The following is a 143,309-nucleotide window of genomic DNA, read 5'->3' as shown; positions in this document are numbered from 1 at the left end:
ACATCAAACACTTTTGTATGATGTGTTTTGTAGTTTTATGTATAAAGATGTTTTTTTTTTGTTCTTCTTCTCATTTCTTCTCCACACAATCATTAATCTGACATTTCCTCATTGACTTTATATGAAAGGAAAGGTCATCTGTGGCATAAAAACAACATGAATGACCCAAGCCCTCCACTAACATCCTCAGTGCCCTCTGTGTATGTGAGTGGATGATGGTGTTCGGCTTCTGAATAGGAATCTCTGTCTGTCTGTCTGTCTGTCCACAGCCATGCTTTCACATATTTCTACATGTTTGCCGCAGTGATTGTGTATTGTATCGTGTGCATCTCCACCCTCCCCGTGTTGGTCTCTAATCAGCGCTGGATGGCTCATTATTAACTGCAGTAGGCCACTCGTGTGACATGGGAGAGAGAGAAATTAGCAGCTGTCACCCAGTGATGAGTTCATTTCCTGACAGGCCTCTGCTCTGAAGAGTCCTGCAGCAGACGACCAGACGGCTGATGGAAACCTGCTGCTGAAGCTTAATTGGAGAGCCGGAAAAGGGCATGGGTGGGGTTGGGAGGGAGCAGTGGAGAGATGTAAAGATGTGGAAGCATGGGTGGAAGTAACACATTAAAGTGTCAAGCAACGCTAAGGATGTAAATATCTTTCAGGCTATTTTTTTAGTATCATTAAGCTAATTTCTGTGCAGCCAGTCACAGTTAGGTAAACCTAATTTTACTATACTCAACAAAAATATAAACGCAACACTTTTGTTTTTGCTCCCATTTGTCATGAGATGGACTCAAAGATCTAAAATTCATTCCAGATACACAATATTACCATTTCTCTCAAACATTGTTCATAAATCTGTCTAAATGTGTGATAGTGAGCACTTTTGCTTTGCTGAGACAATCCATCCCACCTCACAGGTGTGCCACATCAAGATGCTCATCAGACACCATGATTAGTGCATAGGTGTACCTTAGACTGTCCACAATAAAAGGCCACCCTGAAATGTGCAGTTTTTGCTTTATTGAGGGTCTGGGGACTCAGAACCAGTCAGTATCTGGTGTGACCACCATTTGCCTCATGCAGTGCAACACATCTTCTTCGCATAGAGTTTATCAGATTGTCAATTGTGGCCTGTGGAATGTTGGTCCACTCCTCTTCAATGGCTGTGCGAAGTTGCTGGATATTAGTGGGAACTGGTACGCGCTGTCGTATACGCCGGTCAAGCACATCCCAAACATGCTCAATGGGTGACATGTCCGGTGAGTATGCTGGCCATGCAAGAACTGGGACATTTTCAGCTTCCAAGAATTGTGTACAGATCCTTGCAACATGGGGCCGTGCATTATCTTGCTGAAACATGAGGTGATGTTCATGGATGTATGGCACAACAATGGGCCTCAGGATCTCATCACGGTATCTCTGTGCATTCAAAATGCCATCAATAAAATGCACCTGTGTTCTTCGTCCATAACAGATGCCTGCCCATACCATAACCCCACCACCACCATGGGCCACTCGATCCACAACATTGACATCAGCAAAGCGCTCACCCACACGACGCCACACACGCTGTCTGCCATCTGCCCTGAACAATGTAAACCGAGATTCATCCGTGAAGAGAACACCTCTCCAACGTGCCAGACGCCATCGAATGTGAGCATTTGCCCACTCAAGTCTGTTACGGCGACGATCTGGAGTCAGGTTAAGACCCCGATGAGGACGACGAGCATGCAGTTGAGCTTCCCTGAGACGGTTTCTGACAGTTTGTGCAGAAATTCTTTGGTTATGCAAACCAATTGTTTCAGCAGCTGTCTGAGTAGCTGGTCTCAGACGATCTTGGAGGTGAACCTGCTGGATGTGGAGGTCCTGGGCTGGTGTGGTTACACGTGGTCTGCGGTTGTGAGGCCGGTTGGATGTACTGCCATATTCTCTGAAACGCCTTTGGAGACGGCTTATGGTGGAGAAATGAACATTCAATGCCCGAGCAACAGATCTGGTTGACATTCCTGCTGTCAGCATGCCAATTGCACGCTCCCTCAATGCTTGCGCCATCTGTGGCATTTTGCTGTGAGACAAAACTGCACATTTCAGAGTGGCCTTTTATTGTGGGCAGTATAAGGTACACCTGTGCACTAATCATGGTGTCTGATGAGCATCTTGATGTGGCACACCTGTGAGGTGGGATGGATTATCTCAGCAAAGCAAAAGTGCTCACTATCACACATTTAGACAGATTTGTGAACAATGTTTGAGAGAAATGGTAATATTGTGTATCTGGAATGAATTTTAGATCTTTGAGTCCATCTCATGACAAATGGGAGCAAAAACAAAAGTGTTGCGTTTATATTTTTGTTGAGTGTAAATAAAATACCTCAATCTACTCCATAAGTAAGTGCTTGATCATCATACAGAATACATTGTAGTGCTTTATTTTTATTAGATCTTCACTGACATTAAAATGCTGACTTCTGTTTAGTGTTAATCACGCAAGGGGGCAAATTTAAAATATTCACTGTTGTTGAACACCGATGCACCAACATGATCCAGTGGACATGCACTGCCCACAGCGAGTGCCCCTGGGTTAGTGGGGGTTATAGGTGCCTTGATCGAGGGAACCTCAGCAGTGTTCAGGAAGTGAACCGGAGACCCTCCAGTTACCAACTCAAGTCTCTATAGATTGAGCTACTGTACGGCTGCCACCTCCCATCTGTGGCAAAAATATATATATATATATATTTGAAATGAATGTTGCTTCAGATGCCTTCCTCAGTTACGCTCAATCGTTTTATATCAACAACAGTTCATGACCATGTCTATGTTGGGTAATGCAGTGAGTGCCTTCATAATATTCAAAGTTCCATTTGTTTAATTGTTTCTCTCTAGTTTGCATTAACTTATCAATTCATCCAGCTGCCCAAGTGTGACAAGGCCTCTGAGTGATCTTGAGATTGGACTCCACAAAGCAGCAACTTGTGTCCTTTTCATGGAGACCTGAAAATCTTTAACCTTTCAAGCTATTGTTTAATTTTAGATGAACTGCAACCAAAAAAAAAAAAAGCTTGAACAAAGCTCTTTTAATATCTTCTGGACTTGTTGCTTGTAGGGAGGGCCTAGTTGGAGTTAGATGCTATCACTTGCATGACTTGCACAGCCGGCCCTGCACTCTGCAGTCCTACAATTCATTTAGCAGACGCACACAAACAAGGACCTAGAGAGAAGGACACAATGTCTTTAAGTTCTAACAAATAGCTTAAGGTTCAGCCGGACACAGGTGCTGATAGGAGGTGGCAATGGTGAAAGTGCATTTTGCACATTATGTGACCTTTAAGTTCAAGTTGAATAGTCTGTCATGAATTGCCACCATATATATATAACATATTAAATGAAAAGCAGCACATTATTATCGTTTTATATCCTCCATAGTTGTACTTGAAAAAATAATCAAAACAGCTGGTTTAAGAACTTGGTCTAGATGAATTTGAAATGACCCCCGGGGACAAATAACGTTTTTGAATTGAATTCATGTGTATTTTGACTCTTGTACTCTTTATTACCACAAACCCAGACCCAGCATTCTGGATGGGACTGGAGTAGGGCCACAGTGTGTTTGGTGACACACACACACACACACACACACACACACACAAATAAATAGCTCAGTCACGTGTGCACTCTCATACATAGAAACACTAACTTGCCCGTGCTCCCCAGGGCAACACTCATCACTCTCCTGGGGAAAACTGAGAGAGACAGAAGTGTGTCCAGGGGTCTCCTTCTCTCTCTCTCTCTCTCTCTCTCTCTCTCTCTCTCTCTCTCTCTCTCTCTCTCTCTCTCTCTCTCTCTCTCTCTCTCTCTCTCTCTCTCTCTCTCTGTTTCTCTGAGTATGATAAATATGGCAATTCTGTTTAGTCGCCATCTATAGAAACATATCAGCCTGAGGATCATTTTCTTAATGTCTCTACTATTAGTTTTGGCTTCCCTTTGGCAGTATTAGCATGCCTGCTGATACGCTCTGCTTGTGCGTGTCCTCGGGGCTCCAGGTACAATTCTATTAAACCCGACTTGTTTGTTTATTTCCTGTCTGTCTCCCCCTACATGCACCCTGCCTGCTAGAATCCTGAAACCCTGCCGTGTACATACATCCATGCTAACATCGATAGGCCACGTAGAGATGCATGTACACTCAGAATCCAATGTTTGTTTTTGTCATTTTTGTTGCTGTAAATCGATAGTTGTTTGAGGGCCGAGGTGGAGCGCAGGGGAAGCCACGGTTCAGTTACGGTTCATCTCTTCCTTGGGAGTTATTATGGGAAAAATGGGGAGGAGGGAGGAAGGGAGGGAGGGAGGGAGGGAGGGAGAGCCCTGCGTGGCTCTTCTCCTTTTCTCTTACTTTTCCTATGTGGCTCTGCATTTGTGTCTTTGATCATGTTAATCCCTGCCTAGTGCCCACCCCCCTTCGCTCTCCCTGCCATAGACCCACTGCCACACACACCTCAGTGCCTGACAGATACTGACAGCCCACACTATCCCACACCCCCTCCAAAATGGCAAGCATTCTCCATTCCTTCGGCAGCTTACCCCCTCCCCAAAACAGAATAAAATAAAACACCAGGCAGGCCCGCTTCTCCATTGACAGTCTGCAGCACTTCATTAAGGAGCGGCAGTGATTGAAAAGGGATCTGATTAGCTCGCAATGATGAGATAGCAACATTTCAACCTTGAACCAGAAACAACTGTAAGTGCTTTTTAATTAGGTACACAACACTGAGGAAAAGCACTTGAAAAAGAGGGAGTGAAAGCCAGAATTATGGAGGAAAGAAAGGTAAATGATGAGGGGAGGCCTATTCCCTCTGCCCTTAGAACAGCATCACTTTTTAAACAGCATGCACATCATAGATGAGAAACTTGAACTTGAAAATGCTCTCTTCACAGTTCCAGTGTAGTTTTTTTTCTCCATTTAGATTTACAATATTTACAATCATATAGACCTCTCGAGGGTAACAAAGTGTTCTGCCTTCAATCTGCGCTCTTGAATTAAACAAATTGACATCCTTAATTTTATATTAGAGGCCTTCACAGAGTCTGATTCACGTGTAGACTGTGAGAAGTCAGCACACTACCCAGCGCCAACACGCCACTCTGTTTAAGTAACAGATCTTCACTGGCAGCCTGTGATAACACTTTTCCACATAGCTGCTGCAGCCATCTGCTTCACGTCAGTCCTGTCGTATAGGGGTTAACTCTGTTGGTATATTCATTTTAGCAAAACAAACAGCCTGGCTGACGAAGACAGAAAAAAAATAGAAGGTTTCCTGAATGATAAAATGTTTCATGATGAGGTGGAACGATGATGTTTAAATAGGCAAAAGGTTGGGTCAGTCCAGGGCAAATTCTTCCAGGATACAGCAAAGAGAAAAAAGCAACCCGTGCCAACACAAAGCACCAGTAAATTGTCCCAAAGATAAATGGAACAGATGATTATTTATTGAAAAACCTATACTGCATATCTTCCTATACATGTGACTCATCTGTATCAATTCATTTTTGTTGTTGTTGATGACTGTTTAAAGTTGATCATTATTGAGGTTCTCTAAGATCCCCCACTCAATGCTTTTCATTTCAATTTAATGTGAGGCAATAAAAAAGTAATCATAAGAGAATGTGCACTGATATTTATCACCTTCTTCAACTAACAACGACACCAATGAGGCTACTGCATTACACCAGTGTATTGATGTACTGTAACAATTAACAGCACTGTTTTTGGGATTAATTCAAATTTAAAAGAGGGAATGATTAGATGTTTACTGTCAGCTTTGTAGACTAAATTACAGCGCGGTTTTAAGCTAAATTAACTGCATGCTAACTTGCTAACAATGACAATGCTAACATGCTCTTGCCAAACTTTTAACGGGATACACACGTTTGGCAAGTATTTAAAACACCAAATAATGTGCAAAATATCAAACAGATATTGGTGTCAGGTCAGAGTTTAAAGCTGACTGGACTAAATGCTCGTACTTAATCATGACAATCTATCCAACAGCTGCTAAGACATTTCACTTGATTTCAATTGAAGAGATCCTTTGAGAACATCAATGGTTGTACAAAATGTCAAAGTATTTCTTTCAAATTTCATTGCAATATCCTCTGGATTTTTCAAATGCTTGCATTAATCATCATTTCAAAAAGAAACCAGGAAAGAAAGGGGTGTTATTGCTCTTGTCAACCTGAGATGAAAAGAAACACTCAAATGATCTCTTTCCATCTTGACCTTCACAAATACCATACTGAACTCATATCCAGATACAATCACTATCATAATGGAAGTGTCCTCCGATTTTTCGTATTCTGTTACCAAAATGATATGGATAAGATTTTCCAACACAAAGAACAACAGCAGCTTGACCAATATTAATCCTATCCTGAAAGGCTTGCTCCATTTGTCTTGTGGATGGGCCTCTTTGACATTCACAGAGCTGATTGATTGAACTCGGCTGCTGGAAACCCAATTGAAACGTTATTAATTTTTCACCATTTCAAAAGGTTGTTGAAAATGTGTTTGTCAGTCTGCTGGAAACAAAGCTGTGGATATCCTTTACTAATTTAACACTGTGAGCCTCAGTGATCCATTGCTTTCAACTAACTACAAATTGATACTGCTGAAAACTTTGAGCAACAAATTAAATTTTTGCTCCACCAAGAGCAACAGGAAAAGACTTATGGACATCTTAAGGGCAGATGTGACAGGTCTCAGGGAAAACAGACTTCTTTTATTGCTGTAGCAACCAAGCTTGTTTTAATTTATTACACTTATAGTCCAATTGGACTTCTATCAGTGCGTGAAATGTGTAAAATTGGACTCTTGTGTTTGCATCTTCACTATTAAAATGATGTGACTAAAATGAGAATGTCAAATATCTCGGAATGTGAAAAGTTTATTTAGCTGCAGGCTTTCCTCCTATATCTATTACTTCTCCTTTCCCTGTCCTTTCCTTCTTTCTCCTAGTAAATCAGGCCTCAAGTCTCAGTGTGATCTCATTTACTGGATTGAGTTTTAGTGTCACTGATATTGGATTAGATGGGATACTTCGCCTGACTGTGCCACTGGAGAAGTGCAGTCACGAATTTATAGCTCTGCCAATGGGTGGTGTCTGTGTCATTCAACAGTACTCATATTATTGGCTAATTCCCTCATCCCCAGTGATCGGGTTGGCATTTCAGCCCACTAAAAAAAACCCTACATGGGAGTTAGCCTTTGAGTTTAATATTCTCTGCGAAGAGGAATACGTCATTTGCAAGGATTTATTCCCAAATTGATCTTAAACATATCTGAGCTTGTTATAATTTCTCTGGTTTTCTCATCGCTGGGTATTTCAAAGCGGGGCATAATTGCAGTGTGCTTCCTTCCTAGCCACCCTGACCGTCTGCCTTTTAAACGTCTTGCATGGCAAATTGAGCCCCGCATTTGTGAAGTGTAGCCCTGGGAGTCTCCTAGTGGCCCCTGCCTTGCTGTAACAAGCGTGGGGGGCCCCTGTGGTAAGTGCTCTCTGGGGACCCTGGCTCTGATCTGGCCGTCCCTGGGGCCCTGTTAATTCCTGCTCTACTCAGAGAGCCTCACCACTCTCCACTGCTCTCCTGCCCCTTTCTCCTCATATGGCTCTCCTCTTCCTCTTCACCATCCACCCATCTCTCTCTCTCTCTCTTTCCATACTTTATGTAGAAGGTGTGCTATCAACAGGGAAGTCGGCCATTCCCATTAAAAGCTGGTGGAGGTTGTGAAGATGTGACAGAGATGTGCAGATCAGTGGCAGGATGGTGGTGTGTTAGAAGAAACAGCCCAGTGACCAAACTGGTGATATTCAGTTAATAAATGCTGTGAACACTGACCTGTGTCCTGTGGAATTCCATCCACCTCACGACCGCTTCCAACACCAACGTTCAGAGCCAGCACTGCAAGTACATTATATGCAGCAAGACATGAAGTAATAGTGTGAATTGTGTTTGTGCATTGGCATATGTATAGTCATTATCATCATATCATTGTCATTTGATCATTTTAATTGCCGTCTGTATATTGAGTGTAACCTCTGCAGGACTCCCTTGAAATAGAGGTTTTTAACCTCAATGGGATTTTTCCTGGAAAACAAAAGTTATACAAAAAAAATACTAAAATAGGGAACACACATGAAAGCAGTGTTTTTGGGTTGGTTTTTTTTTTATCATCCAACCATAATATTTCCCTGGCCAAGTATTTTGTTTTGCTAAACTAACTTTCCTAACTTTCCTTTTGGCTTCACCATCTAATGTACTCTAAATGAGATTGGAACTGCACGTCAAAATAAAACTAACCATTTAAATTCATTCAAGATTTCATATTTCAGTATGTTGATGTTGGTAGTAGGGTTGGGTTGCTTAAAATGTAGCTCTTAATGGAAATTACGCTAGTTGTGAAGGTATCCTCAGAATCTACAGGGCCTGAAACCTGTATCTTTTCTCCATGAAATCAAACAGTATTGACTTATCTTGGCAGGTGGCAGTGACAAGCAACCAGATCAAGCAGACATTGATAAGTGATCATTGTCAAAAGCCTTTTGCTGTCTTTTGCTGATGCCCAGGATGTAGTATCTGTTGAGATTTTCATTCTCTGTCTTTTTGGTCTCTGCTCGGTTTAGCTCCTGTTATTGGCTCATATATTGCCACTGAAGGGTAGCTGTGGTTCAGTGGTAGAGTCGTGGGCTTTCAACCACAAGTTTGGGGGTTTGATCCCTCACAGCTGTATCCTTGTGCAAGACCCTTCACCCTGAATTGCCCCCTCTGCTTTGACGGTGGCGTATGAATACGTAATTGGGATTAGTTACATCTGATGGCCTTACTACATAGCGACCAGTGCCATAAGTGTGTGAATGGGTAGGTGTGACCTGCTGTGTACACATGCGTTGAGTAGTCAGAAGACTAGAAAAGCACTATATGAGCTCAAATCCTTTTACCACTAACCTCAATTTTCCATGAGCGTCTTAAATACTGGAGAAAATGTTGTTATCAATGTAGCCCCAGCCCACTGCATCCTATGCAGTTGAAAGAAACCTTTTCTGTCTTTGCATGACACAGATGTCTGTGAGTTTTGACATCTTGATAATCAGAAGAGGCTTTTAGATCAATGACCTTTGCCACAAGGATAGATTTTTCGTCATCAGTGAATTATCCCTAACAAAATAATTTGGGAATTTGTAAGCTGCAATTCATGTTTGGGATCATAAAGTGTCACATTGTCTCAAGAATTGGAGGTCAAAATTCTTTTTTTTTGTACCTGTTGATATGTAATCCCTGTTTACATATCAACATTACATGGCACAATATTTGGGCCTGGTTGGAGGATCTAAGTTCTGCCAACTCTTACAACCCTAATATGTGTAAGTGTCCATGATCTTAATACTGGAACTCTGGTCCGTCTTAAAAAGCATCCTCTGAATGATTCTCCGAAATGCCCCTGTGATCCTGTAATCGCTTGTATCACTCTGTTAGCTTTCCTTTCTACCCTTTCCCTGTTCCTTCCTTTACTCTCCCTCCCAATCCCTCCACTCTGGCCCTTTGGCTGGAAGTAGAGGGCGGAGCATTGGGGGCTGCGGGGAGGTGGAGGATCGAGGGGGAGGAAGAAGGAGGTATGTACATGAGTGGAGGAGAATGGGGGGGGGGGGGGGGGATCATGCCGGGCGACTCCACAGGAGTGATAAGAGCGAATAAGCTGTCAGCGTGGGCGTCGGATGAGCCTTATTGTTCATATTTAGATGGAGGAACAATGGCGGGGTGTCAGGCGCCTATAGTTCATAATCTGCTGATGCTGACCAAGTGTCAGTGTGATCCATGAGCTCCGAGGCTCCTGAATCCTTAAGCAATCCCCCGTAGGAATGTCATGGGGGAGAGTACAAATGGGACAGCATCTGCCGGACTATAGATAGATAGGTATAGCAGAAGTGGAGGGTGGAGAGGGAGTGGAAGGAGGGCAAGGAAAAAAGAAAAGATTGAAAAAAGTAGTTGAGAGAAGGAGGGTGAGAAAAATCCTGGAGGATGGAATAAGAAGAATGAACGTTGGTGCATATTTCGACCCCCCTAAACGCAAGCTGCTAATTGTGAACAAGTGTGGAGGGAAGCACCTGTGAGGAGAAAGGGAGAGATGGATGGATGAGGGATTAAAAAGGAGAAGCGGCAGGGAGAGAAAAGAGGGCGTTGATTATGAGGAGGCCTTAAACTGTGCAAGCTCCCACCTGCAGGTGAGGCAGAGAGGAGAATGGGCGTCGGATTATCAGGGGGCCCTGAGAGCTCCCTCCCCCCACAATGAAAGCTTGATTCTGGGCAAAGAGATGCCCCTGAGGCGCCAGTCACACCCTGGAGCCGTCACAGCCTATCAGCCGCTTTTCAGCACCCGTCTTGATTGAAATGCAACGCTGCTGCCCTCGCACCGCTTCAGCTGTGACAGATGACAATTAACTTTGATTCTTTGATGGAGATTGTGAACAGATCTTATCAAGCTCGAGTGCGGGTGTTTGTGTTTCGTGACAGCACTTTGAAGAATCGTAAACAGTCCTGCTAAAGCTGCACACACACACACACACACACACACTCACTCGAGTCACGTGCTCTGCTGGCGTTCATAAATGTGTCACAGTGAAAAGGCCCCCACCCCCGGGCGTTCTTCATTTACTGTCACAACTATTAGACATGAGAGGGTAGAAAAATAAGAGATGGTATCAGTAACGCATGAGCTACAGTAATTAGCCTCCTGATGCAAGTATGTTTGCATGTTTGTTAGAGACAGAGATGCTGCGTTAATGCACAGCACGCAAATGAATCCGAGTATATCCCTGCATCTGCTGAGAGCTCTCATCAACAAGAGCTGTGTAAACCAAAATCCCTGTTTTTAAAGCTGATTCTCTAAATTATATATCATCTCCAATGACTCATACTCTTACTATAAGCTATGCTAATGCCTCCATTAGCTTATGAGCTGACATGAGATGTAATGGGAGCCTTGTCATGCCATGCTGATTACTGCCAAGGCCCCAGATCTTCACTTTCTCCCTCTCGTCTTGTTTCCTCTGTCACCACCTCAGTGTGTTCTTTTGCTTCTGATAAGCTGATATGCTTATGATATGCTGATGTGTGTGTGTGTGTGTGTGTGTGTGTGTGTGTGTGTGTGTGCCATTCCTTAACCCAGATTTAACATGTCAAGAAACAGGAGGTTTTGGTTAATACTTACCGTCATTAGTGGCTTGTTATCTTGTGAGCCACAAATAATCACACTGTCTTCACATTCAGTGGCTTTACAGAAAAAAACATACTGACCCCCAATTTGTGAAAAACAAAAAGGATTTTATTTTTGATGTAGCATGCTCCTTTTAGGGAAAAAGTGTTTTGTTTTTGGTGCTAAACTTGATGTCAGTCATTGAAATATTTCCCCCCCCTTAAAACAAGATCAGCAAAAAGATTGGAGTAAATATAAACCAAAACGTTTCACCTCACAGAGCTTTAAGGATATACAACTTTAAATAAGCAAAAGTTGTATGCATGTCTTATTTTCCCTTTTCACAACTGTATCATTTCTGTTTCAATGACACCCCATATTGTTTCTCTCATGATATTCTAACATTCAAAAAAATGTTGAACGAGTAATAATGTGGGTTGCAGAAAGTTAAGTTACTGACGTCAAACTTTGACTGAACATCAGTGAAGCAAAACTGCCATGATCCAGCTCCCTGGTCTCACCGGATCTCCCTACCCAGCATGCCCAAGTTCTTCCGTCCGCTCCACTTTCTCTGTGTTGGTCTACGTCTGGGGACTGTTCAGCATCAAGTCTCGGCTGCTGACGTCCAACAAAAACATGCAGCAGTCAAAGTCCTGTTCAGTGGGCAACTCTGCAGAGACTTTTCCCTTTATGCTAAACACCACTGACACCAGCGAGAGCTTAGCCAGTCGTTCAGCTTGATCCCAGAGGCTGAGACTCACCCTCCGTAATCAGAGGCTGTATCCCACAACGCAGACGCACACACCCACACAGATACACACACATACATGCAAAAACAGAAAAGTAAACTTGCCCTGATTAATTTGGTTGAAACAGGACAAAAGAGGTACTCAGTGACGGGAGACATATCTGTCTTCGTTCATAGATTTTCACACAAACACACGCACACAATTAAGGATCACACTGGCAGTTACGACAGCCATATCTGAGGGCCAAGATCATTCTGGATTTTCTCAACAAGGTGAACTTTTGTGAACTCTGACTTGCCAATGTCAATTTTTTGAGGACGATAAAAAATGATCAAAAAGCCAACAAAATAATTGTATCTCTAAACTCACAAGTCCCTCTTTTTCAAACCTCTATCCTCTATTTTCACAGCACCATAAACACAGGTATTTGGATTGTTCATTTAAAACAAAAACTAAGGTGCAGAATACAAACAGAAACATTTCTTTTGTTGATAACATTTGTGTGTCTTGCTTATACCTGAACCTAATAAACAGCGGATTCAGGGTAACCTCACTTGAACTTAACTCTATTTAACCCAAAAGAATGAATAAAACAAGAACACTTACTTACTGCGCACAAAGCCAGTGCATCTCCAACACTTTATACCATTTTGCATGACATGATCAAAAGTGTTTGTCCTGTACACTAAGAGCAAGAACACAAAAGAGCAGAAAGCCAATGTAGTGTAGCCAAGTAACACTGGGATGATGACATCATTGATAAAGTTATGATTTAGTTAGTTTAGAAAAAAAGCCTGAAAAACTTGGAGCAAAAAGGCAAACATATTCCCCCCTTATGATTAGCAGTAACTTGTGATGTGTTTCTTTACGAGACCTGAGCTGACTTCCTTCCTCCAAACTGCGCACATATAGCAGGTCCCTTGGGTGTTTAATGGCATCACATCTGAAATGTTAGCCTACTTCACAGAGGAGCCTCTTGCCTCAGCAGAGGCGTGGCAGCTGCCTGTAGTGGTGGCCTCAGACATCACTGTAAGCAGGTGAGGAGGGGGGGGGGGGGGTTGTTGCCCAGGAGAGCACCTAGTGGAAAAACATTGAGCAGAGCAGCTACAGTGCAGCTATAGTGCAGTTATAGTACTTCCACAGTACTGTACGCAGCAGTTTGGGAGTTAACTAACTGCCTCTGGGTCGACTTAAGGGCTCTGACTGCAGGCACAGTCATCATTTGCATCACTCTACCTCTCTACCCTCTGCAGTCAGGTCACAACTGGCCGAAAGGACCGGCTAGTAACATTTGCATCAACCCACAAATCCCCGACCCAAGCACACATGTTTTATTTTATCTTTCTTTAGTACAACAACAGCGGAAATCCCAGTTTGCAGACTCTCTAGAGGAGGTACATTACAACAAGAAGTTGGTGAGAAAATAAATACTGAGAGGACATTTTCATTACTCCTTATAAGGTCCCATGTTACCCAGCTGTCATGGTTTTGTGTCTCTGAAATATACAATGGCTCAGAGGATCTCTGGCTAAATTATTGACATTCAGGTTCAATATAATAATTTTGTATATGTATGTATGTATGTATTATGTATGTATGTATGTGTAGATATATATATATATATACACACACACACACACACACACACACACACACACACACATACAATAACACAGACTTTGCTTGTGTTTAATATCTTTTGTTTCAATCAGTTGATTTCTAACCAATGTGATTCTGTAAAAAAAAAAAAAAACTATGCCAGGTGTAAAGAGGACTGATGAACTCTGAAGTCTAATGAATCAATCTGTTACGTTAGGTTGAAAAAAGTAACAATTTTTACATTCGATTTTGCAGCTAATTACAAGTGGACCCACATTAGAATAATTAATGAAAAAAGAAAGATGAACACTCACCTTTAATGAGGTAAAGACGTTAGCTTCTGCAGCAGAATAATCCCAAACCAACATCTCAACATTTTGACTAAATAATGTTCCCATCCTCTTCACACAACTCTCCTGCCAATTTAGAGGGAGAGCAGCTCGTGTCAATTATGGATGTGCACTATTGAAATGTTCATGCGATAGAGGGTAATAGCAGAGAACATGTTTTATTACTTAATTGAGTAGAGTTCCAGCAGGCCTTGTAAATGAGGAGTGACAGTAGGCGTTATCGCAGTGCGCCCTGGGTAATTATGTTCGGCTAAGTCTGGCTCGGAGGAGGTGAGACTCTCACGGTGCTTATAAACAGCAGAGTTAGTTGCACACACACACACGCACACACACACCTACACACACACACACACACACACACACACACACACACACACACAGAAGCTGTTTTATTTCCCAGGCAGACAGTGTGTGTGCAGAGAGGAGAATGTCATCTAGCGCGCTGAATGTTTATCAATCCAGACTTCCATCTAAATGCTGACACTCGCTCAAACAGGTCCGCACGCCACAATTAGTACGTGAAACGACTTTGCAATCAAAAACAAAGACAAGCATGTTTGAAGCTCTCGGTCCTGGTGAGAGGTGTAATCATGTTCGGGGCAATTACACAGGTTTGTTGTTCTCTACAGCCGTGTTACGCACCTGTGGGATGCTGATTGACTCAACAATCTAATTAGGTTTCGTTATGTCGGCTCCACAACATGTAACAATTGGCAGAGAGGCCTGAATGGTACACAGGGCAACAAGGTCATATTCTTTAAGAATCACGCACGAGTGTGCCCCCCCCAACGACACTGTTGTTTTTAAGACCTTTAAGTCACTTTAAAAACAGAAAAGGAAGGAAATGTTGTCTGAAGATTGGCTCATATTTAGATGATGCATCATTCTTACAGTAAATTACCTTCATTTGAGTACAGCACACATCAAAAAATGATGTAAACAAAATAAAAACATGTTTTTTTATGTGCAAAATGTTTTGCTAAAAGCTATTGGCTGTCAACTGTCGTAACTTGTCAAATGTAAAGATGAAGTAAAAGAAAAGTAAGTAAGAAGATAACAATAAAAATACTCAGAATAAAATAAAATGTGATTTTGATAATTCTTTAAATTTGAAATCAACAATTATTTTTTTGATATATTAATTCATTGTCCAAAAATGCTTAAATTTTTTAACTTTTTAGAGCTAAAGGACAGTAATCCAATGAGTTCATTTTCAATTATTTAACTTATAAAAACACCCTTATTCAAACTATACAAGAAACAAGCAATTTGTCATCACTTTAAAAAAAAAAGACTAACACCCTATATCAACAAAGAGCTGCCTATATCTTTTGAACAATGACAAAAAATAGAAACACCACTATGTGCCACCAGAGAAAGAAAAAAAAGATTTCACAGATTATCATCTTAATGATCATTTTAATAGAAAATTAATTGATCGCAGTAAGTTTCACATCATCGGTGAGACGGTGTTGAAAACTGCCAGCGGTAACGTGAAATATTTGAGGAGTAAAAGAGGTAAAGACCTGGAAGATGAACAGTGTATGATGGAGAATCACAGATGTTATGGGGAGGGGGGGAAGGCGCTGGCCGTGTGACACGTTATCTATGAAAATGGATAAAGCGAGAAGAACAGAGGATCAACACAGTGAGGGCAAAGTCTCCATAGACTAATTATTCCTCTGACAAAGTGGAAACGGTGCCACCATTGTCCCTGCTCAAACCCAGTCACACATGTACCGTTGAACTGGAGAAGAAACTCTCTCCTCTGATCCCTTTTTTTTCTCCATATAACTCCAGGTGAAAGTAAAGCAGAGGCTGTGATTAAGGCAGCGTATATGAAGGAAATGTTCGGTGTCGCCCACCTTTGGGGCTCTCCTTAAGTGGCCTTAAATAAGATAATAAAGGCGATGGGCAGAAAAGAGGGGACTATGTCTGCTGGCATTAGTGCGATGGCCGTGTTAGCCGTGATGTCTTTGAGGGGGGATAGTGTGCCAGTAATGAGACAGGGTAGCCTTCCCTCGCCGGCCTAATTAATCCTACATTTTCATAGCGTATAATCACTGCCCACAGTGCAGCCTTCCACTGGCCAGAGAAAAGAGACGTCGGAGCGGTCTCTATCTGCTGCACGATCTCTCTCTCTCCTTCTGCTCTATCTTTTCCTCTCCTCCTTCCGTCCTCTCTGCAATTTATTACACTGGTATCCAGAGTGAAGTGAAACCTCCCAGTATGGACCTATCTGTCATCTGTACATTATCAGGAAAACACACTGCTGACCATATTGTGCTACAAGGGGCTACTGCAAATTACTATTTTTATGGGACATGATAAAGAAAATGCTGCCTTCTGTTCAAATATTTTACTGTCTTAGAGGAAATGGGAAGGATTGAGTGTCTGAGATTGTCGTCTATGTGGTTGTGTGCGTGTAGCTTTTGATCTTCTTGTTTGTTTATGTGTTCGTATGTGGCATCCGTTTAGTTGTCGGATAATGCAATGGTTGGTTTGGGTCTCATAAAATGTGTTTTTGAACTGTTAAAATGCTATAAAGTTTTAAAACGTAATATGCTGAATAATGTATTGAATCCCTTAAAGTAAATGAAAAATAATCACCTCAGACATAAAAATATGATTTTGAGTATTTTGTTAATTAGGTTTTGAATTTAGGTTTTTTGAATTTTTTAAACACATTATCTGAACTGTATAGCTCTTATTTAATCGATTTAGATCAATTAGTCTATTGTACAAATCTGCAAATTCACTTCACTGAAAGCATCTATGTAAAAGCATTTTTAATAGACAGCAGTGTGATTTCTGCAGAAGCCTCTGGACAGAAAATGCATGGAGGACCGCAGTGTCTCGCTGCTCAGCGGCACTGAAGCCATGTTGCAGAACGATCCCTGAGATGATAAAGAGAGGAAAGTGAAAAGTCACATCCTGTCACATCTCATGATCTCTCGGCTGAAATGTGAGGCCTGCAGGGCCTTGAGGGTGACATCCTCCATATACCAACACAGCCCGACGCAATGAATGAAGGAGGAGGAGAGAGGGAGGGAGTATAGAGGGGAGGGAGCAGAGGGGTGGAACATTTGGAGGGACACAGTGCAGGATTTAATGGTAAATAAGACAGTGTAGAAGCAACTGAACCAATCCCTCCTTTTCTCTCTGGAAACCTACTTTCCACTCTCGCTCTCTCTCTCTCTCCCTCTCTCACTTCCTCTATCTCTCTCAATCGCTGTCGGTTTGAGACAGATACCCCAACCTCAAAGTGACAGGCCCTCAAACGACTTGGCGAGGAAACCAAGCATTAATTAAGTCATTGCCGGACTGTAATTTCCTTGAGAAGTGAAAAAATGCACGAGAAAAGGTTACTGAGACCTTTTCTGTGTCAAAATTACCATTCGTCATGAATATTAATGCACCTAATGAAGACAACCTTTGCTTCATCAAGAATGTTCTGGAGCAGGGTGCCACGCTGATAGACTCTCCCTGGCTGTTTTTCTCCTTCAGTCAGGAGGGGAAAGTGGCACACACACACACACACACACACACACACAAAGTGAGGTTTGCCCATCTAAATCACCACATGCGTCTTTATATGGAGCAACACATCCTTTCAAATGCAAGCTGCCATATTTGACCATAAGTTCTATTAAGAAAAGAAAGTAATGCAAATTTAACGGCAGTTTTACTGTGGTAGTAAAAAACGGTATACTAAGGGTTTTTCTCAGAAAAATGTTGTATCGTGTTTTTTTTACTATGGTATTATTCTAAAATACCTAGTTTGTGTTTATTTTATTGTCTTTTTATCCAGATATAGGAAAAGTTAGACATAATAAAATCTTTCTGTTAAAATCTAAATGAAACTTGTTCGACATAACTTAAAACAAATCACAGCTGAAAAAGATAGCTGCTGGATTGAATAAAAAACATAAGAATGCTTTACCACTATGGTGACCAAGGTAGTAATCATTTAGCTTTTTAGAGGAAAGGAGAAATCCGGGCTCCAGTGGTTGGGTCAGACCCCCTGTGCAGGAGCTGTAACCTTCCAGGTGAGCACTGGGGTTTCAGTCCAATCCTCGGCTGCATTCCCACATGTCATTCTCTCTCTCTCTGATATCCTCTATCCATTGTAGTGTCATAAAAAGCCATAAATGCCCCAACAACAGCAAAATCTTGAATAAAAGGAAAGGTCAAAGAAATAGATATAATGAAGTAACTAGTGACTAGCAGATACCATACCAAACGTTTGGGATGATCTATAATATTGCATAAGAACTGTGCTGTGATTTAAACCCTGTAATGTTTCTTTTGTCTTTTTACTAAAACTACTTCCTTGTTCCAGACAACCACTGCAGATGGCTGTTCATCATAAGTCTGATCTTGCTTGGCATTTTGCCCTGTTAAAACTTCTTTGCACTATTACTTGCCAAATGTTGCAATTAAAAATGTTATTAATCAATTTAAACTAAGCTATTTATCGCAATAGAAAAATGTCATCGTTTGACAGCCTGACTTAAGATCTTTTCCTACTCACCCAAGTCTCTGCTGTACCCTTGTGTTTTGTTTTCAGCAATTACATTAAACCATGTAAAACTAAGATAGTGAACAGTGTAAACATTTCCCCTGCTAGCCACTGGCATTGGCAAGAGTATTAGCATGAGTAAGAAAAAGTTTGCAGCTAGAATAAAGCTTAATGCTTACACTACATAGAAGTACAGCCTAAGAGAGCACCTACCTTAATCCTAAAGTAAATCAGATATTTGACAGACTATGAATGGTGCACCAAAAGCTTTACACCAGTCACAAGTTACAAAACCTGAGTATAAAAGCTTCTCACTGACTGTTTTGGGGATTTTTGGCTTTATACTAGGAACATAAATTACCAGATGTCTGAATATGAAACTCTCAGAGATTGTAACTTGAAACGTGTCTGATTCTTGCCTCAACTAAATATCAGACAGAACACAATGAAATTATCCTCTTAAGTTCCTACACACACAAAGGTTGTAATCACCACTACCCAGCCGCCATCTTTGCCCTCCTTACTCCTCAACGTCTCTCTCTCTCCCCTTGACACATACCTCTCATTAATTCAGACCTGTCACATTGACACACACAATTACATGCGCGCACACACACTTGGTAAGTCAGCAGAAGGTGACAGCTCAGTGTTGAGTGACAGCAGCCCTGTCTGTCTGCTACAGGAAGATCTTCTGCTGCCAACAGTTTTGTAAAGTAACCCTCGACTGTCACTGCGAGAGAGGGAAGGGTCATCTATTCATACGTCTGCCTCCTCAAACTGTAAATAGCTTTCAGTGATGTCTTCCCTCATCCATTATTAACTGCTTTTGAATTAATGACAGTCTCTTCATTTTGCACATGTCTGCTGAGGTTGTTGAGGCATTGACATATCCATCCTGTAGCAATTCCACCTCTTCCTCTGATTAGGAAGATGTAAAGATGTGTGTGAAGGAAAACGTTCAGAATCTCTCACAATAGAGAATTGGAATTGTTAAGTCATTCTGCCTAAATTGTTCAGCCTTATTGCTAGATATCTTTAATAAAGGCTGGATCTAACCTGTTGCACAGCTTTTTACACCCATATGAAAAAAAGCTGTTTTTACTCTTCAGCCTGGTGGTAGCTGTGTCACGAGCAAACTTGTTTAAGTGCCTCTTTGCCAAACCAAGTACTACAAAAAAACAACCACAGATGGGACTTCACACAACCCATCAAAAACAACCAAAACTGTTTTATAATCAACTTAAAAAAAATAAAAATCAAAATCAAATTTGTACCTAAAACACCGCTGAAGAATTCTAAGAATCTGACTGAAAACTTTGCAATCCTTGGGTGTGCTGATGAATCAAAACATTGCCAGGTCATTTCAAATCAAACGAGTTTAGACAAGACGTTGCACAGCCAGAAAAGTATTAATCAACTCTTTAATGTTAAGTCATGGTACAAACAGCTATTTTATCTAAGCACTAAATTATTTTTTAATGTAATGGCAATAAGGCAACATCGTTATTGGCACCTGATGGTTTGGATAGAGAAAAAATACATTTATACACAGAGATAAACTACAAAATTGGATCCAACCATATAGTTCCACAGGTCCTATTAAGACTGGAAAGCATGTTATTGTGAGTAGAAATGTAAGAATAACCTCTTTGCTTTAGGTTAATCAGAATGGGTATCAGAAGAGTTGTGGAGCTGGTGGAATGCATTGTTCAATTTGTGTGACAGTATGTCTTTATCAGACAGTTATTTTTCAGGCATTAACCAGTGAAAATGATCCTAATGGATCTAACACAAGTTGAATGAGGCTACAATACATGCATCATCAAGATGCATGTATTTGTTATCAGTTATACAAGTCAACAAAGAGTCTAACATAGAGTTATGTCAAAACCTGTTGGTATGTATCGATTGGTTGAATGGTTGATTGATTGATAGACTTATGGAGGTCCAAGTAAATTTTTGTGAAACTTCCTCTTTGATGATTTTGACCCCTATTCAACCTGACATAGTCTGACATGACGTCAACGTCAACCATAAATTCTTGTGAAATCAGCCAGTAAAACTCAATAAACTCAATGTTAACAATAAACATCATATGCTTTAGTGTCACATTGTAAATATAAAGAATATCAGAATAATTATAAATAGAGACACAAAAAAATCCCAAAACAAAGCACTGAGGAGTGAAAGCCAATGCCAATTGTTTTCATATGTTTTTGGCTTGAAAGGTTTCTTTCAGGATCCCTCTCCTTTTTGTGGCCTGTATGTTCATGATGTGGATTTGGACTGAGTTCAAATTTTTACTACTAGGACTACGGGGAATCTGTGGCATCCCCTAGGTGAGAAGAATAAAACTGTGATTTGTAGTCAGAAGTTCTGCCAAGGAAGCCCATAGCTCAAGGGCTCAGAGATGCGCAAGACAGACAAGAACATACAGTAAACCGATCCACCAAACGTCAGAAACACAGTTTTCCCCTCATCATTTGATCCGTTCCGCATCAGTCTAAAAGAAAGAAATAATTGGCCGTTTAGAGGCACAAAAAGAAAGTTTGCCTTTGTTCTAAATCTGCATAAGAGTCACCACCATACATTATCATGAATAATACATCCATATCTCCTCCATAGCCACGGGTGGTAGGGATTAGATAAAGCGCCATAAATAAGCTTCAAAGCCTGCTGTATGCCGTTTTGTTACACCTCGCCATAGAGGCCTTTCCTTTAATCACAAACTTAGCCTTAGCTGGTGGGGCCCTTTTGTTGCGATTGTGCTGGTGTCGCTATTAGTGCGGGGCGGCCGCGTCTGTACACACATATTCATTTACCTAATTAACACGGAACTCACACTGGGAGTCAAATGAAAGCTACCGTAGGGGAGTCACAGAGAACAAAGCCCAGCTTCCTACTGTTGCCCACCACCAGAATCAACTGGAATAAAAGCAGAGACACCCGGACACGCCTTTGGTTAACAGCTGTGATTTATGTTAAGACATAGATGATGTTTGGCCACCTTTCTTTCTTAGGTTCAATGACTTCAACATGTTATCAATCATATCACAAAAGGATGGATAGTGTTTGTTGTTGATCAAACTGGTACTTGTGGATTGTGTAAAGTTGGCTAAATATTAACAACACTTATTGAGTTCAATACTGCACTATTCATATTAGATACTACTAACAATTATTTGATTGACCTAAAGTAGCCTTTTAATGTTTGATACTATTAATGCTGTGAACATGTTTTCAATGCAAGACTATGAAGGGACTGTTCTCTAAAGTTTCTGCCGAAATGGTTAAAAAAAACATTTTGATCTCAAAACTTAGTGTATGATAAATTTCAGTCACCCAGGCCTGGAAAACATGTGCACCTTTTGTCACAAATTTGACCTGATGAAGACCTTATAAGAAGATGATCATGCAAGGTTCAATGTCAGGTTCAATGTCAATCGATGTCAGCCAACAATGTAAAGCGTCCTTGAGTGTTTGGAAAGGCGCTGTGAAATAAAATGTATTATTATTATTATTATTATTAACAAATTATCAACATTAGCTTACAATAATGAGAACAACAGTGACTTGCTCAATGCTTATCTTGTCAGGACACATTTTTGTAGTAGCCTTGTTCAATGGCAATTTTTTCTTTTCTTTCTATCTTTTCTTTCATTTTCTTTGTGATGTTTTAAAATGTTGCTTCGATCTGCTTGACAGTTGGATGGGAACAACGCCTGCCCCAGTTTGCATCTCTCTCTTCTTTATCTTTCCCTTCTAAAGTGCAGGATTCACCATCTTGTGTTAATTTAAAGAGCTGGATGTCTTTAAGGGCTGATTATCTTTAATGAACACAGTGAGGTAGATGCTCTTTCCCTCAGCCTCTTATCTTTGTCTTGTCCTCTGTCAAGTAATTTTCACAGTTTATTACATATTGCATTGTAAAAACATTGACCACCAGGTGTGTCTAATATGAGACTTTATATTATGATATTTCCCCCCACAGAAGTGAATTATATTAACGTTAGGCTTTTCTTTGCAGTTATTTTCACAAACCAATTACTCTTAAAGGACCCCATCGAATAATGTCTCATTTATTGGCACTAAAGTCAAGAGAAGAAACAGTATACAATATCAAATGTAATGTAATGTTCAACTTTAGGTAACCTACTGTATTTGGCCAGTTGACTCAGGGAAAAGTTTATGGTGTGAAACATCCATTGTGGAATATAGATCACAAAAAGAACTTGTTTAGGAGTGACCAACCCAAGATTATTAGGCCAGAAAAAAAACAAAAAAACAATGTGCAATATCTACTTAGACATCTAGGGTAAAGTTGTGGTTGGAGGGAAAGCAGATGGGCAATAATTAATTTTAAGAAGAACTCTCACATCTATGTGTCATGTTAAGGAAAGATTTTGAACATGGTAACAGTTATAAAGAAGCAGCTCGCTGTCAGAATATTAACCCCGGTCTTTAAATCAAACATTCTTTCTTTTTTCTTTTCCTTTCTTAAGGCCATACCACGTCCTAGTAAAACTGAGTTTTGGAAAAAGACTTATCATAAAGTGTTGAATTGTTCAATTTATGTAAAAGGAGTAAAAAGAGAAATTAACAATTATATATTTTATTAACTTCAGTCTCATACAAGCGAAACTGAACTTGATGACGCACCTTTAATGATTATTCAGCATCCATTAAAAGTGAATCACTGCATCATCAGCTTGGACCTCAGGATAGAAACCAATGTTATAACACATCATGTTCTCTAATGGAGACCTTTCCTTCAACTTGTTTGACCTTAGCTTTTTACTGAAATATAAGGCTAACACTGGCACTGCAAACTAACAGTTTTCCCACCAGTCGTATTGAGCATGCAGCAAAAAAACGTGTTTCCATATCCGTCTTAGGCCTTTCCCTATCACTACCAACAGAGCCTTTCTCTATCATAAAATGATGTTTACCATGACACACATACAGGTGAACACTTGTTTGTGATGAGCATACAAGCAAAACATTTGAGATTAATTACGAAAGGTTTGAAGTTGCATCAAGGAGCCAATAAGTGTGAGGGGAGTGTGTTGGCAGCTACCCTTTCTTCTTCTCATGCCTTCCCCAAAATCAGCTGCCCATCAGCTGCTAGCAAATTGGATTGTATCCAGGAAACATATTGCCACCCAAATGCACAGTGACAACAAATCTGGGGTGTCGGTAGTGAACTCTAATCTATCAAGAAGAATGAGGGATGAAGGATGCAGTCTGGTCAGAAGGCTGCATCACACATAGAGCAGAGTGACATGAGAGAAATGAGTGATGTGTTTAAATTTCATTCTTCTGGGAAAGGTCTGCAGTGATTTACTGGTGGCTGCTAGGTAGTTCCATGGGAGCAGCTGGGGGTTTAGTGCCATATTCAAAAGTACTATCAAAGACTTTCCTGTAGCTGGTGGGTAGAGTTTGAGCTGCAGCTGAACAGAAAATTGTTGCAAAGGTAAAATACGCGATGAAGCCTGTGGAGGGACAGACAGAGAAGGAAGACTTAAAAGCATTTCATGAATGATTTCAGCAAGCACAGATTTTCTCTCACCAGCAGCCTGACCTCCTCTGACTCGAATGATCCTGGTTGTCATGGGGACTGACAAAACAAGTTGACACTTCTCTGTTTTTCCCCCTCTGTATCTGCGAGAGATGAAAATGAATGTGGCCCCAGGATCAACACGAAGCCATATTGGCAAAAAATCAATACTTTTTCCCTCTGTCTTGCATCGGTTCACTAAGCTGTAACATATCAATCCATATGTGCACACAGTCTACACTAATCCTCCCTGTTTGTGTGTGTATGTGTGTAAGCGAGGGAAGAGAAAAATGTTGCAATGAACAAAAGCTGCCCAGCCTGTTTGAACTGCTCCATTAAAACAATCTTTGTTTTTGATACAGAGAAGGAGAAAAAGAGCGAGCTGACTGAACACAGACTGGATGTCAGTCTAAGATGGAGGGGTTTTTGTTGTTTTGTTTAGCTTTTCTTCAAATTCTGTTTCTCATTACTGTGCCGAGCCTCAAGCAGTGAGGGGAAAAAACCAAACCGGAGCAACTGTGCCTGAGCCTAGGGGCCCCCAGGAGCCACAGGGGGTCCACACTTTGATGGAGGCCTGAGCATCATTAGAACAGATAGAATGATGGGGTCAGAAACACACTGCAACCACTGCATCGCTTCTGCAAACTCCTAGGCAACAAAATGTGTTTCCATCAGGCTATTTCTTTGCATCTTGTGATGCATCAACGAGGAAAAATATCTTCAAACTAAGTGGACAAACATTTAATGCAGTGATAGCACAGATACAGACAGACAGAAAGACAAATGTAAAGATAGATGGGCTTTTGAAAATATTACAATGGGTGAACAGAAAGCAGATATTCATTATGTAACCCATTGCTATTCCCATCAAAAGTTCACTGTTCATGAAAAAATTAATGTGAGCTAGCGCCTCCTTTATGAGCATCATAAAAATTATATTGTTGTACTTAAATTTTTTAATAAAGTGACTGAGAACATTTAGGGAGACTGGCATATGTTAATAAGACTAAGAGGAGCAGGCTGTCCAAACAGCATTGAGGATGAACACTCCCGCTCTAAACCATTCCTGGTACTCAAAGGTCAACCATATTTTTATAATAGCAGCCCTATGGCCAAATCTAAATCTGTCCTCTGAATATGGTGGCCCACTGATGAGAAGGTATGGGAGATAAAGTCTAGTACCTGCGTGAGGCATCATTACGACACCTTCTTTATAGGAGAGCGAGATAGAAAGATGGGTTTTTAAGTATAGGCTAACTTAAAGTAAATTCCGTCTACTGAGGAAGCAGAATGCTGTAGGATTTGTAGGCCTCAGTCTTGATACAGGCAAAAACGGTTCATACACATTTTTACAGGCCGACACAGCTGCTATGCATTTAAGTAGGAGTAAAGAACTTGTGCTTAACTTACAGTATGGGAAAACGTTAAATGCTAAGCTACTTAAACATGTGCAATATAGTCAAGATGTTAAGACAGTATAAGCACAAATAAAGAATTGCCAACATTTAAGATACTCCCGTTGTAATTTTTTTTTCCTGATTATGGAACATTCCTCGTAAGTGTATTATGAGTGGAAATGTACTTTCTGACATGTTGCTACAGTATCTTGACTGACATCACATCCTCTGCTAGAAACTCAGCTCAGCTGGGGTTGTCATTTTTTTAGTACTTACATGATGATTTACCTGAAAAGGTCAGGTTCTAGTTGGCTATTAAGTCATTGTAACTGATTGGTTCATCTCCAGTATTCTACAGACCTATCACATTTTAGGTAGAATTGGAGGCAGATACTGGGACTAGTATTGGAAGAACAACAGATCTGTGCCTTTGAATAAAGCTTAAATGTTGTGTGCGTAAAGTACATCTGTTCTCTTACTGTTCTTTGAACTGCTCTTGTTTGTTATGTTTTTCAGCGTCTTGTTAGACCATATAGACTGGGCACCCTTTTGGTGAATGACAGGTTACAAGAAATAAACTGTACAAAAAATGACATCAGATGTGATATCAAAGCCAATATCCCATTTGTCAATCATAAATTATTATTTTTTCTGAAACTTGAAGATGATGACATAAGGTAATCCTAATGTACATATTTTACTGACCAGTAGAATTAACTGCATTAGTTATTCAATGTGAAGAAACTTTTTCAATTTGATTACCTGAAATGAAAGTCCTGCAGGCTTACTGAACACTGAGGAAAGAAGTTCTCAGGTTTACCTTGTAAGTAAATGAATTATAAGTGGAACCTGCAGCACCTCTCAATAATCATTAGATATGCTTGTACAGCATATTATCGTAAAAGAGGCACTACTCAAGAACACTTGTCAAATACTGCTTAGCATGTGAAACAAATTGTGTAATGGTAAAAGTTTTAACAGAGTGCCTGCTTTATAAGACGGAGGAGTGAAGAAGAGGCAGAGAGAGTCTCGTGAAAAGCTTCCTGAGTCACTTTAAGGAAGTTACATTTCAGCTTGACCCACCCTCAAGGTTCAAGGTCCCTTGATGCATCAATTTAGGTTGTTTTCAATCTTGGATTTTTTTCCGAAAGGGGAAAAATAAAGCTTCCTTTTCATACTGATCTATCTCAGAAATAACAATGAACATAGTATTTATATGTACAATGAACGAAAGGCAATCGGCGAGTCCATATAGCCTCACTGTTTCTCCTTTTTTTTAGCTCATTATAGATTCAGACCAGATCATAACTTAAAGATAACTTTATTACTGTTTGGGGTGATTGTTTCATGTGTCAGCACACAGCAAAAGTGTTGTTTTTTTTCCTTTAGAAACTCAATTAAACAATAAAGCCTAACACAGAGAAGAGGAAACTATATGTTGGTAGGTTAATTGTTGAGACACAATATTAACACTGACCAATTTACAGTATCTGTTCATTTTACTTCATGTGCATCTCGCGCTGTTTGTTATGGGTGATGTTTGTTTTGGTGTTGTCAGTGCAGGAGGCATCTCTGATAGGTTTTTCTTTATGTGTGTGTTTGTGTGTGTGTGTGTTCCCTGGTGGTGATGAGACCCTGTCTCTGACACGATGCTGCTCTGTTAAGGTCAAGCCCTACAGAATGTCAGAGATGATGACACGCACTGAAAGGTTTCATCTAATCCCTCCATTTCCCCTCTTCCCCTACGTCCCTCCAATCCGTCTCCCCCCACCTCCACGTCTCGCCCGCTCACTCACAAGAAAAGACAGACATATACAGGCCTTCACCTACAGTCTGCATCAAGACTCTGTGTGTGTTTGTCTTTGTGTGTCTGTGTGTCAGGCCATGGCAAGCCACTAGCAGGGCTAAATCAGAAATGCCTGAGGCCACTGTCTCTGTCTGTGTGGTTTACTGGTCTTTGCAAGCCACTGTCAAACATCTTTGCTTCAGTCTACAAAGGCATCATATGTACTGATACTTAAATTAAGTGTTCTTCTACAGAGATGGACTTACAGTGAATGCAATGGCAGAAGAAAAAGCATTATGGAAGTTTCTTAGCATGCATATGTAAATATGTGAAAAAGGTCATTCAAAAGGTCACCAGAGATATGTTTACATAGTGACTCAAGTTTTCCTTTTTATATTGAACTCTATTTCACCTTTTCATCTTTGCATGTACAGCATTTTACACAATTAACTCTAACTTCCATATCACAATTGAATTAGGATTTTTGGCAGAGTCCATGTGCAAAGTGAAGCACGGGCATCTATGCAGGACCCTTTAGAATCTTTTTCTTTTAATTTTGCACATATCTGATCCCACCAAATCCTTCACCTTGACAAAACAAATTGACAGTCTTTGGTTGCACGTGAAAGCAAATCCCATTCTGTAATTTCTAAATGGCATCAAATGAATTCAATTAAGCTGCCATGAAAAAGAATGTTATTTACACCGTGTGAGATTACCTGGACTTAATTTCCCGGGGTTTTAAATAATTGACAAACAGCATGTGCGTACTTAACTAAGCCTCATATTATGCGCACAGTTGAACATGTCATCAGTTAATCTTAAGGCTTTTTACTCCTACGTTTTCCCTCCTTTCTCCCTCTTTCCCTCGCACTGCTGCTCCATACTTAACACTTATTAAATTAGCAGCCATCCAGTGATCAAACAACAACCCTTCTCCATCGAGCCAACTGAATGACGGCAGAGGTCTCCTCAGCATCTGGTGAGACGTCGGGTTTCTGCAGATGAGCACAGAAGCTCTGCTAATTACAATATTACATTTCCAGTTAAGACTGTTTTTGTTTTTTTTATGCATTTGCTTTTCAAGCACAACAAGCGAAGAAACAATACTCCTATTCAAGATGCCTGGCTTCCTCTGCACCTCCTCAAACTGTCATTTATCCTCTCACCTCTGTGGATTGAGTCTGGATCAGCGGAGGACTGGCAGAGATGGAGAGAGCAGAGGGAAGAGGGGGGGGGATGAAGGATTATATAAAGAAGAAGCTGCACTTGACGGTAACTGGTTGAGATTAGCGCCTTAGGGGTACAGCAGTGGCTGTGATTTTGATACTGCGCCCCCAGCTAAACGCTGAAGGCCGCCTTGCCTAGAGGAGTCTGCCTTCACCCACAGGCAGTCAAAGATTGTTTTCTTACCAGCATCTCCTCCTCCTCCCCCCTCTCTGCCTCCTCCACCCCACAGACACCTGTCATCTCCAATGTCAAAACTCCACACAGAAAGGAAAAGACAACGCAAAGAATAAACAAAAGAAACATGCTTTTTTTAAAGGCATACTCTGCATACAGATCTATGAGGGTGAGGCCTGCACTTCACCTGCACACAAACACGTTCAAAGTCATGATGACAAACAGGGCTGTGTTGACTGTTTGAGTTTATGTCTCGGTAGGCTAATGAGAAAACTATATTAATACTGCACTGTAATATGGGGGGTTATAAATGAATCTAATAACATGTCCTTAAATATGTCTGAATGTGTAACCCAAACCTCAGATTTCTACATGTTAGGAAACATACTGGCAACATACAACAACCTTGTGGTGTATTTAGTAAATCTTAAAAAAAAAAAAAAAAAAAAAAAGATTCAGAAGCATTTCTAAGCAAGACTCTCCTTGCAAATTTTGGAACTAAAAACCTGCAGCTTTTATAAATTAATAAATTCCAAGACAAATATCTAATCAAAAAGGTTAACTTTTTGGCCCTGTCAAAAAGGCATTTTAGATAGTACAAGATAATTGTGTCCACAGTCTTCCTGTTTCTAAATAAATCATATTTAAAACCAACAAATCAAACAAATGTAGAAAACATGAGATCAATATAAATAATTTTTTGTACATATCAACTCAAGTCTAAATGACCTTTACCACCTTGAGAAACATTAGAACCAGTAAAGCGGTCCTGGTGTAAAGTGGCCCCTGTCGTCCGTGTGGTTAAGCAGAAGCCTGATATTGACGTGGCGCTGGCAGCCCTGCCAGGCGGTGTTGTAGCAACCAATGGGGGGCAGAGGACACAGCGGAGAGTAATGGCTGCTACTTGTCATCAGCCTCACAGCCATAAAAACACACGTTTCATCTGCCCTGTTTTTCTCTATTTTAATTCCTTCTGTTTGTTTGTTTGTTTGTTTGTCGACCTTGCCATGTCAGCTGACCTTCCTCCATCCAGGACCCTGAAGAGAGGCGAAGGAGAAAAAACCCCCACAATGAGCAGGACGCTGACATTTCTGCACAGAGAAAAGAACAAACAGCATATACAAAATGCCTCTCCCCCCCCCCCTCGCCCTGCTCCTCCTCAGACAAATTTACTCAAAAGTATGTGTGTGTCTGGAACGTCCGAGGCTGTCCGGCAAGCGGCCACCATTGCCAAGGAAGTGTCAGTGTGTCGTGACAACTTCAGCGACTGTGGTGCGATGGGTGACCCTCGGCCGGCTGAGGGGGGTTGCTGAATCCCCCACCCACCCTGGATCCTGACAGATGTCATATACCTCCTCCATGGGCACCTTCTGTTTCCTGTTCACCTTTCTCCATCCTGCAGCGTTAGGGCTCCTGTCTGAACCTCGTCAAAGCACACAAACACAAACACACACACACACGCGCACACGCACGCATGCACGCACACAAACACTCACACACACAGGGATGGAGACAGACAGAGAAGTGGAGACTTGAACTTGACCAATATCAGTTTTTAAACACCAATATTTGGAGATTGACATCTCTGATGCAACAATTTCAGTAAGTTATACAGAAATAAAAGGAAAAATTAAACGTTTTTACACTTGACTCAAACCTTTTGAGAGCTTTTACATCATCATATGAAAGAAAGCAAACAGTCTTTTAAAAAAAAAAAAAAAATGAAGCCCAACACTGATTTGATACATCACTTTAATTCATCTGTTTGCACAGAGTCTATTTATTCCTTTTGTTTAAATACTGTCTGCTCTACATAAAAGGCAAATGTGCTCTCTGGCATTCATATCGCCTTCTCAGAGGACACTTCCTGTTATTTACCAAAGGCTTTTCTCTGAGAACAGTTGGTATTTTAGTCTTAGCACACCCCACTCAAAACCTGTTTGCACAGATTTTCCCAATCATCCTTCAGCCCAGAGTTTGACAGAAACACTTCAACAAGATGAGATTCTGCCTCGTTTCATTGTCTTATACTGTTACATCAAAAAGTGTCACCAGCCCACTCCATGAATAACACGTCTAACAAACCAAAAAGCCCTATGATATTAGATTTCCATAAACCTTCTGCCGGGTGTCTCCTCGTACAGATTGTGTATCATCCACTCAAAATGCTCTCTTAGATGGAAATGTGCAGACTAAATCTGATCATGCTGCTAGATAATGTTCACTTCTCACTCCTGAAACGCAGACTTAGGTAGAAAACGGAGGGGATCCAGTGACTAACACATCAATCACTCTGACGTTGTGCCGCAGTGATGGATATTCTAATTTCCCTTTTATATACAGGTGCACAGGATGGATGGATGACGATTAATGGACGGGTGAAGCCGTTTTCCCGAAAACAAAGAAAGATGCAGCACAGCCTGCGGGCGTCACTTCAGAGGGCAGGGAGCTACATTACATTTCACGACGTTTGGAAGATGATACCTCACATTTGGGACTTGATTTCCCTGTAAACAGGTGAAGACAAAGTATACATCCTAAGGTGTAAAGGTGTTGCTATCACAACAATTGTGTCCTCTCCACAGGGACCTTCAACAGGTACAGCAGTCACTTCCATGACAGCCCTCTCACCCTCACCTCACCTCATCTTCACACAACCTGTTTCTCACTTTTTGTCATTGCTATCACCTCCATAATTATTCTTTTACTTTCAGCCTGCGTAGAAGGTAATTTATTGAAAAACACCATCCTCCTCCTCAGGCCAACTCTTCCCAACATGCCGCACTCATCTGTCAAACTCTTCAAAGTTCTAGTTGTGCCAAACATCCTTTTGATGAAATCTTCTGACATATCGGCGCTGCAGGCTTGTATCTGTGAAGTTGTCTGCTCAACACTATTTTTGAGTGCAACTTTCTTCTATCCATGTTTGCCTTTTAAGCAAACAGCTCTTTCATATCAGTCCTTGCATTTCACTGTTTTCACCATTGCAAAGAGGTTAAATGGTTTCACCCCACTAATTGGCAAAAGTCTTCACTGACATGAAGCAAACTGCAAGAAAATTACGCAAATGTGGGCTTATTAAAGTGAGAGGAAACACCTTTTTTTTTTTTTTAAATAAAAGCCTGAACAATCTCTCCACATGTTTTTTTTCCCCCCACCGTATACAGGGAGGGTGGTGCTGCTCAACAGCAAACGTGCAACAGAGCTCTGTGTTTGTTTGGTCATTATTGTCTGTTGTTTTTGGTCTTTTTTTTCTAAAATAGGGCAAAGCTGTTTGCAATAATTCCATCACAATCAACTAACAAACAACTATTGGGGTTTAGCCATAGGTCATTTTTGTGGGTAACAACAGATAAATGTCTCTTGCTTGGGCCAGTCATTGTTTGAAGTCTCGGTAAAGACTTGAAACGTAAAAATTGAGCGACTTTGGCGTTTGACTACATCTTCCAACTCCATCGTTTGTTATCTGTGTTCATACGCAAATGACTGTTTATAGAGGATGATCAAATATGAAACATTCTTGTTTAAGACTCGTTGGTTTCCGGATTGTGTTTTGACTAATGTGGTTAGAAAAGTCTCTTTTGCTTTACACATGGTCTGTTTAGACCTGCTCAAACTACAAACTGAGTTCAAACTTCTGATATCAAAATGTGTGTCCTTTAATTACAGTATCTATTCATTTAGACTAAGTTTAACACTTCAACTCCTTGTTTTTGGCTTTTTTGCTTTCACCTCTTTGTCTTACTGCTGGACATCAGTGGTACATTTTTTCCCCCTGTGACATTCCTTCCACATCTGACATTGAACACGAGCATTCATAAACCATCCAGCACTTGAGACTTTTCAGACTAGATTTAACAATCCAGCATGAGATCTCTCTTCCACCTCTGTCCTTCTCCTTCTCTCTTTCTCTCTCAATCTCACTTTATCTCTCGCTCACCATCCCTCCCTCTCTGTCCCGCGCTGTCCTCCCAGCCATCTGTCATGTGATGTTTATGAGCCCTTTTGCTTTTGTGTCCTGATGACCACTGTCACAGAGAGCTACCCATTACCGATGCGGCCTGATGAACGATGTTACCCAGACGCCTCGCTGACACCCCTGTGTCCTTGGCCGCAGAGACACTGCCTCGCTCACCAGCGCGGGCCAGTAAAGAATGAGGACAGGGGGGACCTCTGGGAGCGGGACTGAGGACCTGTCCGTCATCCTGCCGACAGGATGCTCACCCCACTATCTCTCCCTCCTCCCATCACCCCACCTTCTTCCCTCTCCGCTTTATCCAGCCAATGGAAATATGGGGCTGGTCAGTGATGTTGTCATTAATCCTGAGCTACTGAATAGTGCCCTTGCCTTTCAGCGGAATATATATCTACATCTTAACAGACACAGAGACGGACCCTCGCTCCCCTCCAGAGGCCACAGAAGGGGCCCTAAAGGGTTAATGTAGGTACAAAGAGATGATGAATGTTGTTGAGGCTGATTTTATCTGTCAAATAGGAATGTTAGCACTTCTTCTGATATTGTATTCAATACATTTACAGGTAGTGCAGTTATCTAGACTGAAGTTTTATCGTTTTGTTTTCAGAGTGGGAAATATAAGTGGTACTAACGCGTTTTGTTTTACAGTGCTGTGAAATCATCTTTTAAAAATTGTGCGTTCTCTTTGCCACACTTGAAATTAGACACTTCTATTGGCAGATTATCATCTATCAAATATTGTCTGGGTTAAAAGGGTTGGATCTAAATGCAAAAGTACTAGTTCATGTTGTGGAGGTCAAAACGTGTGTTTATCTGTGGGTGAATGCAGGCTTTTGATTATCAAGGTTAAATACAGCCTATTTTTCCTGAGACTGGTCACCAAGAAAGGCTGTTAAAATATCTCTAAAATGCAGCCAAGGCCAGTGGCTCTCAGTACAGGACACAAGACCAACAGAAGGAGTTGCCAGGAAAATGTGAGATTCAGATTTGAGGGGCTGTGATAAGAATCAACAGAATAAAAAATAAATGGAGTTTACCTTTTTTTTCCAAAGATCCACTTTATTTTACCCAAACTCAGCGACAAGCGCAGAATGTGATCAGTTGAATAATGACTTTTCTTAGGTCTCTACTCTAAAATATGTCTCTTTCCATCAAACAATCATAAAAGTAAAAATACACAGCGAGAGACAGGAAGCTGTGGTTTCATTGCCAAAGTCACAAACCTTGGTAAACTCTGAATGTCTAAAAAAACTAAATTTTCAAAGAGTTTGATCCTACTTATGCACCTCTAGGAAGATTGTGACCTATAAATCACCTCACCCCTTTGTGAGTCTCTGCAGTTTATCATGACATTCAAACATTTTAAGTTCTTTTAGTTTGGACTGAAATTAGGCGGACAGCTAAGAACAAAACGGGTAACAATAATAGCAGCGAAAACCCAACAGAACAAAATAATTCTCTTACAATGTGAACAATCTGCTGGACACAATAAAAAGCTTATTTAATAAGTAAGGCCCTCTCCCCTCTTGTGTCCCCCCTCCCTCCCGTGCTGTCTCTATGAACGTCTTTACTGCCCACTGAAGGCGCTGATGAATTCTTAAGCAGATCACACTGATAATTGTATTTCGTAACTGTCAGTTGTACGAAAGCTGCCAGTGTGCCCAGGAGCTATTTGTGTCTCAGTCTGTCCTCTACTCACACACTCACACACACACACACTCACACACACACACACACACACACACACACACACACACACACACACACACACAGACACACACACACACACACACACACACACACAATCACCAGGGATGTGCTTACTGTCTCCGGCCTCGAATTACTCAATCAGGAGGACACATTTATGGATGACACCTTTATTACAATTAATCAGGGGGACTTGATTAAGAAAGTTATTCCTCCCCTTCATTGAGACTTACACAAGTGGCTCTGCTGCATATTGTAATTTATGTCCCACTGAGCTCTCGGCCGCTGATAGACAGAAGAGCAGACAGATTGCCAGCCATACGAGACACATGGACGCATTTGTGTGTGTGTGTGCGTGTGTGCGTGTGTGTGTATACAGCCTCCACACACATCTACACACCCAGGAACATGTGCATGGCCACAAACACAAACACATTCCCCTATCATTCTGTCATGCACAACTCTGGTTTCGCAAAGAGTTTAATAAATGACTTTAATTGGCTGTAGAGATGTGCTCGCTAAAGCAGGCTTGAATATTCCATTTCCCTTTCTTCTTGTCTCTTTCTTTCACTCTCTTTAACACACACACACACACACACACACACACACACACACACACACACACACACACACACACACACACACACAGGCTCCTGAATGAAGCCATCTCTTTACCTTTACTCACAGTTCCTGGGTCTGCTGTGGCTAATTAGTCGAGTGGGGTTTTAGGTTTGGTAATTAGGCGGAGGTAGGACTGACGGGGGCTCGGGGAGTTGGGGAGTTGAGGGGGTCTGACTGACTTGCAGAGAAAGAAACTGGACTGTCTGGATCCTGGCAGCACCGAGCAAGCAGCCAGCCAGTGTCCCTCAGGCGCCTGGAGGTAGACTACCGTCCCACACTATGAGGGTGATGTCTTTGTTATGTGGCACATGTTCCAGAGAGGGGAAACTGGAAAAAAAAACTGTGTTTTCATGCATAAAAAGGGACTATAAGTACATCTCTTAAAACTATGCAACTTACTGATTGGATCTTTTTGGAATTGTCATGCAAGTACAAAAAAAGTAAAATTTTCAAATTGTTAATTTTGAGAGTAATTATTTTGTTGTTACCTATAAAATCTAAAGAAATAAAACAGAAACATTTTCACTTTATTAACCTTTGCCAAACTTCAGCTGCTTTGGCCACAATGACAATCAAAGCTTACGGCTAAAGGCAAAAACCATCAACGAAATGGTCATAAAGTCTGCAGACTAATGCAGCAACACTTAGCATTAGTGTGCTAATAGCTATCATTAGCCATCAAAAGCTTCTGGTCTGATCAGAGCAGGTCAGGCCATTGCAGAAAAGCTCATGCGTGTATCAAATTGAGACATTGTCCATTTCGATTGCTAAAAGCTCATCTTTTATTTGTCAAAGGAAAAAATGTGGTATTTCTTCTTTCAAAAGTTAAAACAGCTCACTTTTTTACACCACCACCAATATTAGAAAGTCTTAGAAACTCATTCAGTGGCATTTCTGAGAAACATTAATTTATTGGCAATTAAACAGCTGCACAAAAGGGAACAAATAATTAACAAAGTAATGAAAATCACATTCATATGAAAAACCCCATTCCAAATTGTTCTTATTTTATGTAATTATTGGATCATACTTGATGTACTGCTCTGCATTAAAGTCATTCACATCTGCATTAAGGTCACAAATAAGCTTTCTCTATCCTCCTTTACCTCACTTTCATAACTGTCTAAATGTAACAGGAACATTAATCACTCGCACCGAGTACCATAGATCTATAAATGAAAGAGACACTTAGCATAATTCCTCAAGTGAAGTCATGCCTCCAAAGTTTCGCCTTCACACAGAAGTCTGTGAATTTGTCTGAAAAGCATCTCTGTCTTTAATGTCTTGTTTACGCGCCACAGTTCCAGGTTGCTTCAATACGTTGCCAGTTAGCTGCCTCCGACTGCAACACAATCCAATTAAATAAAGAGTGTTGTCTCTCCAGGTTCCTGTGTTCTCTAATTGGGGCTGTGACTGCTCACTAATCAGCAGAGGTACAGGTAGACCCTGGAGGATGCCCAGACGAGGCCTCTCCTGTTAATTGAAGAGATGCTAAACCTGGCCTCCTCCTCCTTCTCCTCCTCCTGGCTGTGTAACATGGACACAAACACGAACTCAGGCATGCTAAATGCTACCGAACATACGTGTGCATCATCACGTTTCTCACCATTAATGTGGCTGGCATGTAAGAGCTTGCTTTTGGATCATAATGCCGGAACAAACAGAGATGTTACAGAGGTGAACGCAATTATTGAACAGCTTGTTGTTGAGTTAAACATGATGCATTTTGGTATTCAACTTCAATTATGATATTCAATTCTTGTTTTAATACTGCAGATAATTCCCACACAAAAAAGGACCAGGAAAGGCTATGGTTTAAGAAAAGACGTGATTTCCCAGATATATTAACCAGTAAACACTATTTATCATGAAAACAAAACCACAGCAGGCCTTTCCAACAAGAAATCCTCAAAGCAGCAGCAAAATTGAATGATTTATGGGGAAATCAAGTTTACTGACAGGGGAAAAAAAGGAGATATTTACTGAAATTCACTTTTTTTTGTTTTTGCTTTACTGTTTCAGATGATATTTTAATAGTCAAACTGGATTTAAAAATACCTTTCAGATATTTGTCTGAATAATCTCAATCTGGATAATTATCCTAAAAAATATATGCGAATAATAATATTGCGGGGGAAAAAGACGTGATAGATTATACCTAAATTGAAATAATGACCTCTGTCCATGTCTAGTACTACCACTGCTTTTTGACTTCCTTCACTGTGGATTGAAAACGGCCTCGGCCTGGTGTGTTTCTGATTTCCTGCACCGTCTGGTGAAGGTAGCAGCTTTGCATGCTGGGGTCACACCTGTAACGTATTTCACACTGGGTTATATTTTGAGTGGCCACCTGGATGAGGAAATAACATGTTCACAGTGCATGAACACTACAGCCCTCCCTGCCAGGTAGGAACAGGTGTTTGCTTGAGACTACACACGGACATTGGGATAAAATAGACTTTCTGCTTCTTCTTCTCCTTGTGCAAAAAAAAAGTAGGTTTATCTAATAGTGTTTGATCCAAACGTTTGAGGATTTGAAAAACGTATCCTGTTATAACAAACATCTCTCATCTTTTAAACAGCAATGACAATCTGTGGGGTCAAAGTAGGAAATTTCTTCCATGTGAATAAACTTCCTAAACATAAGTTCAGCTACTTTGTTTACTGTTACAAATGAATAAATGCACCCCCCCCCCTCAAAAAAAAAAAAAACACGTTAAAAGGTGATTTCACAATACATTCACTGTAAGTGATTTTTCCCCCCCCTTGCACTGAAGGAAAGTAATGGCCTTTTCCAGTCCAACTCCTGGTTAGCTGGACTAATTCTTTTTTATTATGTGCAGCTCGTGGGCATGTGAATGGAAAGATTGATTGTGTGAATGCCGTTTCTGTCAGCCACAAACAGGCAATGAAATACCAAGCGCACCTTGAGCAGCACTCACTTTTGACAAGCACATACCAATGTAAGCCCTCTATTAGAAAAAAAACAATGAAGTCCATCATAAAACATTTATAGTAGATAAAGTGCCTGAGAGTGCTAAAAGTGAGCATGTTATGGCAGCAGATACCGACGGGTGCCAGGATGTAGGTACATGAGATGAAAACATACGAGGAGAACATTCCGGAGGGAGTTACAGAGATTTTGTTTAATCCAAACATTTGGAAACATTAAAATCCAGGCTGAGTTAGTATGGCTTTCACAGATTGTCAGGGATGTCTTACTCTTCACATTAAAACACTTTTATTGCATATCCATTCAACAATCAAGATAAAGTTGCTACTTATCTGTTATCATACGGCATATACTTTTTTTTTAAAATCAGCTTACAAAAATAAAGAACATCTCTGTAAATTATGATTAAATCAAAACAGCTTCCATTCTGTAAGTGAACATCCATTCACGTTCAGATGTATCATTTGTTTAGTGCATTCGTTATCAGTTAAATCACAGCTTACTGTTGCCAACAGCGGGTGGTGACACTTCCACTACCACCTTGCCCAGGTTTTTCCCAGCATACATGAAGTCCACGGCCCTGAAGACTGACTCCAAGCCTTCAAACCTCCCCTCCTCTGACAAATCCCCACAATCCACCTCACACTGCAGCTTCCCCTTCGCAAACATCTGCATCATGCTGCCCAGAGCCTCTCTGTAGTCACTGAAGAAGTGCGGCAGAAAGAAGCCTCGAACGCTGGCCGACTTCTGGAGGAGCCTGACGGGCAAGGTGTCCCCTCTGAAGGCTGGGAACCCCGATGCACTCTGGTACCCTGAGATGAAGCCGATCACAATCAGCCGACCCTTAGTGGCTAAACTTTTCACTGCCAGTTCTAAGACGGTGCCTCCGACAGACTCATAGACCACGTCTATGCCTTTCGGGTACTCTTTCTTCAAAGTTTTCGCCAGGTCCTCTTTGGTGTAGTTGATCGGCCGGTCACAGCCGATGGATTTGAGGAAGCCGGCTTTCTCGTTGGATGAACAGGTTCCTATCACGTGACAACCGGCCTGTTTGGCAAACTGCACCGCAAACTGTCCCGTTCCTCCAGCAGCCGCCGTGACCAGGACCGTCTCACCTTCCTTCAGGTCGCCCAGACGTTTCAGGGCGATGTAGGCCGTGGCTCCGCTGACCAGCAGGGTGAGGAACTCTGGCTTCACTGCAGGTACTGGGATGCTCTCTTTGGCTTTCACCACTGTGTACTCGGAGAACGCACCGCTGGTGAAATATGCCACGGTGTCCCCAACGGTAAAACGGGAGCTGGCGCTGAGGCCAAGGCCGACGACCTCACCGATGCCCTCAAAACCGGCATCGAAGGGGGGCTTCACCGACGGGTCGTACCTGCCTGATGTGTAATTAATATCAGAGGCGTTGACTCCCACAAAACTGAAACATGGAAAAAAGAATTGCAGATTAAAAGGTAAGAAAATAAATCTGTTACAAGATTTAATAATAATAATAAATAAAAAAATCACACAACATACGAAAGATTTTATGTGGTCAATAGTGTGAGCGACTATTCCCTGATTTCTCTCTGAAGGTCAAGACTTCCTTCTCCAGACATGTCTGCACGGGGCACTAACACTCTTGGTTTGTTTTGGCAATGATTCCTTTTTCTCTGTAGGAGAACAGTCCTGCACTGACAGGGGTAGGTTTGTATCACAAAACACATTGCATGATGTCATGATTCATTGTCTTCAGAGACACCCACAACAAAACTGCACCTTTAAAAAAATCTCAGAGAGCTGCTTCTTGCCTCAACACGACGACAGCAGTTTTCATCTTACTTTGGTAACGTGCTGGAAACAAATATGTGAAAAAGGAATGTATAAATAAATCATTTACTGTCTGTTAGAGCGGCGCACATGCTGAGCCTCATTACTGTGCATGTCACACGTGTACTTTGAGCTTAGAGATAATGCTTCTGTGGTTTACAGTTGGGTCACAATGATATAACAGAACGCCTTGATTTGACTGCTTTACATGCACTGAAACATTTCCTCACAGGGAGAAATTATGTTATCTTAAAAGTTACAACCATTTCACGACACAAAACGAAAAACACTGAGGTTTTCATGATGTTCCGATGTGACAATATAGCCACAATCTCTTTAAATACATGTTTTAAAAAAACGTTTGAATGGGATAATTGTCAGGAGAAATATGTTTTCAAAAAAGCAGTAACGTTTGAGTATCATAACACCATAGATATGTGTGATAGTGTGTTTGTCATTATGGCAAAAAAAAATAAAAAATACTCCAGAATATGTGAAGGTCTGAAAGCCTTTATTTGGATTTTATTTGTACCCTAACCACACATTTTAATTTAAGCAAATCATTTGTTAGCGGAGCAATCTTATTAAAAAGTAGATTTAGAGAACATATAAACATTCATCATTTACCCTTGTAATAATAAAGTGTAAAGAACATCTTTAAAGCTCATACAAACACTCTCTTTTTGTATTTCAGGTGAAGGAGGTGTATTTGTTATTTCACTCCTTTATTCAGACGAATAAACTGATCTTATTTCCCCTTTAGGATTGAATCGAAAACATTTCTTCTTGTGATGTCACCAGTAACACTTAGACGAAACACAAAATAAACGTTTCATTTGCTCTTTGATAATCCCTCACCCTCTTTCACTTCAGTCAGGATCTTTGCAATGATCAATTTCTCACAGCGAGACTCTGCATGTAACGCTTCCATTATTTTAGATTTCATTCGGATTGCATCGATGCTGTGCAATATGGGACTATTATTAACTTGCAATTTGCACCACAACTCCACAAAACAAAGACATTAATTTTCCTCTGCGAGTTCAAACATCTTCTGTGATCCCATGACTGTGCAGTGAGACAGTCAAAGGTCCTCGTTCACAAGCAAATGATCCCATGCAAGACTATAAGACACTGAGGTACTCTGTTCTAACTGATATTATACATTTGACGGGCTGTAAATACCACAAATAACCCCGAGGTGAATGTGTGTGGTTTGTCTAACATATTTAATCAGATCAGATACATGCTGTTTATTATAATGAAGTCAATTTAAATTTATGGGAGATTTCCTCAGAGATAGGTAAACATTCATGCCTTTCTACCGTTCATGAGCACTGAACTGCTTATCCATCTGTTTCAGGATATTGTCTCTTGTCTCACTCTTTTGTACCGATGAACACAATGTTGGCTTTTGCAGCTTTAAACCAGACAAATGCTACTGTACTCCCGCGCCATGTAAGACACTACATCTCCCTCTCCATCATCTGCATCTCTTGATGCCAGTCTGAAACCCCCCCACGACTTTCTGTTTGCAGTTTGGTGACGTAGAGAGACAGGAGGACAGAGAGGGAGAGAGAGAGAGGGAGGGAGAGAGAGAGAGGGAGGGAGAGAGAGAGAGATGCCGAGATGGATTGATAGACAAATGCAGAGAGGGCGGAACTTGGAATTACAGTACAGCGCTTATTCCTCACGTATTTTGCCATCTTGTGATGATGATGTTGATCGCAGGTGCTGGACATTTGTAAATCGAGGTAAGCGGAAGCCTTTTTACAACTTCTCAACATTTATTGTGATTGATCGGGTGCAAATACTGATCCACAAACAGACCGTGGGTCCCATATCGCTGTTCCAAACGCGCAGGGAGAAAACTGCATTGGTGCCCACCTTTCAAAAAAAAGCATCCAACAACTTACCGATTCCTGACGAGCAGGTCCGCGTCTCCGGGTGTAGGCACCGCAACGGTTTGCATAGCAACGGCCTCCTTGAAATTTGGACTCAGCTTGTTTACCACCAGCTTTCTCATGCTGCTCGGTATGGAGGATCCTTGGAAATCCATGAAGTGCGCCGAGTAGGACAGATCTATGATTGTGCGACGCGCAGCCGGATGAACTCCTGAAAGTGCGTCGGCGCCTCTGCGCCCCCCGCCGATCACCGATATCGCTCTCCTGCCGTTTCTCACCAATAGCAGACTCGACATTGCTCCGAAATGTGACAAAGTTCACAAGCAACTTGACGTACGTTTATGGACGCGATAAGACCGCACTGCCGTTAGCCTTTGCGCGCGGCGAGCAGGCCAGGCCGGGCCAGGCAGAACCGGCCAAACGCGAATTTAAACCAACATATAAAAGACGGTAGTCTTTAACGCAACACTCGGTTTCCTATGCAAGAACAACACAGAGTGAATCGAGCATTTAGGATTAAATTTCGGTGCACTGTTGTGGTGCAGCCTTGTGAGTAGCACAGCAGCGCCTCAGACTTGTCGTCGGAGTCCCTCCCCTTCCCGGACACAGCACTCACTTCCTAGTAAGGTGAAACAAATCAATCCTCATCTCCCAGTTTATCCTTAACCTTTTTTTTTTCTCTCCCACGGAAACAACACCGACACCACTGGCTCCATAAATACAGTTCGACAAACACAAACTAAAGTCTCCGTGGTGTAGTAGTGCTCTCGTTGAATTCGCAGTTTTATTTTGGAGGGCTGCAGCCCAAACGGTTGTGTCCACATGTACACCTGTAACCAAAGCGTGCGCGAGCGATTTGTCAAACATGTCTTTCAGTATGTTTCCGTAGTGTGATCATCTATTGTCACCCGACTGTCATTTTCTAAAAAAGATCTTCTCAAAAATCACGTGGGAGTAGTAGAATGCAGCAACATATCGGATCATTGCAACCTCGATCCAGCCCCTGTTCCTGCACCTCGTGCTCAGTCAGAGCCTCGCTTTAATAATCTACAATCTGACATCTGAGTTGTGACGACCTAATACTTGATCGGTACTTGTTGTTGTTTGTGACATGTTTATATAAGTTTGGTTGTTTCCTTTAAGTTCCGAAAGGGTCCTTTCCTTTGTCGGAGGTTTGGGATTTTATGAAGCAAAGGGAGAAGGAGAGAGAGAGAGGGAGAGAGGGGGGAAAACAAGACAATTAAAAAGATTGACAGGTAGGCTCCTCTGTCAGGGGTGACGCTTGTGGAGAGGGGAGGAGTAAAAATGTAGCAGGAAAAGCCACTCGATGCGTCTGTCTATCAGTTGAGACTGTCTGAAACAGCTTCTGGATCCACCGCGTTTCCATTTTTTCTGTTTTTGGGAGACCTCGGATCAGTCCCTGGAGTTTTTCCTCCCTCTTTTAGGCTTTTAAAGAGACAAATATTTGAGTCCGTGTCGTTCTGATCTGTTGTAAGCGAAGCTTGGATGCGCCTGCGTCTTATTTGTTTCCCCTCTCTCTCAAGTGATCTCCTCTCCACCGCATCAACCACCCCTTCTAAAAAAAAAAAAACCCGACTCCGTCCAGGATGCAATGATATGAGCGGTGGAAATTATTTCCACGACTCTTAAAACGTAAGTAAGAGAAAGCCTGCTCGAGCTGTTTATTTTTTTTTTTCAATGGGAGAGAAGGAAGGACGGAGGGGAGGGAGGAAAAAGTCTCAGCCGGACTGGTGAGGCTGGATCCGGGCTGAGGTGGCGTGGTGGTGACGGGACTGACATTAACCCATCTAATGCCTGTCTATGTATTTTCCCCTCTCTCTCTTTCAGGTCTCTTGCAAACGAAGAGAAGGAAACACGAGGATACATTAATTATCAGAGCTGTGCGCTACGCTCACACGGGACTTATTTGTTTGCCCACCGATAGTTAGTTAATTTATTTTTTAGTTTTAGTGTGCGTAAAAGGCGCAGCAAAGTCTCCTCTCCCTCTGAACAGTGCTGGAGATTAGAAGCATTTTTTTCCAGGGGGGAGTGAACTAAAAACTTGGGTGCTTTCTTGTTGCTGATTCTTTTTTTTTTTCTTTTTTTTTTTACCCTGTCACGAGAAACATGAAGGAAGATGATCTTTGATGGACACGAAGGTGTCAGGAGCTGGCCGAATCCCTTCGTAGTTTTTTCTGCCTACTGACGAAGCCGATCCAACCATTAAGTCCAAAAAAGAGCAGCAAGCTTGAAAAGAAGAATTTTCAGCTCCGAGAACGAAACCTCCTTCCCCCGAAAAACGGGATGATTTTTCAAAACTAATTGACTTTGATTTGTTTCTAATTCCTGCATGAGAAGCACTGTGGAAAGTGACGGTCACTATGCCGAGGAGAAAGCAGCAAGAGCCGCGGCGATCAGCAGGTATAACCCGCTTCTTTATAGCGACAATTTTCCCATTTAAGTAGCCAACTGATTTTTATTTCCAGTGCCAAATGAACATATCGCTTTCCGTTACACACACTTGTTCTGCATGCTGAGATTTTTTTTTACTACTCTGTTATTATTATTTCATTTGTTGTGTTATTAACAGCGCGCTGCTCCACCTCTGACCCATACTTGTGTTTAAAACGTGTCTTAATTGCGCAAATGACGCACATATCTGCGCAATGCCACTTTGAGAATTTTTTTTTTAATCCTCCTCTGCCAGGAAAGTTCTCTTAAGATTGGTGAGATAAACTAAATGGCATGTTATGGGGGATAAAAGGGAGCTTTTGAGGTTCAAGAGTGAGTAATGATGAATAATTGACTGGGAAAAAAGGGGGAGAAAACTGGTGAGAGCCGGTTTTTCCTTTCTTTCTGTTTTATTAGAGGATTGCCATCCTTGATTTGATGCGTGATTGATCGTCTGTCATGTGGCAGTCTTTGATCTATTCATCCCTGATAAACATCAATAAATCCCTCCATGAAGACAGGCATGTCTCTGCGAGGTTTAGCAACTGACACACAACACTCCTGGTGTCTCAACCAGGAAGCAAAAAGAGAAAAAAAAAAAAAAAAGTTGTGGATCATGGTGGAAAATCACCTTATTTTATGTAAAGGGAAGGTACTAAAAGCAGATGAAAGGAAAGAGTGTATGTTGAATAGATCAGAGGGAAAATCTACTCAAAGACTCCTTTTTTTAATCAGGTGTTTGATTCCCCTCGCCTGCCTTTTTTTTTCATAGAGAGAAACATTGAAGGTTTTCTCGCACTTCCCCATCCAAATTCTCCCCACATTCACTGTAAGAATCAGCCCAGTAATGAAATCAATATCCACTGCTGGAGGGGAGTATTATATTTGCAATGTGACCAACTGATAAAACCAGGTCTTGGCAGACGACCGACAAGGTTGACTTCTAGTGGTTTGGATTTGGACTCCCCCCTTTTTTTTCTCTCTTGTCTCCCTGCAGCCTTTAAACAAATGTAAATGAGTGACAGGGGTTTCTACCTCTGTGCTAATGAGGCCGAGCCTTTGAAGTTAGGTATTAACAACTGCAGTGAACAAAAGACAGTTACAGAATTTTAAAGAGATTCTGAAATATGAGGTGCAAAGCGGGTCGAACAGAAGGGCCAGCATACGAAGACTTTGAACTCAGCAGGTTTTTATCATTGAAAGCGAGGAGCTGGTGGTGGTGATGATGATGATGATGGTGGTGGTGATGGGGATGAGGAGGAGGATGAGAAGAAGTGCAGGATGGAGAACATTCAACCGGTGCTCACTTTCCACTTCTTTCCTTCCTTTTTTGCCTTTCTAGAAAAGTAGTTTTTGCATATTTTTTTGGCTCACACTCCTCAGAACAGTCTCAGGGTTTAGATTTTAAGCCTCACTTTACTTTTTTGAATGTACGTGTTTTTGTGGTTGTTTGGACAAAATAGTCCCGTAAAAGAAGGTCAGCCATAGTTCGAGCCAAGTGACTCCCGTTAGGTTGCTGCATGTAGATGGAGGCATGAAAACATGACATCCCTGTGACCCCTCCCTCCCCTCCCTTTTATTTTACAACACACACTCACTCGTCTCATCAGCATACACACTCTCTCTCTCACACACACACACACACACAACATTGATTCATTCCACTGTCCACTAAGTGCCATGCACATCATGGGTTGTAATGGTCAATCACAGTTTGGCAGTTGAGATGCTTTCCATTCTTCCATGAACATGACAGTCAGTCAGAGATAACGCCCTCCACTCTATGCTCCCAATAACAACAAAACACACACATGTACACACACACGCTAGGCTAGCCTGATGCTCCACTGGGAGCTGGTACTGACCTGTGGCTTTCTCACTCTGCTGCGGCTCACAGAGGAAATTGCTCATGGTGTGACTGTGCATGGAAATCAGAGCTCAGACAATTAAAACAACAAAAGCAGACTTGTCTCAACAGGTTTCTCTTTTTTTTTAATTTTCCTTTGCCTTCTTGAAGAACATATTTTTTTAACTTTGCTTTTGTTTGAGAGTGTTAAAGTATCCCAAAACCAAAGAAAATAAAATCACAATTGCAGAGTTATGCGATCCATTTTGATGAATTTAAAGGTAAAGTGTCTTATAGGCTGCATATTATTTATCGGCTGCCACGGTCTTGCAGTACATTACACATCGGTAAATAAAATAGTTAACTCTTTTTTTTTCACGAAATGTTCATTTGTGTTTACATTTTAGAGAAAATGTGATTATTTTTATAAAGAGGAATTAAAAAAATTAGACACTTTTTTCAATCAAGCAACATTTCCTTTACATGATTTTAAAATAGTCATTTGTGGAAGCGTGTGTGTAAATGTGGTTTTAGGATCCACAAAAACAGACTACACAACACATTTCATTTATGGATAAAACCTATCAAGCTGCTGTTAAAGTTTAAAAACTGTTTTGTAGTTTTTTTCACCCAATCTTAAGAAATGCAAACACGACAGACGAGACAGAAAAAAAACAGTTTTGCAAAACTGTTTCAGAAAGCATGTACAATTATACATCTGTTAATCCTTTGTCACTGAGGTTTCCAAGCTTTTATTGCGCACAGATTAATGCTCCTGTGTGTTATTACACTTGTAGCCTTACCTCATCACTCGTTTGAAAAGTGGGGGGAAGGCAGGAACAATTAAAAGTCAGGATGGAGTGATGCCGTCTTTCATCCCAGACAGGCTTAGATAGTCTTACTCGAGGAAGATGAGGAGGAAGAGCAGATAAGATAGTCGCTCTTATATCTGTGGTTAATTATAAGAAAGACGATGTGTGTGTGTGTGTGTGTGTGTGTGTGTGCGTGTGTGTGGATGGGGATGGTGGGGATGAGGTTCCTTCCCGTTGGCTTCATTAGAGAGCCCTAATTATCTGTGGAGCTGATGGATTTGTGACAGGCCCTAACGATTAATGCTGACAAATTCAGTAAGGTGTCAAGTCCGCAGCTGCCTTGATGTAATCAAGTTGATATTATACAGTCCCCATTGCCCCTAGTGCAGCACCAACTCAATTTGCCTGTGCAGGTGACAAATGGACTTTGCTACCTGACTAATCACGTCAGGAGACAATGCCAGTTAATGACCTCGGTAAGCTCCCACCACCCCCACCCCCACCCTTTTAACCTTGTAAAAAGCAACCCCAACCGGCTACTGCACCTCGCAACCTTTCCCCCGGGTCTTCCCTTTATTTTACTCCCTTTGTTTTTGCGCTTAATTTGTTCAATTAATCTGCTTCATTTTGCAGAGGCAGCACCGTATTCCCTCCAAGTTTTCTTCTATTTTCCTGTTGTTGCAAAAAAAATGTTCTCAACTGTTGCAAAAGATTCATTTGCTTTTATTGCAATGACACAGCTCAAACCTGCTATAAAATCTTGATGTATTAGCACTTCCAAACAATCCCAGCAACCGTTTTTAAAAACACAGACAGCCAGTCGGAGTTTTAACACTTTAGCATGTGTTGCAGCCTTGCTAGTAAATCTCCAACACATCATAACACGCTCTCCATGTACTTTTCTTGAACGTCCTCCCAGCTCTGATCTGCTGTAGCCGCCAGGCTGAAGGCCTCTGGTTTATTCCGAGCTGGAGAATCACAGTGCCCAGGGATTAATGATTTTGCATGCCCGGGGTGGCTAAGATTACACAGCGACCTTTGTGCTCTTACTTGACGATGCTGTTATGTGATATTCTCCCCTCGAAATAATCAGCATGCTGAGATTTATGTGCCCCTCTACCCTTCTGTCTGCACCGCCGTCCTGAGGAGTGTATTGCCTCAAGGTGTGTTTTTTCTTCACTTTGAATCTTGGTGAATTTGAATGCCGCCCTCCTTCCTGAGAATTAGAGCAGCCTTCTTGTTTTGATAAAAAAAAAAACAAAAAAAAAAAACTTGATTTACTGTTAAGGAACTTGTGTTTTGGCCTACAAGTTACAGTGGTTTATAATTTTTGGATAGCTCAAAGGCTGCAAAGCTTCTGAGAAATGAGAAGTTTATGTTAGAATCCAATAAAAATGTGTGTGTGAGTGTTTTCAATGTGTGATAGAGAGAGAGAGAGAGACTGTGTGTGTTTGTAGCTTAGCGCTGACCGGTGTTAGTTTCCCTGGAATGAATAACTTGTACGGATGTAACGGTAACCGCGCCATGTTAGTCATCCTCTTTAGCACGGCCTGTCTTCTGACCCCCCCCCCCCCCCCTCCCACACACACACACACGCACAGCAGTACAAAAACGACCTCCAACAGCCGCTCCACATATTTCTCACCTATGACTGTCATATCTGCTCACTATTCCCAAACTAAACAAGAGATATCCGACTGAGCACATAACACATATTGATCCCGCAGCTTGTTTTATTCGCCCTCTTCCACTTTAGCTCCATTTTTCCTGGGCATTCCTTTAGCGTGTGTTTGTGTTTATGGCGGCGGGACTTGGCTAGAGGTTACGCTAATTGGAGCGGTGGTGTCGTTAGCAGGTGGCATCGATCGACCTCGTCGATAGCCACTTTTGCTCCTGCGCCACCCTCTGAAACTATTAGTTAAATTTACATCGGGGATTTGAGGAAGTCAAAGGTCAAACATGCTCAGCTCGCTCTTCCAAAGCCTCAAGTCACTATAAGAGCCCGGGTCTGTGAATGTGTCGGTGTCTGCGTGTGATATTAGTTACTAAGTATCATGAATACGCAACGTTTGTCAGCAACCTTTTTTGCACATGGAAAAGTCTTGCTATGCCAATTGAGAAAGCAGTTGTAAGACCAAGCAAAACCTTTTTTTTTAATATTGATTATCAGTGAATAGCTAATATAATCAAATGCAAGGTATTAGTAAGGCTTAAGCTGCATGTATTAAGCTTTTCCTGTTCCCACAGATAAGGATATATTTCACAGCATAGCATTAATACCCCTCCTCTTCTCATTCTCTCTTTCTTTCTGATTCTTTTTGGGGCATTCTCAACAAAAGCTGCCCTCAGGGCACACTGCTACCATCACTAGCAGTGTGTTACCCACGCCACACACACACACACACACACACACACACACACACACACACACACTCTGTCCATAAACCATAAACACAGACAGTCAGACTGACTGACAGACAGACACACACCTACACCTAATGCTTAAGTGCAGCCAGTATGTCTCTGTGGGAGGTCATAATGGAGGTGGCTTAGTATGATGGGAAATCATATCATTAAAGCAGCCAGATGTGCTTTGTTGCCTGCCTCGCAGCACATAAAAACAGCAGCAAGTCATGGGATCCAAAAGAGAGAGGGAAAAAAAAAAATCAAGTCTGAGAAAATCAAGTCTGAAACAGATAGAAAGCAGCCCTCTGGGACTGGGCTGACAAGCAGTCTTACTCCTGACTGCCATAAAAAAACAATTTCGCCCCCAAATAAAGAATTTTTGTTCTCATTTTCAATATTGCAGCGGCTTTCTTTTTTCTTTTTCTTTTTTTTTTAGACTCAAGCATGGACTCAAGGCTTTGATAAATGGCATGCTGTATCCTTTATCAGCTCTTTGTTAAGTGTGCTTAATTACTATGTAATATTTGGGTTGTGCTGAGTAATTACATTTTGTTAAGGCTCCACAGTGGGAATGTAAGGCTTTTGAGCTCATTAATGAAAACTTGTTCACATGTTGTGTGTGTGTTTTTTCCCCCCTTCTGTAGTGTTTTTTTTTTTTTTTTTTAACTTCGGCAACATGATTTGAGACATGAGGAAGAGAAGAGGGGAAGTGTTCAAGAGAAGTAGTCGTGCAACATTTTAGACGGAAAAATTGACATCTCAAATTTTCTTAAGTAAAGTATTACATTTGCCGAGGGTAAATTTGCTCTCTTGATCAGCGCAGTGGCTCCTCGAGAGGCTATGGGAAAGTCTGCTAGAGCCAAATTTAACATGTTACTTCTATCAATAAAAGATGAGCAATTACAGAATATTTTGTCTAATAAGTATTTGAATTCCTCAGTGCAGGAAAAAAAAAAAACATGTAGCTTACCCACTCATTACATCAGTTAGCAGGGGGAGTAAGAGGCAGCGCTTTGATGCCAACAAACAAACAAGACAAACGAGATGGGCCCACTACAGAAGAGCAAAAGCCCTATCCAGGGATACCCAACCCCAGCGCACTCCTCCCTCTCCTCCGTCTCTCCCTCTCTCTCTCTCTCTTCTCGTCTCTTTCACGTACATCTCATCTCTCTACTCACTACTCGGCACTCCCTCTCCCTTTAGTTCTTACTTTTTTCCCCTCTTCAGCATGTTTCTCATCTCACATCCCCCTCTCTTCTGGATAAATACTCGCTCTTTGCCTCTCAAAAGCAAAGAGAAAAGACAGAGAAGTGCTTCGGCTAGAGGAGGGTGAATGAAAAATGTTCCTAAAACCCCTTTTTCTTTTAAAAACTGTGATTCCTGTACTTTTTCTTTCTGTCTGTCTTTCAGCCGTGGCTCATCAGAAAAGTTAGGCGGAGTTCTGAGGGGGAAATGAAAGGCTGTAAAAGAGACTTATGGTGGGAAAAGTTAAAGAGTTCAATCTTAATTTGCAGAATACTTCATGATGTTTTAAATGTACAAAAGAATTACACAAAATGTGTCTGAGTTAAAGTCATCACTATGTTAGAAAGATGTGCAATGATAGCTGGTTTATTGTCATTTTTAGTCCAACTGCAGCTTCAAAGATGGGGTCCATGTGGGTGGATGCATGGCTAGGTGAGGGGTGGTGGGACGCCGTTGGAGGGTGGGAGGGGGCAGCTTTTAGGATGGGTATTAGAGCTGACAGATTAACGGGACGATGGACAAATTCTGCCGCAACAGCTGCGACTGCCACCATTATCCTGACAGGTGTCAATTAAGAATTACTGCCCGGCCGGCTGAACGCCCCCCCACCAACTCAACCCACCCTCCAACACTCCCACCGCCTTGTCCAGCTGTCGGCGTGCAAGCAAAATAACACTTTACCCTTGTCAGTGTTGTCATAGGCCCCGTAGCCCAGGTTATCTTCCTCCTTTGAAACGCCAGCCAGCGGCAGATGCTCGCTGGTCAATAACGCCAAGTTTTACTGTTTAGGTCGTGCGTCTGTGTACTGTAGGTACGGGCGGGAAAGGGGGGGTTGGTCAGGATTTTTTCCCCCTAACTGGGATCTTTTGTTTCATTTCCAATTTGCAATCAGAGATTTTCACAGCTTCCGAATTTTGTGATGAAGTTTGCATCCAAAAAAAGGGAAAATAAGACACTTCTATCAGCACTGCATTAACATATATTAATGTGTTGATAATACTCCCAAAACTTCATACTACAGGTTAAAAATCACCTTTACTGCTTTCCTAGTCTGTGCGTGTGCGTGTGTGTGTGTGTGTGTCTGGTTAATTGTTCACAGTGTGCGGTTTGTTCATTTTTTGCAGAGCAGCGGCTGCAGACTAACCCAGATCTCTTGTTCCTCTGCTCGCTCGCCCTGTTGGCTGATAAAGGGCTGCTATTATTCCACATTGTAAAGTGGGGAGTTGAGGTCAATGAGTGAGAAAATGAACAGTTGCCATTGCCTATCTCTGATGCGCCCCTTCCTGTAAACCCGCTGGCTGACAAACACATTTTGGTGTCTGCAGAAATCTGGTTTCAATGCACAACAAAAAGGAAATTAAAGCATGTGCGCTTTGTATTTTCCACATTTTTCCCATATTTAGGCATGTCAATCATTGCTGCGGCATGGAGTTTCAAAGAGTTAAAGTGTGATTGAAAGTGTTTCGTAGATAAATGTAGGATGTGTTGAGGGGCTAAAATAACGATTGGGACTGAACACACAAAGTACACATACCTTAGTATCTAACTACACCCTATAATTCACCCTTGCATGCACATTTGAATTTAAAGTTAACCTATGCCTGTGAGTCATGCTATTCACATAGTGTAGTTGTTACTTGGCTTCTGTTAGAAATGCAGTTTTCATTGCCGGTGCAGAATAAACATGAGACGCTTCAATCGGTTGAAGCAGAAGCAAAAACAGCAACGTGAAAAAGCAACATGAGAGTGAGTATAGACGGCTCCCCAGGAATACACACATGGATTTGCATGTTCACTTGGGAGTTACAGTTTTGGATTTCCTCCCTAGAAATCATTTGCCACAGAAAATAACCGAGAAAGATAATATCAGTGTTATTTCGCTACTCCTGCTTTATTTGCATATCTGTTGTCTTAAATAAGGCAACCCCCTCAGAGTGAGATTGGGTTTCTTATTTCAGAGCTTCATTCTGCATCACCATTTTTTTTTTTATATGCCTCAGCCTTTCTCCTTTCTCCCTTTTCGCTTTTTATTTAATTCTTTCTTCAGGCCTACCTCCTCTGTTCTGTCTCGTACTGGCACTAGACTGCTCCGAGCGATTATCAAACCTGAGAATATTTTCCATCCCCATGCAAATCACCCACCATGCTCTCTTATCGCTACTGCTTTTCCCCCCCACCACCACCAACAGCAAACCCCATCCCAGCCACCCCAAACGGTTGTGTGTAATCAAAGTAAACGGCAGCTAAAGCTAAAAGGGAAATGCTCTTTGTGGAGATAGATGGAGGGATTAAATATTAACTGGATGCGGCTGACTTAAGGCAAGTGTTTTACATAGCTGCTGCTCCCACCGCGGAAGCCGCGCATTGATCCCCTCACCCTGGTGCCTTTACTTGTTTGGCTGCCTGCCGTTAATTTTTCACCATCGTCTCACTGGCCAGGCCTTTAGAACATAGTGAGACGGAGGCCAATGAATGCTTCACCAAACCCCCCCCCCCCTCTGTGTTTTAACACGGGCAGGTGAGATGGATGATAGCAATTTGAGATTTTGTTTGTGCGTGTGATCATGGAGATTGTTTTTGGTATTACCATGGCGTTACAATCCTAGTGATTAATTGAGGCCGATACTCAGCTGCGATTGGAAGACTTGGTTTTAAAACTGGAGTTTTTGCAGGTTCTCCACCTTCCTCCACTCTTGACTTATGAATGTTGCTGTTTTTATCGGCTGACCTTGGAGTTCAACACTGCCGCCTTCCTAAACACACACACACACACACACACACACACGCACACGCACACATATATACAACAACACACTCCCAGGATCCTTCCTCCACACACTGCCCCTCTTGTCATATCGCTTCCTTCATTTCCTCGTGCCTCCCTCTTCCTCTCCTCCAGCTGTGATTAAAAGAGAAAATCAAACCGTTCAAACCAAACTTTGGTCAGAAAGGAGACTAAACAAAAACAGAACAGCTACAGTGGCTACACTATTCATGTGGATGGACATTAGCAGGAGCAAGGCTCCTCCGGTGGCAGCAGCGCGGCGTGATTTCAATGTGTTTGTTGTCCACATGTGTATAGCAATATCCTGTGGGTCAGAGAGGCAGCTTGTTAACAGGGAGGGGACTCATACCAGCAGACCCCCCCCCCCCCCCCCAACCACACACACAAACACAGTTGTTGCTCTGCTGCTGTCGACGGCATTGTGAAGGCCTTCTGGCATTTATAAATGTACTGTCGCTCCTGTGGCTGAGCTCTACCCTGCAGTCGTCGTCAGACGTGGTCACCACTCATCACTCAGCCCTAATGATGCCTTGTTTTCCCGCACCCACTCACTGCCTCCCCTCTGCTCATGCACGCACACCCCCACCCTGGCCGGAGTGCACATCTGAAGGGGTCGTAGGCAGGTCGTGACCCCCAGGTGGTCGCATTGTGGACGACTGCTGCACTTCAAGCCATGTTTTTGTTTGGTCTCTCTCTCCCTCTATCTCTCTCTCTTTAGAGTGAAGAGGCAGGCTAAATGTTTTTTTTTAACAGCAGATTTAAATGATTTTGACTTTTGAAGCTGAAGATAGATTTAAAATTCTGTATGGTGTTAATTTGAATCATTTTCATGCCACCAAAGATTCCAAACGTTTTCCGTATCAAACAGAAATGCTCACATGCTTTAAGCCAATAATCCAATGATTCGAGCAATGATAATGGCATTAACTTCAAAAACATTGTTGCCTCCGAATGCAGCTTTATTGAATAACGCAGTTAAAAGTAATAGTATTTGGCTGCAATGTGTGTGCAGCTTTTGAATCAGAGACAATTCATCGACGGGAAAATAAAGCGTATCGTATCATTACGTCTGATCTAATTCTTTAATTCCTGGATTGTCTCATGGATCCTCACCAACTTCTCTCCTTTCTTTTTTCTCGCCTCTGTGTCTCTCTCTCTTTTGCTCGCCTTTAGTCAAAGTAGCCCTGGTCCCCATAGCAACACATAGTGAACTCTAACTCATTAGTGTGTGTCTGGTGTGTGTGTGTGTGTGTGTTTGAGCAGCCCAGCTGAATGGCCTGAATCCTTATCCTCATTCCTGTGATTTCTTTCGAACACAACCATCCCCTCGTCATCTTTTTAGAGTCGGTGTATATATGTGGACATGATTCCAAATTGTATTTGTCTTTCAGTGTAGGTTGAATATAAGTGTGTGTGAGATCGCATGAAGATTGAGAGGCGACACTGGGAAACGTCCCTCCGTCACGCCTGACTCACGCTCTTTTTTTTTTTTTTGCCGTTAAATCTCCAGAGCGCTGATAACAGGTCAGCCGTTGAGAGAGAGAAACGAGAGGGAGGAGGGGTGTAAAGAGAGAGAGAGAGAGAGAGAGAGTGGAGTAGAGTGAGGAAGTAAAGAATCAGGATATGATTGTAGAGAGAGTAAGAAAGTGTGTATGCAGAAGTAAAAAGAAGAAGACAGGGAGATTGGTCTTCTTTATGCTGGATCACCCATTGCGTGGGCGGTGCATGGAGTGGAGAGGTCAACGGGATGCCGTGATAGGCTAATCTACCAGAGAGGGAGGGTTAGGGCAGGCCTTTTGGGAGCAGCTCATTGGCTGTACTCGTGTGCCCTGTGAAATAAAATGTTGTCCCGTCTTGGTTTTCATTTTTTTTCTTCAACGTCTGAAGATTGATAATGTGGGTATTTACTCTGAAATCTCTTTCGGAGTGTGAATATTTATCTGCCTGCATCTATACACTAACTCTAAGGCTGTGTGTGTGTACGCGTGTTCATCCCAGTTCCTTTGGGAGAATATGCGTGTGCACAATTTTTCCAGAGCAGTGTGTGCTCGTCCTGCGCTCAGACACATGGATGACAGATGACCCAGTGGGAGACACCAGCCATCCTGCCCAACCGGAATCTAACCCCCCCCCCCCTTGCCTACTAAAAAGTGCGCACTTTGTTTACTTCCTCGGCATTATGCCATAAATCCTGGATCCACCTCCAATGTGGCGTTGCCCCCCTTTCCTCAGGTTACAGCTTTGTACACGATCATAATAGCTGCGTCACTACCAGTGTGTGTGTGTGTGCTGGAAAACAAACCATCCACAACCTGGCTGCATGCATGCCTGTCTAAGGAGGGAGGGGAGGGGGGACTTACTGGACCAGAGGAAACCTAAATCCTCATATAAAAAGGCCGTGCACTCAGCCCAGGCCGAGGGAGGGAGGGAAGGAGGAAGAGGGGAAGAGAGAGGGAGACAGAAAGAGGCAAGGAGAGAGAGAGAGAGAGAGCGAGAGAGGGAGAGAAGGGAAAAAAGTTGATTTCCTTTTTCAGCAGAGCCATACATCACAGGGCCTCCCAGCTGCAGTGTCACAAGCTGACAGAATGACATGTGTCATTTATCAAAGGGGCCAGGCGGGGGCCTTGGGAAACGTGCACCACAAAGCCTGAGAGAGTTCATTCCAACGCTCAACCCTCCCTCCCTCCTTCCCTTCTCTCCCTCCCTCATCTCAACTCCCTCAGCCCGCCCCCGCCGTTCACTCTCCTCCTCGTTTTCTCTCCTCTCTGCCCCCCCCCCCCCCGACCACCTCCACCCCTCCTGCTCACTTTTCCTTGTGCCAAAAAAAAGGTTTTCATGTTTTCTGTCTTCACTGTTCTTAAACACATCCACCACGTGTGTGTGTGTGTGCGTGTGCGTGTGTGTGTGTGTGCGTGTGCGTGTGTGTGTTAATATACACTTTTGCCAGAGTGAGCAGAAGCACTTACCTTACTTATTGTCCAACCAAGTTTAAAGACATTAAAACGACTACAAGCTAGCAACAATCTGCAGTCATTTGTAAAATTGTAAAAGAAACAATGATGTTAATGATACCTTAAATCTGGACTTCACTTTACCAGAATACCTTTCCCCTTCGACTAATGAACAACTGTTTTAGCTGCAGAACAAAAAATGCTGATTGCCTTGCTGTTGCATCTGCTTACAAATGGTCCATATCGTTCTAGATGTTTTCTTCATAGTTTTTCTTTACATAGCACAACTGTTAGCTTTTACCCCATACCATCCAATACATACTTTGCTGTCATTCATGTTATATCCAAGTGGCCTGGAATCATTTAAATGCTCACACACAAGCTCTCTTTATACCTGCGTCTGAAGACTTGTTTGACAGAGAGATTACAGCTTTCGGGCCCCGGTTGGAGGTCTCGGGGTCATGACGCTGAACGCCCGGGGCCCGTTTAAGAACACATTACATTGCAGAACAGCTTGTACATAAGGACGCCTGTTGTAACCGACGTGTCAGTTACAATAGCAAGTTGTGTCAGTCCAGTCATGGCATGCCTATCTCCAACTTTTTGTGTTAATGTCTTACCTCACCGCGTGCACTCCATTTCCAGCTTCCTCTCATGCGTCAGCGGCTCACCTTTCATCCCAACCCCTCATCCACCCCCATCATCAGCCGCAGCGAGGGTTAACTCCATCGCAGCCACTTCCAGAATCAATAAACTATCTCACCTGGATGCTCAAACCCTCTGCCATGGCAATATTTAGACATCAGGAGAGACCCTTGCTTCAACTATGTTACTTATGTTTAGATGCAGCACTAGGCCTTGTTGCCATGTTAGTCCATAACTAAGCTAATGATTTGGTTTTTGCAGAACTTGTCTTTCGAACAACTCCAGTCAGTTTTTTTTTACAAGACCTTTTCAAAATAATAAGTATAGTGCCAGGTTTATCTCCAAAAGTATGCTTTTAAAAGCTAATATTTCCATGTTCCGTGTATTCACATCACATATTTGTTTGGGATGTTGTGTTATTTTGTCCCATGCTGACGGCTGGTTGAGTTCCCTAATGGTTGCAGGACGTCGTTATTAACATGAGGGCGTGAAGAAAAGCATTGTTTTTTTAATATACTTATCTGAAACTTTTATAGATCGTTTTTGTTTAACTTTGAGTTCTACAGATTCTATTAACATGAAGCAAATGATGTCAAAATAAGCTACATTACAGACTCATTTAAAGTGTAGAGTGCAAACGGCATATTAGAGTAGATTAAGTATTATTAAGGAATCATAAAAGATCAGACCTGTTTTACCATAGCAACAACATTTTTACACAATAATAATAAAAAATGAGGCGCAAACAGCAGTATCTATTTCTACTTTTCAGCGGTCGGTGCTGAATGAAGGTCTGTGCAGATGAGACAGCCTGAAGAGCAGCTGGAAAACTTTGGGTGAAATTCTATGATTAATAATTAAAGATCCGACTCAAGGCGGCACGAGCAGACTGAGAGAGAGAGAGAGAGAGAGAGAGAAGGGTCGAATAAAGAATTAAAAATTTTTTTAAAAGGTAGTGGGGGAACCTCCTCATGGTGTAATGTTTCCTTGCTTTGTCTGCGGGGGTTAAAAGACGTGGTACATCATTAAGAAGAATATTCAGTGGCGGTGTCACTGAGGGGTGACCCTGCGAACAGGTCAGGGATAGTTCACTCTCAGCTCGCTAAATACTCCCCTGCCCCCCCTCCCCTCTGCACACGCGCACAGTCTCAGTCACACACTGGCCAGTTGGATATCCCTGTTTTCTTTTTTTTTTGTCTTTTAAAAAGGGTCTTTAGGCAATAAAAGCGTTCCCTTGATCCGAACATGCATCCAAACACAGCTAAAAGAAAAACAGACGGGATAATATTTGCACAGTTTTGCTTCTGTTCGGAAGCATGTTTTGGCATCTAAGCTTGTGTTGATGCTAAATCCACATGTGTATTCAACAACTTCTGTGTGTATAAGGAGATCAAGAATGGGAAAGTAGCTTTGAGACGCAGAAAAGCTTGGCATTATCCCTGTTACATGATTATATCAATGAAGATCCTCTGTCTCGTCTCCCCTAAGATTCAGCTTCTTTCTACCCTGTCTCTGTCTTTTCACCTCGTCTATTTTTCCCTTTGTATATTGTCTGACTGTGTGTTAGTGTGTGTGTGTCAGCCACTTTTCATTTGTCTTCATAAGCCTCATTTATTTTTGCAGCCAGATGTGAGCTGACAGACATCACTCAGTTCACCCCCAACCACCCACCCCTGTTCTCCCTCCCCTCCACACCCTTGAGCCCCACCATCCCCTCACCCCACCCTCGCTTCTAGGAGGTCAGGAGAGCCCCCTTCCCCTCCCCACACCAACCCGACCCCCCCTCCTCCTCCACCACCATCAGCATTACAGAAGATGGATGTGTCTTTAAAGTAGAGATTGATTGTGGATATCAGAGTTATGGCGCCATTCATCAAGGCCGATATTATTCAGACGAGCCGGATTGAACAGGGAGGTGGGACTCCTGAGCCCATGGGTGGGTTCTGGGTGAGGTATGGGTGAGTGGGTGGGGTGTAAATGATTGTAGATGAGAGTGTGTACTACTGTTGGTGTGTGTTTATGCTCATGTAAGAGCTTGTACCTCTGTAATGCAGCTTCACTTGGGAATTCTGGCATGTGTCTGACTGTTTCTTGTCTCTATTCTCGTCTGTGTGTGTGTGTGTGTGTGCGTGTGTGTGTGTGTGTGTGTGTGTGTGTGTGCGTGCGTGTATGTGTGTGTGTGTCTGTCTGCATTGATCTCCAGTGATGTGATCCTCCTTCAGAGTCTGTTCTCATCGGACTCTGATTTACGGCTTCATTAGGATCCTTACACCACCTCCCCTTTTTTTTTGTCTCCCTCCTCTCGCCAGGTCACTCTTGAAGACAAACACACACACACACACACACACACACACACACACACACATGCAGACTCTGTTTAGTGAAAGCTGCAAGACCCAAAGGACTTTTTATCCCAACACTTTGTATAGTTTGTTTCTGTTCTGTTTGTCATCTTTCTGAATAATCTCTTATTATTCGCTGAGGCTCAGCACCTCATTGTGCCCCAAGAGCTGAAGTGCTGTGGTGGTTTTGGAGGTGCTTCCATTCCCCCCCCTCGCTCTCCGGGCAGCCCCCGCTTGCCTGAAAAGAGCCCTCATTGTGTGTGTCGTCTTTTATGGCGCTGTCTGAAAGAGAGGGATGCACTCCAGTCGGCATTCAAATGCACGTGGTAAAGCAGCCAGCCGAGCAGGACAAACACCACAGGTTGTAAACGCTTTGAAAAGGAGAGTGTGTATAAGAGTGTGTGTGCGTGTAAATGTGTGGTGTGAATGTGAAGGGAGTGTGTGCAGATTCTTGACTGAAAGGTTTTCACTCTCTTTTACCTCCACTTTTTTTTTTCCCCTCCTGTGATACAGTTCGCCTCTTCCTTCCCTCCTTTTTTTTATTCCATCTACCCGTCTCTGTAGTCGCCGGAAATGACTTTCTTCTTTTACTTCTTCGTCCTCCTCCACTCAGAAAAGAACCTCAAAGTTTTCGCTTCTGGTGTTTTTTAAAATCCCCCCTCCTCCCCCTGTACCATTATCAGGAGTCAAGTCATGCAGAAATGTAAAAAAATAAGAAGGTAATCACACTTTGTGCTGGTGCTTTTGTCGTCAGTCCGTGATGGAAATGGGTCTAAATATGAGATTAGAACCTGCCGCTGACTGATGCTATTAGGCAGATATGCCGTAGACTTTACTATCTCCCATGAAGGATTAGTGCAAATTATACTGGGAGACAGGCTTGATTTCTCCTCTGCCTGGCTGGATGTGGGCATTTGAGGCACTCTAAGTTGACAGCGTCTGTCTCTGCTTAGTTCTCCCAGACAGGTTGTGTGACAGCTGATGCCAGGCGAGGGCTTAAAAAGTGTGTATGTGTGGGTGTCTATTTGTGTGTTGGACCACGTTTGGTCTGCATGTGTGTGTGAGAGAGAGTTATAAACTGACAGGCGAGTGTGTTTGAATGTGATTGCACGTCAATGGCGTTTTTCTTTTTTCTCTCTCCCTCTCTCTCTCTCCTGGAAACAGGTTCTCTTTGAGGAGGGTGACAATCGGGAAAAGGCTAATTTTAAGCTTGGTGGCTTCCTCTTTAATTCTACACAGTCTTATCTAGTTTTATTTAAATAATTAAACTGTCTGTGAGACTGTCCAGGTGTTTTTGTGGCTATGAATAAGTTAGAAAGTTGGTCAGATGTCTGACCAGGTGCTGGGTTTCAACGTTTAAACGCATTCGAACAGGAAATGCTGATAAAACCCAACGTTGGTAACCAAACACATGTATCATCATTTTTATAGCCCCACTTTGCTTCAGGAAGGTCCATCCTAACAGGAAGCTGATGCCATCCATCATGCAGTGAGTAATCTTAAACTGTGATGTTGATATAACAGCAGGAAGGTGGTGGAGGGCTTTGTTCACCTCTCAGGAATGTTAGGAACATGCAAATGCTCCCTGTTTCGCCCCGCTGTCTCCTCTGGGCCTGCTGATTTAGGAGGGTGACATGTCCTTTAATGTTGGGTAATAAACTGGAGGGGCGGATTTATAGGCCCAAGCCATGTCTCTCCCCCCAACTGTCTCTGTCCACTGGCTCCTACAGTATGACGACAACAGCATGCTTCCCCCCTCGATGCATTGAAGGGGTTTGCAAAGCTACAGAAGAAAGCTTTAACAGAGCTGTTGGTTCATATGTAAGATCTTTGCAGAAAGTCACACGGACATTTGATGGAGCAGAAGTTTCTCTGTCAACTAGAATTCATGAAAAGATGTATTCTAAGCCAACTGCAACGAGCTTGTGTCATTTTGGGTTAAACCTGCTTCGATTGAAAAAGTTGCAACCGAACAAAAAAAGACATTTCCTGCACGTATATCCTGACCAACAAAGGGGTGTTCATTTTATTTTTATTCCTATTGGAAATGTTACTATCTGGGGGCATTTGCGCTTATGAAATGCAACCAAAACTACGCCTAAATGCAGTGTTTACTGCACATTCAGAAACTGGCAGGCCTTTTGATGATCCAGCTCGTCTCTGCTTCCCCCCCACCCTCAGCTCCGTCTTCCCACTCATCCTCCTCCTCACTGCTCTTTTCCTCCTCTCTACAGTACGGAGTACGATGCACAGCGGTGCTCCGCTATGTCAGCAGGATTGAAACAGGTCAAAGTGTAGAGTGACTCAAATAGGTGCAGCATCAGACTGATGTATACTGTAAGCTTCCTGATATTGGCTTTTTGTTGGATTTTGGCCAGAGAAGACTGCCCACCTCTTGTATAATGTAGCTAAGATATCTGCCTGATTTCAGCAGGTGAATGTTAAAGTGTTAGTAATGTTTGTATTTCTGGTGGCTGACCAGAAAAAGGCACTTTGTGGGATGTAGGAGGGTTTACTCACCAACTTGTGTGTTTAAATCTTGAAGGGATTGCTGCATTTCCTGTTTTTAAAGCTGATAAATCAAAAGGAAGATATTCTTTTGGTTTGAAGAGACTGTTTGGATTGCAAGAGGGTTAGAATACAGTTTCAACAAGATGATAACTATTTTTTTTTTAGGCATCATAGAAGTCATACTGTCTCACAGTATCAGTATCTAAAGGTACCCGTATGGTTCTCCTCTGCACAGGATGCTCTAAATCAGTCTCATCCTCTCCTCACACAGTTTGACTGATCTGTCCGAGGCCTAGTTTGCTACTACCTGCATGGGACTCGATGTTCGTTTCTCTATTTATTTCCATGGCCCATGCGTTTTTCCCCATATAAAGACAGTCTATGTCCGACAGTGTCACAGTGTGATGGATTGCATAGTCCTCTTCTCTCAGGAAGAGAAAAGGGGGGGGGGGGGGGGTAGGAAGGAAAGAAGGAGGTGAAGAATGAGTGAGAGAGGGGAGGAAGCGGAGTGGTGCGGTGCAGCAGTGAAGGACATGGCAGCTTAGCGCTGGCCAAAAAGACTGTGCTGAACACCTGCTCCTGTCTCCAACGCCCCTTCAACCTCCTCATTACCTGTCAATCTATCACAAGGCAGCCAGATCAAATGTCTGCAGCAGCCAGGACTCGCACAGGGAGGGAAGGGGGGAAGGAGGAGAGGGGATAGGAAAGAAGGGAAAGAGAAGGACAGATTGCATGTCTGGGAAAGTAAATGAAACAGCTGTGTGTGCATATCGAAGATCTGTTGATAATTTGGAGTAAAGTTTGTACAAAGTGCAAATACTTCAAAACTTCAAGAGGGACTTTGTTACGTTGATAATTTTAGAGTTCATTGTCTTGGAAGAAATATGGCATCCTCGTCAAAGGAGAATTTAGACAAGTTCATAGAATTGAGGAAAAAATAGGATTAAGTTGTAATGAAAGAATCTGGCTCGTTGTCAAGAATTTAAACACTTTGAAATCTTTAATGTTTAGTCTGAAAGTATTTCTTTTTTTTTTTAGTTAACCATTCTGCTTGTTATAGTCATCAGTCTTAAGACCCGCCGTACATCACCATTTGGCCTTTGATTGGCCCCTGTGTAAAAGAGGTGAATCAGTGACAGACAGGCCCCTCTGTGGAGAGGAGGGGCTTAAGGTTTCAGATTACAGCGACAATGCTTCCAGTGTGTATCCGTGTGTCTTGTATGTGCGTCATGCACTACAAACCGTGTACCCACATTCGGCTCTATGCAGATTGTCCATTTAAGAGTGTCCATGCATATACCGGCTTGTCTTGTTTAGCATGATTTCATATCGTGCTCATAGAAGTGTGTATATATCTGCAATGGTGTGTGTTCTCTTAAAAGGCAGATACATTTGAGCTCATCAAGGTGCATTAGTGCACACATGACCAGTCCCAGTCCTCTTTTTCTAAACCCCTTTCCCTCTCTACTCACTCTCTCTCTTTTTCTTTCTCAGTCTCTCAAGCTCTCTCACCCATCTCTCTCTTTTAGTGTGTGAGCAGTGGTGATTTACGGTAATTATCCATCGTTGGGTCATCTATCAGGCCGGCCGTTGCTAGGAGATGGAAGCAGCTGCTGCTGGCTGTTGTCTTGTCAGGGATAGTGCATGTGTGTGTGTGTTGGTACATATTTGTGTGCGTTTTTTAAAGGATTTGCGCGAGGGTGCTTTGCATGTGTTTTTGTGTGCTTGTGAGTCTTCTTATTGGCTGTGTGTGTGTGTGTGTGTGTGTGTGTGTGTGTGTTCAGGTGAGGTGGTCTTGATGTGTGGATTTAAAAGCGCAGGTGGTGTGGAAGAGAGAAAGAAAGAGGAGGAGACCAAGCAGATGATGGATGGAAGGAGGGATTATAGGAGGAAGAGCGACTCGGGTGAGGGTGGGGTCAAAGGTTGAAAGAGGCCAGGTGGATTTGGAGTGAGTGGCCATCTTAAAACGCACAGGTGTGTGTGTGTGTGTGAGTGTGTGTGTGTGTGAGTGAGTGTGTGAGTGAGTGTGTTTCTGTGATAGAGAGGGGAGCTGGATGATACATTTATCTCAGCAGATGGAAGTTGGTGTAAGTCGGGCCTTGGGGAGTAGTTTTAGTGGCTGTGAAAATTGCAAGATTGAGTGTGTGTATGAATTGAGGAGGGGTCGGGGTGGTCATCTTTTATTGGCAGGTGATCGGCACACAGATGGGTGCTGGTTCAGATTCCTGCTGGGGGGCCTGTAGCTCTTCATTTTGCTGTTGTAAAACACCTCGCTCCATTGTGTTGTCGACATCTCAGGTTTCAAGCTATTCATGGAGCAAACATGAATGCTCTGAACCAACCCCAGAACACACACACACACACACACACACACACACACACACACACACTGAAAGGTAGACTGCAAACATTACAGTCTTAACACTGCGATCACTGAACATACAAAAGGGAGTTTTCAAAGGTAGTGCAGATCATTATCAACACAGCTGACTTGGAGCTCTGAGACTGCTGAGAGTGTTTACTGGCGCTGTTTATATAAGAGCAAAAAACTGAGAGAACACTATAATTATGATGATACAAGAGAATACAATACTGACAACAGAATACAAGCGTTTACGATATTCTCTATTCAGACAAAAGCAGTTTAAACTAAAGGTTAAGTGAATTTGTGGCGTTAATATCCAAAATTGCAAACAATAAATAAAAGGAAATTACCTTTGTTTACTACCAGGAGGGTTGATAACAATTATAATGCTAATCATAGAGCTAATTCCCAAACAAATAGAAGACAGTTTAGATTGTGACTGTGACCAAAAAAGGTCCAGAGCACTTTCTTGGGAGTTTTCGGTGCTTAACGCAGATGTGTAAAAGATAGCTGGATGTAAGCCACACGTCCATATGAGCCGCCGTAACTGTAAATACAACCTCCACTCCCAGCTCTCCATACCGGTCTAATTAGCGCCAGTTAGCATTTGTCATTGCGTTTAGGGGTGAAGATTAGGAACACCTCTCAATTAATCTGCAATCAGCCTGTTTGTTAATTAGCTAACCTGTTCTAAGTGGCCTTCAGGGCTCTTGTGTAATTAGCTAAGCTGCTGGGAAGCAAGTCTGTGTGTTGACATTGACCTAAAGCGTATACACAAATGCACACAGTACACACACACACACACACACACACACCTACACAGACACACACACACACTTTTATACTGTATAAGACACACAGATGTCTCCAGCCATGGTCAAGAGGGACAAAACCTCTGGATCCCGTAAATTACATACAGAAACAAAAACACCTCTTGTGCCTGTGTTTGCTCAGGAAAAACAAAGGCTTAAACACAAACACACACACACCCATACACATTGACAAGTACACTTCCTAACATATTTTATTAGTTGTCACAAGTGTGCCAAGCTCATCCAAATATACATACTGTATTTGCACATCGTCATGCTCGCAGCGATACACTTCTGCTGATTATTCCTCTCTTCACTCTCGACAAACCTGCATCCCTCAAAAGCATTCTTGGAAAAGGCGGGAGGGGAAAAGAAAAATACATACTGTACTCCCCGTGCGCATAAAAAAAAAAAACCCTCTTTTGAACATTTTATCCTTTTCAAGTACAACAACATCCCAACCAAAACGAACAGCTTCTCCATTGCTGTGTCGAAGCAGGGTTTTTTTTCTTGCTCACTTCAAAGCCATTTGTTTACTCTGCTGCCTCCTGACATTGTCTGTGGTAATTAAAGGAGCGCACTGAAATTTATGGTTTAATTATACAGGCCTTGTTATGCAGAGAAGACCAGGATGGGCTGATATGCTCAATAAAAAAAAATAAATTCCATACGGGGTTTATTGAACCTGCGTTTGCGTGGAGGGTGCAATCGTTCCAGCCACTCAGGTGTGTGTGTGTGTCTGTGTGTCTGTGTGTGTATACGTCATTGTGTTTATGTGTGTGCATATGTATGTATATTTATTTATGTATTGCCTTGCAGGACAGCAGTAGCAGCAGCTCAATGCAGAGTGTGAGTGGGTGAGAATGAAATTGAAAAAAAAAAAAAAAGCCAGATGAATTGCAATCGATTGGCGCTGGTTCACAATATTGATCCCCCAGCATGTTAAAGCCTGCTGTACTCCATGAAGAACACTCAGTCAGTCATTGTGCACCCACAACCAACCCCCCCCCCATCCTCAGCTACTGCTTCACAAACTAACACACAGCTGCATATACCGTAAATGTCTTCTTGTGTTGTGACTGCATGCATGAGGAAATAGTGAAGACGATAGTCCTTGCAGACCCAGCTTTGATGCAAGTGTGTGTGTGTGTGTGAGTGTGTTTGGTTTTGTGCATGCACAGTAATGGAGAGTGATCTTGGCTGTGGCCCACGAGCTGCTTCTCTGAACTGATCTTTGAGTTGGGTATAAATAGCGCTTGCTCTATAAATAAAACAGCAGCACCTTTCGCACTCTCTCTCTCTCCCTCACTTACCCACACACACTTACACGCACAGACAAAAAAACCCACACACGCACACAAAAACACGCACAAACAAACATTTAAACCTGCCCACATGCCTCCTGGATCTCACATCTTCCTGTACACAATCATATGCAGGGAATAAAAGTCCTCCCATCAATCCATTTAACATTGTGTGGAGGTCAGGCAGAAGGATTTCTGTGGGACATATTGACGTATTTATATGTTAACATGACCTATGCCAGCTTAGCACTGGATACCTGTTTGACCTCTGACCACACCTTTGTTTTCAGAACAACAACGTAGTCAGCTCAATTTCACAAATCAATCTTTATCACACAGGAGTTAGGCACTAAAGTTTTTCAAGGAATACTGGAAATAAAAAAAGGCAAACATGTGAAGATGAAATGTTGAAATTGAAATTGAAAGCTTAAAGTATAGAAATCTCAAAACATTCTTAATTTATACTTGTTATTTAGATATTGCTTCATTATTTTGCAAAAATGTTTAAATTGTGTGTTTTTTTAGGAAGAGGCTGCCCTCACCAAAAGGTCTCTTGTGGGTTGTATAAAGTTTTTAAAGGGACTCATTGATGAAAACATTATCATTGTGGATGTTTTTTTTGTGTGGCATGTATTAAGTGTGCAGAGAGTTTGGGCTTTTTTTTCCACCGATACCAAACTTTTCCATGCACTGACTGGCAGACAGTCTAACATTACCAACCTGCTTGCAGAGCAAAACACACCAGCAAACCGCTCTCTCACAGATCAGTGCGACGCCTTTACATAATGCTACCGGCTCGCTGTAAATCAACATGACTTGAAGTGTTTGCATGGAGCCACCAGCACAAACGATCAGCAGAAAGGCTGCTGGTTGACTCACTGAATATCTGCCAATAATACAGAATTTCATCGCTAATCCTGTTTGCACAGCACTTATTCACATTCAAACCACCTTCTACGTCAGTCCATTATGTAGCGTCTGAAGAACAACATGTCCCATCCGCTGGTGTCTACTGAGCTCGACTCTGACTGGAAGTGTTTTGAAATGGGGTGTAGAGGGGGGGAGAGATAAATTGGTACAGCGAGCTGGAATGCTGCAGCAGTTATTTAAGGCCCTGTAGGTGCTGCCTAGGCCATATGCTCCCATTATTCCGCTTGGGAGGGGCCCATGTGGGCATGAGAGCAAGGCTGGAGAGAGGGAGAGGGGGAGGAGGGTGGGAGAAATGGAGGAAGAAGAGAATAAATAAAAAAAGAAAGGTAGCTGAGGAATTATTTTAAGGAGAGTCCCCCCCATCAGGCGTAGGAGGATTTTTTGACGAACGGGATACCAGGAGAAGCCTAAGACGAGATGAGAACGAATTAGCTTCTAAAGTAAATGATCGTCTTCACCCTCAATATCCGGCTCTCTCCCCGTCATCTTTGCATAATTTATCTCGTCAAATTTTGAGGTGTGACAGAGTATAATTCACGAACTCCTGAACTTTTTCAGGTTGATAGCTTTTCTTAGGTTTTGGCTTCTCAATCATTTTCTTATCAGAGCAGCACTCACCACAATTCTGCATGACACACTTCCTCACTGGTTGCTATTTGATCTTTTACAAATCCGAAGCTACATAACTCTAGGCAGCTGAAATGCTTTCAGAATGTGACTGAAGATGTAAGAGTTAAATATGGATCCCCAAATTTGTGTTTTGTCAGATGTAATAGGTTGACTTTCACAAAGTCTTTTTCCCCTGCAGATAGCTAAATATTTGTCTGTTAAGAAAACAAGGCCCAGATGCAGCTTTGTGTTATCTTCATATCTCTTTCTCTCCCTTGTTTCACTCTCTTTCCCCTCCCTATCTGTACCGTCTCTTGTCAAACTGAGGCCTGTGTTCCTGATCAGGGCATTGCTCTCATGTTAGCCGCTTCACGGGAAGCACATCCCAGCATTCCCTCTGACACGCCGGCAGCAGCATTACCATAATTGGCTTTTCTACATGACGGGACAGAGGAAATAATAATGTCATTTTATTTACAGCCCTCTTGTCCCGGTCCGAGAGCTATCACCCCCTCCCCACTCTCCTGCTCCTCCCTCCTCACCCCCGCACTCTTTCTCCTTTCTGCACATACACTGACGCAGACCCCTCCTCCTCCTCTGTCTCTTCTATCTCATCTCCCTCTCTCTCCCTCCTCTCTTCCTGTGCAGGGCACAAGTCTCGTTCTGCCACGGCGTGTAGGTCAAGCGATGGCTTTTTGATCAGCTCCTGTCCAAAGCCATCAGGGTTGAGAGGCACGTAATGGAGAGCAGGGTGACAAACAGAATCTGGGGAAGGAATAAGACTGCCAGTTTCCTATTAGGGCCCGGCCTAAACGGCCTATGTCCCCCCCAACCACCTACCCCCCTCTGCATCCTCTGCGATGAGCCCACTCCTGCACTGCCTAAATCACATGAGTGAAGGGGCCTGTGATTGGACATTAGTGCCGCAAATGACTGCTGTGATTGCCCCCTCGTCCCAAACTCACATCAAATAAATAAAGAAATGTGTGTAAATAAATAGAAAGAGGGGTGTTGGAGAAATGGGGCTGGTGCTGGAGGAGGGGGGGTGAGGCTGACTAGTTTCATCCCCTTCTTTTTTCTCTCTCTCTCTCTTTCATTTCATCGCCTTTCTGCCTTTCTTATCTGGTTTGTTTGGCTTTGACAGCGGCCAAATGGTGAAGCTCCGCAAGCCTGACAGAGAGTTTTATTGATTTAACAACCAGCAGACTCTCAGAAAAGAAAAGGGAGAAGGCAAAAAAAAATGGGGCGGGGTGGAGAAAGATAGCAAAGTTTTGAAAAGGAGTGATATGTTTCTGCTGCACTCCTTGCCAAAATGCTGATGTGTCCACTGGTTGTATTTCATTTGGTATCAGTTTCAGGAAATAATCTCATACACGTTTTCAGGCTGTGTGTGAGGGAGAATGTTTTAGAGATGATCTGTACATAGGTCGATCATGTTGTCCCGTTGAGAGGCCCAGTGGATACAGGGCGTTCACTCATTCTTTTCATCGGAATAACATCATTTCAAACTCTCTGTGCGCTCTGAAAAATAAAATTCAGCCCACATTGCTCCTGTGTGGTCTTTGAGAAATAGCCTTGATTGCACAAACCTGATCACAGAGTGCAAAGAAAAATTTAAGAAAAATCAGAATTCAGGGAGCTTCATGGGTACTCGAGTTAAACAAGGTAAACTCTCATTTCTGAAAATTAAAAGGAATAAGGTACCTCAGAACAAAACATCCACTTCAGCTCTTATCTCTAATGAAATAAGAATCTGTCTCCCATATAATTATGGTCACATGAGACATGAAAAGCTTTGATCACACCTGCTTTACAGCAGTGTATATGTCAATCCATTTTTGCATTATGCATTTTTAAAAAGGCTCTTTATAACATCTGAAGGGATACTACAAACCACTTTTTGGTGCTTAACACAATTTTGATCTCTTTTTATTAACTGTGATATAACCCATATGCGTAGGTATTGGGAGTTACTCTGGGATGACTAATTCCTGCTGCCGTGGTGTCGTTGGTGATCTGGCGTGGCTGGTGGCGGGCTTGATCGCTGCAGCTTCTGACAGTGAGTCTGCAGTGCTATCCTGGCCACGCTGCCGCCTGTCTCCTTGATGGCGGCACGTCCCCGAGCAAAAGTGACAGGCGCTTTGGCGCCCGTGCAGATGGCCCTGCTCACAGCCATCACCCACTCTGCAAACCAAACCGCCAGGGACGGCACGCAAGCCCTGCCCCTTCCCAAGCCCGCCCCTCACTGCTGCTGTTGATCTGCATATGTACATCCAGGACAGAAGAAGGAGCTTTAGCTGATCCTCGGTCACAATTGCATTTCTCCAAGGTGCAGTGATTGAATAGATATAACCAATATGAAGCTCTCGATATCCCTCCTTCGTTGCGCTTCAGATTTGAGCTTCCTGTCAGAATAAATGCGTCATTTCAAACTAGATGGAAAGATCATTTATTTCAGATTGACAATAGCCATGTTTCATCACAAATGTTTCACATTTATAGTTTCCGAAACCGTCCACTTGCTGCCTGTGATTTTTACAGATGTCTGCCTCTGCCAGTCTTTTGTCTGTGTGCTTTTGATATCACCCTCTTTGTTGTTTCCATGACAACATGGCAGGACAGGCATTGATTGACAAGGATCGTCAAAGGGTTCCCTGGCGACCTGCTCATTGTTCGAAGCCCCTCCCTGCTGCAGTCTGTTTTGTCACTCACCCAGGGATATTTCTGATCTGCTGCTTCTCATTCCTGCTGTCTTTCTGGGTGTGTGCGTGCGTGTGTGCGTGTGTGCGCGTGCGTAAAGCACTGCCAATTATTGGGGTTTAGCTATTTTTTGGCTTCAGCAGATGAGAGTGACTCACTTGGTAATTCCTACTGTACGTTTGCCCTGTTTGTGTAGGCTTGCAATAAAAGGATAGCCTCTCTGCTGAATGCTTTGTATATTAAATGGCTGATATGTATTGATAGCCTCCTGTTCTGGAAACGGGTTAGCCAGGGGGAAAGCACTGTAACAGAAGACACTCTGCAGATGTGTTGTAGAGTGTACAGCACATAATGCTAATCTGCTGTGTTAGGGATTTTCAGGAGTTTTAGAAACTGTCTCGGTCTCAGTCTGTCAGTGGGATTGAAGCGCAGCCAGGTTCTCCTGTAGTGCTCTCATTTCACTGAAATCCTGTCAAGCGTTAGGGGAGTATGTTGCTCATTTGGAGAAGGGTGTATCAGTAGCACACAGCGAACTCAGACTTATAGGCAATATTATGGTCGGTGGGTTCAGGTTTAAACTGAACGAGCAAACATGCATGAGCTGCAGAGTGCGTAAAGTACACACAGGCACTGAAAGGTGAGCATGCAGACAAACATGCATTTGCAAACAGGCACTTACTGAGGCACTCACACACACACACATGCACATCATTGCACAGTCACAGTCGATGGTGCAGCTGCTCACCTCCCCCACCTCCTCCACCCATCTCCTCTCAGGCAGCAGTAAATGGTGCCAGTGTATATATATCAGGTATTATGTCCACTTAGATTATGATATGACAGGTTAGCGTGCCGTTTGAAGCTGACAGCACATCTGTTTCATCAGGAGAGACTGATACTGGCATCTAGGACACACATCTCACCATGCAGGAAGGAGATAAAGGAAGAAGCTAGGGGGCCGTCTCTCCTGTCTCCCTCACCCTCTCTCTTCTTTCTCCCTTTTCTCGTACTCCCCCTCTCACCACCCATCAAACCAACCACCTCCTGCTCACTTTTTCCTTTCTCCCCTATGTCTTCTCTTCACTCACTTGTTCTTTCCATAACCACCTCCTGTCTCTCCTACTTAGAGATACTTGCTGTGTCTTCCCCTATCATGCACAAACAAACACACACACACACACACACGATTTGACCTACAATCTCATTTGCCTTTTATATTTTTCTGGTAAGCCTGTAACAACAACTTTGTGGAGTGGCCTTCTTCCATTCCCAGATGTTTTGCCCCTGCTCCTCTTTTGTGCTTTCTTTCCTCTTTGATTCTGTTTTTCCTTTTTGACATTTTTAATGCCATTTTGGATCATAAATAGCCTACCTGGACTCTGTTTTTTTTCACCAGTCATAGAAGCATTCTTAACAACAGTACCATTTCTCATTTGCTAAAATGAAAATGCCTTCAGTATATCGTAGAGGTTCAGGAAAAAATCATCTCAGAATTAGTGTTTTGTTTCATTCAGTCCCAGATGAGTTGCATAACCTGAACATGTGAGGAGCTGAACTTTCTGGACTGGATGAGTGAGAGACAATAACGCTTAGGGAAGTGAGAAAGAAAGAGAAGAAGGGGAGTTGAACATACAAGCATGCAGCTGGCTAACAAGGCCAAACAGCAAGTCATTTCCTGGGGAACATAAGGCATGTGTGGAGGAATAGGGAGTTGGGAAGGAAAAGGACAACTGTCAGAAGCTCAGTGATTTATTTTTCCCTTGGAGGCTTTTTTCACCACTGGCTTTCAGAGCCACATGTGTGTAAAATATACACAAACTCTTGCATGCATGCATACTGACACATACACACACTCACATTGGTTGAGAATAAAAGCCTACATTTCTCATCATTTAGTATTTATTCCATGTTATTTTGACAGTGGTCCTGTTAGTGTGCTGTAAATCTTTAATTTCACCGAGTTGACCTCTTTTCGCTCTCTTCTTTCCTTCCCTTTTTGTCTTCTCTTGCTTTCTTTCTCTCTAGCATACATGCCCGAAGACGAGCTTAAGGTAGCTGGTGGTGAAGATGGGGAAGAGCACCTGCAGGATGATGGCCTCTCATTAGATGGACAGGACAATGAGTTTCTGTGCAATGAGGAGGAGGAAGACGCAGATGGTGGCCAACCACCTAGTTACAGAGACTCTCCACTCAGCAATGGCACTAACCCTGATGCTGGATATGGGTCTCCACTCAGCGATGCCAGTGACAGACTTACAGACTTCAAGAGCACCCCTTCCAGGGACGGTCAGGAAAGGGAAGGCACTGCTTTGCCCTTCCGCCCCAACAACGGCCTCTCTTTCCAGGACAGCCTGGCACAGATGAAAGCCGTCTATGCAAACCTCATCTCAGATGCCTCTTGGTCTAGTATCACAATGGACATCATGAAAGCCAAGCCTGTAGCAGCTGGCAGTGTGAACAGTGCCCTCCCCACTCCTGAGCCAACCTCTACCGCTTCTGTCTCCACAACTACAACCACAAACAAGAACAGCACTGTAAACATGGCTAGCAGTCACCATAATGGCAGGAGTTCTGGCACCACTGTCAACCACACAGGCAACACAAGTGGCAATACTAATGGCACAGCAGCTTGCTCTGTTAGCAGCCACAGTGCAACCAGCAACAGTGGGAACAACAGTGGTGGGGCTAGTAATGGTAGTGGTGTAGCTTATGACTGGCACCAAGCAGCCCTTGCTAAAACTTTTCAGCAGAATCCCTACCACCTTTTACCTGAGCCTAGCCTTTTTAGCACAGTGCAGCTCTACCGACAGAACAACAAGCTGTATGGCTCCGTATTTACTGGTGCTAGCAAGTTTCGCTGCAAAGACTGCAGCGCTGCTTATGACACTCTTGTGGGTTTAACAGTCCACATGAATGAGACAGGACACTACCGAGATGACAATAAGGACAAAGAGGAGGAGCAGGGCAAGCGCTGGTCAAAACCTCGCAAGCGCTCTCTGATGGAGATGGAGGGTAAAGAGGATGCCCAGAAGGTCTTGAAGTGCATGTACTGTGGCCACTCATTTGAATCCCTTCAAGATCTCAGTGTTCACATGATCAAGACCAAGCATTACCAGAAAGTGCCTCTCAAAGAACCAGTGCCAGCCTTGGCCACTAAACTGGTACACACTTCAGCTAAAAAACGAGCTATCCAAGATGCCATAGTCTCTCCATGCTCCCCAGACTCTATCCATGCTGGTAGTGGTGGTGGTAGTGTATCTCTTGGGGATGTTGGCAAAGATTCAAAAGCTGTAGCTAACCCTTATGTTACGCCAAACAACCGCTATGGCTACCAGAATGGGGCCAGTTATACATGGCAGTTTGAAGCTCGTAAAGCCCAGATCCTAAAATGCATGGAGTGTGGAAGCTCTCATGATACACTGCAACAGTTGACTGCCCACATGATGGTCACAGGTCACTTTTTGAAGGTAACAAATTCTGCATCCAAGAAGGGAAAACAGCTGGTTTTTGACCCAGTGGTGGAGGAAAAGATTCAGTCCATTCCACTTCCACCCACTACCACCAGACTCCCTGTTCCCACTAGTGTTAAGTCCCAGCCAGTTTCCCCCGCCCTCTCTTCTGCTTCAGAGGAAAAGAGGGACTTGGCTGAGGATGAAAAGGTTGAAGGTGGTGAGCCATTTGAGAAAAAAATCAAAGAGGAGAAAGATGATTCAGGTGAGAAGTCTGAGAGTGACACTACATCATATAAATACCTTCGAGAAGAAGATTTGGAGGAGGCACCAAAAGAGGGTTTGGATATTCTTAAATCCCTGGAGAACACAGTATCCAGTGCAATTAGCAAGGCCCAGACAGGCACACCCACATGGGGTGGCTATCCCAGCATTCATGCAGCATACCAGCTTCAGGGTGCCATGAAGAACCCCTCTACTATGCTACCCCCTATTGTCCAGAGTATCCAGATGCAGCCAATGTTTAACAGTGGGCTACGAGGCCTAGTGGGTGACCCAAACGCAGTCATCCACTCACCCCGGAGTCCTTCCTCCCCTACCCCCCTCAGGAGTAATGTCACTGCCATGGAGGAACTAGTGGAGAAAGTGACAGGTAAAGCTGCCACTGTGAAGAAGGAAAAAGAAGAGAAGATGGTGAGTCTGGAACGATGCAGGCCCCCATCTTTAGTCAAATCCCCCTCTCCTGCACTGCGAGAGCAGAGAGAGCATTTAGCATCTCCAAATGACCTTTCTGCAGGTAAGCCATCTGGTATGAGAAGTAGCAGCCCAGGCAGTGTAGATTCAGAGCTCATCTGCAAGAAAGAGCCCAAAGAGAGCCTAGTAGACGGCCACAACAGCCATTCAAAGAATAGCTCTGAGGCCTGCCAGTCCCCTGTAACTAATGGCAACAGTCTTGGCATCATCACTGATCACTCACCAGAAAGTCCTTTCATCAATCCTCTCAGTGCACTCCAGTCAATCATGAATACACACCTGGGTAAGGCCTCCAAACCAGTAAGCCCAGCTGCAGATCCACTGTCGATGCTTTACAAGATCAGCAACAGCATGATGGATAAGCCAGCTTTCAACCCAACTCCACAGGGCAAGCCAGCTGAGCCCATTAATCACTACCAGTTGTATGAAAACAGTGACCAGCCCATGGACCTTAGTAAAAATAAGTCCACCACAAACTCAAACAATAATAATAATAACAGCAGCGTGCTCAATAGTGTAAATGGCAACAAACCAATTCTTTCCCTCTCTGATTCGGTCTCCTCTCCCCTGAGAGAAAACGCCCTCATGGACATTTCAGATATGGTCAAAAACCTCACTGGAAGACTGACACCCAAATCCTCAACTCCGTCCTCCATCTCAGAGAAGTCAGATGCTGATGGCAGTGCATTTGAGGACGCCCTGGAGGATCTGTCCCCAGTGCAGAAGAGAAAAGGGAGGCAATCCAACTGGAATCCCCAGCACCTCCTCATCCTCCAGGCACAGTTCGTCTCTAGCCTGAGGGAGACTTCAGAAGGCCGCTACGCCATGACGGACCTAGGTCCCCAGGAAAGGGTCCACATATGTAAGTTCACAGGCCTCTCTATGACTACCATATCCCACTGGCTGGCTAATGTCAAGTACCAGCTGAGACGGACTGGGGGCACCAAGTTTCTCAAAAACATGGACTCATGCCAGCCTGTTTTTCTTTGTGGTGACTGTGCCTCCCAGTTCAGGACTCCCTCCTCCTACATCGGCCACCTGGAGTCTCACCTGGGCTTCAGCTTGAAGGACCTGTCCAAACTGTCAGCTGAGCACCTACGGGAGCAGCAGGCTGCCTCAAAGGTGATCACAGACAAAATGACATTCGGCAGCCCCCTGTCAGCCTTGACCACGCCAGAGGACGACACAGGCTCTGTGTACCAGTGCAGACTGTGCAATCGGACATTCGTCAGCAAACATGCAGTCAAACTGCACCTCAGCAAGACCCACGGCAAGTCTCCAGAGGACCACCTGGTGTTTGTCACTGCTTTGGAGAAATTGGAGAAGCTAGACAAGATGGAGAAAGTTTAAGTGGGGTCTCAAGCTGAGGTTAGAGACTGACAGCTGTGGAACTGATTAGAAATTCATTGCACTAAATGACATTGTTCACAGTTACTGCACTGGGCCGAACTGAGCCGCCAGAAAAAAATCGGTCTTATTTTTTATTTTTATTTTTTGTTGTTGTGATAACTGCCTGACTGGACCATGTCTTTTCATGTCGATTTGTTTTTGTTTCGCCAAGCTTTTTTTACACTTATTTTGTAATATATTTATATGCTATTTGTCTGATCTGTGCATGTATTTTAGTGAATCAAGGTTAAACACAAAATTTTAATCTTTTGATGGCAAAAATACAACTACTGCTTCAATGGTAAAAGATGCAAGTGGAAAGAGAACTGATAGGAGAAGAAACTGTATAATACTTGATATGAAGAAGGTGAAAATTAAATGTATACACCAAAAGAATGAAAGGTTACCCTGAAAGACTGAAGTAGCACCTTAGAGAGATTCATTTTGAATTTGTAAAGAGAACATGTTTTGAAGTATCTTTCAATAGCATTTGTCAAAATCAGATTGATTTAAAAGATCAAAGTTGATCATTTCCCTCTTCTCTTTTTTTTGGTTCCTGTCACTGCAATGTTTGATGATGAATGGCCTGCTAATAAATCTGTCAGCGTATTAGGGAAAAAAAAGACCATGTGAACATTTCTGGAAAAACTGAAATGCTGCTTCTGGTTACGAGTAAATCAGTCAAAATGAATGGCCGTCAGTATGCAAGTTTGCCTAAAAAAAACGTTTCCTTGTTGTGAAGTATCACCTTATAGCAAATTCCCAGTTGTATGGTTTGTTACAACTTTCTCTTTCTAAATTGTGTCGCTTTATTCAATTGTAAAGAGAACAGTCCGTTACATGTAAATGATTACCAGTGAAATGTCAGTACTCCATAAGACATATCTTACCATTTGAAAAAGGCTCAACATTCTTTGTATCTTAAGGTGTGTGCATTCTCTAACTTTTATAATGTCATTTTATATAGAAAAATGGTCGAAAATAAATAAAAACAGATGGTGTACATAGATATATGCTGTAGAGCTACAAAATGTCCTTTTTTAAAGAAAATACAAATTTAGCTTCTTTGGCTTGGTTTACAGAAATGATTTTAATTATCCTTGCATCCAATTTGATGCATGAAATGGTGTGGAAAATAAATAAGCGATGCACAATGACTATACATTTCAATGTTTTATCAACAATATTGTAAAAAAAAGTTTTTAGCACCAATTAGTTCGTTTCATTTCTTTCTCAATTGTAAAATAAACCCCAAAGCAGTTGTTAAGTCATACATTTGTGGTCGTGTGTTCATTTGTTATGCTGATGCACTATATACTCTATATGTATTATATAGCTTTACTTTACGGCAAATCTAATCAATCACACACATTAAATCCGAACACAGTGTAAAAGGATTTTTCTTCTTTTGGTTAAAATTGTTCCATCATAAGATGGGACAGCACATCTATTTTCCTGCTGCAAGTACATACTTAATGTTTTGTAACAGACCTACTTTTATGTGTGCAACATTTAAAAAGGAAAATGAAAAGTCACTGGTGTCATACTTCTAACTGATGACTGAGCCACATCATACTGCCGTTGATTATTATGATGATGAAGATGTCTGGGGTGATAAGGCTGTAAGGGTGTCTATTGTACTGTGAGCAACCCATGCTAGGCTTGTGACTGGCCTTCGGAGGGCCTGTTCTGAAAGAATCAGTGTTATATTAATGACGGCAGTGTACTTTGGCCTATGTTCTTGGAACAAAATAAGACGGATATCTGTTCTGCTGGTGATTGCCTCCTGACTGGCCACAGTTTAGTTTAGTTTGCTAGTTTATTTGAATCAGGGACAGTGTACAAAAAGAAACATTAGTGTCAGAAGAGAAGCGATGCTTTGTACCAGATTAAGCTAACTAGCTAATATCCATCTGTTGTGGTAGATGATGGCAAGAGTAAAAGTAAACGGTGAACCAACTAATAATATACAAAACAATTTTGAAGATAAAGCGAGAGAAAGCTCACCATTTCTTCTGATGAGCTGGAGAATTACTAACGAGAAGGCCTGTATCAAGCACATTTTCTTTGCTTTGAGCAATTAAAATTAGATAGACTATCTAATTAATCTAAAGCACATGCGTAGTACCATAGCACCCGCACACAAACACACATTTTTCAAGTTTTATTTTTATTTTGTTTTTGATTAAACAACGTTCAGTGTAAAGTGACATTTAATTTCAGCAGAAAATGCAGAAAAATATCAACTTATGCCTCTCCATTTTTCTGACTTTTTTAACATATCTATAATAGTATAATAAAAAAAATTGTTTAATGCTTGATGACACACTTTTTTTTAACCCCTTTTTGATTTGATCAAGCAGGTTAATCAAAGTAATTTGTAACTTGTTGCACTTAAGTGACACCTCTTTTCACCAATTTTTGCTTTTCAAAAGTTTTCTTTTTCCTCCTTTCAGGTATAGCTATTTCATACAGCACCTCCTTAATGTTTAGCTGTAAGAGCTAAAAGTGAATCATTGTGTAAAGTGACCTCTAGATGACTCTCTGCCAAAGGTAAGCGACGAGTTGTGGGGTTTTCTTCCTCAGGCAGCCCTGCAGGTGAAGCGTCTTCATCAGGAATTTGATCTCTCATCTTGCCCTCATGTCTCAAGTTTCTGATAGAGTTCTTACAGTACCAGCCTTTGTACAGATGACGCCATGCTGCAGTGTTATGACTTCCATTCCTCACACTCACAACATGTCTCATGTTGGCTGAGTCAGTCACACACACATTTCCTCTCCCGGCTATATTAGCATGAGTTTCTTTGTGCAATTACACACCTCCTCGATCTGGCTGCACCTCACTGTGTTGATACACGGATTCGGTGACAAAGGAAACACAAGCAGAGGGCAGATTAGCCTGGCTGAAGATGCAGCATCCTCAGGAAAGGGGCTGCTAGAGTTGGGTTATAAAACAAACAAGGCAGATAAACAAGCAACATTTGGAGGAGATAGTGTTCCCTCCACACCAGAAATAAAAAAACACCTTGTAGGTTTAATACCCCACAGCTAAACCTGTAATTTTGCTGTGCCGTCAGATAGCTGCTGAGCCGATAGAGACTCTTCGCTGCTTTGTTAGAGATCAGTGCACTGTTTCCTGTGCGTATTCTATGTAAATTACATGCGATAATCACCACGCACGACACAATGCTGGTTCCCGTGGTGCAAACGGAAACCGAGGGTAGATAAACGCAGGCTGGGCAGATTTGCATAGCCTTTGTGTTTTGGGCGCTGCTGAACGTGAGCCCTGAGGATTGGTAGGGATTTCCTCTAGGTTTTGTATAAGTAAATGCCTGCTTCCTCTCAGGGCTGGGACCATTATGTACGGCAGACAGGGGTGGGTGTAGACAGAGGGCACAATCGGAATAACAAAATTACCTGGGCTGGTGGGAACACGGGGAGGGAGTATTAACCTGCATAGCTCATGCCTGCTTCTGCCCAGATAGAACAGGGAAATGTTGATGTTTGCATGGGAATATTTACTCTCCACTCTATTCCTGTGTATTTTATTAAGTGCAGTGTATAAATATAAATAATTTTCATATGGTAGGGAAATGATGGAGAGGTCTCACTCTATGGAGTTGCAAAAAAGTGAAATTAAGTAATAGAAGTTCCCCTCTAAAGCTTTAAGTGCAGCAGTCTAGTCTTTTGTCAGACTTCATATTTTCATGGACGGTGCTCCTTGTTTGCATATGATAGCTTCGTGAGGATCATTGTCAACCATGAAACAACAAAGCTCCTTCTGAGCACCCTGGCGCATGTCTGCCATATAAAAAGCCTCCAACTTTGCACCCAACTCCAACGTATGGTTTAATACCCTTCCAAAATACCTCAAACCAAACAAACAATGTCTGACAGAGGATCAACAAACAAAGCAACAACAACTGAGAGCTTTTGTGCTGGATCAGGAACTAAAGTCTGAGAAATCTGCTCGGATCCTGATAAAACCGCTCATTGTGGAAACTGCATTCAGAGAGGAGTTATCAGTATTCAGGTTCTTGCACAAGATACCTGCCTCAGTCTATTTTTATGTTGATTTCAGTTCGCGAACTTGATTCGATAATTTTGTATAGCTTCCTTCTGTTAAATGCACAGGATCTTTGACAATTACACCCTAAATTCACACTAACCATAACATTTTCTGCCATCAAAACACAATTTTTTTGAAGGACTTTTTTTTTTTCTTTTTTTTTTTACTTTTAAGCTCCTGAAAATAAAAATCCACAAAAGGCTTCTAACTATTTCATATATGGTTTGTATTGCATGTGTATGATGTCAACTTACTAAAAGTATCAGAAGTTACCTTCCAATGTAAGATTTTGTCATTGATGCTTTTGGACATTTTTGGGTGTTAAGTGGGTGGGGTTAGCTCCGAGATTTATTCTGCAGTAAATTTCAAACCAATAATAAAAACGCACACAAAACTACTCTGTTCCTGCTGCTTAGACTTTATGCTTATGTGTGCCATCCCTGGCTTCACATCCAGTGGCACAGATGATGGCTTGTCTTGCGGTGGATTTAAAGAAAAAGTGGGTCTGCGTTTTGATTAGATTTATTAGATTAGATTAGATTATCCGCAATACTGGACAACCAGTTTTGTACGGAAAGCTCCGGGCTCTGCCAACAACTTCATCTAAAACATGGAGCGATGTCCCCGTTGCACTTCAGCCTCTCTGTGTCTATCAGTTCGGCTGGAGTCATGCTGCCCATCTCCTTTGCTCACTTGTTGTCTTCAACATAAAATTTTATTCGGACAAACCGCTACTCCACAAAGGTATTTTTTTTTTCTTTGCAAGGAATGATTTTGATGTACAGATATTAAATATTGGTGCTGCTAGATCCATTAGCTCATTATTCCAGGATGCTTTGAGCTGCAAGTCGGAAGGTTGACATACACAATGAATGGAGGCAAAGTTTTGTATTGCGCACAGAGAAATTACCTAAGCTTCAAACTAAGCTGTTTTAGATGGAAGATTTCTCATTGTTATGAATGTTTATTTTCACTGAGACTTTAAAGGACACTTAATGATACATTTATTCTGATATCACTTGTGAACCTTTTAATATTTTAAGTCAGTTTTCCAGGGGCTTTAACAGAGTAATCATTGACACTTTTTTCACAAGTTCATTTGAAAACATTTTTTTTCCACTGTCTTGTAATAGCAGAATGATGCTTGGTAAAAAACATTTATTAAATTGTGTTTATTATTATCTGAATCCTTAATACTACAATTGTGCATACTCTTATGTTAACAAAAGAGTATGCATTTCATTTCTGAACAGGGTTCTGAAAAAAAGCCATTTATGATAACTGGCCTTCTTACAGTTCTGAAAAGTTAGACTACACAGGGTAGGTGAGGTCTATGTGTGTTTTATGGATTCAGAAACATGAGAAACACAAGATTGATTCTTTTTAGATACTCATACAATATGATTCCACGCACTCGTGTGACACCCGTGCCTCTGTAACTGAGAGTGCAGCTCTCCAGCTGGTGTCAGCAGCAATGTATTTGTACTTTTTTGATGGACACGCAGCACTCTTTCATCAAGGTGGGTTTATATTGCGGTGGGAGGGTTGATGTGACAGAGTTGTCTTTGGAGAATGATGGTGTTTGACAGCAGCAGGCTAACGGATGTAGGAGATCATCTCAGTCTGCGAAGCCTTTAGTTATGATGTGGTGGCGGATGAGAACTGCAGGTGTGTGTCGCCATGGCCTTCATCCATCACAGGCCCGGACAAAACACAGAGTGTGCAAGAGATGAAATGTTTGCTCCACCCTAGTGGATGAGGGATGTGGTATAACAAAATATAAGATGTGATACCAATTCGTCCTGGCTTTACCCCGTGCTGTGATGTTTCCCCTTTTTTATTTCTTATAACCCCTTTTTGTGTGCACGTGTGTGTGTGTGTGTGTGTGTGTGTGATATGTGTGTGTGTGTGTGTGTGTGTGTGTGTGTGTGTGTGTGTGTGTGTGTGCGTGTGTGTGTGTGTGTGTACTTTATCTTAATTTATTTCACTTTCACACCCAAAAAACTCTTCGACGTCTTTGGAATTACGTCTGTAACATCTGATTATAACACAATGGACCATTATAAATATACAGCATATTTCATGTTTTTTTTTTTTTCCATGAAAACCTTTTCAATAAATTACCTATTCTATCTCTAGTTCTCTGACCACCTTGGGACATGTCTATAGCTACAATAATAATCCATATATGAAAGATTAATGACATATTTCCCATTATCCAGTGTGTATATGTATGATTCAGTCATTGACCTCTCAGGGGTTCTTTTTGAATATGAGAACTACCATGTCCCTGTCATTTCCTATTTCAAATCAAAGAGGTCAACACGGAAAATGTCTCAAAACCAATTTGTGTTTCAAAAAGACCCTTGAGAAATAGTGGCTCGTGTTGTGCTTGATATGCACAAAGACACTTATCCCTTATCTATCTTTTCAGAGGGAGAGAGACGGAGATGGAGGGTGAAGTGCTCCAGGAATCAGTGCTGCCTCCATGAGATATGATGATGCTTGATTTTGATCATTGACATTTGCTTTTTCATGCATCCCGAAAAACAAGGCCTTCCTTCCATTAAGGAATTATTCAAATGACCTTCAACAGTGCATGTTTTCCTACAGTTTTGTTGTGGGAATATGAGAACACATACTGACATCTCAATTACTTATGCAAGGCTCAGAGTAGGCCCAGTGGATGCAATCACCGTGTGTGCAATCCTCAGTCACTCCGAATCACAGAGGCTCCCGGACAGACACACATAATTCAGACAAGTCAGACAGGATTTGCATACAAAGACTGAAAACAAAAAAAAAAAAAGGAAAAAATAAAAAGAGGGGCATAAATAAAAAATGTACCATCTTGAGCGAGAGGCGAAGGTGGAGATTTGAGGGGTGAGGGAGGGGGGAAGAAAGACCGGTAAATTGTTTTAAAAAGGTCTTGCATGTCACGTTGTGTGTGTAACGGGTTCATCTGATATACAGAGCTGGTAGTGGCCTTTGGCATTTGGTTTGATGTTGTGTGCATTTGCGTGAAAGAGGTGCTGTTGTGTTGATACTTGATGTTACAAATACATCACATTTATTTACTCCCATTTAAAAAAATATAAATGTGGTTTGAAATTTAATTTCTGAGTTATAGTTTAAAAAATATTATTTATTATTTATATTTATTTTCCAACTGAAACCAATAACATTATGGATGGAAAACATTGGTTTGAATGATTTCTTATCACAAAAACTGGACAGATGTAAAAAAAAAAAAAAAAAATGAAGATGAGTAACAGTACTTAATTAGAAAACTGACCTTCAAAATTCCATATTGCTCACTGTCTCCTATTTAAAGGCCCTCAGCCATCAACCACCACAGTCTCACACTGGACCAGACACTGTTGTCCATCTCTATCCCCTTAAAACCAGCGTTTTTTTCCTTCCGCCCTTCTGGAGGTGACACACTGTCTCATCGTCGCGTGATGGGTGGGGGGTGGTAGAGCAGTGGGTGAAGGGGTAGCAGGGTTGTGGTGTTTGAGGGCAGGCGGAGAGGTGGGGTGGGGTGGGTTGCATTGGAGGCTAACCCTGCATCACGTCATTAGCGTTACGCGGCGGAGATGCAGGGGCACCCTGACACATGTCACGGACAGCCAGCCGAGAGCCCACGTATGAAGCTGACACGCTGCGCATAATTTATCCCGTGACACGATCTGCATGCCGAGTTGTTGATCTGTTGTGTTTGGTTTGGACATGAGCGCTCTGGCAGAGAAGAAGAGGGAGGGGGGGATTATTATGCAGGTGGGGGTGCAGAGAGAGGAAAGCGAGGGTGAAGAGGTGGCAGGGTGTGTGAGTGTGTTTGGGTGTGTGCGTGTGTGTTTGGGTGGGTGTGCGTGTGTGTTTCCAAGGGGTGGTTGAAGGCAGCATCTTGGTGTTGCACAGTGAAGGGGCGACACATTTGTCATGTCCACTGAGAAGCAACATATACACAAACAAGTGCATTCAAATTCACTAATGCAGACACCCAGACTCGTAGACAAACACAGGCGCACACACAAGAACACTTCACACTTTGGTGATATGCATGTTGAGTGAAATCACAACCATAATTTTCTCCTTTGAGACATTTGTTCATGAGAGAAAGTGACAAGCTTTGTTGAAACTCTGTCACTTCAGAGGGTATGATTGTTTTCAACAAGCACCACTGAAACCACTGTTCCTCATCTTCACATCATTTGTGCTTCAATGACTCAATAAAGTGCTTATTAGATTAAAATGTTAATGTGTTTTGTTTTTTGAAATAAATTAATATCTTTCATATCTTAAAATCATAAAAATTGTATTTCTGTAAAGAAAACTTAACATTTGGGTGTTCATCTGGGTGTTTTTCAAGTAAGTAAACAGTAATACTTGACATTGTGAGACTCTTTGTGTGTGCGAGTGTGTATGTACAGAACGTGTGTATGTGCAGGCGAGTAAATCTTCAGGAAGTGATCATCAGCCATCAACTACTCCTGCCACCCCTCTTCTCTTGGCTCGTTTACATGAATTATGCATATGACCAGTCTTGTTAGAGGAGCCCCTCCCTCAACACTCCTAATCCCATCCGTTGCCGGGGTAACCAAAATTAGACCTGACTGTGAGGTACAGTACGGGCCCTCAGGGCCTTTTTCTGGACAGGCCTGAGTCGAGGCAGCCTGGATGAGGATCCAGAGGCTCTATGGGCCTGTAGGTCACCTGTCCACTGACATTACTGTGCTGATGCTAGAGAAGGATGGGATTTTTTTTTTCTCATTTCAGCTCAGTTTGTTTCCATGAACCTGAAAACAGAGTAAGGTGTAGACATGGATGAATCAGTTCAAGCTTTGTCTGGTTTTATAACCTCATGGTTCCACTCCAACAGCTTTCAGAACAGAAACCACCTACAGAGAACGGTCACAGCTTGCTCTAAGATCATCGGACTACCTGTAAGGACTCTGTCGACCATCCACGAGCAGCAGACGCTCAGGTTAGCGAGTCAGATCATGCAGGACCCCTCACATGCTCTCTTCCCAGTGTTTGAGTGACTCCCCTCAGGAAGATGGCTCTGCTGTCCCTGCTGCAGAACACAGAGGGAGAAAAAAAAAAAAAACAATAAGAAAAACCTCTTCCCCTCATCCAGTACATACTTTCTAAACTGTGAACTCTGTTATTACCATCTTTTTGCTTTGTTTTTTCCTCATGCTACACCTTAACTGCCTAATGCTTTATTTGGTCCTAGTACTTTACTTTATTCTATTTCATATCAGTTTTTATATCTCTTATCTTACCCATCATTGCACTACTTCCATCACTTTATTCTTTCAGTGCTCATCCTTTTGCATAGCTTTAGTATATATTTAATCTTTTGTTTTACTTGCACATAGCTGTCTGTGTGTGTGTGTGTGTGTGTGTGTGTGTGTGTGTGTGTGTGTGTGTGTAATATTTAACTTTGTAATTTTATATTTTACATTTTGTATTTACCTTTTGACAATTTACATTAGTCGAGATTTTATTTGCTTACTGTCTAATTTCAGTATACCTGCACTGTCATTCATCACCGCTCTATGTGCCTTTGAATTCTCCCCGGGCGGACAAATAACGTTTGTAGCTCAGTTAGTAGAATCGGTCGTCCTTTAACCGGACGGTCGGGGGTTTGATCCCCAGTACCTGCAGCGACACGTCCACAACATGGTTAAGACACTCCAAACTGCTCCCACTGCTTCATCTGTGGTTAAGAATGTGTATGAATGGGGTTAACTAATATGGATTATACTGAAGGCTTATCTTCCTTACAGGCTGGACTTGAGTGGTGACTCATCTCTATACATGGTCAGAGAGAAGAAGTGTCAGAGGACAACAGGATTCATAGAACTCAGACTCACTGAAGATCATCATCTGTTTTACATAGCAGTCTCGGCCATCAGTATGTGAATGGGTAGATGTGACCTGCAGTGTAAAAGCGCTTTAAGTAGTTAGAAAACGAGAAAACTGCTAAAGTTAATTTCTCAATTAAACATGAGTGAAAATGTAAGAACTGGTGGTTTTATCTATAAGATAGCGTAGACAATTGACCATTAGCTCCTTTGCTTTTCAAACTAACTGACCTACATTTTCACAGTTGTTATTAGTGGTTAAAGTGTGTAAAAGTGGTGGCAATTTCATAGAAGTTTGAATAAAGAAGGCAAGACGACACAATATCCATTCAGAGCCAAACCTGTATTACAGCAGACATTATCTCACAGAGGACTGGACACAGACCATGGTGGTTTCTCACTGACCACAACTAGTCAATATATTTTTGTTTATATGACTTTCTGACCAGATGTTTGGCCACAAAAATGATTCTGATGTAGTGTGGAGGACTTTTGCAACAGTCTGGAAAACCTGCAATGAAAGCTTATTCATGGATTTTAATGGAGACTTTTATTGTCCTGTAAAGCTCTAAATGCTGTTTCTCAGACTTACATAAAACCAGTATTTCCCAGAGGACTTGTACCTCAGGGGCATGTATTGTACATCCATTCCCTTTCTGTAAAGAACTTCGACATGACTGTTTGGAAGCAGTTTGCCCTGCATTACTCTGAAGCAGCTCAATCACTGCTCCCCTGTGATACACACCATTAACATTGTTGTGTTTTTGTTGATGTCAGAGGCTGCTGACAGGGTTTCTTGGACAGCAGTTAAGACAGAAGACTATCAAAGGTGGCTATGTTGTCTTTTATGTGGCAGGAATGATTAGATATTTTATTTATTAACCATACATTTGAATTTGTGAGCATTTGAAAGTATCCACTGATTCCAACACATTACAAATATGACCAACAATTGATATTTAACACTGTTTTCTTAGATCAAAAAGATAAACTAATTATTTGACCAGTTTTTGTCAATTATTGTGGCATAGGTTTTAAGAAACAATGTAAAATCAAGGGAAAATTAATCACACTTTGCTGGTAGGCAGCTTGCATGTCATCATCCTGTTGTTATTTCAAGCCTGCTAATTTCCAAGCACCAGTTGGAGTTGTCCATCTGTTTATTAAAGGTTAACTGCCTCCTCACTTACAAGCGTACGTTTCTCACAGTCCTCGGTGTGAAACATGCAGTCGATTGTCTCTGACGCATCTGAAAAGTTTGTCTTCTACTTGGATAAAAGAATAAGTGACAGGTTCTGTCACAGTATGTCTCGTATAAATAACTGAATGTGAAAATGTAAACTCAGCTTGAACTTTAAACAAAAATGAAAGCAGAGGGATTAGAACTGGTAGAGCAGCAAATCTAAAGTTCACATTTATTATGCATTGGTGTATTTGTATTATTAATATAAAAATCATTTAAAAGTCAGACAATCAAAGATAACAATGACTGCATATTGCTCACATTGTTTTCTTCATGTAGGAGTCTGCAGGTGAGTGAAAGCTTTGGCGGATGTGGAGAGGACAGATGGGCAGACTGTCCAGTTAATGACCATGCATCACCGTCGTGGAAGGAAGCTGCATATCCTGAATGTTGATTTAATGGACAGCCTGTCACGTACTTGTCACTGCACCAAAATAATTTTAGTTCACCCATTGTGCATGTACTCCATGTGTGTGTATTTTCAACAGCTATTATGGGGTATTTTGAATGAAGCACACTGGTTGAGAAGAATGCCAAGACCACCTTCTTTGGGTTTTGGCTCTTAAAGTAGCAGGTTCAGTGAAAGCATTTTCTCCATGAACATTGCTTTTTCTGTACATGCACCCAGCTATAACAGAAAAAAAAAAAAAGAATAAGAGGCTTTTGCAATGATTCCGCAGCAGCCCAGCAGAGTATTGTTTTGACAGAGCATCATGTAGTCCATTCATTTAAAGCACAAAGTGAATAAAGGCTTAAAGGGATAGTTAATTTCTTTAAGTGAGGTTGTATGTCGTATATATAACACAACTGTTTCTGTTAAGGTGAAGCAGTGAAAATATCTGCAAATAAAGCACACACCTCTTTCAGTTGTGGCTAAAGTTCATGGTTCTACTGAGGCTGTCTGCAGCAAGACAAAGCTTAGCTTTTGTGTAGGTCTGCTTCATCAAACAGGAACTGTGCTGACTTGTATCTATTGTTCAACACCCCACTTCAACGCAGTTTCCATCCCTTTAAGTTACGTTTTTTTTACAAGTATTTTTCCAAACACAATTTCTAACCAGAGGAAGAACTTTCTGCTCACACATGGCACTTATTATTGATGTTAATTGGTCTTGGTATTCTTGCAACGTGAAAGCTAACCAAAGTAGTTCAAGAAAGATCTGTTTCTAGATTCTCATATGCCATACGAACCTGACAAACCTGTAGCAGCTACTGTAAACTCCTTACCTCATGTGACTTATATTCAAACATCGGTATGCTGACTGAAGAGATGAGCAAACATCCAAGAAGATGAGTTTAAGTACAAGCTTGTTACCATGGTGACTTTTTGCCCCACAGAGGCTGTGAATTCTGCTTCCTGTTCCTGAACTGTGGAAGTGACACCATGTGACACTTTTTTTTTTCTCCACAGCTAGCCCCACCCAGACTCCAACATCCACCACCCAATACACCCCCCCCCCCCCCCCCCCCCACCCAATACACCCCCCACCCCCACCCCACCCAACCACCACCTCACCACCTCACCACCCTGCGTCTCCTTTGTTAAGCCAAGCTCGGCGTGCCATAGACACAGATGAAGGCGTGGAGAAAACACATGCCAAAAAGGCCCCCCTGCCACTCTCACTCTTGCACAGCGACAATGATAGGCTGTCATCACACAGCGATCAGCACTGTCACCCACAACATTGCCTTGCACAAGCACACATACACACATACGGGCATGCACACAGACGCACACAACACAAACACGCATACACACACACATACACAGGACCCACGGCTGTGAAAATCCGCACCAGCCTCGACAACACTGACAACCAAGTCACTGCTGTCACTTCAGTTATTTTTACACCGGGGCCTGACAACACATCAAAAATCCCTCTCGCTATGGGAACAACATGAGACCACTGCATCAAGCCCATTAGACGCCACGTGTCACATCAAATATCTAATTATCTGCTATTCAATATTCCCAATTAAGTTAGAGATGTTCAGTATGCACATAGACACAATAATATACCAGAGTGTTGTGTGTGAAAACTGAGATGATAAAGCTGGCCAGGCTGCAAGAAAAGAAAAGACAACAGCTGCTTTTCTGTAATGTTGAGAAGGCTGAAGTGCAGCCTGGAGAGAGTGATCGCTTGCTGTTTTCTGCTGATAAAATCTGACCACAAACAAAAAAGTAAGAGAGTCACAGACAGAAACAGTTATTCTGGTGTATTTTTTAAGTCCATACTGGTGGAGGAAGAGTTAACTTTTTTGGCCCTGGCTGCTGTCAGCTAGCAGAAGGCAGCTATGTGATGAGTCTGATTGGCGGCCGATGGCGGAGAGATCAGTGGCACGGCTGTGCGATGGATGCCATCTTGGCCGGCTTGTGATGTGCAGTTTGTCGCCCGGGCTTCACTCGGAAGGAAAGCCTTGAAAATACTGCTGGCTGTCACTCAAAGAGAAATATGGTGTAGTTCCAAGAAAAAACCCTTCAACCAAACACCTTTTTGTTTTCTATCTCTTCTTTTTCTACAGCCCCCAGGACGCGATGCACAGTGTTAGTGTAGTAAATAAAAAGGTGAGTAAGCTCTACATTTGGTGATAAACAGACGTATAAACAATCTTTTTTCAATACTATGTCTCATCCTCATTAAACCTACAACTCATCACAGTGCTACCTTGAGGTGATTTGAGTGGGAAAAGCCCTAAAAAAGAGGGTTAAAAGGTATCTCAGGTTACCGATAACCCGATAACAGCGATAACCCTTTGTGTGCTGTTTTTGCAAAACAGTTTCAAGACAAGAGCAGTACTTATTGTCTCCAAAAAAAATAAAGTGGGTTGCTTAGTGGTCCTACTAAACCAATCAACATGACATTTACTCAGGAACTCATGAAGGCTGACTGTGAATCTTTGCAGCAAAAAAAATAAAAACATTTTTTGTGATAACTTAGTAAAATGTTTTTTCTGTCATGTGTAAAGACATCCGTGTTTATAACGAGAAACCTCCTCAGCTTTTCAAATTATTTTTCTTAGCCCTTTGGGTCTTATACAGACCCACAAGGTAGCCCTGTTGGATGTAATTTAGACCCATGCTGGCATTTGTACCTTTGTGGTTTCACTTATACGACAGTCTCCCAGGTGAAGCTCTTGTGTCACCTTGAACTGAAACCTCATGCTGACTTTGTCTGTGTTTTTACATCACTAAAACATTTTCTCTACTAAAAACAAAGTCATATAGCTGTGGCAAGCATTGAAGAGGATAAAGCAACAAACTAATGAACTAAGTGAATGACATCATCAATTAAAGTTTCTCTCTGGTCCCTGCTGAATCTATACATTGGCTCCCCCCAACCTTGAACTGACTTTTTAAAAGGGAGGAAACAGTACAGTCGGGATCAACACATTTGTGTTTGGCATCCCTTCAATAATGAACAATGTTGGAACATTTTCAGGAGAGCAGTGCATGACCTAGGTTCAGGTCTGACCTACGGCTCCTTTCGCACGTCTTTCCCCACTCTCTTTCTCTCCTTGGGATCTGACTTTACCCACTGCCTTACATCTCAAAAAAGGGGTTTTGCGTTCCACTTTATTGAAAGCCTGATATGTCACATGCAGATGCTAAAGGACACCTTGTTTGAGGCATAGGCTGTTGTGATAAAGTATCAATATTTGACACCTAAAGCATATGAGCATACTGGTGTTAAAGCTAAGAATGAAACATGACGAAAACCAGGCTGCTTGTCAGGAAAAATTTTAAATTCTTTTTTGTCTTTGCTTTGAAGCCAACACATCTGGATAAAAACATAGAATAAAGTATATTAAAATATAAAATAAAATGAAAGACAACCAAAGGTTGTTGATTTCATCACTATTGTGAATGTGAGTTAAATTGTTTCATTTCCAAAAAAACATGTTTCTTCATCTCATAAAAGGGTGCATTCAGAAATATAATCAAACCACCACTCATCCAGCTCCCCACACTTCAGGGAAAAATCCCCCTTACCCCCGACTCCCTCACCCCATATTCTGCCATTAGCCCCTTTTTTGCCATGACAGAGTGGGATTAAACACTGTGTAAAATGTTACACTTCTGAGCACCTCCCTTTTTACATGTTATGACAAAACAGCCAAATTAAGCCTTTGCCCCATGCAGTTTTGCCCTCCCCCACCTTATATGTGTGTTGCCTGAAGCAAAGATCGCCCCGTCATCGCAGTGAGTCGGAGGAGTACGGCGGGGTCAGCTTTGCCTGAAGGCATGGGGCTCCTTGGAGTTGCAGAAGTGGCTCATTTCAACCATCAGCCAACAGTTACAAAACACACACCCTTGCTGTATCTGCTGACCAGGAAGTAACACAATAACATCAGCAAACCAGAGAAGACCACTGAGGACAGGATCAACAGCTAACGAAATGAAAAAGGTTACTCTGCCATTAACCTAAGATGGTATGTTGAGAAGACATTAATGACATTTTTAAAACATTTGGCAACACTTGAAAAGGTGCTCATTTAAGCATTACTAGAAGGAAATCCAAACTGTATGTAGCAATGACCCATGCAGCCGCACACTGCTGCTGATGACCCCAAAGCAGTATAACACATCTTCCAGTGTCTGTGTAACTCAAAATTCACCCTTAAAAAACTACATGTTCCTTGGCTGGATAAGCGAGAAACATGGCCTTAAAATCAGACTGAACTCCATTTCTTTCTGCTTTATTAATTTATTCATGAGATCAGATTGTGTTTGAGAATGGGGCTTTATTTGTTTACCATCAGGTCAAAATTCTTATTTGTCCAATTATTAGGTTTGTGAACAAACGTGCAAAAATCATGACTTTTCCGCAGCGCTCACTGTTCTCAGTGTTACTTTGAGTGCAAATGAAAGCATGCTAACTCACTAAATGAAAAAATGTATTCTTATTAAATGTCCAAATTTAGTCTTTTATCTGAATTTTACTAATGCTTATTTCATTGATTACAAAAAATCTTATTTAAAAGGACAGGACAAGAAAGAATGGCAGAATGGGTAACACAGGTTAATACGTGAAATAATGAGGATCCCATATAAAGTCACCCAAGTGTTACTTGAGTTAAGAACAGCCTGGAACGGTTAGCATCAGAGGATCCTGTTCCCCTTCCAAACTTGTTAGATTACCACTGAATCATCTTACAAGCTTTGAAATTCAGTTTTTGCAGAGTGTTTGAAAAGCTGAACAAATTGTAGAGGGGTGCTTTGATTCAGAGGCCTGAAACCAAGGCTAAAAAATTCCCCCAATAAAGTCCTTAATTGAAATGAATAAAATGATTTTGAATCATAGAGAGAATAAAACAATGACCTGGTTATCAGTTATGGAAACGTCCTTTTTTATTGCCACATGGTGCTGTAAAATAAAGTTAATAAGAAAGCTATGAGGAAACTGTAAAGAATAGGATTTTAGCATGCTGATAGAGAATTTTATACTTAATCAAATATGCAAGTGATTATCATTTGGTCGCCCCAAATAGGTACTAGTTTATATATCCTGTTGCAAAACCTAACTTACATCGATTTGCAACACAATTTGCAGCCTTACAGAGCATTGTTTTGTTTTTTTCAGCTGGCCATAGAATCCAGATAAGAACTCCTCGAAGGGCATATCTTCATGACTTTGGTCCTTAATGAGGCTTGTTCTGGCTTTTTAAAAACTGAGACAAGGTCCTTATCAGACGCTCTCTCCCTGGGGATTGTCACCCTTTGCGGAGTACGTTTCCACGTAAGAGAGATTTCCCTGACACAAAGGCATCTCTCGTCTATCTGCAAAGCTTCTTGAAGTGTTTATCCACCAGAACTGACAGAGAGCTGACTTTAATTAGCACCGTCTCCCTTTTTACCACCCCCACTCCCCCCCCCACCCCCACCCCCCTTCAAATTGCATAACTTCGAACTGAACCGTATATTAGGTTTTTTATTCACTGATGTTTTTGAAGGACCAGTTCATAGAGAGAGGGGAGAGCGAGCCGGCTGCTCTCCTCATTTATGGCACATAATTAAAACTAAATGACAATTCCACTCTCCTATTTAATTAACCACTTTAGATAAAGCAAACACACATACAGTATGGTACAGGAACACATATACACATCACACACACACCAACCATATCCAGAAGGCACACACACAAACCAACGCTCAGAAACAGGTCACACCCCCCAAGTCTTATTAAGGCCCATAATATTTCAATCTGGGGCATTACTGACTCTGATAATATTCGAAAGGGAAAGACGCCCCTCCCTCTGCGCTTTTTAGGGGGGATGTCAGTCAACTTGACACCCTGTAAATACTCTCCTGTCTCAGCTATTCCCCCCTCTGTCCAATCATTTGTGAGTTTTTCTCAGTGTTAATGATGAAGGGTTTAATTCATCATAACAGTATTCGCACAACCTCTAATTAGCAGCAACACTCGTACAACAATGCCAGCGTTATCTCCTCATGCAAATGAGCTCTCAGTCTGTTGCGTTTGCTAATTTTATGAAACGGCAGGGCGATAACTACGCAGCCTGTGCTAATCTTCCCTGCGTTTAACCCTGGTTTTCTTTTTAATCCACCATCCATAACAAACAAACAACAAACAATAATCCTATTATCGGCTTGATGATTCCTCTTCTTTTGACTTATTTCACTCAAATTTAATCTCAATTATCGGCAGAGGAAAACACAGAGAAACATGCACTTCTCCATACATTCAGATCTTAACTCTAGATGAGCTCTTATATACAAATCCCCCGATAGAGGCCTGGAGATAACATCCATAAAAGAGTCTGTCATTGGAAATAAATGGTTGTATTATATGCCATATTGTGCGTTATGCCACTGTGAAGCCTGGAGTATAATTGATAAGATTCAATTAGCACCAGACTGAGGTGTATTAAACCATGTACCGTTCACACATTCATTGATATTTTGTATCATTTTCAAAGAATTATCATAATGATGTTGATGTTTAAAGTCATGCGTTTTGCAAACCAAGGCAGCACACGTATTGTGTAGGTCTGGAGTGTGTGCATATGCCGGTGTGTGGCAGGGGTCTGCCTCGTTATGGCCCTGGGTTCACTAACCTTGTCCATATTGACAGCTCCTGCTATTAGGGGTACAACTGTGAGGGATCCCTGTGGTTAGATTAGTGAGAGATGAATACTCTATGCCTGACTGTGAACGTGTGTGTGTGTGTGTGTGTGTGTGTGTGTGTGTGTGTGTGTGTGTGTGTGTGTGTGTGTGTTCGTGTATGTGTAAAAGCTTTTGCTGTTGCTGATTACCCACTCTACCTGTTTTGTCACTGTGGGAGAAAATATCAGCTATTGTCTCATTTGTCCCAAATGACACAGCAGTTGCACCATCAACACACATGTAGTTTAGACTCTAATTTGGCCATTCAAATACACTTAGATTCACAGTGGGACATCTTTAGTTAGACATAAAAACATCTTTGTTTCACACCTAATAGATATTTTATTTCTATGACTTCATAAATGTGTCAGTGCCTGTGCATGTGAGAGGCCTACCTTGGGATACACAGACACTCTGCTGTGACAGGTCATTTTCAGTGACCTCGCAGATAGAACCATCAATCTGATTTTCACAAAGTCATTAAAGAGTAAGAGATAACCCACGTCTTCTGCGCATCCCCCTATATTTGAGTTTGTTGACATGTAAAGTAAGGTAGTCACTTTGTCTCAGCACTGTTTTAATATAAAATAGGTCTTCTTCATGGCATTGCAGATTAAATCATAATCAGTGAGACTTGTGAATGCCATAAAACCATTTCAGTTCTTCTACCTGCTCAGACTTGAAATTCTTTTCAATTCTGGGATTAATATGGGGAGAAACTCAATAACAATGGTGTCACATTCTTTAGACGACTACCATTTGTTACAGCTCTGATTTAGACTCCACCTTACTACCTTATAATAGTAGTAAAATATATATATATAGTTTTGGTGTATTTATTCCTTTTTACTGTGACACCATGCAATGTAATTTAGGTTATTTTTAAAAGTAAGTAATTGCATGGTGGTTATTGCATGGACCTATAGAAAAGGTTCATATCTGGAGAGTCCACTTGTCATCCTCTAAGAAAAAACATTACAGAAAAAATTGAAATGGATACAAATAATGTAAAAAAAATAAATAACCCTACACTGTACAACTTTATGCATTTTATGTTAAGTACAAACACTGAAAACAGTCAATAAATGTCTAACAGTTTTATTTGCACATCTTTGGGTGCAAAAAAACTTGACGCGTATAACAAAATCATAGCATCATACAAGATACGTCATACATGCATCATACGTCAATGACGTTCTATTCTTTATCAGTAACACTTATCATCATCACCTATTGAGGTGAGGCATTGAGATCATGTGTCAGAGCACTGGCATGTTTGTGTGACTGGGACAGAATAGACAATTACAGGGCTTTAGGGTGCTGGTGTCAAGGGTGAGATGTTACAGAGGGAAGGGGGGTTGTTGGGGTGTGGAGTGGTGGGGTGTCTAATGGATTGAGCGTGTGTTGATATGGTTTCCGCTGACATCGTCTCTGAGCCCACCAGCCATTTCCCTTAAAGATGTAATGACATCTCATAATTAGCATAATGTCCCAACTTGTCTGCTGCTTTGAGCTGTCACACTGTATTTGTCTGAGCCCGTCCAATTACAGCAAAATGCACTGGGGTGGGGGTGGGGGGTTACTTTGGATGGCATATAAAGGCTTACATGATTGGCCACAATCCACCGACTTTACTCGCCATCGATGTGATGCACTGTTAACAACATGAGACTTGACAAAAGAATATTAAGTTAAGAGAAAGCTTATTTGATGTCCTTGTATGCTGAGCTTTGTGAAATGTAGGTTCAGCCTTTACCTAAGATTACATAGGCTGGACTGTCGTTAACAAAATATACCATATGGTGAGCATCACAAAATAACTATTAGCCTATCTAGTTAGCTTAAGTTAGTTTAAAAATGATGCAAGTTTACTAAGTTTCATTGAATAAGAGATATCGAAAATGTCACCATCAACCCCTTTCTTCAACCATCTATGTTTACCCAAACAGAGGAGAGCTGCGGACTGGATAGTCCCTTTTGACAAGAAGCTTCTTAACTGAGCAAATGATCCAGAAGTAATTAAGAAGTTTAAAATCTCTTCATAATATACTTAATTATAGCTTCCTTCATTAGCCCCTTTAGCTCAGGAAACATTGGACCATCCTTATGGCTGCCACATTATGTTGGTCTTTTCATGACAACAAGACTTTTACAAGATCATAAGAGATCAGAGTGTCTGTCTAAATATTTTATTTTCTTACAATCAAATGTAGGATGTATTATCTAGTCTTTTCTGCCTAGATAGCTGCAGAAGCTGCTCCATTAATGAAAGCAAAAGGCCAAAACATATTTTAAAAATTAGTGAACTTTGTAACAAAGCTGTAAGAGACTGAAGCCTTCTCCATTTAGGTTCCCTGACTCATTACTGTTAAGCAATGTCAAAATGTCATGTCTGTTGCTCAATAGTGCAAGCTTGTTTCAGAGATTCTTTCGATTTACTAATATTTAATCAAACTTCAAAGTGAAAAAAAAAGACTTGACAGCAACCCAAATATAACATGGTCATGGTCTTTTAAAACGACATTATGCAACGAACAAAACAAGGTTTGCTGATATATCAGCACATTTTTCCTCTTCATTGACAATTTCTACAATTTAATAACACATTACTGTGATAAATTCCTTACTGTCATGTTTGTACAGATAGAAGTCAAGAAGCTAAATAAACCTGCATCCAGTGTGTCAGACGTGGAAGCTTCTCTATTCATCAGACCTTTTTTAATCCATCTCCATATGATTCCTGCCCTCGCCACCATACATCCAAGTCTCAGCAGCCTTATATATAATGTATCTGAACAGAAAAGAAATGGAGGTGACAGAGTCAGTAGTTACTATGATCAAATATCATAGCTGGAGGCTAACCGGGCTTCAGGGCCCACTGACAGTCACAATCCACCGGGAATGAAGGGGGAGAGAGAGAGAGAGAGAGAGAGAGAAATAGAGAGAGAGAGGATGTCTGTAGTGTAAGGTAAAGGATGGCTGTGTGTCGGTATAAATCACCATTGCCGAGGCTAATCTCTCAGGGTCTCTGGCAGGATAAATACTTTGCTTATAGATCCAACACGCCTCCGTCTCTGCCACTCATTGGGCACGCTCAGTAGGCACAAGGCCTCCCTGGGCACGGTGCTGGCTTTCCTCCTTAAATCATCCCTCATTCTCATCTTTTTTTCACTTGCGCCTTTCAACGCTGAGAGGCCAGCTGGGTGACTTGAAGAGGAATGAGGAAGATATCATTCTCATTTCTCTTTATTTCCTCACATTTGCCCTTCTGGAAGAAAAGGCTACACTGTTACACATTTTTAAATCTATTCTCAAACTATTTCTTTTTCTTTTGTTACTCATGCAGTGTTTTCCTGTCACAAGGACTTTTGTTATAAACCTGTCACTTTATCTTGAAGTAGGTTATAATATGCAGATTTCTCCCTTACAATCTAACCAAAGTAAAAACAAGAACATTTCCTGACTCTATCTTGCCAGATGACAGATCCTTTTCACTTGTTTAGAAAAACAGACTTCTCTGAAAAGACTTGTTGAAACCTTTTGCAGTGTAGTGAACATTCAGCTTTCCCTTTTTTTCTCCCTTAACTTCTCCAGCATACACGTGGCATCGGTGAAATAAAATTAGCCTCACTCCATTGTTTCTGCATTGACAGGGAGCATTTTCTCATTTCCAGGACACTCACTCTATTGTTCAAACCCATATATTTGTGACTACCTTGCTCTCCCCTTTCTACATTTTATACTTGCATGTTTCCAGCTTCACCTCTTTCATCTCTGTGATGGTGAGGTAAAGACATCCTCCCCCCACTTACTCCCTCTTCCTCTCCTCCCCTCTTCATCCCTTCCTTGTCCCCCTCTCTCAGTAATCCGGCCCTGTCTGTAACAGTGGAGGTGCTGCCTGATTGAAACAAACGGCTGCTGATTGCTGATCAGCCAGCTGTAAAGCCTGGCAAGGATATGAGCTAATGAAAAAATGGACCTGATTTGAGAGGCACCGAGCGTCGCTCACCCTGCTAGCCCTGCTGTCCCCTGCTGTTACCCTCTATCCCTCCATTCCTCCCTCGTCTTCCTCTTATCACCCCCTCCACCTCACCCTGTCTGCCTATCATTGTCAACTATCTTTACTGGATGAGAGAGAGAAAAGGAGAGACATGTAAAGGGTTGGATGGGGCTGGTCGATGAACATGAACAGAGCTAAAAAGAAATTAGCAGAAATGCAAATTAGATGAGGTCGTTTTCAAGAGTCTGCATGTATTTTATCCAAATTCGAGGACCAGGTGTCCTCAATAGGTTACAAATATCTCTCGATCTTACAAAATTGGAGCCTTCTGGCTCTTAATATCTGCAAATAGATGATGTTTGTGGATATTACCAATTTACAGTGTCAGCATGAATGCATACAGTGCTTTCTTTAAAAAAATAAAAACCTTAGCTTTGTTTACCAGCTGGTTGTATTCAGGCCTATAATGTCATAAAAAAAGAGCTATAAATATGTTTTTTAAAATCATTATATATATTTGTATTTTGCAAAAAAATAGCAAAGTGTACTGTAATGGCATTTGAGCACATAATGAAACACTTAAGCCACAATGAACATCTTGTGTTTGTTTTTGCACATTCTGATCATTCCCCCTCCCCATTTTGATGCATACAAAGGCACAAAGTAGCAAACTCTGACCCCCCCATCTTGTAGGGTCAGCGCTAAAGTAGGCAATAATTGCCAGTGGCAACTCATTAGAATTGGTGATTTGGTGAAAGGCAAGTGGAAAAATAAGAGAAAACACACAAATAAACGCTTGCACATCCACTTGCTGCACACAGATGCATATACGCACAAAGAAGCAAAACAAATGCAAGTGCACGTACACACACCTACAAAGCCAAGATGATAAATTAAAATCTTCATGACCCTGTGTACACAAAATTAGCTACAGGGCCAACAGACCTGCATCAGAGCAGTGCATAGTAACAGAGAAGAACTCTAATTGGGGGTCATTATTTAAGCTGAGAGAGGGAAAAGGCTGAAGACTCTCATTTTCACTCCTCTTTTGCCTTCTTTTTTTATTTGACAGGCGCAGTAAATTAAGAAAGTGGTGATATTTAATACCTTTTAACCTCCCAGAGACAGTTTTCTGATCAATTACTAGAGCATGCTGTAATTGTTAGCCTGGATAATGATCCCACATGTGAGAGAGCAGCGCTAAGATGAAGCCCTGGGTGCAATTACCTTAAACCCCTCAAGTGTACTGGTGTCTTGAGAGGACATTATAGAAAGAGGGAGTTCGTCAGACAAGCAAAGAACCTGGGGAGAAAGGGGCTGCCATATAAAGTAAAAAAATAAGATGATATTGATGATGATGTAAGATCCTCTGGCTGGGATAAAAAAAATGCTCCTGATCAAAACAAATAATGTGTTAAGAAAATGATTTTCTGGTAGGTTGCTCAATTGTAGCGAAGGCCCGGCGCTGAATAGGCTGAATGTAAACATGCAGCCTTATAACTGCTCAATATTAACACCTAAGTACTGACAATAAAAGCATTTTAGCCTGTTCATGTAAGCATTTCACTCAGAGCACAGCTGTGCACTAATGAAGCCTAAGCAGCTACAGAAACATCTTGATAACACATTTTCATACTGCTGTTTTGTTTACTCTAGTAGTTTCTTTTAAAGCTCCTTTTAATACACCATGTATCTGTCCAAAAGCACGGCGAAAAAAAGAGTCATACATATGCTATTTGGTTGAGTTTGTCATACAATCATGTTAAAAGGCTACTGACACCTTAAGTGAAAGGTAGGCTTGAGTTGTTACACGTGTGATGTTAGAAATGTTCTGTTAGGTTATGTTTCTGATCTCACACTTAGCCTACTGGAGTTAAACCTGACTTGCAAAACAGAGTTAGCATCAAGCTAATTAAGCTATTAAACACATGCAGTATCTAAAATCACAAACTCAGTAAGGATAAGGATAAACTTTCATTATTACTTTCTGCCGGTACTGCTCTTCTATGAAGTTTTCTGTTGTGGACTATATTGTTAGCTCATCCACACTATTCTTGTATTGCCAGACGACCATAACAAGGTCATCACTGTTGTACAATAAACATAGGCTATGCAGCTAAACGTTGGCTAAAGATCAATAATAAATAAATTAATATCATACGATTTTTTTTTCACCACAATGCATGATGGTATGTATTGCTTGGATAGAGACCATCAGTTTTAGGCTACTGTATTTAACAACACAGTGTTTAGTATAAAAAGTCTATGACGGGAATAATAATTCTAAATCATAATACGGCTCTCAATACGGCACAGCAAAATGACAAATTGTAGTGATTTACAACCCAGCCATAGTCTAATGCAACATTAGCCGGCTTACAAGCCAGATAGTTGGAAAAAAGACAAAATTATATTTATGAAAACAACTGAGGCAAAAAAAAATGGCTGCAGTGAAAATTGAGCTTGGATTAAGGCCTACCTGGTGGCAATAGTGCTGAACATATCTATGCAAAAGGTGGTGATACGCCAGTTTTGTGTTAACAGCTTGTTTTTCATTCATTTATCACAGGTTTAATGCATTTTTCCAGTTCCATCTGAAAACTGACCTCAGTTGACAACATGACAAGTGTTGTTGTGTTGTTTTTGACGAGACATCACTTCTCTGTATGGGTTGCCATATGCTGGCATGTGGGCATAGCAATGTGTTAATGTGCATATTTGTATAGGCTAGTTTGCATATGTACAACTTCTGGGTTATGTTGGAATGACATGTCTGCCATCCTTTTATTGAAAAACCTATGTGGGTGTCCTTTTCGTGGCGGTGAAAAGTGTATGTAGCCAAGCAATTTAAGATCAAATTACACCCTGTGAAATCTCATGCTTGGCCTGACAGCCCCCCAAACACTAAATAAATCACCTTTTTACTGTGGAGGAAACTGTGCGGCTCAGCTGCACATGAGAGCACTCCCTTTTTAAAGATCACACCCACAGAACTCACTCACTAAAGCTGACCAAAAAGGAAAATTTAGATTCATGTTAGCAAGAGCTGGAAAAAAAATCTTTACTTTGGAGTGGGTTTCCTCACTAATCTGCATGTTTGGTATCTTAGTCTTGGAATGAAACACAGTCTTGAATATTCATGACAAACAACATCAGTGTGCCAAAATGTCCTACTTGAGTGGAAGCAAGGCTGCTGAACAGAAATTCTCACACAGATGTATTTTAAAGGCACATCTAATATGTTCAAAACCACAAAGTTTGATTTGATTCAAAAGCTATTTTAAAAAAACAAAAACACATATCTCTCTATGTCAACACGGGATTGTAAGGATTGTAACCATGATTATTATTCCTATGACAAGCATTTTTTATTTTCAAGAAAAGGTTGATTGGAACTTAAGCAACGTAAGGAATCAAAACCAACTTTTTTTCTCACCAAAATGAAGTACAAGAAAACAAAAGGCTGCTGGTTACGGTTTTCACACAGCCTTCATTTGTTGCTTTCCACCCTTGAACTAGTCAACTGTTTTGCATAAAGTGCAAGATTTATCAGGGGACGGGAAAAGAATGCGAACAAATAGTGAAATTTCAAACAAACAAAATGCTTGATTTCTTCAAATATTGAACAGTTGGTGGTGTTATCTGGCTCGGTGACCCAGCGCTCATAGCAGGCAGAGCGGAGTGGCATGGCCTGACCTCCTGTCTGCGGCGAGGCTGGCTGGAGGCTGAGGAGAGCCAAGAGAGAGAGGGAGAAGGGGAGAAGAGACAGGCAGAAAAGGACGAGGGCAAATAAAATACCAGACGCTTGCACGAGAAACACACACAAAACTAAACTAGCATGAACCCGCTGCCAGCTTCCCTTCCACCCCCAACATCAAAAATGTTAAGGCCATCTGTTTTTTTATACCAGTAAACAACAATGGACTGTCAATAACAACAGGGCCGGTGAGTACACTTGTTAAATATTTAACAAATATAAATGACTCTAGGTGTAGAGGTCAAAGGTCTTGCAAGAAGTTTTTTTATTCTCTTGGTAAATGGTAACTGGACTTCAGCTTTTATAAAGCTTTTCTAGTTTTATGACATCTCTTTACACACACCTCTGATGGCAGAGATTGGGATGTGAAGTGGCTATCAGTATTAACTAATCCCATTCATATATATTTAGAATCAGCCAATGAGGCAGAGGAAGCAACTTGGGGTTTATTGTAACTCCCAAAGACACATCTGACACGTGGCTACAGGAGCTGCGAATTGAATCCTGAATCTTCCGGTTAAGAGTTGACGTGTCGCCCTTTTCAGTTCCTGTTTGGGGCACAAGCAGAGACAATGCTGCTAGTTACTATAGATTGTGATAAGTCTGTCTGTCTCATGCAATGTCACTATTAGCACGTGTATTTCAAAAACCAAAATTTTTCATAGAAATGTTTTTTTTGTTTTGTTTTTTGTTTTGGAGATAAAGAGGAGGAAGACTTAAGATATTTTTCCAAATTGTTCTTTTACTTTCCCCCACCATCTGGTGTCATAAGAAATTCAAAATTTCCTTTTTTCTTGTTTTTGGCTGTTTAGCAACGATTCAGAGTGTTATGAAGTAAGAGAGCTGGCAGAGACACAAAGCATCAACTTATGTTGTCAAATATGAAGATAGAAGGACTGTATTATTTTCAAAAAACACAATTCCTGCTTCCCACAGGTGCGTTACGGTCAAAAGAGGTTACAGTGACAGTTATGTTAAAGCTTATCATCAATAAGAAACATGAAAATAACCTATAATTTCTATATTTTCTCCCGTTGAAGTATCCTCTCGATAAAGAAATGTGCATGACTGTAGCCTATCGCAAAGCCAGACCTAGCTAAAAGGTATTGGTAATCGACTTTATAGCCACATTTGTTACAGGCTTTGTGAAACAAGCAAAAAAAATTATATATATATATATATATATATATTCAGCTCCAGGCATAATTTAGGTAACACTGTTCAATCCCTATCAGAGTTTAGTTTCTCCTGATGTATTCTCCTTGAATGTCTTCTTGTCAACCATGGAAGAAGCAGTAAAGTCCATCCAGCCACGGTAACAGTGGAAGTTTTCAGATTGTGTTTAAGCAGTGTTTAAACAGAAGTAATAATAAATCTGAAATGAAAAAAAAGTCCTGCATACCTTGAATATTTTATTTACTTCTTGTTTTGCCAAATAAAGATGAACAGCTTACGCAGGTATGAAACATATGCAATTAAATACACACAACTAAAATAACCACAAGAAATGCAGAAAAAAATTCTGTCTGTGGGTGACTGAGCTTATCAGTTATTAAGTATCAAGGCAGGTGAGCCCAATGCGTGATTAATATCATGACATTGGTTTTAAATTATTCTATTGGCAAGTTTGTGAATTTTTTTTGCCAGCAACTGTACATGTACTGTATGTACCTGACCCATGAACAAAATCCCCACCTTTATTAAACAGAACCTGTTACAATATGCTCATTATACCAAACCCTATGTTTTGCGTTGCTGTTTTAATGTACTTTTTGTAAATGATGAGCAACATTTAAGGTTGTCACGAAACAATATCAGCGTAAAGCTTGAGAGGCTGAAAAGTCAAGTAAAGTGATGGAAGAAGTCAGTGAGGTGATGTTTCACATTCAGTAGAGCTGATTCCCCTGACTCTCCTTTCTTTTTAATAGAAACAGACGAGGGTGATTTACCTTCACAGCCACTAAGATGATCCACGCAGCAGATGTTTTACACTTTCTGACCATTTATTTGTGGAGCGTGAGAGGGAGGGGGCATGGGAGGGATATAATTAGGATTTATGGAGTGAATCTGCAGAGTTGCAAAGGCGACTGATGATCCCTCCTGTAAGGAGTGTCTTTGTCTGCTAGGTGAGGGATAACGGACGGCGCCATGTTGACAAGGGCAAGGACAAGAAGCTGGATGTTTTAACGTTAGTTGCAGGGTCCCTCATCCGCTTAGCACAGATGAACACACAGATATGCGCCTATGCACTGCATGCTAGACATACGCACACGCACACGCACACACACACACACACACACACACACACACACACACTAACAGAACATCATATACAGAGCGCATCCAAGTATTTGACAAGGTGGAGCTTTTTGGTGATGCATGTGTCTGTTAAAAATCAACACTTTTGCACACTTTCCTTTATATGCAGAAATAAATGTGTGCTCTTAAATACACACACACACACACACACACACACACACACACACACAGTCCAAAACCTACTATCTAAATGACAAGCAGGCACTGTTAGGTACCACACACAAATGCATTCACATTTGCACACATACAGAAAGATCACATCGGTTGCAAAAAGGTAAATGCATTTAAAATGGGTTCATAAATAAACACACAAACATAAGAAGTACCATGTATGGTAAATGTGTATGTTTAAAATCAGAACTTTTCACAGGCCCATGCATATCCAAGACTACCCACAAACACACAAATACACACGCATACACCCCCCCTGACAGTATTATGTCTAAAGTCCTCCAGCACAGCTTGCCTCTCTTGAGGTTATAGCAGCACCAGATCACCTCCAGTCCAGCTCAACCCTTGACTAAAGAGGAAGCCCCCTTTTATGTAGATGTGCACTACTTTCGTTGGGGTATTTGATTTCTGTGGCCAAGTTTCATGCCATCGCACAAACATTGCTCCAAAGTAGCTCCTAATGGGGAGTCGACCAGATGACTCCCATTTGTATTTCTGTTTTTTCTCTTTGAGCCTCTGGCCTGTAGCCTGAAGCCTGCCAGCGGTCATTAAATTGGTTATTTACAGTAAACAGCGCTATAATCCTGTCACAACCTCTCCCCCGTCCTTCCACAAAGCTTCAGCCAATGTTTGGTGGCGAGAGGAGCGAGTGTTAAATGGGTATTGAAGTGACGTTATCTGGATTTCTTTCTCTTTTTTCCCTCCAATGGATGTGGAGCGGGGTTTGTTTGTCTAAATGTTAGCACTTTGGAAGAGCTCCACAGCTGTGGGTGCCGAGATCACGTTGGAGGTTTCACTGCGCACACACACACACACACACACACACACACTGCTCACTCACACTCTGACAGGCAGCCATGTTGGGCTGGCAGCTCAACAACACAAAGCTTTTATCTGTCAGTGGTCAAGCCTGACTGAACCCCCGCTACATTATAGGCACTCACACACACACACACATGCACACACTGACTCACTCTATCCCAAACACACATACATGCACTTTGAAAAAGTGCCATTTCTATTTTTTTTCTCTTTAAAACCTGGCTCAAATCTGCTCTTTTCCGGAAATTAGCCATCTGTGCTGCCCGTGAGTGACAGAATGTTCATATCAATCCTTCCAGGAGATGATGAGCACCCCGTCTGCACACACAACACCCACACACACCCACGTACACACACACATGGCCACATTTCCGTGAGCAAGTCATTTGTGAATTTGTTTCCACTATACGGATAATGGAATGGAGTGAACCTTCTCTTTGAAACAGATTACTTTGGTTCTGATTCTCTAGGCCACTCGCACACATACAATACACACACATACAAACATATACACAATATGACCACGTGTCAGACAAGATAGAGAATATGTGGAAGAGAATAAAAAAGCAGACACAAACACACTTCCATGCTTCCTTCAGGACAAAGATGGCTGGTGGTTAATGAATCTTAGTTAACTCCATTAGATTGAAAGATGAGCGCTGTCCGAATGTGCCTTCCTGTGTATGTGTGTTTTTTTCCTGTCTCTCTGTCTTCTTCCTTTCTGCCTCTATTTTTTACGCTTGAATTTCGACGAATGGCTTTCATCAGCAAAGCGCATCTCATTAGCGCCGATGATGCTCCGTATGTTGATCATCATCATCTGTGAGTGGACTGATGAGCGATGAATGTCAGCCGTAATGGAGGCGACGACGCCGCGTCCCGTAAACCCATGGCGACACACTCATGCTAATTACTCCATATAGCACCGTTACCGGCAGCAAAACGGCTGCAGTGGCACCAGTTGGAGCAGAAGTGGAAATGACAATCATAATGAAGCATATCAGGTGCATCAGTTCACTAAATGCAAGCTGTGGATTGGTTTAAAAAAAAAATTACAAGGACTGACACTCCGGAGACAAAAAAATAAATTAAGCATCACTTGTAACTGACATGATGTTATTTGCTTTATTATTTTAAGTTACCTGATCCCTAATAAGTTGCAGACAGATCACACTTTTTAATATTTTGATTGCATTTGTCTTTAGCTCCTGATTCGGCCAATGTCAGCCTTGAGGTACCAATTTGATAAACCAATCATGCCTCCCTGTCTCCTTGCTCGTTCTCTACTCCTTGGTCCACTTCTGGACCAAAGGCGCTCGTGCGTGTAAATAAGTGCTGTGGCTATTAAATGAGCACAGTAGTTCAGTAGGGGCTTCGTCCCCTCTGCCATAACAGAACTGAATAGACTGCGTCGTTAAATGTGTGTTTCTGTTTTCTGTGTTAAATGTGTATGGTGGAGGATGTAATGTATGTCTTTATGTATCTTGAGGTCTGGCTGTTTATGTGTCTCTCGTACGAGGGTGAAAGCAAATTTCCTGCAAAGGACAAATAAATCTGAATCTTAACAGAGGGGAGGGGGGGTGTAGAAGGAGCACTGAGGGGCTGCTGCTTTCAAAATCATGCTAGCTTATGAAAACCAAACCTGCCTTTAAGTAGGATTTTCAGGGCCTTCACCTGATTAAATCTATGTACTAACGCTTCTACTACCCTGACTGATAAAGTGGTTACTTTTGCTCATTAAATCTGAAACATCAATATATTACACAAAATTAAGAATGAACTGCCCAACACTCTATAACGAAGTTTATCCATCCTGAAAAACCACAACATTAAAATGCCTCAATGTATTAGAAAATTCATACCCATCATTGATCAGTGGGGTCTTTGTTCAATAGTAACTTAAAACTTTAAAGTTAGCTTTGAAAATCTGGACTTTATACTTAACGTTTATTAGGACTATTACTGGAATATGTTATTAAGAATCAGATTAAGGAATGGCTTTTTTTCACATTGCAAGCTTAAAGCATGAATAACTTTTTTCTATTTTTGTGCACTTGCAGAAAAAGCGTCAGATGCTATCTCTTTGCTCAGCCTGTCCTATATAGGCCTCAGAGAATTTTCCAAAGAAAATGGTTTCCTCTTTTCTTTTATCTGCCTGACTTACAACCAACTGCATAACTTTCTTTGGGAAAATATAAATAAAGGCTGCTTGCTGTAAAGGGCTTCAGCCTTATTATATTTATACCAACTTAAGTATATAGTATTTCCTGACCATTATTGTGGTTGTCCTTTTTTTTAAATCCATATCACAGCATCATGAGATGGATCAATGACGGACTGAAAATCCAATAGGTCATTTGACAGAGAGGTTCTGGTATGCATAGATTGTAGTGTGACGTGTTATATAAAATATGTAAAGTTGTTAAGATAGTTTTGTGAAGCTGGTTGCTGCCAAGGTTACTCTGCACTCCCTTTTTGCTATATAATCATAGCAAGCAGAAGGAGTCACATAGTGAGATAACAGAATCACGAGGGAAACTTTATAAAACAGATTTGTTGTTTTGGCGACTGCATAAAACCTTTGACAAGGATTTCCATAGACTTAGACATGTGAGGCAGTAAAAGAGGACAGGTGCAGGTGTATATGTGCGTCTCAGTTTGTGTGTGTGTGTCTTTGTGTGTAACTGTTACTACAGTATACATAACATGGTTATGTATACTATGTAAACTGTTAAAACTCTCCAGAGTAGGTTAAATATTCATATCAGCTATGGTTTAGTTAGTAAAATCACATTTACAACATAGACACTTGAAGGATCAAGCACACAGAGGTACAAATTCAACATGTACATAAGTTTGATATTGTCACTGAAAAGCATTGGAAAGTAAACCTTAAAACTTTTTCACAGTCTCTCAAACATCCCTCAGAAATAAACATATACATGTAAACTTTAATGTCACAATACAAGCCAGGATCAAGTGATATCTTATACAGGTTGCAGAGTATCTTAGCTGGCTTCACTGACACCAACTAACAGCACGTGTATGTTTATTGCAGATGTAGATATGTTTGCTGACAGATTCTGCCAACTCAGTGCGCTGCCTCTTGCATATCACAGGTGCGTCTGTTCACAGGTGACAGAAGGATGCCGATATGGCAATATATATTTTTTTTTCTGTTGTTTGAGGGCGTTTGTTTGTGATATCGCACCTCATGCTAACTTGCAAATTATTGAGAGCCGTGGTAACAATAGCGCACGACTCCTTTGTCCTCTCACCACTCGGGTTGTGGCTGCTGATGCTGTGATTCTCCTGAAATCCACTTTGGCTGCGACACAAATGAGACAGAGAGAGAAAACACCGTCTGGAAAACACCCTCAAGGCTCCAGTCCTTGAACCAGCGGTCAGCCTGAACGCTGTGGGAGATTTTGGCCAAAACAACTGTTATTGTTTTGCTAGTTCAAAGTGTGTCCAAGTGTTCATGTCTTTGCTTTTATGTTAGTAAGATAGCTCAGTTTGAAAATGGATCCTAGCAAGTTTTGTTGATTTATTATGTACAAATATCTTGCATTTTACAACTCAGTGAATCTGGAAAGTTTCAGGATATCTTTTGTTAAGAATCCTAATCATTCAAAGCAAAGTATCAACATTCGTTCTTTCAGTTTCTTTGTGCTTCTCATCGGTTTTCTCCCAAAAGTCATCTGGCCTCTCCTCTGTTGTTTTGTCTAATCTAAAGACTCCAACTTTGGTGAGAGAGAGAGAGAGTGTTGGAAGGAAAGAAAGAGTATGTACCTCCGCTCCAGTTTGGAGAGATTTATGAGTGGACCAAACCAAAGAGTGGAAGAGTGTACACTCAGAGAGAGTTTGGGAGGAGAGATTTACGATGCGCCGTATGGGTCATAATTCAAAGTTCATGCTCACATATATCACATTTTGAATCACATAGATTATGAGAGAGAACAGATTTATCATACACACAGGTAGCACATGTGCAGGCCTCCAAAAAGCAAAAAAAAAAAAAAAAAAAACAACACCCCCGCACAAACTCACACACCAGATGGTTTTTCATTTGAAGGTAATGTGATCCTCACATACAGCAAATCTGGTAATATGAGGACTTTAAATCAGTGTTGTTGAGTTCTTTAATCTATGATATGTTGGAGCAATTCGTCTTTTTTAATGCTTTAAAGCAAAAGCACTGGTTGTTGATCATCAAAGCCTGTTTTCATAATACTCCAACAAACAGTCAGTTATTTTTCTGTCATCATTTGCTATAAATAACCAGTTTGTGACATAAACACACAGGTTTTTATTGCGGTAACATCCATTTGTCTAGCAGTTTTTTATGGAATGTCGAGGGGGACAAAAGGGAGGACCAGTTTCATTTCTCATTGGGTCCAGTAGAAGCTCTTTTACAAGTCTATCTCGATGTAAACTTTACTTTTCTATTCCCCATGATTTACTGTTTGGACTGTGTTAAATGTTTCATGCGCCACAGAGGCCACTCTGCTGAAACCTGTTCGGCTCTAAACACACAAGCCCTTCTATTTCTGTTCCTGTTTGTTAAATATTAACCACACATTCACGTGCACACGCGTATACACATCCAGCGTGTATGCGTGTGTGCATGTTTGGGAGTTACAGAGAGCAACTTGTGCCACTTTTCTGTCTGTGTTGTTGTGTGTATGCATTCCAGTGTATCTGGGAGTTTATGTGCGTGTTTGTATTTGTTGGTGTTATGGGGAGGAATCTGGGACTCATCGGGAGACCTTTTAGTTCTCTTTATATGTCTGTGACAAAAACACTCCGAAATGCCTCTTGTGATGCTGTAACTCAGCACATTCTGCAAATTGCTAAAGAAAGTGAGTACTGGGATTGTTTCAGACACATAAGTCAGGAAGTGTGATGACTTCCATATAGGTTTTTAAACACTGGTTGTAGGGACCGTCAATGCTACTGCAAACAGAAGGAGGTAGAAGAATCTGCTTTTTGCACACAAAAAAAAAGCAGAATATGGGACATTTAGGAGTCAGAAGATTAGGAAAGTGTGATAAAAGTTCAAGTCTGTTTCCCATTTACCAAGTCTATCATCTGAGTTTTCTTTTTCTTTTTTTTTAACAAAATGTGTACAATCTTTTAATTGTTCTTGGTCAATATTAACATTTAAAAGTGTTCTGAGATTTACTTATGAGTTAATGAAAAAATAAAGTAAAAGTATGCAGGGACATCAAGCTGATTACTTTGTCTGTGTCAGTAAAAGCATGAAGCAAGTTAGACAAAGGAAGAATACTTTTTATGCCTTTAAAAAAGAAACAAAAACACAAAAATATAAGTGTGAAATGCATTTTTGTCTTGTTTTGTTGCTGTTATATCTTGCAAGGTCTATTTCAGCCCTCATGCCGTTTACTCAGTGAGTCCATGGTAATAGGACTCAAGGCCACGAGTACAGTATTTGGGATCTCAAATTGAGTTTTGTGTGCTCCACTCAGGTAGAAGAAAACAGCAAGAATTCCCATTGTGATGATGCAACGTTACTTTTTGTCTGAACCCTTTCTCTGGCCTGCGTGAGACAATTAATGAGAGTGTTTTGTTTTCTGGAGGCTCAGTTCTTGTAAAAGTCAGTGTGATGAAGCTCTTGTTTTTTTCCTTATCTTGACCTTGTTGGAGCCTCCATCACCCTTCTAAATTAATATTCAAATGCCCTTAATTAAAAACTCGACACCCCATCCTCCTCTGGAGTAGGATAAACAAAACCAGGGCTGTGTTTGTTCCCTTCTGGCCCATCCTATACTCTATTTTAATGATTTCACTTCAACCCCAGAAAAAAAAAATGCAAGATGGCACGATGCAGCAGAATGTGACATAAAAAGATGAAGACAAGATATAGCTGGGGGTGAGTGAGGAGAGAAGTGGTGGTGGCAACAACAGGAGGGGGGGAGTAGTGTATTTCAGAGTTGTGGTTAATTACAAAAAGCATTAATGTTTTATTAACCCCTTATCAGTAATTAATCATGGGTCTTTGATGTAAAGTTCAGCTTACAAAAGCATCAGGAAAAAAAAAATCTCTCTTCCATATTAGCCTATTAAGTCGGCTGGTATGGACCAGTCTTGCTAACTGCAGAGTGCAGGACAGCCTCCGCAGGCATTAAAGCATTTGTTTTGACAGCGCTGTTTGTTTTCTACTCCCAGAAGCCATTGCAGTGCACCTCCAACTCCCACTAGTCTCTCACCAAAGAAGCTGGTTTGCATTTCAAATATGATGGAGCTATTGCATATTGTGCACAAAATTCTACCTTTCCCCCAATGCTTCCCTGGATTCTTATATGATGCATGTTATTCCTGACTGGCAGACAGAATAATATGTTTTTTTTTCTTCTTATATAATGCTGAATTATGTGCTCACTTCTTAACACTCCTTTTTGGTGGTATCTATTGCACAAGACTGCTAATCACGTCCCACAGGAACACCATTTGAACCAGTAAAGTGGTAGGCAGTGAATTTAACATGTCTGGAAAATTATTTCAAGCTACGGAGCTAAGATCACATACTGAACAAAAACAGTGTGGGACAATGTTAGATGATGTAAAGGTTTACATTTCGGTGGTTCAGTCATGTTTGAAGTTTGAACACGATTATTCATTCAATATTTGTTAGAAAGTATAACATCTCAAATCAATTTCAAGAAAACAAAGTCAGATTTTTGTTCATGTATGGCACTTCAAATAATTTAAATTGTACGTTCTAGATCTGCTCTTCTTTAAGTTAAGTGACCTGAGATTTTATTTGTTATGAACTGCAGCTTTGCAAATCAAAATTGATTCATGCGACCTCGTGTGAATTGAAAAAAGTGATTATTATTTTCCTAAATCGTGAAAAGCACATATATGGTGTAAGACTCAAACTGTTGTTATATAGCACTTGAAGATGAATTATATTATGGCTATATTGGAAAATCATGGGGGACAGTATGAATATAAGATTTATGATATTTATCCATTCACTTTGCACTTAGAAGAGCAGTTCAAGTGACTTATTTTTTCTAAATATTATCCCACTAAAATAATAAAACAGAAGAATTCTCATTTAATTACAATCTGCAATTAATCTGCTCTGCTTTTTCAAGCCATCCTGAGTTGGGAAATGGATCTGTCGACACCCACTGAGAGGAGAATGACTGTAGCCTTTCACCTATAACCCCACCCCTTCTGTTTCTCTCAGGGTGCTGTCTGGGGTGATCCAAGGGGCAGGGGGTGAACGAGAGGCCAGCTGGACTCTGAGAGGGTGATCATGAGGCCAGTAGACCTTAAACACAGTGGTGTGTGTGTGTGTGTGTGTGTGTGTGTGTGTGTGTGTGTGTGTGTGTGTGTGTGTGTGTGTGTGTGTGTGTGTGTGTGTGTGTGTGTGTGGAGTGTAGGGGTGTCGGACTGATATTCGGGGTGAGAGTCAGGTCAGGCTGCCTGTGTACACTGAGACTGGGGTGTCCTGTTGGGGTCAAGCTTTGGTCACTGTTGCTCACTTTGAGGAACTTCTGAGCAGGATGTGTGTCGTGGCTTTGTTTAAGCATGTACTCAGACAAACAGTGCCAGTGTGTATGAGTTAGCAGCTGATTGATTGACAGCCACTTTATGAGCACTAGCAGACTGGAATAAATGACATCTTCTCGATAGTTTGCCTTCCCTTCATCTACAAACAGAAACTGAAAAACAAGCATACACACACATGACTTTCCCCACATCTAGGCATGTTCTCTACTCTGCAAAAGTACGACAACACACTGGAGGCCATGTTACCATTGTTGATGCTTTTGTTGTTATTGTTCCTGCCCGTGTTGATTAAATTAGGAAATCCTTTAAGTCGGCAGAAAAGAGGGGAGCGTTGTTTTATTATTAAAGAGGAAAGAGACACCCCGGCAAACATCGCAGCGGTTAATGAGAAGTACAGCGGAGTGCTTCAGGACTTGGAGATTTCAATAACATGGCAGAGCAGCCCCCCCACCCCCCAGTGAGGAGGATAATACAACAGCCCCCCCTCCGTCTGCTTGCTCCTTCCTTGTTTTCTTTTGCTGGTAGAGCAGACTGTAGGTGCTGTCTGAGAGACATATGTAGTTCAAGAGCCTTTAGGTTTGCTTGTTGTTTTCCCCTCTTTTTTTCTGTTTAGGTTACAGAAGATGAACCAGTAAGAGTTTTGGAAAACAGATAAAGATCATTCTGGTTATTTAGATTGAAATGTGTTCACTCCAAAAGATTATTTTCTAACAGAGTGGAGGCATCATATACCTTTAAAGATTCATCAAAAACAATAGTCAAACTTTTCTTGATAGATTTTTGGGCAAGAAAACAACAGGCTGCAAACTTTAAACATTTTTGTTTACACGATCATCTTTTAACCTCTGCATTGTTAGCTTGCAAGAAATACATTCCACTTAGTTTCCACTGCACCCCGCCTATTAACAGATCAAGTTAGCGCATAGGGAGAAATCTAAGAAAAGGACACAAGAAAAATGGGCATCTCTTCTTGTTTGCTTTTCACTGCCACACAGATTGTAGCGTAGGTGGGTGCCGATTGTCAGGGCAATGTTGCATAGAATGTGTATTTTGTGCACGTGTGGATGTATGGAATCATTTCAGTGTGTATTTGCTTTCGTGTGTGCGACTGCATCTGTTGTTTGGAGGGTCGTGTCACACTGTGGCTCTCTCAGACAAGCTGGTATTGCATCCCCTCCTACATGACTGCTGTTTTCCCATACAGGCCCGTGTGTGTGTGTGTGTGTGACAGACAGCACATATTGTTTACATGCACACACTGTGAGTCTTTGACCAGGCAAAGCAGTAAACAGCCAGAAATCATAAAAACACGCCGCTAATCCCTCACCGTGTTTAATCAGAGAAAGCCTGCGAAAGAAAACTGAACTGATATATCATTACAGCTGTCTCTCAGGTGACTGAACATCACCTTCATTCACACTGTCTTTCATGGTAACAACTTTTCGTCTGCTGAATGTTGACTGCATTTGCATTAATATGATTGTCACAGCTTCGGATTCAATATGGAAGTGTTTCTTTCAGAAGGTTAAGGCGTCAAAAAGTATAGCATACATTTTGGCTAACTTTATCCATTAAAGCAAGCAAACTCTGGCTAAGAGAGCGAGGCCTCAAAAAAGGAGCAAAGACTACAGTAAAAAGGGGCAGTGGTATGATTTAAACACTGAAACAAAGGAGCTAATGATTCCCTTTTGCTTTCTTCTTTTTACACCCTGCTTCCTCATACCACAGCAGGTTATCAGAGGTCAAAAGTCAGACAGGAGTCCTTTCTGTGACCCCTGGTTCTGCCATGACCCTGTGACCTCAGATTCATCAGGCCAGAGTTAACTCTGAGTTCACAGAGGGTCACCTACTGTTCAAAGACACACAAGAGTCTGTGGCAGCCATGTACACTGTCAGATCAGTGTTACTAAAAGGGTTGCTCATACACACTCATCACTCACAGTTTAAATTTGTCCATGTCAGTTAGGTGGGGGTCTGGGGATGCAAGGCATGACATAAAAAAAGACGCTGCAGAGGTAGCAACACAGTCCAACTCTATTATGCCACAAACACTGAACTAATCATCCTGCTGCTGTCAACTTTTCAAATCTGTTCTGTTTTTTGTTTTTTTTACACTGTCAGTCTTTGAGCTTCAAGATCTTCTGTCCAGTTTCCTTTGGATCTTCAAACACTAATAAGGCAGTTTTTTGGTCTTCATCGCAAATGATTCTTCTCTGTGTAATAAGACAAATTCAAGATAAAAATAAAGCAAAAAGAGCACAAAGATCACACTGTCTGTGCACCAGTCATGTGACATAAACCTTATGTGCCCTGCCATCTTGCTCCCAGGGAATTTTTAGTCGTTCTGTGTATTTGTAAAAACAGCCTTAACTTCAAAAACATTACTAGTGTTGTTGTTATTATAACTATAATAACTATAATAATATTATTATTATTATTATCATTATTATTATTATCACACATGTGGACAGTGATACAAATGTTTGGCCATACTCTTATTATGGAGGTTGACAAATCTAGAGAGGCCACCCCTTGACCTTTTGACCGAGCCGGGCCTTATGCGTAATGATGATGCTGATGGCCTGACAGCCAACTTACCCAGTGGCCATCTGGAGCAGCTGTCAGGGTAGCTGATTGAGAATGAGACCCACCACTGGCCATGCATTGATTATTTTTTGGGATTTTTTTTTTTTTTTACCAGGAACCAAACCTTCATTTTAGTAACCCTGTAGTGAGATCCTTTAGTGTAATACTTGCCCTGAACTCTGACCTGAGAGAGAGTGGAGCTGGAGGTCACTGTCAATGCTCCTCGCCATCTCTTCTCCTCCCAGCATGAGTTTCATTCTCAGAGACGAACGTACTCAGACACCTACTTAAAAAACATTTAAATAAACATGTTGTACCGATATGAAAAATATGGACTTAAACATGACTTCTTAGTGTCATTGAGCTGCTTGCTGTCATTTATTGTTCACTATTGTTTTTGCCTGGTTGCTATGAAATAGTCTGAAAATGAACTTAATGAATATTACACGTAGAATTTTTAGTTTGATTTTGATACTTTCACCTGCCTTAATGATATGAACACCTGCTTATTTCTGATGAACACATTCATCTGAATTTACATAAGGAGTATTCAATGTCTAAGTTGCAGGTTTTGTTTTTGTATTGTTTGTTACACATCAGAGAGAGAGAGAGAGAGAGAGAGAGAGAGAGAGGAGAGAGAGAGAGAGAGAGAGAGAGAGAGAGAGAGGAGAGAGAGAGAGAGAGAGAGAGAGAGAGAGAGAGAGAGAGAGAGAGAGAGAGAGAGAGAGAGAGAGAGAGAGAGAGAGAGAGAGAGAGAGAGAGAGAGAGAGAGAGAGAGAGAGAGAGACATCTCTGTTGCTATGTGGAGAGTGTGTACTGAAATCTCAAAATTAGCCTACAGTTCCACATTTAGCTATTTTGAGTTTGAATTTTGAGCTTGAATTCCCCCCCGGGGACAAATGAAGTTTTTTGAATTTTGTTAAATGTAAAATGTACACGTTTAAATGTTCAATAAAAAGGGTTAAACAATCTTAACACATCAAGCAAACATCTCTGATTTAGATATACCCATTCTTCACAATCAGCTTCAGTCTGACCCTAGAGGTTGAAGATCATGGCTTCTTCTCAGTGGTTGTTTATTATGTAAGCAGAATGATATTGATCTGATGTTTTGATTGAATTTTGAATGTGTTGGTGCGCACTGGAGGTTGTAAACATATCCAGCTCTTTCTACATTACCAACCCCCCATCAACCCCCTCTCCGCCTAAACAGACACCTACACATACCACCGCTATAGTGATCCGTATAATCCGACAGGCTCGGGGAGTGACTGATAGCTATTGTTGTGTTGGAAAGCTTTTGTCACCTGACAAAGAGCTGCAGCTTTGGCCCTCATCCCTCTGCATCATCCTCTTCCTCATCCTCTCTCTCACGGGGATATGGAGGGGCCTCAGCGCCCCATCATGATGACTGATGGAGTCTCAGAGATGGGTGAGAAGGAAGAGAATGGGGGTGACAGTATACTCAAAGGCTATCTTCATCTCAGCGAAAAAACAACAGGCGTGTTTATGACATTAAAATTACTTTAAATACAGTTTGTTACCTGTCAAAAACAGGAAACAAAACCATTCAGGCTCCACTGAGAATTACCAGCTGTCTTGATTAACACACTGAATAAGGTATCGACATCATAGAAGGGGCTCTAACCAGCCACCGGCACATTTCTGCTGCTCTGACACTTTTATTTTTGCTCATTTCGCTTGTTTATTGTCATGATAATGAAGTCGCAGTGTTGGTGTCATCAGGAGAAATCTCGTATTTTGGCCTTGTTCCATCTCTAATGTATGCAAGAGCTACTTTTCCCTTCTCATCACTGTCAGCTCGCCACTTGCCACCAAAATGGCTCCTAATTGAGAGACCTGGAAAACAGTAAGCCGAGAATTGAGCTGTTAATATACGAGATTCAGTATACATGCTGTGGAGTTTTAAATTTAGCTGGGAAATAACCTCCTCAGTGTGTTTCTGTGATCACCAAATCATTTCATGTGATAAAATGTTCGTTTTGTGTGTGTGTGTTTCTGTGACAGTGAGGATTTCAATGTAGTGAGTGGGAGTGACTGAGCACTACTGACAAGCTTAAAGCATTATAAATGTTTAGACAATACAAACTGGCAGAGTGAATGCTTGAGATTCCTTTTTTTTTTAAAGGCAAAAACACATTTTCCCCTCTTTCCCTTTTATTCTCTCTTTCTCCTTTTCTTGTATTCATGCCATTTATCTCAATGGCCTCTCACGGCACTGTGGGAATAGCAGCAGCACTTGCGCCATGTGTGAGACAAAGAGAAAGGTCTGTTTCAACACCATCAATCCCACAATCCCACACAGTGATGAGCGAGAGCTAGTCACCATCTGTGGATGTGTTTCTCCTCACTTTGCCTAAAAGTAAAACTGCACCCAGCGAAAGTTAAAGTGTGAACGCCTCACTGTGCCGTTTGTCTAGGTGTTTTGGAGATACCTCCCACTATTTTCTACATCGCCTTGTTTTTAAATAGCGTGACATTTGCAGTAGCCATCCACACGCAACATTGTGTTTTGTGATTTTACGTGTTAAAAGACATTTTCTTCCTCCTCATGTCTGTGTCACTCTGCCTCCGCTGCTGCTGTCTGTTTTGCCCTCTTTCCCTCTTTTTTCCTCCTCTCTCGTTCCCTGTCCCTGGCTGCAGCGCAGCAGCCATTAGCTTTACAAATCCAGCCTTTGATCTCTGATTTGGGCGGCTGCCTAGGAGAGGCGGGGTACCGGGCTGCATGTGTATGTGTGTCTCTGTGTGCACGAGTGTGCGTCGAGCTGTCTATGTAGGCCATTTGAGGGCTAGCTGGCTCTGCAGAGGAGGAGGGTTCACGACCGGTCCACTTCTGGCGAGGTATTACAGAGGGAGTCGATTTCCAGGGAAGAGGCCGTGATGATAATGCCGCTTCATTTGCATTCGTACTGAGCGAATAAGCTGCCTAATGGTTTAAATATAACTCACTTAGCGCTCACTCCTAACTCCAGTTCTCTCCCTTGTACCGCTGTCCCTCCAACACCCCCATCCCACATCCTACCTTTCCTCCCCCCGTCACTTATCTCACCCTTCAGAGGCTTTCGGACAGTCTTATCCTCGCCTCATCTCTTCTGAGAATAGTTCCTTTTCACGGTCATGTGCCCAGATATTACATTATTGAACAGAAATCACTTTTAGCTCTTTGGCAACGGTCAGGGACTCCAAATAGGTATTCAAGCACTGTGATTATACATACTAAGTGTTTCAGTCAAGGCTCATTATTTGAATTTTTCAGTGCTGACACCAGTGCCAGTGTTGTCGGATTGTAACTGAGGACTTCTCACATAGACTGCCTGGTAATAAGGACTTTTAGGTGTTACTTCCATGTGTTTTAAACCAAACTGTACTGTTATCACAATGACGGTAAAAGAGACATTCTCTTGGAAATTAAGCTGAAGAGTGAAATCCGATGGAAAAAGCAAAGAACAAAATTGCGTTCATCATTAAATTCGCAGAAGGTATCAATGACAGTCAAACTGTATGTTACAGTAACTATCAAATAAGACATTTAGGACATCCACTATTTGATTTATGTTATAAAAAATAAGAAATAAATTAACAATACTTTAATCTAAGACTTGAAATGAAAGTTCTGACAATATTTCTTGGCCACAGAAAAACAGAATCTCTTATCGTCTATCCTTCCACTTGTCCATTCCGTCTGTCTGTCTATCTACCTGGCCTTTCTTCCACCTCACTACCTCTCTCCTCAGAGGTAATGAATGGCTTCCCTCACTGCTGTGAATTCACCTGTTTCTGCTTCAGCCTTCCTCAGCTGCATTAAGTGGGGATTTATGGAGGCGGCTTTCCATTGAACAAAACCATTTCTCTTCCAGTTTGGTTTAACAGCACTCTTTATTCCCGGCAGATTTAAGGATAGGAGGCATGGGGTGGGGTGGGGTGGGGTGGGGTGAGTGGGTGTGTGTGTGTGTGGGGAGGGCAACACCATTAAGGGCTACGGCCCTCCCAATTTCTACCGCACTTACACTGGGAAGGCAAACAGCCCTGAGCGGTCGGCTTCTAAAGAGACCTCTGTGAATAGATGGATGCCTGATGGATCAAGTGCAGCGCTAACACATGCAGGAGGACTGTCCCATTTCTGGCATGAGCTGCTGGATTCTAATGGGACTTAGAGCCGTAGTAGTATTTTTTTCCACCCCCTAACTAAGAATAGAAATGTAGAAAGGAAATCAGAGGTAGGCCTGATACACACGGGATTTAGCAGATGTTACAGCAGGCCATAGAGACACTCGTCCCTGAGAGTGAATCTATTACTGAACCCTTTATTGAAAATGAGCCGACATGTTCAAGACCCTCCTTAAAATCAAAACCTATAAAGCTGTGACATTTTATAATTATTTTGTGGCAGAGTATTTTGGTGAATCTTTTCACTGTCGATGACTGTGTCATATGTAGCTGCATTAGCGTCTCATTACTTTGGCGATAGGGAGAAGATTCCTTAATGCCTCACGACAGGCCATGATGTAATTACACAGTGTTTGTTGCAAGTCAACATGATAATTTGTGTTTCCCTGGGATCTGTCATACGCCCGGGACGCCGGGCGCATAAATGATTCAACCCCTCATAAATGTCCTGATTGAAAACATGCTGTTGCACCAAACCAACTTAACTATCATGTCTTTGCGGCACCTCGTGGCCTCCACATACCCAGCTTAAAACAAAACAGAAAACATATCCTTGGAAAATTCATCACAATAACGTTTGGTGCTGTGAGGCAGAATTATGCATGAAAGTACAAGAAAAGCTTACCTTTCACTTCTCTTTCTGCCTGTGTGTGTTTGTGAGAGATCAAGTTAGGAGGAGCATGTTGAGAGAGCGAGTGTTTAGTGTATGTGTGAAACTACTCTGCAATTCCCCAGAGGCTGCCATTGTCGAGTTTACCCATTCCCACCCTCTGAGCTCGACCTAACAAGACTACACAACATCTGCATGGGGGCTGCAGAGTTTATGTACATGGTAGAGGGTGTGTGTTTTTTTCGCGAGGCGGGTGTGTACGTGTGTTTGTTTGGGGGCGTAGTGTTTTGTTTTGGACTATCTGTTTTGAAATCTGCGCGGTGGGCAGGGTATATTAAAGGCAGAGCGAGGTGTTCCTGTGTAGCCGCCGGCTCCGCTGCACCTCTCCAGCATTCTGACTGTGACCCCAGCCTTCGGGTGTGTGTGCTTTCTTTCTCTTTGTATACACTCTCTAAGATGTTTTTGTGCTTCTCCTCTTTTCTCCTCTTTTTTTCCCTCCTCCTCCTCCTCTCCTCCCTGTGTTCCTTGCAGAACAGAGCCCCAGATACAGACAATATTGCCCCTGGTTTATTTGGCCTGTCTCTGTCTCTCTTTTTCTCTCTTTCTCTTGCCATATATATCTCCTGATTCTCCTCTCATCTCCTTTCTCTTTCCCTTTTATTTATCTTCTGCAAGTCCTCTCACTTTGCGATCAATACGGTTTTCCACTTGAAGCCTTGCGGCCAATCTGAGAGGAGCTACTGGATTTTTTTGAAGTCGGGATGCTAAACATGTTAAACAGCAAAGATGTTTTGAAAATTTGGGATCATTGGAGAGATGTTGAACGTCTGAATTTGTTTTTCCCAGTTCCCAGCTGCATACTGTACGTGCATCAGACGTTATAGCTTTTTATCAGCTATCTTTGATCTTTCTGTAGCTTTTTATGTGATATTTCTGATTCTTGCATTTGAACCTATTAGCAAATGACTAAATCAGGGATGTAGTAGTTATCCTTACAAAATGAACAAATTATATGAATATTTATACATTTATGAGTGTTCTTTGAAAGTCAGTTTGCTTCATTTGAAACTAACGCTGCTTTACCAGATTTTCCTGCTGTAGATGAGCCGTTGCTTGATTCCTAGAATTACTAGTTAAATTGTAGAAAATAAAAAGTTAAGTTCAAGACTCAGCGGCTATGCTGATTTATTTTAATCAGTTTCCCATCCAAATGATCTTTGTGGTGCTATGACATGTGCACAAAACTCCTGAAAACTTCCTGAACTTACTAGTAAATTTGAAGTCTGGTGAGCGCAGCAGGAAACATTCAGGGTAATGTTATGTGGAACTACATATTAGATGAAATATATGATCAGAGCTTCTGTATCTGTTGCTTCGTATGTTACTTCAGCATCGCTCAGTTAATGCTTGAAACTTTCTTAACATTTTCAGGAGTGCACGTGAAAATCCATTTCTTCCTTGTTTTTTTTGTGTGTGTAATAGAGGGATGTGTATGTGTATGAAATGTAATATTCAATTTGAACAAAAAAAAACTGTCATGCCACGATTTAACAAGCTGTAAATCATCTACCTGAACATTTTCGGGTTTGCCATGATAGCAAAATTCCTCTTTTGAAAACTGATTCTGTGCATTCTGGTATTCTTGTGGGATCCAAGCTAGTTGCTGCTGTGTTTTTCTGAACTTGTGGCTGGTGAACAATAAAAAAAAACGTAGGAATCCTTTTTAGACTTTAGATTTGTTTCATCTTAAACTTGATTAGAAAAACGTAAATGAACTATCTTTGGTGAGATTGTGGTTTTTTTGTATTATCTTGTGGAGGTTAGCTTCTCTGCTAAACTTCAGGCCTCGTAGGCCTTGATTTTCTAGCCATGCCACCGAAAGCCTCTAACAACTCCACTGAGGAATACGCTATGTCTGCATGGCTCAAGTGCATGAATTGTTGGACCAGCAAACATATTTCTACAGAACTTTGCTTGAGTTCAGGGAAAAAACTTTCAAACATGTGTGCAGATTATCGTTAATTCTTCTAACATGAGAGTTGTTGAGCTGTCAAAGGAAGTCCATGATCTCAAGGGAAGTCTTAAAAAGACTCAAAAAGAGTTTAAGAATTTAAAAGACTTATACAAAACCTGGTCCAAGAACTGATACCAGGAAAGATTTATGACTACATGACAGCTTTTAAATCGGCACAAATCTTAGCCTTTTTCAAAAGTGACTCATTACCCAACACTGATTTTAGCTAATAAGCATACTAACTCACATAAGATTGTAAACATGGTTTACGCCTGGTCTTTACAACGCCAACATTTAACATTGTAATGGGAGCATGCTGCCATGTAGACTTGGGCTGCGAGCATGGCAGTAGACTAAGTCACATAACATCTGGTATAACTATTTAGATTATTTCAGCAGTTGGGGATCTGTTACAGTCAAGTCTTACTTCTCAATCAGAGTGTTGACTCTTCTTTAAGTTTGAATCCACAATCTTGGATTTGCTGTGTCTCCTTGACTTCCAATCCAACATAATCTTGAACATCTTGAAAACAAGTAAAAATAGTTGTCTTTTTATCCTCAAATAAACCCCTCTTTCACTCTATCAGTCTTTCTGCTCTCTCCTTTCTCTTTGTTCCCCATTCTCTGCACCTGCTCCTCTCGCTCATACTGTCGGATGGACAGGCGGAAGGTTGCCATATCCCTGATGACTGTCATCATCATCGTCTGTCTGTCCAACCAGTGTTGATGAGCCAGAAAGGCAGCGAGCCAGATAGCCAGACAGCAGGGCTGTGGAAACAAACACAAACTGCCCCCTGCCCCTGTTTGCATCCAACTGTCAAGCAAATGTAATGCAAACTTTTGAAATGTCACACAGAATAGATTGTGGATGCAGTATGTTTTCATCACTAAAGTTGAGAGTGAATAAATTGGCTCTATTAATGATTTACAACACAACCACTGTTCTTTTAATTATTGATGAATAGTGGGAAAGTTTGTCACCTTTCTTTCGTTTCATTCAAAGACAGCAACATTGCAGTTGTTGACACACTAATGTCCAATAATGATGGAGATTTTTTTTCACTGGGTTGCGTGTTGTTCGAGATCTTTGAAACGTATCAGGCCTCATTTAAATTCACAAAAGTCGCTTTTATAGTTGTCCTTTGTCACACGTACTTTTGTTACAGCGTGTGTAGCTGCATTGTCTCATTATTTCTACAATGGACAGAAAATTCAATAGTGTCTCTTGATGGGCTTTATAAAAAAAAAAAGCTGCACAAATATTACGAAGGCCATTTGGACTTTTTGACTTTGCAAAAATGAATGGGAAATAAAAGTCACCGAGGGTGCAAGAATGTGTTCACCCAAACCTGTTTCTGGAGATGGTGTATATTATCCATGTGTAAGTGTGTCTGTACCGCACACTTCCAGCTGCAGACTATTAATACACAGAGTTTTTCTGATGGACCACATGAGACAGGAGACAGAAGGGTAAACATCAAACCTCATCTCTGTTGGCCGTCAATATAACACTCCTACAGTGATCATAAAGATTCTCGAATGTTGTGTTTTAAAGTGTGACACTGTGAGTGATGTAGAGAGGAACAAAGAGGGAAGAGTGAAGGAATGAGGTAAGAGGGAGGGGCGAGAGAGGCAGATGAGACTGAAATGTGATGGCAGAGGGAGAGAGAGAGAGAGAGAGAGAGAGAGAGAGAGAGAGATATTCAGGCATCACTGCTTTTCCTCCAGGTGTCTTTGGCCTGCATGATTTCATCTGCGAGGCCATAATAAACTTCCTTAATGAAATAAGTAATTAACATATTATAATTGTGCAGCGGATGATTTTGACAGAGATCATTTTCCATATCTAATGCTATGCTAATTTAATCTGTTCCCCTCCCATGCCCGACACGACCCTTTCTGTGATTAAGTTTCATGGCATCTCACTTTCGCTTTTCCTCACCTCTCCTTTTTCATACACCGCCACCTCCCTACCCCTCACCCTTTTACTCCCAATCCTCGTTCTCTCTCTCCTTTTACTTCCTTTCTGTCTCTTCCTCTCTTTCTCCGGTGATGGATTGACTCCTCTGCAGAGGTTCAGGGCCTTGTTGTTGTGGAGTTGCGGGTGGAGGGACGTGCACAGATGGTGAGGGAACAGGAGGCTGGGGGTTGAGGCCTGGATCTGTATGTGTGGTCTTATCACGCTCCTTCCTCTGCCTCGTATGCATTAGGGGAAAAAAGGAAAGCATGAAGCAGGAAGTGTAGGAGGTGGGAGTAACAGCGATGATTGAAATATAGCCACGGGCTGGTGGTCATGTGGACTTCTTGCCTCCTTTGGTTTGAGCCCTGAGTTTGGTCGCTTGAGCTAAGAGTCTAAAGAGGGAGACTTGTGTAAAGCAAATGTTAGCCTTGTTTTTGACAATATCACCTTGACTTCTTAGCTGTTTTGTTTTTAATACTGACCTTTTGACCTTACATTACTACAACACTAAGTGGCAGCAGATTACAGTGTGACTGTAGTTGTTTCTCAGAACTAGAGCTACCCTGATACACTGTGTAAAAAAAGTGGGCTTAAAATAAGTTTAGCAACTGGTTTGTAAACAAGAGTTTCTAAGCAGAGAGTTATTTTTTTTTTTTTTTTTTACCATGTTGGAGTTAAGACAAAAAACAATTACACAATTTAAATCTCGGTTAACAAGTTGAAAAGGTTGAAACACAACTTGCCACAGCCTAACACACAACCTTCTTTGCCTTTTATTGGTCCTGGATTTTCATTGAAATGGCAGCAATGTACAAAATTAACATGATGTCTGACTAATGAACATGTGAAACTATCAGTTGGGATCCCTACTGGACATCAGAAAGAATGCAGCTTTAAGGCCCTTTCAAATCACCTCTCCGAGGTGTGCCAACGCCAAGGAAGTGTACCGTGCCTGAGCACGGCACGGAGCGGTCTCACCGCCCAAACAAACTGGACTTTAGGGTTCGAGCGTGCTTGGGCATGGAATGGATTGCCGCGCCCCAAGTCTACCACATCAATCCATACTGAAACAATAAAAAAGTGTGATGGATTGCCTAGCTTTCTTGAGCAAAAAAATTCAATCACAAGGTTTTCATGTTTTTAACAAAAGTATTAAATCATGGCTGAACAACAATCAACAGGCTTACTATGTAATACATTAAGATTTCTGCAGCCTCTCTGAGAAAGTACACAAGGGGGGATAAGGGTCAAGGAGGTGGAGGGGGATTTGGAAAGAGTGGGAGTTTAGGGACGACTGAAATCAGCCAGCTGTGGTTTGAGCTGTCCCATGTGATGGCAGGACCCCTCTCTCTCACTCTGTCTCTTTAACTCTCTCTCTCTTTCATTCCCTCTCGCCTCTCTCAGTCCCTTCAGTCTCCCTCCCCTAGCTTCTCTGAGCAGAAGGAGGCACCCACTGGGGGCTCTTCATTTTCTGTCACCCATGAAATGATGCGTACAACGCAGTCACTACCTAACTCCCTCCACCTCCTTCTCTTTCCCCTAAATCCACAGCCACAGCATATAGGAAAGGCTATAACCCAACCCATGCCTTAAAATACAAAAACTGTCCACAAACTTCCCTATCTGGTACTCATTGATGTGGACTGGACCACAGAGGAGCTTTCACGACTGTCAGTTCAAGAAGGATGACACTGTCGGGGTATTTAATACTTTTATGCCAGTCTAAATACCTATCTTTTATAAAAAGTGTTGTGCTGAGACTTGAGAGATCACAAAAAGAATTTCTGGCTTGTGCTTTCCTCTTCACAGTTTAAATTTACTGGAATATATTAGAAGAGTTCCAAGTGATCTAAAGCTTTATTGACAGTTTTGTTTTGTTTTATGTAAGTCTAATTTAGGAATAATAATACTGTGAGTGATTAAAAGTACAATAAGTGTTCCTGGACATGCCCTGTAAAAATATCTCTTATGTGCATATAAAGATAGTGGTTCTACAAAGGAATGGTGTATAGAACAAACAAAGGGAAAAAGAGGTAAATAATGAATAAGCAGTATTTTGTAAAGCAATTTCCCCTTTCCTAAATTGAGCACACAAGAACAAGTGAGATTTATAAATATTGTAGTACACTGAGACTTTGTCTGCCTGAATACTCAGCAGATTGTGCGACTATATGTTAGTGTGTGTGTGTGTGTGTGTGTGTGTGTGTGTGTGTGTGTGTGTGTGTGTGTGTGTGTGTGTGTGTGTGTGTGTGTGTGTGTGTGTGTGTGTGTGTGTCCGTTAGAGAGAGAGGTCAGGTGGGACAAACAGAGGATGAGTAATGTGAAAGAGCTCAGATGTGAATGAGCAAGCAACAATGACGGAGTGACAGGACACATGCCTTGGGTAATGAGAGGTTTACACCTGCATGTTACCTTTTTCTTTCTGACATCAAGAACCACACAAGTATATACACACACAAGTAAAAAAAACACCATATTCCAACCTACCAATGCCTCCATCTCCATAAGAGTACCAAATGATGGCTAAATTCATCATCATGAATAATCCATACAAGGCAATATTAACAAGAGAACAGTTACCAATAGCTGATAGTCACCCTTTGGTTAGACTAATGCAAGAAGGTAAAAGTTTCAAATGAGGATGTATAAGTTGCAAATTGTGTTTTTATAGATCAGGGATTAAATCAGTTGAGTGATACACCACACCCGCTTGGCATAGCAATACAATAAACTGTAAGAATGAAAATGTGTATTACAATTATAAGCCAGTCAACCTTGCAGTGTTTACATTTGTGAACAGTATTTCAATTGAATTTTATTTAACACAGAGTGCCCTCAGTACAACAAAACAAAAGTCTTCCTATTGCTCTTACTTTGCACAATTGTTTCTTACTGTGCCTGAACACGACTGCGCCCCACTTCTCTCTCTGCCGCTTCCACTTTCACTTTAGGAACATCGTTCCATTCCCGAACATACATACTTGTGTGTGAACAGTCTGATACAGTAGGTTGTGGTATGCAAGAAGTTTTTTGCAAATCCTGCAAGAAGAGGAAAGAGGAAGATGCAACAATTGCAACCACTTCCATTATGAACAGTTTTTTCTTTTTTTTTTATTGCACATAAAAAGAAACATAATAGATCAGTGACAAGAGCATTTGATTTCGTGCGGACAACGGAGTCCATCCTGCTACTGTAGATTTTTTTTTTATTTCTCAGACCACACTTTTCAACAACACTTTTCCTACTTCATCATCTACTGTGCAGCTCAGAGAGTGAAACGGGTCCCTGCTGCATCAATACAATGGTTTTTAAAGGAGTAGGAGTTGTTTATAATTGCCTTCACAACTCTGACTGCAACTTTAAGTAATACATAGTGTGGTTGCCTTAACATCTCCCATATGATTGTATATATGAGATCAGACTCAGGCACGATGCCTGAGTATAGTATGTTTGTGTTCACACTGACCGAGTGAACCAGACATTGGTGTCAAGTGTGTTAAGATCTGGCCATTGGTCCCCTATTTGAAACGGCCCTTAATGGATGATGTCACTGCGCTGTCATTGCTTATACATTGTTCATTGCTGCAGCATAAAGAATTGTTGAGGTGAAACCCCCCATCAACACCTTGAGGTCATATGTTAAACTTCATTTGCTTTTCAAAATGCACTGATGTCTCACATGAAAGGCAAATTACTTGTAGCCAAGTATTTGCTCGGGTCCGATACTTTTAGAGTCAATCCGACCATAGTTGGGATTCATTATTTTACAAAGGTCTTGGGTCTATTTATAATTATTGAAAAATAATAATATATTTAAAATTTTCTTGCCCCTGTTGCCGAGTACTCCCTCTTGGTGGAAAATAGCTTGGTCGATGTCAACAATATTACCAAGACATTGGGCTAGACCTGCGCATCTACAGCAAGTCATGACATACCATTTGTTGTGCCTGGTATCTTGAAAACAAATATTTATTGAAAGAATTAATTAGAAATGCATAATTGGAATCTCGGGTCTCCTTTTGGACCCTTTTCAAAATCATCTGATATGTTGAGGAGGGATAGCTGACTCTTGCTGACTCTGGGCTTTGTGGAGCATTTCACACTAACACATATGAAAACAGAATTGTCTCTCCTCAAGACCAGGGAGTACTTCCTCTGTATATATGTCAAGCTGGGCACATAATGTATTTTACTTTCTTCAAAACACCTTCCTGCAACTGAGCGACCTTTGCAAACAACAGGTGCTCAAATGAAATACAGCAGTAGAAAACTGAAATCGATCACGTCTGCTTCTACATCTTCCCCATTCTTTTACTATCACAGCATTCTCTTGACTCTGAGACAGTGGCATCGCTGAGACCAAATGGAAATCAGAGGCTGTCACCTCAGTCAAAAGCAAACACTATCCAGCATGTCACTCTGAACACCTCAAGGACAATAGAGAGAAATGTGTTGATGGATGTCTCTCAGTGGAATTCAACTTCGTTCAAGGGCTATATTTACAAAGGACCAATGTCATGCCAATTTATGTCAAGACAATCAATCGAGCAACACAGGCAATCAGTTTTATTTAAGAGCCAATACACATTTATTTTAAGAATCCTAAAAATCATCCTGTCCTTTCTCTCTCTCTCTCTTAGAACCCCACTGCCCCTCAACCAACACCTAAAACCATCTCTCAGTGTGTCTATTCTCTTCATCTCCGTCTTACTGTTTCTCTTTGGCTCTCCTCTGATGTTCACAGGGAGATCTCAACATCCCTAAATCATCATCAGAATGAGAAAGGAGTCCCAGGGCTAATGCAATGCAGATATGTTGTCTTTTGTGTCGGAATATGAGAAAAGGAATTTATGTGAGGCGCTCGGTGAGTCAGAATTCATTTCTTGCTCAAGCTTTTGCCCTGCAGTCAAACGTAAACTGACTGCAGACTCAGCTGGCTGACTGAGTGAGGACACACACAGACATGTGCGCACACCCCAAATACTCACACAGCCACGCAAACACACACATACAATTTCATCCCACTCTATATACACGCATGGACTCCTTCAACACTCAGCACACTCATATTCACCCCAGTAGAGTGTGTCTGTGTGCTCAGAGTGGCCTCTTTATCCTTGAGTGACAGGTGTACATGGGTGGCACAATGGCCGCCAATATTGTCCAGCGACCATGGTAACAATGGCCGGTCTCCAGGGAAATGTGGAGCCTCAAAGTCGCAACAGTGAGACATGAAAAGGAAAGAACATTTCAGGTGGTGGAGGGAAAAAAAGGAAAGGAGAATTTTTTTTTTGGAGGGTTTGTGCTAATCAACATTGCCGGCGGCAAAAGCTTTGATAGGGAAAATGGATTCTGATTCTTGATTATAAAATAGGGCAAAATCTGAAACAGCTCAAAAACACACATATGAATAAGCAAGCTGAAAAACCAAGAATGTGGTCTTTCCTTGACCATTAGATACCTTATTCTATGATTATTTTGCACATCTGAGGAAAAGCTTTAATACTCCACTGAAAGAATAAATCCTTATTGCACACATAACAAATTTCTGATTTTGTAGAATACACAGGAGATTGACACAGAAAGCAAAATGAACATCATGGGGTGAATAGTATCAATAAACCGGGCTTCTTTGAAACAAAACAATGCTATTTGTACTGTAACACAGCCTCTGTGCATGCTGCTAAACGCTTACAATCTATGAGTGTATGTGTACTATGTGTTTGAGACAGAGACAGACAGACAGACGCACAGACAGGGGAAAGACAGAGAGAGAGAGAGAGAGAGAGAGAGAGAGAGAGAGGGAGACAGAGAGTGATGTACTCTTATCAGTCTTCCCAGTCCTCAGCAGCAGCAGATAAACAGAAGTGTGAAGGGCAGTTGCGCTGCAGGGGGCTGATTGACATGGCTGGTGCCCAAAGAATTACACACACACACACATACACACACACACAAAGTCATACACACAAACTCAAAAAGTCACGCACACAAACACATTCGCCTTTTGCTGCCTTCCCTTGTGCATAGTCCTCTATCCACAAATGAATGGCCTAGTGAATGTGAGTAACGCTTTCAGTACTGCTGTCTACAATTACATCGACAATTTCAATGAAGCTAGATACAAAACATCAAAGGCCAATTTCCTGTGGTGTATTGGTGTAAATGTGGTAGAAAAAAAGAAAAAGAAAAATTGAAACCATGCTTCCCAAAATCAAGAAATGTCATGCTGTGTAAATGTGTATACAGGTTATGAATTTAATGTGAATATGATTGGGGGCTTGTTCAAACAATAAGTACACGATGGGAATTATTTTACCAGAAACACTGATTGGTGTTTTGGTGACTTGGAATTATGAAATATTTTCCATGAAAAGAGCAAGACTTAATCAGATATATTCCTTCTGTCCCCTGATCACCTTTGGTCCCACTGGAAGTTACAGACACCAGTTGTCAACCAAAGAAAATAAGCGCTTTGTAGACTTAATAAATTGTGTTAACGATAAAGATGATTTTTGAATAGCAACACATGAACATCAAAATACTTTTTTCTCTTTTTTAAATGCTTTAACTTTCAAAACATGGTCGTGTAAAACCAAAGACAAAGACCTCTTGGCATCAAGTCTTCACCAGGGAGTCAAACAGATCTGAGGCTCAGGTTCTGTTCCTCTGATATCTTCAACTGGCAGCTATACAGAGGCAAAACGTTTCATTATTTATTTATTTTTTTAGAAAAACTGGCTTATTACTTTAAAATCTTTTTTCCTAATCTCTTACCACATTGAAAGAGCAGCATCTTCTCTTCTGAGTGATGTGGTTTTAGACAGTATCCAACTACAGCAAATCTGGATCCTTTTCAGCACTGGTAGAATTGAACGAAACGGGTATGATATTTAATTACATTTTATACTCATTTATTTGTGTTGTGTTGCAAAAACATCAATCGTGTACAGTAAATATAAGCCAATAAATGCTACAATATGTGTGTATGTGTGAAGATTAAACACTACCTCTATAACAGCAGCTGAAAGCAAAGAGGGGATTAAAGCAGATGAGAAGAAAAAAAAAAGACTGGCCCATGTATCAGGGAGGACAGAATAAAATGGAAATGACTGGGAGAGTCTTGACTGACGGCCAGGATACACCTTGAGGGTTATTTATTTAAATGTGCATTTGTAGATCTATACTCCTGATTCCAAAATGCATATTATGCAACTTTATATGTTCAGCATGGTAAAGCACATATGAATCTAAGTGTGCTAGCCTAAGAGTGCGTGTGCATGACTGTGTGCGTGTGTGTGTTTGTGCGTGTGTGCGTGTGTGTGTTTGTGCGTGTGTGTGTTTGTGCGTGTGTGTGTGTGTGTTTGTGCGTGTGTGTGTGTTTGTGCGTGTGTGTGTCTGTGTGCATGACCAAGTGTGTGTGCGTGTAGATTTATTTCTTCAGTGTGTTAGCAGATTATTGAGCAAACATGCCCCGTGGCTTCATGCTGTTCCACACCAAACACTGAAACCAATACCTTTTTGTCGCTGATAAAACTGGATGGCCAGAGATAGGCATGCATATTATCAAACTCACACGTACACACCCTCTGCTAAACTGTATTTGTGTGTGTTTGTGTTTGTGTGTGTGTGTGTGTGTGTGTGTGTGTGCTTGTACTAAGCTTGCAGGGTTTTGCTTTTCTGTGTGTTATCGGTGCATGTGTGTGAGTAATTCACTCCTACAAAGACACCATACACTCTCCCGCCTACTCTTTCCACTTCCCCTGAGACAAAGTCCCAATTTCTCTGTTGCCTGCAGTCAGACAGAAAGATGGGGGGGAAGGAGGGGGAGAGTAAGGAGAGGTAGCGCAAAGAAAACCCAGATGCTATCAGCCCTCAGAGAGTCACCAGGGTCATTGTCATGTGTCAGTCAGTGTAACACAACTCTCCCTGATAAGCCCACCGATTGCTGCGATTGGCCGCGACGGGTGACAGTGCGATACCGTCCTGTGTCTGCGCTCCTGACGAGACCTGAAATTAACCCCCAGTGCTTTGCCGATAAACATCTAAAATGGTTTCGGGACCCCAGGGGCTAATGGGAAGAGACGGGAAGCTATCAAAATATCAAATGTGCGTGACAAGCGGCACAAGGACCAGGTCTGTCAAACACTCGCCTCTCCGAGTGTGATTTAACTCCATGTCTCCCACAAAGCCTGGCAGCACCGAGCTGTGGAATGAGTCAGTAGTCACATCTGTCTGTACACAGTGAAGCCGTATTTTAATAGACATATTTATTTAGTTAAACCGATGTGGGGTTCCTGGTTTTAATTAGGTAAACAGCTCGTCAGGGGGAATCATTGGCGATGCTTTAATGAAGGTCGGCCCAGGCTAATAGCTGAAGTCATTTCTGTCGCATAGAAATTGTCATGACAAGGAGCAAATGCAGTCGTCTCTTTTTGTCTAGTGATAGTTGACTAACAGATTGCTCCATACTGTGAATCTGTGTAGTGTGTACCTGCGTTTGTGTGTATTTTTTGGTGTTTGCGTCCTTGAAAGAGTGTTTGAAGGACAGAAGAGCAAATAGCAGCGGACGCAGAGGCCTGTCTGTGTGTGTGTGTGTGTGTGTGTGTGTGTGTGTGTGTGTGTGTGTGTGTGTGTGTGTGTGTGTGTGTGTGTGTGTGTGTGTGTGTGTGTTTGTGTGTATGTCATGTGTCTCAGCTTGGTGACATGTGAAGGTGATGGGTGTCACCGGTGTCCCTGTCGTCTGAGGGCATGTCTCCCACTGCTGGCTATGACACCAGCCTGACTGACTTATGATCAGGATTTATCATCTTGATTTATGATGAGCCTGGTTTGTCCCTTTCACAGCCAGGAACATGAGGAGGCCTACCTTCTGTGTGCTTCATTGTGTGTGAATCAATGTCAGTGTGTTTGTTTGTCAGAGAGATTATATAGACAGCTTGTAAATTGGACAATCTAACAAATCATTATACAATACTTCAAAGTTAATTTGTTATTAGCATTGATATTACAAATAGACAAATCTACTATGACATCACTCACTGGTCTGTTGAATGCACAGCCTTGAGTCTGGCATTGGTGTCACCATATTGGTTTTCTTTTGTATGAAATTTGCATAGAATTGGGCCAAGATCCTCAAAAGTTATCAACTTTATAAACTTGATTGAGAGGTCAAGTTAAGTGGCTGAGTGCTAGAATGAAGCTGTCACCAAAGAGGGCCCTGATTAACACATACCTGTCTAAATGAGTGAATAATGTGAACAGTTTTGTGCAGCTCATCTGTCATCATGAATAGAAAATAAGCTATGGAGACCACAACTGTTTTTACAGGTTTTAAACATGTTTAATTGTGCTTTTAGGTTTGGCAATATAATATGGGGTTTTTGAAATTAGGGTTTACGAATGAAACATTGTACAAGATTAGTCAGTCAACTTAAGACATTGCATATAGCACCTATGTTGTAGAAGCAAAATGATGTGTTATTTGTTGACTATTCATGCTTTACTGATGGCACATTTTATCTTGTTTTGTGAGTTAATAAATAGTTGGCTATACTGTGTTGGGTCTGATGTCACTCTGTTACATAGCTGACATGGCTATCTGCATCTAGTTTACACTCCGCTTCTCAAATAAGGGTATGGTTGGCTGTGGAAACTCAAGCAAGTTCAGATCATTCAACGCATCGTCTCTGCAAACTATGAGTCAGTTTCCCTTTACATTGTGCTGAAACAGGCAAGAAGAGTCTTGACTACTAAATGCCAGGCGCAGGGACATGGGGGCTATTTAGTAAACATCTTTCCATTCCATGCCAGCCGGCCGACCGCACAGCATAGCAGCCTCTTAGCTTCTCCTCCCTATGTTGGGATGTAGAGAAACAGACTGACTCCAGACCCAGGGGATGGAGGGATGAGAGGGGAGAGAAAAGGAGTAGGGAGAAGAAGAGGAGGGGGTGAAGAGACAGAAAACGAGAGAAGGAGGGCACTGGAACACATCCACAGATTAACCCTCATGGAGGAGAGGGAAAATAGAGCGGAACTGAGCATACGTGTGTGTGTGTGTAGGTGTGTGTGTGTGTGTGTGTGTGTGTGTGTGTGTGTGTGTGTAGGTGTGTGTGTGTGTGTGTGTGTGTGTGTGTGTGTGTGTGTGTGTGTGTGTGTGTGTGTGTGTGTGTGAGCGAGAGATTGAGGGGGGGGGGGGGGGGGGAGGATGAACTGCAACATTCAGAGGCATTTGGGCAAAGTGACACATAGGTGCCCATTTTCTGCCTCTGCCTTGCAATGGAGATCAACAAAGAAAGAAAGCAGCACATACACACCTTTATTTTACAAAGCGACCCTCTACCCCTTCATCTTACCCTCACTATACCTCTTTCACTAATCCTGTCCTTCACACTCCCAAATAAAAGTGGTGGGAGGACAGGGCAGGGTTGGAGGTTAGGGCAAAGAGAGCACTCTTGTTGCATTGTGCCAAGCCTCCATACACACAAATGTGTACATTAGAGTTCAGTCTAGCCACTGTGACTGACAGTAGTATATGCCTGTTGGAGTGTATTAGCCATTCTCTTCATATTTATGGGCACAATACAGTTCTCTGAGGGTAAAGATTAATTTTTTTAGGGTTCTGACTTACAATAGGGTTTACGTTAATCGTAAGAAGCAGGATTGAGTACTTTATAATGTTAAGTCTCGAGGGATAGAAAATGTATACGGTCATGTGAAGCTTGTCTGTCTCGTGTTTGACTTGGTTGACCCCACTAAGTGAAGGAAGATTAACACTTTTACAGAACTGTGCCAAGCCAAGCCAAGCCAAAACGCAACACTCTTTACGACACATTTGTTGCCTTTCCAGTAAACATTAAAGGACACATATTGTTTTTTTTAAAACTCAGTTGAAATACGTCTCAGAGCGCCCCATGTCTGTGACATTTCTTGTTATAAGAACTCTACGTCACTCTGATCCTGTATTTTTATCATGCCTCTAAACTCCTTTATTTCAGCCCTGCTCAGAACAGATTGTTTCTGTCTGTAGCTTTAAATTCAAATGAGCCGTGTGTGAACACGCCCCCTCTCCGTGGAACCAGCTTTCTGGGACCATGTCCTCTTGTTTGTTAGAAAAACAAGTATTATAAAGTGTATTTTGCATAATATGTACCCTTTAGAAATAAATTGTAACAGTGACTTGTTTTATTTTCTTCTGTCCAAAGCCAATATGTCTGTTTAAAATTATATACTGCCAGAATTCTTAGGACAAAATGCAGAAAAAGCATGTAAAACATATTTTAAGAACTCTAACTAAACTCTTACATAATTCCACTGAAAATTAAGATCTGCATTTTTTGTTTGATTACCAGCGTCGCCTTTGATATGTCACCATATGATCTCATGTCACAGCTGAAATACTGACGACAGCCATTGGACATCGGCCTTTTACTGCAATCAAAAACGCAGGGTCAGGTGTAGTTGTTTGTTGTTAAAACACAGTCACTTTATTTTAACAAAAACATTATGTAGGAATTGGTGTGACTATGAGCATGGTGAATCAGGATAGGATAATATGTAACAACATGAAAAATGTTGACAAAAGGCCTTCATTCATCTATTTAAGGCCTTTTAAATAATGGAACAATAATGAACTTTTGCAATTCATTATGTTCTAATATCAGTTCAAATATGTAATTACAAGTACATCTTTACTCAACAATATCTGTCAGGATTCAAACAATCCTCATTCTTATACAACAAGTCTATAAACATAGTGAAGCATTCATTGCTTTGATGTAATGCTAGCCCCAGTATTGTACATGCATGTTCCCTGCTGTGGTGAAAGCTGCCCAATGTGTATGTGTGTGCGTGTGCGTGTGTGTGTGTGTGTGAGAACATGTTCACTCCCTGTTTCTGTAGTTGTAGACAGAGAGGACTGCACAGATCCAGATACACAGTCAGATACACGGGGGAATAGCTGTGAGTGAGTACTGTTGGTTTGTTTGACAGGGACCTCTTACCCCTGTCTCTCTCACCTCAGATAGAAAGAGACAAATACACTGGGATGGCAGATAGAGGCAGATAGTGGGCGAGTGAAAGGGGGAGCACGGAGAGCAGAGAGAGAGAGGAAAAACATAAAGATAGACCGCAAGGTATTGAAGATGGGCCTAGGGAATAGGAGGCAGAGCATAAAGGCGCAAGAGCAAAGCTCCAAAGGAGGGGTGACAATAAAGGGGCTGGAGAGAGAAGGAGAGAATTAAGGGAGGAGAGGGGTTAGAGAAAAAGGGAGGGGAAAGCTAGAGATAAGGAGGGAGAGAAAGCTTGGCACTGCACCGGGTAGTGGAGGGTTTATTATTCTCTGTAGCACTCAATCAAACGCCGGCCCTCTGAACAGAGAGCAATGCTGGCGAATCATCCTGGGGGCATTCTCTCTCTCCCTCTTTCTTTCTTCCTTTCTCCCTCTCTCCATCCATCCCTCCCCTCATCACCCTCCCCCGTTCTCTCTCTCTCTCTGTCTTTTTTTCCTGCGGTGTATGAGTGCTATCCATCTGTCAGCTGTCAGTGCCAGTGAGAGATATACAGAGCTGTCACTTCGCGTCAGCCCGGGTTTGGGAGGCCCTTTTTGCAGCTGCTGCTCCACACATACTTTGCCTATGGCAGCACAAGAGCCCAACACACACACACACACACACACACACACACACACACACACACACACACACACACACACACACACACACACACACACACACACACACACACACACACACACACACACACTGATGTTGAAAAAATATATTGTTTTAGGTCAATTAAAAACTTTAAGCAACCATTGTAAGCACAATTGAAATAATTATAATAATGACGATAATAAATATATTTCAATGTCTTCTAGGACTTAGAACAGTACCAATTACTGTTTTGTATTTCCTTTTTACTTAGTGAATTGCTTTCATCTAAAATCAGAAATAAAAATCTCTGTGTATCATCACAAAACATCAAACTTCAAGTCTTAAATGTATCAATACAACAAACCAAATGTCCCTCTCTGTGTCAGAAGATAAGATTTTAAAAGGCCAATAATTAAAGAATCAACCCTTTATCACTGCCTTCTGTCATAAGCTTTACTCCATATGTCTTAATAAGGGCATCAATTAAAAATGTATGTTTTTTAATATACATTTCCATCTTATGTTCAGTTTCCATTTCAACATTGCTAAGTCTCCTGAGCCCTACACATTTGTGCATTGAACTTCAACGAAAAGCAGCAGACCACTGGTAAGTTACTGGACCGTGTTGGCTTTTGAGGCTGTGTACAATTTGTTGACCCAAAACTTGACTTGACTCGACTTACTTGTTGAAGGGGGGCTTTTTGTCACAGACCTTAGTGTAGTCACACATACGTTTGTCACTATATCAAGTGTCCCTCTGTGTTTACTGGGACATGGATCAACTCCCACATGGTCAGTGGTCCCATGTGGCCTTACTCAGCAAAAACTGTATCTCAATTTAGCTGTGAAATTAAACTTAGTTTTTTAATGGAGCAATAGTGCAAAATACCCCCAAAAATGTAATTAATGAAGAAAATCTCTTGTTCTATGTGATGGACACAGCCACACATTAAAAGGTTGTAGGCCACACAACTTACACTCACATGTTATTTGCAAACATTTCCAATTGTTGACACAGGTTATTAGTTTGGCTGAGCATCTGTTTCTTAAAGCTTTTGATTTAAGTACACACATTCAATTTATTTAGTCATTGTTTGTTCATAAAGTAAAGTTGTATTAATTAATTTCTCTTTTCCTTTTGAGTTACCTGGCTGGTGTGCTCTCCTTCCTGGTTGAACAAAGGATGAGGCTGAGGGGTGGAGCATGACTTTATGGAGGAAGACCATACCAAGTGCTCAAATATCAGGAGGGGTCAGGGTCCCTTGAGGTTAACTTTTAGTTATTTTGTGTGTCGTGCTCCCCTGTGTGTTGGTTTTGGTTTGGTCAGCAGCATTAAATATCCCCCTCAGTTCTGATTTTCTCAGGTCTGTTAGTTGACTTCACACCCTGTTTAGTTAGCGCAAGCTTTCAGTAGAGTTATGTTATTTTGACCTCTTTTAAATCATTTACTTATACACCTTGACAGTGTTTATTTTTGCCTTTGTTAAACAAATATTTTGAAACTTATTTTTTTGAACTTTTAACCTGTGTTTGCTTACCTTGACTGCTTGGTCCACGACATTCTAAAAATACTGACCGTCCATATATCTATATGAGGTGAAAAAAAAAAAAAAATCTACAATTACTATTATGTCCTTATTTGATCAGTAAATGATCCAAGACACAGTCTATATGTTGTCATAGAAACCATTTAAATAAATAAAAAATTACAAGTAAAAAACAAAAGTTTTTGAAGACATAATCTTGAAATTCAGTGTTGTCAGGCCACTGCTAAACTGTCTTTGTGTTAAATTGTGTGTTTCTGTTACATACTGGCACCCCAGAACCGTCTTGAAAGAAATTAGTGGGATTTATGTCTGTGACTGGTGGTAGTTATAGCTTAAGCAGAATGACTATAGTGCCAGTTTGGATAGGATGGAGGGGTAGGTGGTGTTGGGATGGATATGTGTGTGTAATCGGGGGGCAATTACACAAATTAATTGCAGGCCTCCGCTGACACCACTCAGGAAGAAGACGTGAAGGCTACAAATGTGTTTTCTATGACAACAAGAGAAAATGGGACGTGTGTAGCTTCCTTCCATTTGTATATGTTGACAAGATTGCCGGGTTTTTGCGCCTATTGTGCCACTCCTGCCATTCCAGCGCCAATTGTGTTGGATTTTGGGGGCTCGTTATTAGAGGGTGACAGTTTCTGGGCGGAAACAAACACGACTCTGACGATTAACACCATGTCACCATGTCAGCTCATACAGTAATCCTGATATTCTGTCTATCGCACATGTGTACAGAGGGAGAGAGGGGGAGGTGAGAGGAAGGGACAGTGTGAATATCATAGAAAGAGAGAGGGAGAGAGAAAGAGGCACAGCTGAGATCCCAGGAGAGACAGATAAAGCCGTGTCGTTCATTGAGGACATTGTGTACGTGAAGGCGTACTCTAATGCAATGTTAACATTCTTCCCAATCCCAGGCTCTCCGCAGGGAAGAGCGAGGCCTGCTGGGAGATCTGTTTAGTTGATCAGACGTGCCAGTGTTCTCGCCAGGCAAGGGAATAGACCAGTGTGGGATACAATAAGGAGAGCAGGGCGTGACAGTCTGGGATGAGATGAAGAACACGGTTTTAGGGCTAAGCGTGAATATCATAGCAGACAAACAAGATAGTGATGTACAAAATGTATATTCTTTTTGTCTTAGAATAGAGCGTGGGTTAACATACAGTGCAGTGATGAAGATCTGGTATCCAGCTGGCAGTAGTGGAAGAAGTTCTCTGGAGCTAGTTGAACTAACTGTTTGAAATTCCGCACAAGGCTTAGTTATGATGAAAGAATATGGCTCTCAAAATAGAGTCAATGTGAAATTGGTCGATGATTTGGGCATGAGATTGGAAACCGCTTTTCTAGTGTTCTGACTACTCAAAGTTTGTTTTTTTAACGACATATCTCATTCGGGCCGAGAAACAACCGACTACTACTGAGCCACAGTCGCCCTACATTTTTATTCGGCACTTATAGTCATAAAAAAACATAAGCTGATTGCATATTTTTTATGTATCCAGTAGTAATGTTACTATAGCTATCACATACAATGGAAGTACTGAGTAAAATGAAACACAAAGAGTGCGCTCTAGATTTTCTCTTTTTTGTTTATTTGATGACATATATGATCTACCAAAGTTAGGTATTGTAATTTATAATGGAATATCATATGAAACCATATGCACTGATCAACAGTCAAATATTGTTTTACTGCACTGTTTCCTCCTCAGGCTCTGATTGATGTGACTGTGATAGAAAAACAGTAGAGTTTGTATGGATGAGGTTGGATAGGAGGTAAAGCTTATTATTGCATTGGACACAGTAGCTTTGCAAAGGAAGGTGAAGCTAGGCCAGTTTATCCACGGGCATTTTTCTATCAGATTGTAACTCAGCAGCACTCCAACTGCAACTCCAACGCCTCTGTGGGCAGATTGGCTTCACCTTCACACTCTCAATCAGCTTTTCTATCATAGAGGTGTCACATTTACATACATGCATGCACACATGCCATACAAAATAGATGGCAACTTGCAGATGGGCATGTTTGTGTGCGGGTAAACACACACACACACACACACACACACACACACACATGCTCTCTACCCCTCCTCCAGCACCTCTCAAACCCATTATTGGCAGCAGTTCAGTGACGGCTGTGTGACTGCCAGTACTGCGGATCTGCTCCTGGAGCGAGCTCTACCCATCAGCGCTGGCTTGATTACCCTGATGTATGCACACCCAGACACTTGACAATCTCTCAGCATTTACATATGCAGCCTCAGCACTCCACACTACTTCTGATCTGAGGTGTATGTGTGTCTGTGTGTGTTTGTGTGTGTGTTTGCGTGTGAGTGTGTGTGTGTGTGTATGTGTATGCAAGATTTACTGTTTATGTGTGCGCAGTAGTGTGAGTGTTCATAAGGCGAGTGGGAGAAGATGAGGTGGAGAAAGGAGGAGAGGAATGGCAGCTCTCGCTCGCTAAACGTAAAACAAACAAACTTTAATCCGACGCCGAGCCCCTGCTCTTCAAAGGCGAGACGGAAGTATGAACGAGAGAGAGTGAGAGAGCCGCCTCACCTAAGGGTGTGCGACGCCGTAAACACACAAACAGAGCATTTACCAGCCGGCCTGTTATTCACTCTCATGTCAAACACATAGCACTCAGAACTAACTACCGCACACACTATTGGGGATAGAGCTGTGTTAAAACCCTCACAAAAGCGTGCACTTGACTGATGTTTTTCTTTCTTTTCAAATGAAAAATCATCATACAAACAGCCCCCCTCACCCCGAACCTGATTCAAAAGGGCCTGCCTCTTGTTCTTTCTTTCTTTCCATCTCTGTCAACGTGAGGGAAGTGTCGGTGAGAGGCAGAGAGAGAGAGAGACGGAGAGAGCTGAGGTCTGGGGAGTTGCACTGTGTCGATCTTTTTTGGCTGGCGCTTCACAGGGAAACCAGGCTCGGCTGATCATCATTAAAACGCACACAACTTGACATGTTTATTTAATGGCTGCTCCCGGCAAAGACGGCAAGCTGCTGCTATCTCTCACCGTCACATGTTGATCTACCACCGTGCCATGTGTGTCTGCGAGTGTGTGAGACAGAGTGTGTGTGTTCACACTAATCTTTGCATATGTGCCTTTAACTTCCTGTATGTTCTATGTGAAGATTGCTATAATCTAGAGCAAACTATGTCACTCAGTCAGTTCAGGCTACTTTAGGATTGGACAAGGTGGACTGCAGTGATTATTTCATATACAGCACCACTGCAATACTTCGACAAGAATTTCAAATGTGGCTGAACATTAAATACAGATTTCAATCCTCCACCAAAATCTCTAATCTAAACAGTCCATGCCTTCAGCTAACATGCCAAAGCGGTGCCACCCTGCTGCTCTCTTGATTTCTCCTGGAAATGACAGCTACCACAAATACCTTTGATGGCTTCACACATCACATAGGCCAACAATCCAAGAGTGCCACACAATGCATGAGTGAAGCACACAGTGATCAGACTGGAAATATTCATTCTGTTTTGTACTTAACGCACTGTAAGAGTTAAAAGTCTGTTTGAATGTTTGAATGAGTCGGAGCATTCATCAAAGAGAAATATTAGAACGCAGGGACACAAAATGTATTTTTGGGTTACACGATCATTTAAATCACCCAGATATGCAGGGTTTTATTTCGTCAAGCTTCCTTGATGAAAACTACTTTTTCAAAGCAAAAGCAAGTCTAAAAAAGTACACAGAAACTGAATGTCATTTAAAACAATGAGCAAAATATATCTTAGGTTTGAATGTTTGACTTTGTTGATGACTTCATGAAATATTTGTTCCAACAACCTGTATACCTGTACACCGTTATTCCCAACTAAAGCTGAGCAAAAACACTAGTGGTCCTCTGCCAGCACTAGGTCAAACATTTACTCTTCTATTGGTTCTGTTCTCCACCATCTCCCGAAAGAAACTCTTTTGAGCTTTTGAGCTAAATGCTAAATGATCCTCGATTTCAGAAGCTAGTTTGCCTTCTGATGCTTTAAAATTAGCCCAAACTTTATCACTGAAAGCTTTTTGTTGTTGTTGTTGTTGCAGAAAAAGCTGTGTTGAATCTGAAATGGAATCTGAATGACTTTAACCGAATACTTTTGACTGAGTTACCATCCTTAAAACCGAAACAATAAGCTAATAGCCTAAATGCTTCATAGACCTTACGGAAACTGTTGTGTTTGAAAAAACATTTTAAACTTGATCATGTAGTGTGGCTGCTTTAATGGAAACCTCAAGAGTGATACTGAAGTATAGAGATGAACACAATGAAATGGTACGTTATTAAACTAATACAAAACATTCTGCATGTGTAGAGTTCCTGCTTTGCATAGAGATTGTTGAGAATGAGAATGAGCATGAGAAAAGTCTTACAGTAGCTAACCACTCAGGACAAAAACTGACACAATTGTGTTGTTGGCTTTAGTTTGTGGGTGGAACTCGAAAGAGAAAAGAAAGAGTGAGTGAAGCAGGATCAGAGGTAAAGAACAGAGCAGATGTGTGTGTGACTGAGTGAGAGACTGCAGGGTGGATTAAGGTGACACACTTCCTTTTTTGTTTGTTTGCGTGTGTAAACGCAGGTTTGATGAAATATTAATGGCGCCTTCCAAAATGCCTTGTAAAGGATCCTCTGTCTTTGACTTTTCCATCTGTAACACCTCAGGTAGGCATTTAGTATGCTGCGCTCTCTGTCAGGAGGGAACCGGAGACCCTCCATGTGTCGAGCTGTCAGCGCAAATCCGCCGCCAACCCGCCCTCTTCCCCCACCCTCCGTGACACACCTTTAGTCCCACAGTCTGGGAGCCCATCGCCCCACTCATCAGCCTACCTAATCACCAGCCCCTCACTCCTGCAGTGAAACTTTTCACGCCACAGTTCTAGAGATAATATTATACTGACAGGTAAACATCAAATA

General features: G+C 41.7%; 2 protein-coding genes across 4 annotated transcripts; one reads left to right on the top strand and one right to left on the bottom strand.

The window, feature by feature from the left end:
• Positions 1–35,665: 35,665 nt before the first annotated feature.
• Positions 35,666–42,579, bottom strand: LOC306823855 (prostaglandin reductase 3-like). Of its 2 annotated transcripts, XM_079343731.1 has the most exons (3): positions 41,589–42,579; positions 38,364–39,283; positions 35,666–37,216 (listed from the first exon to the last, which is right to left on the bottom strand). In XM_079343731.1, exons 1-3 carry the CDS (start codon positions 41,870–41,872, stop codon positions 37,125–37,127), a joined length of 1,296 nt encoding a protein of 431 aa, XP_079199857.1. In that variant the 5' UTR covers positions 41,873–42,579; the 3' UTR covers positions 35,666–37,124. The 2 variants fall into 2 exon arrangements, with proteins under 2 accessions (XP_079199857.1, XP_079199856.1); XM_079343730.1 differs by lacking the exon at positions 35,666–37,216 and having other exon boundaries at positions 38,027–39,283; positions 41,589–42,565.
• On the top strand, positions 40,058–77,154 carry LOC306823847 (teashirt homolog 1-like). 2 transcript variants are annotated; one of them, XM_079343716.1, is made up of 3 exons: positions 40,058–41,426; positions 43,425–43,997; positions 72,316–77,154. In XM_079343716.1, the coding sequence occupies exons 2-3, from the start codon at positions 43,958–43,960 to the stop codon at positions 75,840–75,842; spliced, it is 3,567 nt and encodes a 1,188-aa protein (XP_079199842.1). In that variant the 5' UTR covers positions 40,058–41,426; positions 43,425–43,957; the 3' UTR covers positions 75,843–77,154. The 2 variants fall into 2 exon arrangements, with proteins under 2 accessions (XP_079199842.1, XP_079199841.1); XM_079343715.1 differs by lacking the exon at positions 40,058–41,426 and adding an exon at positions 42,722–43,229.
• Positions 77,155–143,309: the final 66,155 nt, after the last annotated feature.

This window comes from Symphodus melops, assembly GCF_947650265.1.
Source record: "Symphodus melops genome assembly, chromosome: 5".
NCBI lineage: Eukaryota > Metazoa > Chordata > Actinopteri > Labriformes > Labridae > Symphodus > Symphodus melops.
Note: the sequence above shows the minus strand (reverse complement) of the source record. Positions and strands in the feature narration are given on the sequence as shown.

Bases quoted from the DNA above. Each gene is read 5' to 3' on its own strand.
- LOC306823855 (XM_079343731.1), bottom strand. From the start codon at position 41,872: ATGTCGAGTCTGCTATTGGTGAGAAACGGCAGGAGAGCGATATCGGTG. The intron at 39,284-41,588 runs GTAAGTTGTTGG...TCCATGTTTCAG, and splicing joins GACCTGCTCGTCAGGAATCG to TTTTGTGGGAGTCAACGCCT. The intron at 37,217-38,363 runs GTAAGCTGTGAT...AATACGTTACAG, and splicing joins ACCACCCGCTGTTGGCAACA to GTGTGACCCCAGCATGCAAA.
- LOC306823847 (XM_079343716.1), top strand. From the start codon at position 43,958: ATGCCGAGGAGAAAGCAGCAAGAGCCGCGGCGATCAGCAG. The intron at 43,998-72,315 runs GTATAACCCGCT...CTTTCTCTCTAG, and splicing joins AGAGCCGCGGCGATCAGCAG to CATACATGCCCGAAGACGAG.